Raw genomic sequence first — 114,657 nt, forward strand, 5'->3', positions numbered from 1 at the left:
TGTAAAGGAATGTTACCGATCATGCCCTTCTAAAAAGTGCCTCAAATCAGAAATCAAATAGTTTAAAGAAGAAAAATTGACAAATAATAGCTCTGTTTTTGAAAATTCCTAGATATCGTATTTATTGCAATATGAGTATAGTATTAGAATAGGCTGTGACATCTCAAGCTCTTCACAGACGTTTCAGCTGCTGCAGTTTGCGCAGTCAAAATAACAAAATGGTCTCTCTTTATAATGTCTTTACGTGCTGCTATCCTGACAAAGTGTTTCCGTACAGATGTGTGTACACTGCAGGGGGCCGTTACTGCAATGTGAAACCTCTTGCCACGCTCCTCTGAGGCCATCTATCACTCTTTAGATGATTGGCATGTCTGTCTGTAGGGTCTGGCATGTGGAGAAGCTCCCAGCTCGACATATGCAGGAGGACGTCAGAGGATGTAATCTCATACTCTGGTGTGTTTGTTCACCTACCAGCCTGAGGTTGCCCTGTTGTGTTATTTGATTCCATCTCGGATTGTGTCATGTCATCGATCGCCATACAGTACAGTGCCGACTTGAAGTTTAAGTACAGGCCAGATGTCAGATTTGACTTTTTTTTCAGTCTGGTGGGATTGCATTTGAAAGAGGAATGATAGCTGAATAAACAGCTTAGTTAAAAAGTCTATTACTCTTACCCACTACCACGGTTTTGTCACTAATCATGTCGCTTTGTCTAATTAACACAGTGGGTAGATAGATAGAAATTACAGTCAGACGTGGTGTAATGATCCCAGTAAATGAGTGGATAACTCAATTAAAGGCACTTAATTTTAACAGCTTTTTATTGTCTCATGCATACTTCTATTAATCACTTTACTATTTCTATTTAAATCACACTGCTAGGATTGAACTCTCACTCCAGTCTCAGCTCACTCTGCCTGCAGCGCCCTCTGCTGATTACCTTCCTCCACTGACTGTACTATGTCTCATGCTTGCACGAGCATGGGACACAAGCATGAGAAAGTACAAGCGTGCATCCATGCTTGTACTTTTAACACATTTACAGGTGTCTGGACCTCAAACTTTAAGTTCCTAAATACAGGATAACTCAAAACACAAAAGGTTCAGTTCCTCTTTGACACACATGATTCACCCCATCTCAGTTCCTCTTAGCTGTGTATTTTTTTTCACCCCAGGTCGATGAGATCTCCATCACTGTGCTCCTCTTCCTCTGCTTGTCGACTCCTCAGCCATTCCTCTCTCGCTTTCTTCACTTCCTGGCCGTAATAATCGTGAAGTTTGCTGAACTCCTCAAGTGGATCCAAACCCACCAAAGGCCATTCGCCATACGAAGGCGCCGGTCCATTAAGTGGTGTGACGATAGGGTTTCTCCTGGTCCACAGTTTAGGGGACTTTTTAGGTACCGCTCTAGTGGCTATTGAAGGTGCTTGTAGAACAGTGCTGGCACTGAAGCTTCTGCCCTCCCTGACCACTGCTGTTGGCCCCTGCGCAGGGAAGAGGAAGGTGCTCTTGGACTGTTTAAGGGCACTGACAGAGGAGGTGAGATGGGATTCACCAGAACTTTGTTGCTGTTTAGCCTCTGCAGATGGAAAACAGGAAATTTTAAAAAAACTCTTCACGGTAAACAATAAATATTATTTCTAAGACTGTCATATCCTGTTTTTGAACAAAGTTTTTAAAGCAGTAAAAGACAGAATGAACAAATACAGGCAATGTGATAATATTAAAAACCAAAAATGGCACAGATCAAGAATATTCTGTGCAAAAATAGCCTAAAAAAGACAAAAGTAATTAAAAGGAACAAAAGAAATCCATAAACTTCAGTTTACAGAATTAGGTATTAGGACCAGTAAACGGGAAAAGGCCACAGCACTCCTAACACACCTTCATACTGTCTCCCCAGGTCTCTCACCAGCAGGGAGAGGTAACAGTGACTGGCTGACAGCAAAGCTGTCACCCAGCTCTCCTGAGTCTGACCATCCACCGCTGCAAATCTGTAGGTTTTGAGACCGGGCCCTTCAAACACCAGGGAAAAGGCAAACAGTCCGTCGGACTCGGAGCGTCTTACTGCGCACCCCTCCAGCACGATGACACCCAGCAGGTGTCGGTCAGCTGGCCGCTCCTGGTAGAAAAGCAGGTTTGCTTTCAGGACGAACCACCGTCGCTGGTAGGTGCCATTCCGCTCTTTCTATGAGGACGCGTGCCAAAGTGAAGTGGGATTATTGCTTTTGCTGTCATTTGAAAAGATTCAGTAATTTCATATTGTCGGTTTTCCATGTTTTCCCTCACCTTTTTGTAGAGATATCCCTCTTTATCTACTGGAGAAGTGCATGACAGATAATGGGTCAAAATTTTCTCATGGAGCTTCATCCCAACACCTAAAGATGAGAGACTGCTTTTACATTTAGATGGAAAATAACGTAGTACATTTACTCCAGTATTGTACTTAAATATGTCCATTTTATCAATTTCCATTTTTCTAATTACTTGTTGTGTGTTTTACATTATTTACATTAAGTAAAAGTGTGCTCAGTCTGCAGTGGTGGAAAATAACTAAGTGCATCAGGTACCTTACTTAAGTACAACTTTGAGTTACTGCTGCTTTACCTGCTAGTTTTATACTTCTGCTTCACTACAGTTCAGAGGAAATATTGTTCTTGTTTTTTTTACTCCATTTAATCAATTTGCCAGGGTGGTAAGTTACATATGAACGTTGGAAACTAGTGTTGTTTTTTTTTTAAGTGTGTTTTTTCTTCTTTTCACGACCCCTCAGATTTATCTTATTACCCTTTAGAGGGGCGCGACCTGTAGGTTGGGAACCACTGGACCAAACTAGTACACAAAATAGTTGAAACCAGCTCCACCTCAATCAGTTACAACAGTAAAATGCTAGTAACAGAGTGATGAACTGGTATTAAAACTTTAATAATGTCACATATAATAATATTTCAGTCGTGGGGCTCATTTTACTCCTGAAAAAGTACTTTTGACACTGTAAGTACATTTAGCTGATAAGGATTTTCTTCAGTAGGATTTTGAATGCAGTACTTTTACGGGAACAGAGTATGTTTACAGTAATCTATCGGTGCTTTTACTTAAGTTAATGCACTGAGTACTTATTTTGCCACTGGGTACACTGGTAAAACGGCATGGGATTTAGACTACAACATTTTCCAAAAATGTTTTAATTAATAGGATATATCAGCAAAACACTGATTGAAACCATCAAACACCCTGATTTTAAATAGGAAAAACAATAAGTTTTCAATTATTAACTTTATCAAATTCAGTTCAGTAGATCTTTAATATCATTATTATTTAAAAAAGTAGGAAATTAGAGGACACTGATATTAATATTAACAAGATAGATAGATAGATAGAATCACAATGAAAAAAATACAAAACAAAGCCATAAACCGGAGAATTAAGACTGAATTAAAAACCAGGACCATACTGTAACTCCAAATATACTGAATGTATAGAACTATGTAATACCAATAAAAACAGTGACTCATACTTACCTCTGTTGTATGTTGGATCCCTCACAGGGTCACTTTACCCGTCCTCACAGCCTTTACATTATTTACAGATATTTTCTTCCGGTCCTCGTCGTTCCTAAATGTGGAGTCAATTGTTATCTCTCAGTCCGATACATCCAGACCCAGACAACGCTTGAATTTATAGTTTCGGGTTACTACCACTGGTTGTCCCTCGGGTACGAGAGGACGAGTGTTGAAATATAAATAACTCGACCCACTTCCTGGTAACAAAATCCTGACACATTATATTCTCTCTCGTCTACGCTCGAGTCTACCTTGAGCTGAAGGGTCATCCACAGCTGAAACAAGGCATCGAACCTAACCTGCCCGACACGAGCTGCTGCCTCAGCGTGAGATGCTAGATGTTGGAGAGGACCTGGAGGTCTGACGCGTGTGCCGTAGTTCCCCTCACTTCTGCATTTTGTGTTACTTGATGTCAGATGAGTTTTATTTTAATCTCTGATGACGAGTACAGCAAAGGTCCCCGGGTAGATGGTCGATTCTTCATGGAAATGTACAGTGCTTATTTTTAAACCGAGTGACTATTTGTTTATGACAGTATCTTTTTAAACAAGAAAAAAATGCTTTTATCAATAACAATTAAAACCAGATAGACATCTTGAAAATAACTTCTTAAAAATGTGCCTCTACATTTCTGAACGTGTGTCTATTCTTGGCAGCCAATTATCCTTTTTATCCTAATGGACCTCAAGGAATTCCCAATCTAAAAGAGTCCAAATGGTTAAGACTTACAAGGCCTTCTATACTGTGAGGCCCTTCCTATACAGCATGTCTCCACAGTCTGAATCAAGTGCCAAAATCAAACTTTAGTCAACTCATGGCCATAGTAAAAAACCTCAGTGCAAAAACTGAATGCCCAGTTGTAATTTATATATTCATGCGAGAGAAAGTTTGGAGTTCCTGCACACTCTCATTAAATTGATTAAAAAGAACATTTTTATACCATGCTGTATTCTACGCTTTATACTATAACCAGTCAAAAAGGGAGCCCCACCTGAGACTGAGAATTAAACACTATCGTTTGTATCATTTCATTTTCATTTTATTAAGTTTGATTTACATATTCGTGAAAAAAAAGCTATACAAAGCCACAACATTGCTTAAACCGTCACATTTACACAGGCCATCTGGGGTTTGAGTTTTGGTTTTAGTGTCAAAAAAGTCTAGTTGTATGTCACATTCAAGCAAAGGGAGTATTTTTTAAGATGAGATCATTCTTAGAACAAAAGAATTTTATATTGTTTTTTATTTTTTAATCATTTTAGTACTTTTGTTTACCATTTGAGAAAATTATCTAAAAAAATCATCTCATATCATATAGTTTCATTCAGAAATATCCAATGGTAGATAATCTAATGATGCAAACTTTTATGCTAATTTATAGACTATAAAGCTTCATCAAGCCCTTCTGTTCAAAGTTGTGTAGAAACCCCCCAAGAGGAGGCAGTTTAAAAGTACAAGTCCCATCACAGATGCTGTATGAACTGAGGAAGAGTCATTTCAGAAAATTATCACACACTGTAAGAAACATTACTCACTATATTTTAATCATGAAAACATTACACAGGACCATGGGATTTTTGGGATCAGAAAAAAGCAGTATGACATCCGGGGGGTTTTGTGTCCTACATATCATACAGAGAGGTTATACAGATGTTTTAGTATCTTAGACGAACAAAGACAGATTGGGTATTTCTAAATTAGGCTGCAATTAACTATTTCTTTCATTACTGATTAATCTTCTAAGTATTTTCCTGAATAATGAAATAATAATTTGGTTTATAAAATACCAGAGATTAAACAAAATAAATTCTAGAACCCAATGTGACATATGTAATTTTTTTTATTAACGGACATATTCAGTTTACTATCATATAAGACAAAGAATAGCAAGAAATCCTCACATTTTCGAAGTTGTTTCCTCTTTTCACACTTTTTTAGAATTGCGTTCTCTTGAACAATTGTTTTTAATTTTTTTCTCTGTGTTTAATGCATTTCCGATTTTGTTTTTCGATTAACTGTTGATGGATAAATTGACTAGAACATCGGTTACAGCATTTCAACACCAGGAGAAGCCTACATATAAAAGCCAATCTCCACTCCTCACCAGGTGGTGGCGGTAAAGCGCCATGTCATTGTTTTGCCAACTGTTATTGACAGTTGAAAACTAAAAGGGAGGAAGAAGAAGGCAAACACACGAAGAAGAAACGAAAACGAACGTCGCCAGAATATTTTCATCAGGTTTTTGCCACATTACACTTCTAAACATCAGTTTAATAATCTTGTTTGTATGTTTTTATACTCGTGGTGTGCAAAAAAGAAGCTTTATTACTTAAGTAAATGTTATCTCCCCTCTAGCCAGTTTTTTGACTGCCTCAATTTTTCTGCATGCGCTGTTGTTGGCTAACCTGTTCTGCGGTAACCGCTCGTGTTCACGACGTTACAGGAATCTACTCCGTTAAAGTTTTAGAAATAAAGCCACTCACCAATGAAGCAGCTCACGTTAAGTTTCGTTGGGGTGGAATAAAAGAGTCGCTGTGTTGCCTTTTGTAGCGCCATGTCGAAAAGGAAAGTGAGATTTGAGGACGGGGACGGGGAGCTTGACCTGGAAGACGACCTCCCAAACAAAAAGGTAACACTGACCCGTTCAGGTTATTGTCTAGTAAGGAGACGGTGCAGTGGTGTCGGAGTGGTGTAATTATGTTGTAATGACAAACCCATGAACTAATATACCGTAATATTTGCTGTTTAAATCTCCTCAAATATGAAGATTTGCTGTTTATGTCTTTGTCATATGTGATTGTAAACTGATTTTTTTTTGTGTGTGTTTTCGACTGTTTGTTGAATAGAACAAGCAATTTGAATACATCATCTTGGGCTTTGGGAAATTTGTGTTCGCCTTTCATTATTTTCTGACATTTTGTATATAAATCGATTAACCAATTAGTAGTGAAAATAATCAGATCAGTCAGATCAGTTGATAATGAAAGTAATTGCTAGTTGCAGCCCTACAGTATTATCACTGCCAACGTTTCTCTAATGCTTTCACATACTGCATTTTAATAGTAGTTGTTTCCAAAGATGGTGCATCCATAGTATTTACAAAGGGTAACAAGCTGTAGTGTATATACAGTAGTAGTATATAGTACTGTGTAGTGTACTGTCTGAAATGTAACTCACCAGCCAGCATCTGGTCAACCATTTGTCTTTTTCATATAGTTGATCTTTGCCTGGCAGCGCATAGTCTGATAGATCACAAATTTCAGTACAGCCAAAAAAAAAACAGCTACCAAAATTTGTGACCCTAACAAAAATCCTGTGGAGGCACTGTCATCAATAAGATATGTGATAAATTAAAACTTTTGCAGGGGTAAAATAGCAGAAATTTCTAATCAGGTCACAGAATTCACAGAGAGGAGAGAGACGAGAAAGCACAAAACTACAGGAGAGGGACGATTCCGAGTTAGTAACAAGCATTGATTGGATAGGAATGCATACAGATGGAGAGGGAGAGGAGGAGAGAGGAGCTCAGTGCATCATCTAGTCTAGGCCTATAGCAACATGACTAATGGATGGTTCATGGCAAGCCTGAGTCTAATTTTAAGCCTACTCTTAAATGAGGAGAGAGTGTCTGCCTGCCGGACCCAAACTGGAAGAAGGTTTCACAGTAGAGGATCCAGATAGCTGAAGGCTCTACCTCCCACTCTACTTTTGGAAACTCTAGGAACCATAAGTAAGCCTGCATTCTGGAAGCACAGTTCTCTTGTGCGGTAATAGGGTACTATGACCTCTTTAAGATATGATGGTGCCTGACCATTAAGGGCTTTGTAAATGAGGAACAGGATTTAAATTCTAATCTAGATTGTACAGGGAGCCAGTGCAGAGAAGCTAATATCTGAGAAATATGATCTCTCTTTCTCGTTCTTGTCAGTACACATGCAACAGCGTTCGGGATCAACTGGAGAGTCTTTAGAAACTTATTGGGGCAGCGTTATAATAAGGAATGCACCTGTCCCTTTACATTTTAACTTAATAGAGCAGAAGTACTCTTACCCTGTATCAGTTTAAATGTTAAGTAATGTTATATCTAATTTTTTTTCCCTTTCTTTTACTGTTGAACAAGAGTTGTGAGGTTGTCAGTGGACCAGGCTCCAGGTTCAAGGGTAAACATTCTCTTGATAGTGATGAAGAGGATGAAGGGGAAGACACAAACAGCAGCAAATATGATATTCTGGCCAACGATGACGTGGAAGGTATGTTATGTTGATTATGAACTGTAACTATGAAGTGATATATAGTTGATAAGTGGTCTTATTTACCTTTAAATTACCCATTTGTTGTTTGTTTGTTTTTTGTTTTTTTTGGGGCACCTATAATTTCAAGCACAGTACTTGAAAAGTGTAAATCTACTGTTTGTTCCCCACACTGATTTAAAATTTTTAAGGTTTAAGGAAACAAGCTTTTAATAAGTAGGGGCTAAATTCTTTGACACTGGAAAACCTTCTTTCATCACTGCTTCAAATAAGTGCCATGAGTCTAGCAAGGTAGTATTTGCCTAAACATGGAATGTCAGTAATTATTTCACCTAAGACCTTTGTTTTCAGGCCAAGAAGGAGCAACTATCGACTTTGATGAGGGAGTTTCTATTACACCTTTCAACCTGGAAGAGGAGATGCAGGAAGGACACTTCGACTCAGAGGGAAACTATTTCATCAAAAAGGAACAACAGATTAGAGACAACTGGCTTGACAACATTGACTGGGTAATGGGATTGTAGGTACTTTTGTTTAATGTTTGAAAACTTTTCATAGAATGTGCAATAACATGAGTTACTTCTCCCAGGTGAGAATAAAAGAACAACCTTTCAAACAAAAGAAGAAAGGTCTTGGAGCCAAACGAACACGCAGAGCTGGTGATGAGGATGAGGCTGAGGAAGAGAAACAGAGAGAAGAGCAGCAGGCAGACCGAGAAAAAGAAGAGGAAGAAGAGGAGGAGGAGAGGGAGCCTGCTGAGGACCCCCTGGCATCCTACACACAGCACCAGCTCACAGAAGCTGTGGTCGAACTGTTGCTACCTGGGGAGACAGTTGCCACAGCGCTCCGTCGGCTCGGAGGCCTTGGAGGACGGAAGAAGGGCAAGCTGAGAGAAGAGAATGAACCGACAGAGGAGACCAAAAGGGATACAGAAAAGCTTGATAGGCTCACAGCGCTAGCTGACAGACTGGTTGGATCTGGGATGTTTGAAATCTATCAGCAAACCTATGAAAAACTGGTGTATTTGATGAAGAGCATGAACAGCAAGAGACCAGCTGTGGGGCCGGAATCCACTGGTGGTGGTGGTGGTGATGATGAAGAAGATGAGCTTGACATGTTTGCAGATAAATTTGACGAGACGCATGGTCGAAGATCAAAGGAGGAAGAAAACAAAAGAGGTTACTTAGTGTTCATTGTGTATGATTGTCTTCGATATCATAGATAATCTAGTTTTGTTTAATCCAATTTTGTGTTTCCTCAGTGAGTGACGAAGTGCTGTGGGAGTACAAATGGGACACTAAGGATAATTCAGAAATCTATGGCCCCTTCACCAGTCAGCAGATGCAGGTATTCTCTTAGACCAATTTAAATAGTTGAGTTTGTAGGGAATACAAAGAAAAGGAAAAAAGTGGAGTATATGCCACAAGTCCTGAGCATAAAAAAACCCTTTAATATTGAAGATTTTTTGTTACACTACTATTATACATGTAGATGACACATTGGACCGGTGGACTTCACCAAGATACCCCTGATGGGTTGGAGATTTGTCTGGAAATGTATGGTTTTCTTATGAGATGATGGACTTTTGGGGACAAAGGAAAATGTGGCACTGAATTATGTAAAAAGAAAAACAGACATTAAGCATTGGAATCAGTTGTATGTCTTCATGATTGATTTTTGAGATGAATTTCTGGTTTCATAAGCAAATTATCAGAGCAAACCTGAATGTGATTTAAATTCTTAGAAAGCTTAATTATTTGATAGTTGTTTAAAGCTTTTATGTCTTTTACCATATCAGGCATATATGTATATTTTTAAGTATACTCAAGTACATGCAAAAACCTTATAACTTGTACTTATACTGACACATTGAATATCAAATTTATGTCGGCAGTTACATAAATTTTGTTTGTTTTTTCCTCCTACAAACTAATGTACCTTCAAACATATTAGTAAATCCAATTATGTTAGATTACTAGATTACTGGATGGCAGGCTGGTTCTACCTTTAACCTCAATCTGACCCAGGTGGGTTTTAATCTTCTTATTGTTTGTTTTCCAGGATTGGGTGGATGAAGGCTATTTCAGCAGTGGTGTTTACTGCAGGAGGGTGGACCAGGAAGGATCTCAGTTCTACAACTCCAAGAGACTAGATTTTGAGCTCTACACATGATTTACGTCCAGCATCAAACCACCACAACCATCATGATCACTGTCAGCATTCGTGTTTCAACCCTCAGTTTTTCTCCGGTCTTTTCATCCAGGGCTGTGGTGTCAAATCTATCATTTTAACAGGGGCTTTGTTTTCTGTAGATTGTTTTTAAATAAATAACTCATGTATGCGGTGTTGCTATCAGCCATTCTGTTTGTCTTTTTTTTTATGAGATTCATTTCAAGGCTCATTGATTTAATTGTAGTAATTCAGTGAAATTTGCACGACCATTCCACCAGTCAGTCACATTCACATTGATAGCTGATGGAATTATTGGAATTATCTTGTCTCTATAGAGTATTTCACACTCGGGCACTTACACTGGTAAAAGGAAAAGATACTAAGCCTGCCAATTCAGCCACCTTTTTTTTTTCATACCTCAATATAGAATGGCACTTTTGCCATATGTTTTCAGTAGAGTAGAATACCGAGTTGTTTAAGATCATGTTTTACTTCTCACATCTTTCAAGTATTCACACTTCGATGCCACTGGTAGTTATTATAACCACTTTGCATGTAGTCACCGATACATCAGTGTTACCTCCCAGGGCTTTTAGAATATATTATTTTGTTTTAAAATGTTGAGCCAATTCAAGTTTATATTCTTTAGAAGTAGATTATGCCAGAGATCAACTTTCATAATACAATGTGGTCATGTTTTTAATGGTCACAAGTGACAAGATGCTGAGTCTTCGAATTACAAGTAAGTAAGACTGTAAGTTATTTGATTAAAGGAAAATTAATTGGCAAGTATTTTGATGATCTATCATTTGAGTCATTTTTGAAGCAAAAATCCCAAATATTTAATTCGCTGCTTTATTTAGTGTTAGTAAATGGAATATTTGTTAATGATATTTGATGACATCACTTTATCCTTTGGGATTTTGTTATGTTTCATAGACCAAACAATCAATTGAGAAAAATCTATAATGAAAATAATCATTAATTGTAATGCTAAAAATTCACTTAAAAGTAGCAATTTAAAAAAAAATAAAATCAAATTATACTTTTTTATGTCAATGTAAAAGGTTTTTGTTTATATCAGAAGGACCGATAAATATTTTGTTTAAAAAACAAAATGTAACTAGTTGAAATACAACTGTGGTTTAATGTATAAATATGACAAATCGTTAAATTTTCACTGCTGAAAGCTTAATTGTGACTGAGGCACTCCTGTGATGAGATGGTCTTATTAATTTTTGACCATGGCCGGGTCAACAACCTAAGGTCTCCAGGGCAGCGATTTGTTGTTGGGACCCTACTGGCGCCCACTGTACATAGCACTTTCATTATTTCGTCAGTCAGCCAGTAACCAACCAGTACCCTAGAACATAAATTATTATTTTATTAAGGGATTGGTGGGTTGGCAGAAAATTAATTGGCGATAATTGATAAATCGCTTAAGTTGTTTTTTTTTAAGCAAAACATGCCAAAAATCCTCTGGTATTAGTTTCTTAAATGTAAATACTTGGGAGTTTCCCAGTTTTATGTATTATTAAACTCAACATTTTGGGGTCAACAAAACCAATTTGAATATGTTCAGTTGGATTTAAGGTAATAATGAGGAAATTTTTCCACTACTGTCTGATATTTTAAACCTCCGAACGATCAATTATTAACTACAATAATTGTCAGACCTATTGATAATGAAAATATTTGATGGTTGCAGCCTTACTATAACAATGGAATAATACAACCTTGCTGTAGGTTTTCTGTGTGTTAATTGTCAAAAAGCACAAATGAAAGCAATATGATAAAAACACAATTTCACAACAAACAATCAAAATGCAATAAGAAACTAAAAACCATGACGGTTTTAAAACTAGATTTTGACACAAAACCAGGCTACAAGATGGAGGATGGAGGACCCATCATAGTTGATATTGTACTTCAGTGGTGCATATTTCAAATAAAATTGTGTAGTGTAATTTTATAGACCTATATAACATGTAGTAAACCCGGATCTTATGGGGCCCCTGTGCAAGTTGCCAGGTTTGCCCGGTTGGTTATACAGCCATGAATTTCACTACTTCCATTTTTTTCCACTTGATAAAATTTAGCTCTTTTAACATACTGGGTCAGTCGAGGACATAAAGAAGGCTATAAATTTTAATGAGTCATTTGTCTTCGCGCTCCTATTGGCCGCCCTCCACCTACGATGTCTCGAATTATTCTCTAATTGGTCTTATTTTAACAGCCGGAAAGCGAACGTGTGCTGTGATTGGATGATCCGTCTGTCCGGTTGCTGGATTTGTAAAAACGGATACATCAGCGAGTCGCTGTAGGGCGCCGTCGGACATGCCTTGTTTACGGTGAGCTGGGAACAAAACCCCGCGGTTCAGCCTAACGTTTCAGGTAACTTTGTTTAGTGTGATTCAGCTATAATAACCGCATGCGACTAAACTACGAGCTGAGGATATGTTCAGTTACCCCTGAAAAAAAAAGCGCTTTAACGTTGGGAGATATGACAGCTCCCGGCTACGGCTACTACCCGGTGCAGAAACTGCATGTTATACATTGAATATCGGTGTTAGCCAAACCATGCAGTATTGACGACGTTACTATAAAGCTGTGCTAGCTAGATAAAATATACAGCTCCCGCTATTTTTATTATAGCCACTTTCCGGAATACATTAACGTTGCCTAATGTTAACCTACGTTTGCTCATTTATAAAAGTTTGAATATGAGACTGTGTATTCCAGCAAGTAGACCCCGCTCAGTTTGATCAAACCGCCACATCCATTTGATTGAAAACATTCACTGAATTGAATTCGTATTAAATTAGCTTTGACCCTGGATTTATTTGTCTTTATGATATAGCTATCTTTAACCGCTTAGTTAGCAAGGTTACTAGATTTAGCCAACTTTTTAATGTAGTGAACTAACGCTGATGTGCCAACGACAATGACTGGCAAAGACTGATTAAATTCAAAACACTAGTTTTACGATGTTGCCTCTAACCTGATTATTGTTGTGATATCGATTATACGGGGCGTATTTCAGTTTACATCACAGTTTCAATTTTAAGAGCTGTGATTAAAAACGTTTTCCGTGGCCCGTAATCCTGGCCAAACAAACTGAATTACTTCCGTTTCAAACTAAAAGAGAAAAATTATGCATTGGTTAAGAAAGCATAGTAAAATCGTTTTACAAGATACGACAACCTTTTATTAACTCTATGAAAGACATCCCTCTTCACCAGATAGACCCTGCATGCGTGTAAATATTATGTAAATCAAATACACCAAGAATGGTCCCATAAATGCCCCTTAACTGTTGTATTGTCCACTAAATGTTTATTTTAATCTTGCTTAGTATTGCCTGTCCCTTTTTTCCCCAATCTTTGTCACATAACATTGCATTACTCAGTAAACATCGAGTAGCCACAACATTTTACAGACAGACGTGTATGTCTGTTATTATTAACAGAAAGTTTATCAGCCACTATTTTGATAATCATTTGATCGGTGTCCAAGCAAATAGGCCAAAATTCCCTTATTCCAGTTCCTCAATTTAGAGGATTTTCTGCTGTTGTTTGTTTTATGTGATAGTAAACTGAATGTCTTTGACTTTTACAGTGTTGGTTGGACAAAAGACATTTGGAGATTTCCCCTTGGGGTTTAAAAAATTTTGATGGCCGTTTTTCACTATTTTCTGACATTTTACATAGCAACCGTTTTAATCGAGAAAATATTCAAGATTTAAAACAACAGTGAACATATTTATAAGGTGTAGCCCTAGATGTTTTACATATTCAATTTTGAAAAATTAAAAGCATTAAAAGAAATTCCTGATACTATTTTTCATTTCAGAATAAACCTCCGTCCAAGAGATTATTAAAGTAAGTGAAGCCTCACTTTTAAGACATATTTTGAAGTGCTTTCATACTGAAATGATATCCTGCATGTTTGTTTTCTTTTTCCGTATTTGTTATTTACAGAGAAGGCCAGACAAGGAAAAAGAGAGAGAGAGCAAGGGGATGTTGACTTATCCCTCTGACTCGCTCCCTCAGATAGTTTTTCCAATGGATGAAGATGCTATTTCCCCAAACCCTTTCTGTAGTGCACCTCCCCACAGTGAACCTCCACCACCTCTCCTCCCCCTTTCCTCCATCACTCCCAGGTATAGTTGTCCTGGCACTTTTTGGTTTCTTTTGCTGTTGGTGTATTTCCCCCTCCTTGCTTTTTGGCCCTTTTTAAAAAAAAAAAAAAAAAAAAAAAATGGACAGATTGGCTTAGAATTTGCAGACACTTGTGCGGAGTACACACTATCGAATTTTCCCAATATCGTATAACTTTCCACAATCAGTTTGGCCAATACACTACAGATATTGGGAAAATGTATTTCATAGCAATAGCTTTATTTGTCTCCTTTTCTCCTTTCAATTTTTCTAATATACTGCTAAGCATGGTGCAGATTTAGATGTCTGCAAAACGCTGTGCTCTACAACCTAGGCTGGTAAATTGCAAAAGACTAAATTTTTTCAGCATGCATTCGCTGCACCACAAGAAATGTAGAAAGCCTTTAACTTTTTTTTTTAACATGGTCAAACAGTAGGTTGATCTTTGAAAGATTGCATGTAGACAGTGCCACCTCAGCTGAAGAAAAGTTTTTGTAAATATTTACTGTGGCAGAATCTGCTTCTTTCAGTTGGCATAAAACTTTTGCAAGAAATGGACAGAAAGTTGGATAGTAATTATCAGCTCACAATTGGCTAGTAATGATCACATTTAAACAGATTGGGTTAGCACCATTTTTTTTCCTGATATATTGCCCCAGCATATGTCAGCCATAACTGCCTTTTTTTTTCACAAAAAAAACAAAAAAATGCCAGATATTTGCTAAATTCTTTCTAAAATCTATGAAACATTCACAGTTTTGCAAAAGATGGAATATCTGGGCACAGAAGGAGTGGTCGCATTCAAGGGATCCGAGCGCAAACGTCTAAAAAGCAGAGCAACACATACAGCGGAGCAACTCGGAAACCATCCAGACAGATTCCGTCCCCCACCAAGAGACGAGAGATTGGAAGCATGGTAAAAGTTTAACTTAAAAAATCTTATTTAGAATTTCTTTAGTGATGAATTGAGTCACTGCTCATACTGAACCCGTGCATCTCTCTGATTTATAGGTGCAAGTGTCACAGTCCAAGCTGTCGAGAGTTGAAAGCACACAAGTACATGAGAAACAAAACAAGGTCAGTTTTATCTTTCTTTGCTCTAGATGTTTTCTCCCTCGACCCTCTCTGTCTCTCTGTTGGCCTCTCAATCTCCTTCTTAAAGTCTGTCTGCATGCCCTTGATTGGGTGTTTTTGTTTTAATAAAGCTGTCAGTGTCTAATCTGTTTGTGCAGCAGTTCTGCTGTAGGCTGTGTAAGGCAACACTGGAGACCAGTACAGTGAACAGGGTGTGGGGGTTAATTGACTGATTTAATCCTCCTTCATGGTCTGCTGCATCTGACAAAGACAAGCAATCGAGTGTCTTAATGTGACCCACTAAGCCACAAAATGCATATATTACAGAATGCAGTGTATCTTCATTGTCTCCTCTTTCCTTGTTGGGTAAAATTGTAGAGGTGAACCTGTTCAAGTGTTTCTGAACCTACACTAAATAGTAATTAAAGTAAATTGGCTTTTATGAGTACCAACACATAAAAGCCAAATCCCTCATTCTTTGACCAAATTTTTGAGAGGGGGGGGTTTAATAGTCAAATTGGTGCAGTAAATTTCCATTTGAGCATTTGAGAGAATGCACATTCATATTAATCATGAATGTTCACTGTTTTTTTTGTTTGGTTTTTTTTCCATTTTTTTAAAAGACGTTTGGAGGTGAACAGATAATGCTTCTTCACAAACAACACCATTTTAGTGTGTTCTTGTTGGTTAAGATGGTTGGATCAGCAGCTCAGATGGTATCAATACCTTTACCAAACATTTCTTAATTTTCTTATAACAACTGTAAAATTTTTGTTTTTATTTTTTCAGGACGGATTTGATTTCAGTTTTGCAGCAGAGTGCCAAAATGAGTAAGTGTGTGACAGCTAATTTTTTTACAGCTTGTGTAGGCATGATAATCTGTTAGTTGATATGGAAGTGTTTTACTTTAAATTTATTTATGTGTAAAAAATGTTAGCACAGTCTTTTTTTTTTTTTTTCAAGTGTGAGCAAATTTTATTGTAATATTATATAAGGTCTAAAAATTTGTATTTTACAACTTTGTATTAACAGTGAATAAGAAAACTATTTAAGGTGCAGTCATGACTAATTTCACTTTTCCGTTTTTACTGTAGGAAAACGGACCAGAAAAGCCCGCAGAAGAAATCAAACATCTCTGCTGCAGAAAATGTAGTTGAGCAGGTGGCTGACAATACCGGACAGAATCTTGATGGTACTAAATCTGACATGGATTCATGTGGGGGCATGGCTTTTGGACACACTGTTGAAAATGCATCTGCTCCAAAGGGATGGGTGATCGGGCCATTGATTCAGTCATTCAAGTCGAAGATGGCCAGTTTCACAGAGATTGTCATGAGTCCTGTTAAACTCTTCAGAGCTAATAGTCCTCCATTGTCCATGGAACATTCAGACAAACTCACTGAATGTGAGCTACAGGCTGATGAAACATCTTATGTTGAGCCAAGCAATATGTTTCAGCCAGTGGGACAAAGTGAGAATCGGAATCAGGAGGCTGAAGCTAATCAGCAGTGGCGTAGTGATATAGAAATTGCACAAAAAGGGAAAACCGGTGCTCTTAAATATTCTAAAAAATTAGCGTTTGATGTGGATTTGTCAACCCACAGCTCTGAACAGGGTGATGAATGTGCAATAACTCGTGAGGAAAAAAACTCACCGGATTCTGTGCCTTTGCAAGACAGTCCCTTACCCTGCATTGTCTCCAAACAAGTTTCAGAATCTGTTGGGTCAGTGATTAGGTCCTCTATACTTTTAGAACCCTCCATCAATTTAAGTGCCTCACGTGAATCCAAGTTGAAGATATCCAGTGCAATGGAGGAACAAGACAAGCAGCCTGTCTGGCTGAAACCACTGCCTAGAAAACGTACGGGAAATAGATGTGAATCAAAGGAAGTTATTTCTAAGCCTCTAACATCTGAAGTCATAAAGGAGGAGTCTGACCTAGAGGTCAGTGAGCAGCTTTCTCAGAAGAACTCAGTCAAATCAAACAAAGCTAACTCAACTAATACTGACCAAACTCAGTCATTATCATCTTCAGTCTGTTACACTCAACTTGAAACAAACTGTCTTCAGCCTGATGATAATGATGATTATGATGTCAAGAAAATGGAAAGTTGCGGCTTGGTTAGACAAAGCCTCTGGAATAACGTAAATGATAGTGCTAATGGAAGGACACTAAAGCCCACTTTGGATGCTCAGCAGCTGGAAAATCACCTAAACCCTGATACTTCTTCAGCTGCAGGTCTCGGTAGATCAAAGAGGGGGCTGAAACTGTCCTGTCATTCCCAAGAACTGGTGAAGAGGAAAAAACTGACAGGAGATATATGTTCAGAGGATACAAAAAGCCAACATTTGTTAAACGTGGCTTCAGATCTTGGCTTATTGAGAGGACTGAGACCACCAAGAAAGGAAGGTGTGTCGACAAACACCATTGTAGACAGGGAAGAAAGACTGAAGCCTCTTAGAAAAAGACAGGCTGTTTCAACAAGAGCAAATACGAAAGGAAAAGGAGAACAGGAAATTCTTCCTACGATAAATGAAGCAGTGTTAAACACACAGACTGAAAGTTCACCTGATGCTATGTTGGTTTGCTCACTGGATAAAATCAGTGGTGTGTCAGAGAACAACCAAAAGGGCAGCTGCAGCAGCAAGACTAAGCCTAGTGGTTCATGTAAAAGACTTAAAACAAGAACAGGTCTTAGTAAACCAGATGTAAACATTGACAGTATGGATCTGGAAACCACCGTGGCAATCACTTCTACCAGACAAGCCCAGCAGGAGCCGTTATCAGAAATCCTTGTGCGTCCTGATAGAAAGCAGCTCCACAGCACAAGTAAGTGCAGGAATACAAACAAGAAACCACTAAAGCGAAAATTGCCAACCCAAGCGAGTTCAATGACAGACTCAGACAGCACTTTGGTTTCTTCCTCATCAGTACTTGTATTGGAGCCATTAGAACTCACACCCACAGATTTGAACACCTCTCCGCCTGTTCAAAGAGAGGAGAACTTGAAAACAGGACTGAACCAGCCGTCCAAAATATCCAAAAAGGGTTTAAGAGGTGCTGTTACATCTTCTCAGTCAGGTGGGACTCAAGAGACAAAGCAGTGTATCAGTAATCTTCATTTGATAACCAAAGAAAGCCAGTCTAAGGAAGGCAAAGGTAAAATCTCAACGGACCCTGTATATTTTGAAATGACACCTTTTGAAGGTAATCACCAGCCGGTTCTTTCACTCTCCCAATCTCATTTAGAGTGTTATGTGCAATTAAATAATGAAGTTAAGCAAGTCCTAGATGAGAAAGTAAAGAGTACTGTTCCTGTGGTGGTTGAGGTATTTCACACTGACACTGGAGCCAGTAATCACAGCAGCATCAGTGACTCTATGCTTAGGTCTAGTGCAAGAAGAGTTAACATTAAGCCAAGGAGAGCAGATAAACAAAGGAGAAGGTGCAGAGTTTTGCACAGTAGGTCACATAAAGGTGAAGAGATGACAAACTCGATCACTATGGAGGATGCAGATCTGGCTACAGTGGGTACTCGCTCATCAGAAAACGGCTTTTCAAGGCGCCTGTTACGCAGCTACTCGTGCCCAGAGATCCCCTCCCTCTGTCCCCATGACACACCCTGGACGACTTCTTTGCATTCACCACATCACAGCAGGACTCACACGTCACACCAGCACCAGTCTTCCCACACTCCCTTTGTCCCTAATGCGCACAAATCCCTCCGGCGGGCTCGTCGACACACAGTCTGCAGTGTGGAGGTGGAGAGGGAGATTGCTCCTCTGTGTCTTCGTAAGGAGGTGTACCCATCCAGAAGATCTGCCCCGTATGACAGCTTCACCCAACACCTGTCTCCTTGTCTCGCACTTTCTCCAAGCACTTCCCTTTCGACTCTGGCGTCCTGTTTCCTGTCAAGCCCCCTGGCTTTCCTTTCCAAGAAAGTTGACAGCAGAGGAGCTGCTGCCAGCCCGAGCACTTCCACTCATGTTTCCTCTCCCACCTCTTCCTCCTTTTTGACCTCCCCATCGAGCTCCTCCACATGGCACCTTCCAGGATTCCTCCAAAGAAGTGACTCTTCTCGTATTACCTCGGACACTAGTAGCAGGTAACGTGTTTTTTAATTTGTAGAGAAGATATTTCACGATGATGCCAATGATGCTCAAGCTTGTCATAGCTGTGCTCATATGAACTCTTGGTTTAATTACAGTGGGAATCCATTGGAGTGTGAGATTGAGAGAAGACAACAGAGTGAGGAGGAGGATGATGGTGAAGACACAAGCTCATCCAGTCAGGAGTATGAAGATGTTGGGTTGAGAGAGGAAAAGGCCCTGTCTGATTCTGAAATCAAGGTACACATTATTTCACATAAGTGTAATAACATCTTACACTAATGTTGTGCCAAACAGGCTGTGATTGTGTATCATCGTATAAAATTGTTGTATTAAACTGTTGTAATTACATCAAGAGATCATAATTATTTCTCAATAATATGTATTTATCACCTAAAACATCTATAGAACATCATAAAACATATAACACATTTTTTTCACTCTGTCACTAAGAAAGCAAACCAAAATGGATTTGTACTGATCCAGCTAACTGTCAATAAACTTTCACTTTTGCAGGTTTGGCCTCAGGAATTTTTGCTCTGACAGTAGTTCCTGATAATCATTAACCCACCTCTTAAAGAAACAAAAGTCTTGTATATAAATGTGCAGTTTGAAGACATGGCATTGGCATTAGTTTATGTTATGACATGTACATGTTAAACAAGTGATCTGGATTCACACTCAGTTACTGATTGTTTTTGTTGGAACTTTATGGTTATTTTGGAAACCAAACTTTAAAGTGCTGTTGAATTGTTCTACGTCAAACTGAGAGGTGTTTCTAACATTTTGTCAACCCCATTTGTATTAATGTTGGTAGATGAAATATTGGTGATTATGATGACATGAAAGGAATCAAGTCTTAGTAATATTTGAAGTACCACTGGATGTTTAACCTGAGGCCTGCGTCTAGAGTTGGGACGGTGTTTCATTAGGGATTGCCTCTTTTTTAAACACATTACATTATGTGGTTGATGAACAACAGTTACAAAGGCTTCTGCAGGGTGAAAATTCACAATCATTCTCTAATCATCTTTCAGCCTCTTTAAAAGCTGAGCTATTCCCAGATGGATGGATGTTTCTATCTCACATTTTTAATTTTTACACACACGCCTTTGCCCATTTTTCTATCAGTCACATTGTTAGAATAGCTCTCATACAGCATACTGTAGATATCCCGCCTGTTCCGTGATCAGTCTGTCAGCACTGGTATTTTTGTCTTGTTTTATTTCTTAATCCTTTCAAAATGGTTTTGGCTACTAATTTTCTTGTTCATCATCATAGGTGGTGCAAAAGCATGAGGAACGAGGGAAGGTGTCGTCTATCAGAATTCGGAAAACTTTACCCAAACCTCAGAACAACCTGACACCCATGGGCCTGCCAAAACCCATCAGGTATGTCTCCAAGAAAAATCTAATCTATCTCTAGATAAACTAAATCAGCCACAGTGCACTGACTGCACTCTAGCTTTATTAGCCTAGATGAATTATAGTCATTTATACTGAAACGATAACAACAGACTCAGAGCTGACCAGCGTGCACCTGCCCATATTCATATGATTTCCAAAAATGGAACTGTATCAACTGGTGATCCCAGCACAAGAACTATTCAGGAATATATACTCAAAGCCTCAAGTGTTAAACACGAAAGTCGATGACAAGTTAGCCTGGTGTTTTTAGATGATATGCCACGTGGTTGTTGGTCATTGCTATTTTAACAAAATGCAGAGACACAGATGACTTCTGCGACTTCCATAAAGTCACTTTTCTGTCGCATATTAGATTAACATATGAAAGTAGGACAAATTCTATCAATCTGACCTACCATTGAAAGTGAATTTATGTCACTGTCAATACATGTCTGTTGTCCTTTGAATACCGTCTGATCAATATTCAGGCTGATAACATCATTGCTCTTTTTCCGTTATGTTACACTACAGGCTGAAAAAGAAGGAGTTTAGTTTGGAAGAAATTTACACCAATAAGAATTTCAACAAGCCCCCTGAAAGGTAAGGTCGGCATTTGACAAATGCACAATTTAGATACATGATAATGGTTCATAAACACACACAAGGCGCACAGTATGTATTTTAAAAGGTCAAGTCATGAGTCTTAAATGAATATGCAGTCAGACAAGATGAATTACAATCTCATCACCTTCTCCCTTTAGACTTTGGAACAGTAAAACTAACTTTATGGCACTATGCTCTGATGGTCATAGCTGTGCTCATATCTTAGATAGGTGGAGCCATTTTGACTTAAACAATAATGAGTCAGACATCACTGAACTGACTCACTGAGAATATGTTACACATCTTTCAGCCGGTTGGAGACCATATTCGAGGTACCTCTGAATCGCCGGAATGGTTCTGAGTCCTGGTTTGGCCAGAGACGTGTCAAACGATATTTAGAGTTCCTGGAGGTCGGCGAGGCCAGAAAACCAAAGAAGCCGCTCGTTGGTGTTGGAAAGGCAGGTATCTCCTCTTCCAGGACCAGACGAGGGGGCTTCTCTAAAGACGAACCGTCCCTCAGCGTGCAGGATGTGGACTCGCTGCTTTGTGCCAAGCTAGATCAGTTGAATTTGTGGTTGATACATGATCAGAAAGACAGTTGACAGATCTCTCTTATATGGCAATAATTTAGCAGCCATTAAAAAAAATACTGCAACGCTGTTTATGACTATTTCTAATGTATTTTCAAGATGAAGATTCATATGCGAGTCTGAAAGCTCATTGGTTTTTTTTGTCAGGGCAAACAGTCTATAAATGTTGTGGTAACAAGTTATTACTGAAGTATTGCGTTTTCATTCTGTGGAATTTTTAGCCTGCATAAGTTTGTTACAGTAAGTTGCTTTATTATCATCACAGCACTCAAACCCCTGCCGTCCATTTTTCCTGTTGGCCACTTGCCATCAGCATAAGGTGAAACCGTCTTGAAAGAAAAGTTGACGTCTTTGATTTAACACCTGTACAGTGTCATAGCATATTTTCAGTTTGTTAAATCTCAAAACTTACCCACGGATCATTGCAAATCTGCACAACCTCCCTATAACGGTGAGTGATGGTGGCGTTTTGCTAATTACTGTTCCCTTTCAAAAATGATACTGCAGATTGCGTCTTATTTCTGTTGCGCTGTCTGTTTTGGAAGGAAGCAGTGTATTAAATAAGTAGTAGTGACATGCAGCATTATTGTAAGTTATTTATAAGGCAGCTATTTTTTATTAAATGCCGAATATAACTTTTAAACATGCCAGCAAGAGATTTGTTTTTGCTGCAACCAATTTCAAAGCCAAGTTTCTGTCCATGAAGTTAATGTACAGTCAAGTGTGTCTGCAAATAGCATGGACTGTGTAAACCATTTTATTCAGCTCAGGGCAGACCCTGTTCAAGTATCCAATTATTTCTGTTTTTTAATTTTATGGCAGAAGAGGTTTTTGTTTGTATAAAATATAACATGGAAACAATACAGCACTCCAGAGAGCTTTATTGTTCTCACAATCAATCAGATTCTACCGCTGGTTGTCTTTTTATTACCTGTGGTTCTCTGGATTGTTTTGTGGTGTCTACATTTGTATTACAAATGCAAATGTAACTTCTTGATAAACTGTCTATGTATGTATGTTTGATTGTTTGTTTTTTTCCAAAATGAGGTTGCCTTAAATGTAAGATTTTCTGTTTTAAATAGATGTTTTGTAGGCGTATTTGTATCGTCGCTTTTTTTCTATGAGGGCATGTCAAAATGGATCAAGCAACTCTGAGCACAAATGTTTTGTTGTTTTATTATAAAACTGTTTCTGTTATATGTTTGTATAAAAGTAAAACATATTGATACATTTGACATTAATAAAGCTAATATGGTAACAATGCAATAATACCAAGATAATGTTGGCACAACAAGAGCAGGATCTCATAATGTTCTGATGAAGCACTGCCATGCCATTTCATTTCCAGTACAGACCCAAGCCTTCACAAACAGGTTAATGTTACTACGTTTTAGATTCACAGATTGACTAATTTATTAACTTTTTTGTATCTGCAAGTATCTAAAATTAAATATGTTAAATTGTAATAGCATTTGAGGTGCCAAAATATTGAGCATTGGGTCATTACTGGGGGAGTGAATATTCTAATCTTTAATATATAATGTGTATGTATCATATAGTGTTATGTCTCACACTATAGGTAATGTTGGATTTTTCTATGGTCATTTAGAATTGGAATTGTCCATATGTTCATATATTGTTAAATAAATATTACAGCGTATAAGAAAACATGTAGAAGTTATAAGATTTGTAATACTATTTTCTAGAGTGGTTCCTTGTGTAAAAAAAAAAATATATATATAATATATATATATATATATATATATAATGAGAGGAAGTAGAAAAATGTAAACTGGGGCAGCAGCACAGGAAAGGCCAAAGCATTGACTCATGTAACTACCGGTTTCTTCATATCTTCATGGTTTTTAGTCATCGATAAGCAGCTTTTATGCTGTCCACTGTCTGTGGCCCATAAACAAACCAAATCAGAGGAGCCACTCCGTTAGTCATCTTCCGTAGAGGTTCATCAAAGTTGATCAGTCTTTCAGAGTGACAAGATACGAGATCAGTGCCAGTAGCACGGGGATTGAGGCTAGCACGGAAACCCATGTCACGATGGAGATGATGCTCAATTTTCTTGCTTGTCGTGAAAACGTTGCCGCTGTCGCTGGATCCCTTGTTTTCTCGGCCTGTTGAAGTAACGACAAGACAGTATGTTGAATTAAGGGTTAAACCAGAACAAGTAATACATGAATTCATAGTGAAACTTATACCAATGACAATAAGCAATAATGGAGTTTATCATTGAGTCTAGTTCTCTGATTTAAAGACCATCATTTTACCCATGTGTTTTGATGTCACTAGTTTTAGTTCTGCATTTTAAGTCCCAGAGGCCCAAATGCTGTATATGTAGAAAATAATAATAACTGGAGGATCAACAGTTTTCCTTTTAAGTATTCTTTCTATTCTTTCTATTCTTCTGATCCTATTACAAGCCAATATATAGAAAAATCTTGAAGTGATAACCTTTTCTCTGTCATACACTGGGCTTGCACATCTGATTTGGGTAAGAAAAATAGGAATGGCCATGAAATATTTCCTAATTTGGCATCGTAACATTGTTTTATATTATATATGTTATATGGAATAAACATATATTCCCTTTATGTATCAAAAACATCAAAGAGATGTACGTTGTATTATCCTACAGAGTGGCATTACTTCTATTTGGAGTCAGTTAGACTCTATTAGTGCTTTGGAAAAAGTGCTGTCAACACCACAGATACAAAACATGAAAATCTACTGTATTTAACCGGGTTTTACAGCTGGGGTCTCTGAGTCCCCAAACAGAAGTAATGTGTGATTTTCTGTAGCAACTTCTGTAACACGAAATCAGTTCAAAATAAGGTTTCTAAGCAATTCTCATAAAACAAAGAAAATTCATGGAAGTATCCAGGTGATAAAACAATTTTAAGTCTGTTTTAAGCTGTTGAAGAGAACAAACATTAACGAGGTTAAAGGCGTTACAGAGTTGTACCCATCAAAACCACCAAAGTGGTTTCTCAAAGTCCAGTAGACTTTTTCTAAATTAATGAAGATTGAACCCATTTACTCTGCTGACCTGATACTTACTGATAAAATCCCTAGATGTTTTATAGCAAATCAGCAGTGTCCCCAAATACTCAAATAGCAGTTCACTGTCGATGTGAGCTGCGTGAATCCCTTAAAGGAATAGTCTGTCCTGAACAATACTCACATGCCTGTGAGTACATCAGTAGAGGTTTTGCTAACTCTAATTGTTTCTTGTGTTCATATTGGTCACAAAGAGATGGGGGGAAAAAAAATCACACTCCTCGTTCTGTGTAAAAATACACACTAACCTCATACTAACTTGTGTGTGAAAATATGAGTTACAAGTTAATATGGGGCTTGACGAGTCTGAGAGAGACAGATCAAGTGAATGCCAAGTTCATCTTCCCAAGTTAGTGTCTTTTTGGTAAACGCTGTTAATTGAAGCACAAAGAGGGAATTTTGTACTTAAAGGACTGAAACTCTGGAAGATTCCCAATGGATTTGTCTCAACCCAGGATGCTGAAGCCTCAGTTTTGCACCAAACTGTGGAATTTGTCCTCCACCGCTTACACTGAAGCCGCTTTAGGAAAGTACCTCTTTGCAGCCAGCGCGAACAGGAAGAACGATTCACAGCAACTAATAACCCTATCAGTGTACATGCGGGCGTGTGAGTGTTGCATGAAGATAGATTGGAAAAAAACATCAGCCAACCCTTTAAACAGCAGAGAAGCGCTGCATCCAGATTTTGCCTGTCTCGTCCTGTGGTAATTTGTGATTAAACACCACAGACCAGCAGTCAGTGAAAATGAGCAGTGCTGTGTGCGGTTAACTGACGACCCAAACCCCTTCTCGCAAACGAGTTTGCGTTTTTCAAACTGTCCCTGTGCTGCAGTTTAGAGCTGGCGGCAGGAATTGGGAATGTGCAGCTTCGGGCTTTGACATTTTGACCTCACAAGTGAGAGAAAACCCTGGAGCAGAGAAGAAGAAGAGTCAGAGAATGAAATACCTTGACTGAATTTATCAGAGCTATGATTCCGATGCAGGAGATCCCACAGATGATGCTGCAGATGGCCAGTTTCCTGTGGTGCTTGTCGTCGCAGCAGGACGCCGCGCTGCTGATCAGCTGATTGCAAGCGTCACCTGACCCTAGCACGGTGTTCAGCGGGACCTCTTCATCCACTGTTATAGATGTCTGAGGTGAGTTAGACATGTCTGCAAAATGTAACAGTGTGTTGAAGAAAGGTCTAACTTTGTTCACACTCGATAGGTTTGTTTGGTTTGCAAGACAAGGGGACTTTCAAGGAACCGCTTTCAGCTGTTATCGAAGGACAAACCCTGCTTAGGGAAAGGTTTATTACAATTCAAATGAATTTAGTGTTCCAGCTCTTTACAGAATAGTGTTCAGACAGAATGGAAAAGATCATCTCAGAGTTGTTGTTGTTATTGTTGTCTCATTGACTCCATGGATTGCATTTGATCTGTTCTGTTTTATTTATGTTCCTGCTCACACACTGAAAATAACGACGTGATTACTGACATCACCTCTATTTGACGTCACAATGACAAGAGTCTCTCTCCACTAATAAACCTGGATGCTGCCGTATAAGACCAGTATACCTCTGCATGCAGTCTGCCAAAACACTGCTGTAAGCCCTATTTATGAATATATATATATATATAACTGTACATACAATAACAAAACTCCCACAGAGAGTTATGGGTTGGTCAAGCTGTATATATATTTAAAATGCCCTGGAGTAGGCAAGGATTTGACCACTTCTTAAACCTGGCCCACCTGTTTTATGGACTCATTATGATAGCACAGCAGGATCAGTTCAATGTAATTCAGTAGCTCAGGTGCCCACGTGTCCCAAAGGGAGTATTGGTGGTTTTTAAGGGTGCGAGAATGATATCCAGTCTTGTTCTTGTGAAAAAATGCTGCTGCTTTGCTTTATGCTGAAAACAGAAAGATGAAAAAATGTGTTCCCACATTGCCCTTATGACCCCTGTCTAGCTTTTAATTAATGGTTGATGAGATTTCACGAGGAGTTTCACCTGCTGCGACCTACAGCACCGGGCAAAGAAAAAAAAAAAAAAAGAAAAAATCCCAGTTTAAAGAATTTAAAAAAAAGTTTGACACGAGTCTAAACATGTCCTTCAAAATATTCAGAAAGTATGTATGTCATGGGACACAGTTCTACGCGTTCCCTGTTAACCATACAAAAATGCAAAAGCCTGAAAAACTTGTTGGATTATACTTTAAAAATGTCAAAACCTCCCGCTTGGCTGGAAGGTTTTGATGGAGAAATAAACAAAAAGAAGAAACAAAAACATGTAATTAATCTAATCTCTGATCTGATGAAACCACACCGGCATACTCTGCGGGTCTGTATCAGCAGCGAGTCGGACTGAGTCAACAGCAGCATGTTACACAGGCCAGTGTAACAGTTTTAGTCAGAAACTACAAGACTCTGGTTTGTGTCCACACATGTAGGAATGTGAATTACTGCATGACAGTTGATTGATTAAGAAAGTTTCTGTTCTGTACATATACAGAAGTGAAAACAAAACCTAAACCTGGTCCACAAAGACAAAGGGGAGTGTACGACTTCATTTAACAATGTAAATGTCAAATTGACCAGATGTTACAGTGTAAACACAATTAAACCTCAGTTAAGGGCTAAAGTTCTTAGTTGAAAGTACGAACCTGATCAAATCTGAAAGGCACTCTTTGGAATCCGCTCCTCAGTCTTAATATACTCCTTCAGTGAAACCAAGGACTCCTTAGTTTGTTCAGCGTGTTATTTCGACCGGTATTCAAGTCCCGATGAGATTGTAGGCAGATTTATCGTCTCCTTCTCTGCTTGACAGGATTCCAGTTTAGGGCGACGCCTGCCAGAAGAAGCTTTTTCCTTCAAATGGGAAAGTTTCAGTTCAGATTCCCAGGCGTGCTCATCCAAACACCTTTCCTCTCACCGTAGCAGGAGTCAACAGCTCCGAGGCAGACGTCTCCCTGTGAAACCTCCCGTGCTATATTAAGTTGTTGAATGACAGGACTGAGAGCCGAGTGTGAAACTTCCACGCCCATTTATTGTGCAGACTCCCACACATACATTTCTCAAACCCTTTGTTCACAGGGTTGTATTAGTTCTCGTAGTCTGTCACTAGTGTGCGCAGGGTTGACGAACTCTCCCCCTTAGTCACAGTGTAAAAAACTGTTCAGTGTAACAACCTTTCCCTCGTGTATATCCTGTACCTCATTCCACAGGAATTGAAAGGTGTGTCAGCACTTGTCTTGCCTTGGGGCAAAACAGCCGCAGCCTGTCAACCTCACTGTTTTCTGAATTCACCCTCGAGGAGTAAACAGATCCCAGTTCACTATCTATCTAAAAGAAACAACTCATGCATCTTATATCACTTTGAAACATAAACTTGTCTCTTGGATCAAGACGAGAGGGTCAAAAAAAAAAAGGCCTCTCCCTGTGTATAAGCGTTTCTAGTTTCCAGCCATCCCTTTGCTCCATTTCCCAGAGATAAGAAGTGCATTAGTCACTCCTCGGCTCGGTGATTGTTGAATAACTGACTGCATTTTCTCAGGGCTGACGTCACGCATTGTAAACTATACTACCTCATTGGAAGCTGGATCTTCCCTTGTGATGAAAGAGAGCATGGGAGGGATCTGCTGTGGATTTTCATCCAGTCATTGTTGGTCAACAGACCCGGTTTCTGTTTCATACACTGGTTATGATTCAAACTATCAGGTGCACTCCTCTCTGTTTTGAAAAAGTGAACCAGAGGGAATTGACACCCAAGGAACCAGAGAAAAGTTTTTTTAACTGCAGATACATGTGAAACACAGGGATTTGGTATCTTCCTCTTTTGTCATGATCCGTTTTGTTATCTCTAAATATAGTAACAGCAAACTGGTCCGGTCTTGCATCACTCAACTGCTGGGACGCTTTCAAAGTAATAAAAAGATGTTTTTCAAAACAAGACCATGGAGATTTCCCTTCAATGCAGTAGCCCAAACAAAACGACAAAAAAAAACAACCTACCAACCAAAACATACACATTTTTCGGCGTCTGACAAGATTATTTGCTAGACAACTTTACAACAGCAACTGATGACAGAAGAGAGTTCACTTTATTCAACCAGGGCATTTTGGTACACGATCTTTGTTAAGAGTCTGATCAAATTAAATGAAAGTGTTTCTCCGTCAAAACAGTCAAAAGCGCAGCGGAGACAACAAGACATTCAAGGGCTGCAGATGCTTTACTATGAAAAATGTGAACCTAAACTGGTCATTGCTTTTGCTCAGCTTGTGTAAAATAATGAAATGAGTGGTTAACCTTCTCAGGTTAACCACTCATTTCATTAGCCATTAGCCATTAGGCCCCACCACTGGATTCATCGCTGTAGACGCATGTTGTGTGGACAGGCGAGGTTCAACTCCGCAAGGGTACAGGCATATTTTAAACTGGAGCAAAGGTAGCAGAGAAGCTTTCCCTGCATATCACATCCCACTCTTTTGTCACATTCGGATTGGACAATAAAGCTTTAATTGTGTGTAATATAACAACTGCGTGATATGCAAAGGGTGCAGATGAGGTGCAGTAAGTTTACAATAAACAGTAATAAAAGAAAAATTTAAAAAAGTCTGCAGTCGGCGTGCAGTAGACCTGCTGGTGAAAGCTGTAAGAGCTGGTACACGGCCACAGTGTTAGTTGTGTGTAATGGTATTTATAGCGGCATGACTAAGGATGGCAATATCAGTCGGTGGGTTGGTTACTTTCATCCAGACTTAAATATCTCAAACGCTGCTGAATGGATTGTCATTAAATCTGACACATTTTTATGTACTTTTATTTGCGTGTCTTTTTATACAGACTTTTTCATATTGCCTTGTGTTTCTTTCACAACTGGTTTTAATGTTTTTTACGGCAGTTCGTATTGCTGCACCGATAAACTCGCCTTTCCTGATACACGCTCGCGGTCCCCTGAGGATGAACCCCGGTGACCTTGGTGATCCTCTCACTTCTCCTCTGGCGTCACCATGAATCCAAATGCCCGGACGACCTATCGACCTACCTTTATAAAGCCTTGAGGTCTCCCGCCCTCGCAGGCTTGACGTGAGGACGTTGACGGGACGTCACGGCGCGTACGACCGAGGTCCTCGACGCCTCAGCTCGAGCCCCCGAGTCCAGAGTGGTGGACGTTCGGCCTCAGCCTCGGGGAGCTTGGGTCCAGGCATCCACGGTGCCCAGAGTATGAGTTGTTACAACTTTTTGCGATCCCCTAAATTTCATATTGCGCCGCCATCGGCTCGACATTTCAATTCTTCGGACACTTTTGTTTATGACCACATAAATAGAAAATGAAGGAGATCCCCATCGGCCTCGGTTGTACATAATTAGCAATTGTTAGCACGCTAACAAACATGATACCTGCCTAGTTTATTTCTTTTTTTTTTTTAAACTTCTGTTTGAGTTTTTTTTTTAATCTTTGTGTTTTTATTTATTTAAATTTAATTTTACGTTTTCTGTTCTGTGACCCCATGTTTCTTCCTTTTATAGCGTTATCTTTATGGTCCATTTTATATTTTTATGCTTGTTATTTTTATATCTGTTTTTACTCGGCACCTGACTGGAGATACAACTGCAGTCTCGCCGTTAGAAACAATAATAAACCTGTGCTGAATCTTTGTAATATTCAAAAGTGGTTTGTAGTGGCGCTCTTTTTTTTTTTTTTTTTTACATTATAGGAAAATATCTCCCCGCCTCAAACTCTCGCTCCAACCAATGAGGAATCCCCAAACTGTGACGCGGAGATAAACACGGAAGCACCACAAAGAAAACACGACTCGTCGGCTGGGTGCCTCAAAACGTCTGTGCGGCCGAAATGAGCCTTGGTTAAGTAATATTCCAGTGGATTTCCACAAACCGCAGTGTCGTTCAGTTTGTTAGTTTGGCCACCACCCATCTAGCAGCCTAAATGGAGAACGATAGCGCTGTGGTTCTGGCCACAGAGAGATACGGCAGTGCAGGGTCCTGGAGGTATTTTGCAAAGGGTGAAGTGGTGGAGAGGAGGAGGGATTGCAGTGAAGGGGAATCAAGAGGAAACTCTGTTGTTGGAGTTTTTAAAGTATGGAGTTACTACGTTTTCCATGTAGCATCATTGGCTGTTCGTGCACTCTCATCAGCCTGACATTTTAACATTTAATTTCAGAGTGTGTTTCTGCCTCAAGGCTACCCAGAGAGCGTCAGCGACGACTACCTGCAGTACCAGTTTTGGGATACGGTGCAGGTAGAGTGGCGGAAAACCAAAGCCATGGAGATCATTGCCATCCCCATCAGACTGAAACTCGCCATTCACACGCTTCTCTCTCTCTCTCGCAGGCTTTCTGCAGCTCCCTGACAGGGACTCTGGCCACTCAGGCCTCTCTCAAAGGAGTCGGTGTTGGAAACCAAGAGGCGACAGTGGCTGCGGCCACAGTCACCTGGTTATTAAGAGGTGATCCTTTAAAAAAAAAAACACAATAAAATGACATTACTCAGTCAGTGCAACTTGTGAAATATTGTTTTCCCCCTGCAGATGGAACTGGCATGTTGGGAAGAATCCTCTTTGCCTGGCGGAAAGGGTTGGCTCACATTTGTGCCTTTTATTCAGTTCAATAAAACTTTAGGGAGCTTCTCATTTTTTTCTCTTTTATTCACGCTCCTATTTCACTCATGGAAATTCTTCCTTATGATCAATTTCTTTGTCTCTGCCACAGGAGTAAACTGGACTCCGAGGCCAAAAAATGGAGGTATGCACTATGTACAGGCACTACATTTTGAAGACTTGATGAGTCTAAACATTTAGTCCTTTTTTCAAAATGTCTTACCAGGCTTTTTGCCGATGTTCTCAACGACATCGCCATGTTCATGGAGATATTGGCTCCATACTTTCCTGCTTGCTTCACCTTGATTGCGTGTACTGCAGGGATATTCAAGGTAAGTGTAACTTTAAATAACTTAAGAAATACATAGTCAGTAAATATGTAAGTGAACCTTAGGTTTAGAGCTTTTTGTATGTGTATTTTAGTAGGTTAAAAATGACCCTCCATGCGCAACTCATGTCCTGTTTCCTTAAATCTGAATGGTCGGGAGTAACCATAATCAGAAAGCAGAAAAATTTTACTACTACTACTGTGTGTGTTTATTTTTCTGTCTTTTTTCTAATCAGTGTTTTTTGCTCATGAATAACTGGATAGTTTTACATGTTAAGTTCCCTAAAGAATTCCAATAAAACAGTCTGAGAAGGGAAAATCACTCTTCGGCTGAACAGGCCACCAGCCAGTGATGCAGTGATGCAGGCAACCTGCGACCTGTAGACATTGTAGTTTGCAAGACGAAAAGTTTGGAAACCACTGACCTGAACTTTGAGGCCTGATAAATGGACTTAATTAATTGGACATTTTGTATCACCTTCCTCAATTAATATTATCACTATTTTGAATCTGACACAAATCAGAGAATTGGGTGGCGATTCACAGGTGTGGAACCAGGCTACACATCCAGCTATGATATGAAATGGAGACGAGAAATCAGACTTTCTAAAGCATTTCTAAAGGTGGAATTAGACGATTATCAAAATTAAAATTGGCAAATTTTCTTTTGATTGAATAAACACTTCATCAATTTAGGATTAGGATTTAGGATTCCTGAACAATACAGTCAGCAGAATAAACACCGGCTGAACTTGGCACTGCTACGTGTGTTTGTCTTCTCCAGTCCATTGTTGGAGTGGCAGGCGGAGCGACCAGAGCTGCTCTGACTGTTCATCAGGCTCGCAGAGACAACATGGCGGACATCTCTGCCAAAGATGGCAGCCAGGTACTTTTTTGGATTTTTTTTCTTTTTTCTTTTTGGTAACCTTTGACTTTTGTCTGATTCTGTTTTTCATGCAGCAGTCCACAGTGAACAGTGATATCTTGTAAACAACATTCTGTACAGTTGTGGTACAGTTCAAAGACCCGTTCATGTTCATGTTCATTCTTCTCTGTTTATCATACCAGGAAAAAGTAGTAAAAGATAATATGATGGCAATTATGAGGGCAAATACCTTTTTATATATAGTATGGTGCTGTGTCATATTCCATTATACATAAAGAAGTACACTAGGCTTTTTTTCACAGCAGACATTTTGACATGTCATAGTAGAAAAAGCACAGACAGGTGTTATTAATAATATTGACGATGGCTCTGTTCTGTTTAAGTGTGACAGCGAGCCAGCACTCACAAAACCAGGACCCTGAAACCAAAGCATCCATTTAATTAATTTTCAGCTATGACATGTCTTAATGCTGTTAAAAAGGCCCGTGGTGACAGCTGTTTTAGAACTGCAGGTTTCTAAGTTTTAATTGATAATAACTCTTTAAAGAAATCCCCAAAGTCATCGAAACATGCCTTTTATTTTCCACAGGAGACTTTAGTGAATTTGGCTGGACTGCTGATCAGTTTGATACTCATTCCCCTCGTCACTAATAACCCAGTGTAAGTGGTGTTGTATCTGACATACTGTATATAAGTTATCAAAATAATCTTGCTCAGGGAGGCTGACTAAATCATGAACTGTCAACATTAACTGTCGAGACCTCACTCAGTATAGATTTATGTAACTCTGTGATTATCTACCATTCTGAAGGTGCAATACTAATACTGTATACTGTTGCACTTCAGCCTATAACAGCCTGTGTATGACATTTTTCACATTTCCCACAGAATCCACAGAATTTAATTCTGTGGATTCCGGTGGTCCATATACAGACGACCATTAACTTGAACTTGAAATCACAAAGAACTTACATTGTTTTATTATTTGAGGAGACTGTTGTGTCTTTAATGTCATGAAACTCCATTTTAATTCTCGCTGTCTCCCCTTCAGACTGACTCTCAGCCTCTTCTTCCTCTTCACTGTCCTCCACCTCTTTGCCAATTACAAGGCTGTGCGTTCGGTTGTCATGGAAACCTTCAATGAGGCACGGCTTTCAATTGTTTTGCAGCAATACCTGAAAGACAAACGGACCCTGAGTCCACTAGAGGCCAATCAGAGAGAGCCAGTTTTCTTGGGTAAAAGAAAAATCATAAATTTAATGAGTTTTCTTGGCTATTCCAGGTTTCCTAATGTAGTGGAATTGAGACACAGTTGTAATGTGATGATTCTGTGGACTGAAAATGAGGAAACCTTCTGTTTGTTTGTTTTTTTTGTCCAGAGTTTAAGAAAACCGTGCCAATCAAACTTGGAGTGAGGCTACAGGAAGTTGTGCAAAGGTAATTTAAACTACCATTTTTCCTTGTATGATGAAAAATTACACAAAATAAAAGTTGAATAGATGCATTTTTACATTTATTTTGTAGCCCAGAGGAATTTCAGTTGGCTTTGAAGGAAAACAACATGCCTTACCTCTTAGGTGTGAGAAACGGTATGTCAGCCTGAGAAGGCTTCTTTCTCCGCAGAATAACAGTTTGTTTAAGAGCCATATTAAATACGTTGAATGTTTTTGACTCAGCCGTTTTCCTCCCAGGGTGCATATGCGTTTGTTTGGGGCCAGAAGCATCAGTACATGATGAAATCAGAGCGATGTGCCAGGCTGTGTGGATCAGCAGCACGTTGAGCCCTCCAACTTCCACAGAGCCTCCTACTCAACAACAGCAAAGTGGGCCTTTACCTCCGTTCATTTACATTAATAGAGTTGCTTAACGCTTACACTCTTTTTAAATACTGCAAACTTGTATTCTTTTTTTTTTTCAAGGTAACTGGGAAATGGTGCATGAGAGCCACAAGCTGATGGACACAATTTTCAATCCATTTCTCAAAGGTGGGCCCACACAAAACGGTTTTAACCTATAGATAATCAGCCTTATCTTGTGTATTTTTTATCAATAGCATCATTGCTATTATAATTTCCAGGTGTGGAAGCTGCGGGATGGGACATAAAACGAACTCTGCTGGACTGGGATGAGTGGAGGGTCGAGTGGAAATCTAAAAGCAGCTGAGCTGTTTGGCATCTGCAGCTAATACTCATTGTTTATATCACATTGTTTAACATTTATTAAACAATGATATTTTTAAGAATCTCTTGTTTGTTTCATTCTTTGTTCAAATCTCAACAGGGACGATGCAAGTAGAGAAAAAAATATTTTTTACATGAATATTCTGATTTTGTTCTTGACAGCTAATTAAAAATACAAAACTGGAGAATCAGTGAGAAAATGTCATTATTTAAATTATTTCAATGACTTGTTTTTGCTGTTTACTGTGAAAAAAACAAAATAAAACAAATAAATGCGTGAGGACGGGGGCGGTATTGAACTTTCAAACCAATTAAAAAGCCACGAAGAAGAACCAAAAACGATATAAAGAAAAGGTTGCGTCAAGTTAGCAACATTCTGTAGGGTAATAGCGCAAAATCAGTAATTGGGTTTAGAGATTATAAACGATAATTTCTGTTGAATCTACTTTTAGGGTTTAATAATAAAATTAAAAAAATATGTCTATACTGCTGAATGCAATATAAGTATATAAGATTTCCACAGTCGTTAACGGAAACCTTTCACACATGTTTTGAGGCTATTATTTTGAAAATTCTAATCGGATGTATACATTGTATTATTGCTAACCTGACCGTACGTTCAAACAACTTAACAACAACATCAATTTGTTTGGTCGTAAATTGGCCAAAATTTTTTACAAAATGGGAAGGTATAAATGTGCCTACAACTGTGAAAGCACCAGCGATTCAGATGTGAAGTTTTTTAAGTAAGTACTCAATATGTTCTAATAACTTGTCACCCAAAACCAGGGAAGCTAGCTGGCTAGCAGATTTGTGAAGCAATTGTCAAGTTAGAAATAAGTATCAACATTATTTATTAGTATTTTTTCAGCTCGTCTCGGCGTTTTATGTAACAACCAATTTAAGAAGATACTGACAGACTTAAATAATTTATTTTCTCTGCATGTGCTGAGTTTACTTGTGTAGCCTGGGTGATGGAGGACAGACTGCAGGTAGCTGCTGGTACAATACTGTTGTTTTCATCAGACTTGGAGAAAGACTGCCAGGAAGGAAAAAAAACAAAACAGGAATGGTTCGATGGTCAGAATGATTGATCAGGGCAGTAAAAATATATAATACCCGCCCAGAGCAGAGAATAAATGTGTTTTGGCTGCCTGACATAAAGAAGATGAAATGGACTCAGATGCAAAGCATAACAAAGCACGTTCACTTTGCAAAATTGTTTTACAAGATGTTTTTTTGTTTTATTCCAGAGCGAGCAGCTCACTCAGATGATGGGGTAGTCCCGGTATACATAAGAGAATATCACACTGAAGTCCAAAAATCAATAATCTGGCAATTATCGCAGCCTTCTTTACTGGTAAACTGTGCTCTATGTACTGTTAAAATCAACTCTGCTATTTGTTTTACACCCAACACACCAGGCCACACTGTAGTGGGTGGTGTATATCAAATGTAAGATAACAACATTTTAGAAGTAGCCTTGAGTTATGATTTACCATGAAAGATTATTACTACTGAGAACAAATTGGCAACATTTTGTAATATCTAAATGGAGTTCAACATTGTATTTCCTCCACACATGAGGGAATGGCGCATATTAGGGTTAGGGCATGGGTTTGGTATTGTTTTAACAAGCTGTGTGTTACAACAGGTTTCCACTTTACAATCCCCGAAAACTCAAGAAATGGCTTGTCAACATGAAATGGAAGGACTGGACTCCATCCCGCTTCTCTGTGCTGTGCATCAATCATTTTGAGGAGCAATACATTGACAGAACAGGCAAATGTGTGAAACTCAGAGAAGATGCAGTTCCCACCAGATTTTCATCCCCTGATGACAAACAGAAAAGGAAGGTTTGTATTAAGTTACTCAGCGTCAGTTGACCATTTAAAAATACAAATCATCTGCTCCTTTGTGTTGGAAAGGTAATTTCAGAACAAGACTGCTCCCAGGTCAAATGTATTTGACAGTAGATTCCGAAGCTCTTTAATAGGCCAGTGGCTTCCTTAAAAATCCTCTTCATCTGTTTGTGATAATTCAATAAAATAAAGGTCTCATGCAAATATTTTCACTGTCTCCCTGATGTAGGCTTCCATTAAACCAAGAAATAAGAGATGCAAGGTGAGCGAAAACTACACTGACATTTAATTGATAAATTCTGTGATTCGGTAGTCATTTAATTCGTGGTTGTTTTCACAAGCATGTTGGTCCATTTTCCCTAAATTTGAAAAACATTGTTCTCTTAAATGGAGCTTACTTAAATTGGGTTTCAAAATCAATGTCAGCAACGCAAGGTTCTGTCTTTATTCAAGCTATTCTTCACTTCAGCACCATGGAGTCAGTATAACAGTTTATAAGCACAATTCATACAAGCTTCCTAACATTCAGTGTGCTGTTTCCTTCTGTTCTGGACTCAGCCACATGGTAAAGCCTCACAGATGAGTCCAGCTCAGTCTCCGACAGCCTCTCCCGCCACATCGAGGCGAAACTACCAGAACAGCCAGGCAGAAGAAGAGCCTGCAGGGTATGTAATTCTGAAACAGAGAAGCTTTGTACTGTCTTACCCCTCCACTGTTTTTTTTAATACTTGCTTACTCCACATAAGACAAAACAAAGTACAACAGATGGTTACTCAGTACACAAAGAACAACATCACATGTTTACATTTGGATAAAATCTCAGACCAGTAATAGACCATGAATTACAAGTTCCGCCTTCATGTCATCAATCATCACATCATGGATTTTTGTTGTCTCTGTTCAAATGAGCAAAAAGAAACATTCCGTGGTAACCTTGAAATGATTTAGTGGTTGTATATTTCTGATGCTGAGGCCGGTGAGACCCCGATGTTTGACCTGTATGATTATAAGAAATGATAATAAGATATCTGTAAAGTGTCCACTTCATGCTGAATATGTGGGAGTACGTGTGTTGCCAACTTCTGCGTTTGCGTTCAGGATTTTTGCAATACACGGAGATGTCATCATTTTGGTCATTCAGAGAAGTCAGCATCTACGTGTTTTTACTGATGACCCGTAATAAGCTTGTTGATTCCTCAGTAGAGAAGGACTCCAGCTGTCTCCTGCCGTACTTTGCCCGAGGCCTGCACTGTCTGGAGGCGCTTGGCCGTGACTCCTTTCTCAGAGATTTCCACGTGAACTCTGCTTCAGATATGCCGGATGCCTCTGTGGAAGTGCATGGCTTTATCTCATGCTGACCTCGGTTTTGACGCAGCTGATCCCATCTGAGGGCAAATGAGAGCCGAGAGTGAAAGTCTCCTGTAAAAGATAAAAAATGAAAGTGAAGGATGCCATAAAGTATTTTAAGTCAGTTAAGGCCAAGACAATATGTTATTTACAAGCTAAAAATTCAGTTCATAGGAGATTGCTGAGATTGTGGGAGCGTGACACTAATAGACTGTATAGTTGAGAAGTGGTGACTTCACTCTAACTCTGACAGAGCTGCAGTGATTTGTCAATTGAAAGACTATTTTAATAAACGATTAATAGTTGAAATCATTTTTTACACAGAAATGCCAAACATTTGATGGTTCCCGGTTGCTAAATATGAGAATCCTCTACTTTTCTTGGTTTCAAAACAAGTAAACTGGATATTTTTGGCTTTCAGACTATTGATGAGATGTGATGCCTTGTGCTCTAGAAAATTGTGATGTTTTATAGACCAAATGATTAATCGGTTAATCAAGAAAATCATGAACAGCTCAATCAGTAGTGAAAATCATTTTCCTGCAAATGCTCAAAAGCAAGGCTTGATTACCAACTGGGCAAAGCGAGCAATTGCCCCAGGGCCCCAGACCTCCAGCCCACAAATGTCCCGCATTCACTGTGTGTTAGTTGATGCAGTTTTAAGTTTTTTTTTGTTTGTTTTTTTTAAATCAGATTAATTAACATTTGAATTGTTTCCGCTTTAATATGTTGACCTTTTCTGTTTTCATGATCAGAGACAAAGACTCAAAAAAGTCTGACAAATGGAGGATTATAGTTGATGAAGGGCTGATGAAGATTGAGTCATTTCCGCACTTCTTCCATGGAGATTACTGCGTACCACAGGTTAGCGGCATGACTGTATATATTGCATCACATATCATACGTAGAGAATATTACATCAGTGTTAAAATAACACTGATCTCATTCATCTAAATGTGTATTTTTTCTAAATTATGGCAATCATGGTATGACTTTGGGCAAATCAAAGCACCTTTTGTTGTCAGATGTTTACATGTATTATTGCAGTTAATTATCAAATGCTGTAATATCGTATTCATATCAGCATTGTCCATTTGTCACCAACAGGATATTCAATGGGCTCCAGATGACAATTTCAGTGTAAGTAGTCGACGCGATTCTAAACGTTTAAATTACAACCTTTTAACTTTTATACTCTGACCTGTATATTGTGATGTATTTCAATCAAATGGTCTTCTGTAATTTTCACAGACAGAATGTAAAGATCCTGAAAACATGATAGAGGTAGGTCTATTGCCTATAGCTTACCTATATTAAATGCAAACACAAAAAACTTGGAATGTTGCCGGAAAAAATTGTATGGTGATATGATATAATGTTCTGATTGCAGGTGAAAGAGCCATGGCAGTGGCTTGGTCTGGATGTCAGAGGACCCCTGCCCCAAACATTGAATGGACACAAATACATTTTGACCGTGACAGATTACTACTCCAAGTGGGTGGAAGCTGTGCCGATGCAGTCGTGCCTACCTCCACACCTGGCAAAACACATCGTGGACATCATCGTCCACTTCGGATTCCCGCTCAGAATCCTCTCCAGACTGCCTCATGACATAGTCCACAAAGTGAGTGTATGACTGACTGAACCGCTCGTATTGTTACGGAGAACTTAGATTGTGCCTCACGTCAGCCAAAGTCTGTTGTTCAAGGTGACTGAACCCGAATTTAATCACTTTAGTACTGTATTGTCAATTCACAGTATTTTTGACCCTCACAAGACCAACTCTGCAGTCATACGATTGGCTCAAGTCGTCCGATGACATAAAGGCTCACAAGTTGTAAGCATGGGAATCTTTCCCATCTCTACCACCTACCACATATGATGTGAACACAGCATAAGACTCATGAGATTTGTTGTTGCTGAATGCGGACAAAATCCTTTTTCATTTTATCTTGGTTAAAATAAATATACAGATTTTACTCTCAGGTGTGACAGCAGACACCCTTTTGCTGAGAATATTGTCTGAAAACTCCAGGGATACTGTAGGTGTCAGCTTTTAGAAAGACCGAAGAAAGAAACCCTCTGAGAAAACCAGCAGAGTTACAGGAGAGGTGGTGAGACTTCAATGAAGTATTGTTATAATATTGTGTCCTCATCGGCCAGTGTCTCACATAGATGTGCTGTGTGAATGTATCTCCATGCTAGATCAACAGAGAACTAAAAGATCAGCTGAAGGTCACCATCGCTCTCGTCGTCTATCATCAGCAGACCGGCACTGCAGATTTGATCACACAGCAGCAGATTGACAGGTGTGTATTCACAGCACACAGCAAAACTGAGTACATCCCTCTGCAATATCAGTAAAATGTCAAATGATTTCAAGCTGCATACAACCTCAGTGCAACAAAAAGCGATTACACCTGCCAGTTGCAATTAAGACTAATTGCATGAGCAGGGCCATAAAATAACCTGTGAACACCAAAGCTTTCTCAGTCTTGCCCTGGGTTGTGTCTAATGCAACATGTCTCCACGTGGTAAGGAACTGCCTGAACAAGTAAGAAACCAGATTGTGAGGCTTCGTAAAGATGGCAGAAGGTACAAGAGCATCAGTAGGCTCCTGAACATAAGCCGAGGTCCACCAGTGGCCTGTCCTGAAAAAACGAGGCCCCGCACATTTCGCTCTTTACAAAACTTTGCATTGAAAAGCAGACGGATAAGGGCTTTTGGACTTGGTGGTTCAGTGACCGATCACACAGTGTGAAGGACATTACATGAAGTCAACCTCTACAGACGGCGTCTGAGCAGAAAACCACTGCTCACAAGATGCCACAAAACTGTGAGATGAAACTGCCAAAGAACATGAAAAGAGGCCTGATGAATGTTGGCAGCACATTATTTGGTCAGATTAAACCAAAATAAATGTATTTGGATCAGATGGAGTCCAGCATTTATGGTGTGGACCTGGCCTAGTTTTTAAAGAAGAAAGAAGTGAAAACTATGACCTGTATGTCTCCTGACTTGAACCCAGTAGAACACCACTGAAGCATTTTAAAGCGGAAGATGGAGCAACAAAACCCCTCCAACAAAGAGCAGCTGAAAAGAATCATCCGTGAAGAATGGAAGAACATCTCTCCACAGATTTGTGTTAGACTGGTATCATCCAGGCCCTGGACGATCGAATCTGTCGTCAATAATAAAGGCAGACATACAAAATATTACAAAAATGAAAGAATGGAATCTCACTAATGAAGGGTGTACTGACTTTTGTCATAGTCGGTTCTTAAATATGGACCTTTTCGTTATAGTTTAATTAGTCATAAAACATTTTTTTTTCAAATGAATTGGTGATACTGACCAGGAGTGTACTCAGTTTTGTTGTATACTTTATAGTGCTTCTTGAATGTCATGACAAGTTCAGTATTTATTGCTATTAACATTTTGCAGACTATTTTACTGTCTCATTAAACTGTAATAAAATGTGTGCTTTGGGATGATTGGCAATCTCTGTCCCACACCTGCAGTCTTGTTTGATCTGGTGTTTTTCAAATTGAGCCCTATGTGTCACATTAACAGGACTGTTACTGGAGACAAAATATAATTTGTAATCTCGATTTTTATGACCCAAAAAGTGTATTACTTTAGCTACAGCAGCCTGGAAATCGTATCATATAAAACTAATTTAGCAGGAAAAGACAGACTTGAGCTGTATCACAATTACAAATGTCAAAAACCCAGACAATATTTATTCTCGCATTACTAAATCAGTATTGCACTGATGCATCTCCCAGCTCCAAACTGACGAAATGTTGGTCTGTGAGCCACAGAAATATGAAAAATACAGTAAACCAAGAAACTGGCCCAGAGATGCAGGGTACATCATTGTTCTTCTGTGAAGTGTATTCTACTGGTTTTAAATTGCTACATGCTTTTAAGGAAAACTCCTGCAACCGGATGATCTCTCATCATGCCTTATGTGAATGCTGTAACTTTTTTGAATTGCTGCTTCCCAACAGGATGGTAAGTGATCTAATAGAAGAGCACGCAGCTGACTGGGATGTCTACCTGCCTGCCAAGGTCTTCAGTCTGTGTTTCAAAGAGCATTCAAAGACCAAGGAGAGGCCTTTTTCAGTGCTCTGCTGCAGAGGACTGGAGCCTGTCCAATCCCCTAGAGGACTGAATGTAAGTCTAGGTTTTGAATATTTTGAGTTTTGATGACACTTTGTCTCTATAGAAACTGTAAAATGACTCCAGTGTTCTCACCTCTCTGTTCCACAGTATGCTTATTCCAAGATCCGAGAGAGTGCTTTCGTGGTTAGATAGATGTTCCAGGTTTATTGGGTAAGTGAATATATTTCAAGGTTTTGTGTGCAAGTACATACCTTACTCTAATATAATAACTCTACATTTTTCTGTGGTCGTAGAATTTGTGGAATATCTTGGCATTTTTAGAGGTGTTTTCAGAAAAGAGAAAGTCAGTGAATTTGAGAACAATCTCAGAGAAGTTTGAGAATATCAGGAAATTTTACAAACCGGCCATGTCACAGTAATGTACAAGTTGTCTCACTCAGTATTATTATTTTGCAGTTCAATGAAAGTGGAAACCAAAGCGGGCTCGATTTTTATCAGCTAACAGGGAGGAAGAATATTTTCCGGCCGTGGAAGTCGAGGATTGTCGTGCAAAAATGCTTATTGTGCTTTACTTCATGGCCATAACATGGGAACATGGGAACCCTGGTAGTTTGATCAGGATGAGGACTTTGCTGACTGTACAGATATTGGAGATGAAACTGCAACATGTCTGTAGCACCTTCTACAGGACTTATTGAAATTCTCAGCCTATTAAGTCCAAAAAATGTTTTGGCTTTGACTTTTTTTTTTTTTTTTTGGTCCATCGACTCAGTAGAAGGTCATTTTCAGTTCAGTTTTGTATCATATTTTTGGATGTAAAATTGTATATCAGTTGTTGATATTGTTGTTGCTTTTGTCTATAAAATGTAAAACATGTCAATAAACTTGCTTTCGAAAGTCATGAAAATTGAGAGAAAAATATTCCTGTGTAATCAATGTGCATTCAACATGTTGAATGTGTTTTGTGTTTTGTCCGCAGCACATATTGTCAGCAACATGACTTGTTTTGAGTGCAAACTACTACAGTAATGTGGCATCTTTCCTCCAAAAGTGTCAGATGCACTCTTTAAATGGACGACTATAATAAATTCTAAACATAATGTCATTTTTTCCAACAATAATTATTTAAAATTGTGTGACTATAGTGTATGAATGTTTACCTTGTTCAGTTTCACATCTTTGTAGCCGCTGCTGAACAGCCAACCAAACCACAATATCGTAAGCGTCATGAGAGAAGGACAAAATGTGATCCCAGGCAACTTGTGACACCTCGCCTGATCTGTAGGTGTCTCTCAGCTGCTGCGGGTTCAGCTGTCCCACTCTCTGCCTGACAGCAGCTGACAGGCAGCGAGGAGGAAATGAAGTCCTCTCACACAAAAGACCCAGCTGGTGAAAAGACACACAACTGTTTGCTTCTCCAGGGAGGGGGGCCATGATGAGGTTTATAAAGATGAATCTCTCAGATGAACTGTGCTGCTGCTGAATCAAAATGGAGGCATGAAGCTCCATGAGAAACCTTAATAAATTGACAAATACATTCTTTGTTGAATTGTGCAGGTTATTTTGAATGTTGGAACAAGAACACATCATTGTAATTTGAGCAAGTTTAACTGGATGGACCTAACTAAAAATACAGAGGAAGATTTTTATACACATCTTTTTTATCTTTAAAACCATGCTTACTGAAATACTCTCATCTTTCTAACAGCCATCAGAACAGATCATCTAGATTAATAAGCCATGTCCCAAGAGTTTTTTTGCTAAAACTACATTTTCTTACAATAAAACATTGGAGCATCACATTCAGAGCTTCGTGAGGAATGTAATTGTTTTAAATAGTTCAAGTTGTATCTCTCAGGGCCGGTTTTCTTGTCTTATATGTCATCGTTGTAAATGTTCTTGTCTGACCCTTATTTCACGTTGCCATGTTGGCCAGGTCTCTCTTGCAAAAGAAATAATGTATCTCAAGACACTTTGTGTTTAAAGAAGGGTTGAATAGATAAATAAATATAAGTGTATATTGTGCTGTAAGTTATTATAGTGAGTAGTGAGTATCATAATTCAGAGGGTGTGCTTTCAACCACAGGCATTTTTTAAAAGTAGTTTTAGTTAAAAAAAAAAAAAAAGTACTGAAAACACATCAACGTTCTTGGTTTTTTTCTATAATTTTTCTCCATAGCAGAAAAAAATTCTCAATTTACAACATGGATTTAAAAAACAAACAAAGAAAAACCCCATCACAGTATGTTATTGACTACAGACAGTACCTTAACGTTACAGTTCCATTGAGTGGCTGAATGAAGCCCAGCACTGCCCCCTGATGGCTGATCGTGGAGCCGCAGCTGTCTCTGTCTGACGCCGCTGTGATCTCACTGCTGTCGCTGTGCAGTGGAGGCGTTTTTTTTTTTTTCTGTGTGCAGCCAACCGCAAGAAATGGTGAGTGAGGATAACAGATAACACCTCATAATTTAACGGTCTGTTGACTTGCCAAACCCTAATTTTTAGTAGTCATTTTATCCTTCTCTGGGCGTTGAAAGGTGCGCTGTCAATAGCTGAATAATGCTTGTCACAAAAAGTGACCATCCAAAAGCTGATGCCTTTGTTTAGCTAACCCTTGCTAACGTGGGTTAGCTTCACTTCGTTGATTAACGTCAACATACCAGCTCAGCTGGACATGGCATTACAGTGCTCGAGTCGATAGCAAGGTTAGCGGAGATGGGTCCAGATAAAAGGGCATTTTTTTTGGACAAGTGACAACCTCATCCAACAAACTTTGGTGTTTAACAAATGGCTGGCTAACCGTGAGGAAGCTAACTAGCTAAAGTTGTCATTAGCTGCTGTAGCTCGGCTAACGTTATCATCTGTGAAACAACTTGGGCTTCAAAGCTTGGGTAGTGTGAACAGTTAAAGTCAGCGATTTTTACGCTTAACTGGTGTTAAGTACTTGGTAGCTTGAGGGGCCCAGAGTTTCCATGTCCCACTCATTGAGGAAGATACTGTAGGTTACAGTTGGCTAACGGCTGTCTTTGGCTAATTGCCACAGCTAAGCTATCTCGCCATGACGCTAGCTACTAGCTGCTGCACCGTGGGTCTTTAAACGCCAAGGTGTCGAGATTGGTGTAACGTTAAGGAGGCACGCTGCGATGTTCATCAACCAACTCACTAAACTGCTGTCAGTGCCGGCTTCACTACTACCGCTGCCACACACCTTGTATAACCTGGCTAGTACAGGCAGTTCACGAACACACAGTTATCTACGATCTGATTTGCTTTAACTTTTGCCAGTAGTAGTTAGTAATTACATTTGAAACTTAACTGCATCGATAAATTGTCCTTGTACCGTAAGAGTTTGAGTTGACTGTAACATTAGTCATATTTTTGGTCCGCATTATCTTGAGATATTCCCACTGCACTCAACAAATTTATTAGGAATTTTGTGTTAGGGGGTTGATTGGGAATCCCCTTACGTTTGGCGACTCAGTGGTAATTGTACTGAGCCACTTATTTTGATCAAAACCCACACACAGTAAGTTACACACAGTAATTTGCACACTACCCTCATGCTTTTGCTTCAATTGATCAGTATTTACAAATGATAAACTTCTATCTGGTGATGGCAGAGGTTGTTGGTTTTTACCATAGAGATATTTTTCTTTACACTACATTGAGCTTTATTTATTAGAAGGGCATATGAATTTGAAATAGACAATGGGAGGTCATCCTAGCAGCAGCACATCTTGTTTGTTTTTCTAGCTTTGGAAGAATCTGTTTAAACTGCCCTGACATTAATGAGTTGTTTCAGGGTGAAATGTGCCTCCACAAGTTTACAGCATCATGTTAGACACAGTAGCATTTACAAGGTCAACATTGAAGTTTTTCTGATGTGAATATTCTTTGTTATAATCAGTGTCTCATTTCCACTCTTTCCTCTGTCACTTGATCTCACTTCAGGATGTGTTTCTAATGATTCGACGTCACAAGACGACCATCTTCACAGATGCCAAAGAGTCTACCACGGTCTATGAACTGAAGCGCATTGTGGAAGGCATTTTAAAGAGGCCGCCCGAAGATCAGAGGCTTTATAAGGTGCAATAAATTACCTGAAAACTCTTTCAGTGCGAAATTACCTCTGATTGCAGGGTTGTTTCAGCCAATAAATGATCTGCAAACACTGAAAGCAAAACACGATGCACATTATCAATTATTTATAAATTACCAAGACACTTTAAGAGACAAACTTTGATCAATCAGTCATATAAAACTGACCTTTAGTGACTTGTTCCTCAAAACTGCACTGTTCCATTGTGTGGTGTATGATTAGTGAAATTACCATTTACTGGACCATATATATATAGCAAACAGCTTCTTGGTTTGTTGTTGCTGTTGTTCACACCCAACTGTTGGCGTAACGTGCATATAAGTTTAGAACAATATTAGAATTCACATTATTGCTTAAAGTGCTGTGTGATTGATGAGAGTGTAGGGGCTCCTAAAATTAGCTATACAATTCAGAGCTGTAATGATTAGTTGATTGATTATTTAGTATTTAAGTTAATTGTGTCAGTTTTTTTTTTCAAGCTAAAATACCAAATATTCCCTGGTTTTGGCTTTTTAAATGTGAGAATTGTCTGCTTTTCTTTGTCTTATATGAGATTAAATTGAATATTTTTAGCTTTTGGAGTGTTGGTCAGACAAAACAAACTAATTAAAGATCTCTTTTATCATTTTATAACATTTTATAGACTAAGCAATAATACCATTTATGAATTAGTTATCTGTTTAATACCTCTGGTTGTATTAGACCTTTTGTGTGCAATTTTACAAATCAGTGAGCAGGACTATCGTATGGTAACATTGGATTTTGATATGATTTTTTTTCATTACTGTGATGCAGTATGTTGATTTGTAAGGTTCACTAGATTGATTACAAGACAAACACACATTCCTGGCTCATTATTTTATGCATAACAAGTTTCTCAACTGATTTTCCAGAAATTTTATAAATGATATAATATATATTTTGATGTTGCAATTTAAAATTACATATACTATAATTACATATACTGTGATGGAGGACTTCATCCATCACTGGCAGAGTGTTAAAAAGCTAAATGCGCCACTTTAACCGCTTTTCACCTGAATCCTTTAACAGTTACAGGCTTCTTTAGCTTAAAACTTAACTGACACTGAATACAATTTTAAACTTTCTGGCTTAGAGAAACACTTACACAGTAGTCTTCTAAGGAGATTGCATCATGTGTAATCGATGAATCCTCGCCCATTTCACCTTGCCCAAAAACTTACTGCATTGGTAACTTGGTGTGCACTGTGTACCATGAAACATAAAAATGTAGTGAATGAACAGCTGGCTCTACACTACTTTGTTCATTTTCTTCACCAGGATGACGTGCTGCTTAACGACGGTCAAACTCTTGGCAATTGTGGCTTCACAAATCAAACGGCCCGACCTCAGGCCCCAGCCACGGTGGGATTAGCTTTCCGTCTGGGTGGTAAGTAGTTCATTTGATCATGCCCTGCATTTCAGTTAGTGTTGTAGTCATCGCACCAGTCATTCACTTTTTATTTTATGCAACGGTTTGTTCCACACTCTAGGAGCTCTAATTTTCAGCTTTGATTTGATTTACTTTCTACCTCGTGTCTCTTCTCTCTCTCTTCACTGTTGTCACTTCCTCGCTCTGTCGTTCTCCCAGATGATTCATTTGAGCAGCTGAGGGTCGAGCCCTTCTCCACTCCCCCTGAGCTCCCTGACGTCATGAAGCCCCAGGACTCGGGCAGCACAGCCAACGAGCAGGCTGTACAGTGAGGGAGGGGGCGGCGAAAGGAGAGGGATGCACAGGGGGGTCTGAGGGAGGACGCACGGGGGGAGGGAGGGGCTGAATTTTGGGAAGTGATGCCTCAGCGGATGAGTTTTACCTTACCTACCTTCAGATGGGTATAAACAATTACAAACATGGATTCCCCTTGTTGTAAATGTGAGGGCGGGTGCTTCAAAGTGGTTCATTGTCCTGAAATCGGAGAAAGCATGCTAAATTGTTACTTTCACACAAGACCCTTCAGAGATACCTGACGGACTTGTCATGACACTGTCAGTCATCCATGGGATTGGTAAAGGCTGAACATAAAGAATTGTACCTCGTATTTAATGAAATCTAGTCTTTATTTGGGGTAAGGCTAATGCTGCCTTACTTTTGTTTTTTATTTTGCTGGCTTAAACGTGGGAGTTGGTAAGGTGTGACATTTTTAGGCTTTTATGTTTGTGTGTTTCCTTATTAAACTATTACTAGGATTTAACATGTTTTTGGTCTTTGGCCTGGATATGTGTTGCGACAATAGCTAGGAGTTTGTGAATTTATAAGTTACTATCTGTATTTCAAGAACTCTTGAACAGTACGAATCTGAAATAAAATTGATTCACTCGTTGGCAGAAGATCTGGCATTAAGGTGAAGATTTCTTGGTACTTTACCTATCAGTAGTTGTAGTTCTCAAACTGTAGCTGCTCACAGGAGTTACTGAGACTGAAAGCACTCAGTTGTGGGTATCTACAAAACATGTACTGCTGGCATGGGCCTGGTGTTGCAAATGAAATGAGCGACAGACATAGCAGTAAAAATAGTTAATATTAATTAATTTATATTACTAATAGAGGTGGGAACCAACCAACTTTCCTCTCCAATGTTTGATTGGAGCCTATAAAATCCTGGAGATGTTGGTGAGGACTTGTTGACTTTAATCATTGGGCCTAATTGTTTATAGTAAACATAAACAATCTTAAGTTAAACAGAAGGTTGTTGTATTATGAGTTATGGAACTGTGTCTGTGACCCTCGAATTATCACCAGAATCACTGCCCATTTAGTTTTAGTTCATGCTGCAACTTGTGTTGTGTTATACACCATTAATACCTTAATACACATTTTTTCTTAAAACTAAAGAAGTAATAGAAATGAACTCTTCTGCACAAAATGTCAAATTAAAGTGTATAAAAATGGGTCTTAAGATCTAGAAAGCTACAATTAAAAACAAAAGTCCTCCATTAGTTACCGCAGGAAAGGATATTCTGACTTGGGGGTGTTGAATGAAATAGCAAAACAAAAAGCATTTGCAAATTGAGGCTGTTAAACAGTGGGACATGATTAAAGTTGCACTTGTAACTGATTTAACATTAAAAACAACTGTTTTTCACCCTTTGAGCACTGTGGTGTTTTTTTTTATGATTGTGTGGTTAATGGTAAACATTGGTACAGTATTGTATCATTTTGTGTACACTGATTTATTTGAAATTATATTTTTTAAACCAGCAAATGTTAAATATTCTGTATATAGTGTCCTATAGTGCTGAATTAAATTTACAACAATATAAAATAAAAAGTAAATTTCGAAGGCTGAAACCAGATGTTTGGCATTTCTGCTTGGTAAATACCTAATTTTCTGTCGGTCAACTAATTCATTAATCAATGAAATGTTGCATTAAGTAAAAAATGGCTGCTCAACAATCTAAGTCAAATTATTGTTTGACAATACGAAACAGCGAAAGTTGACATGGGTTAAGTGCCCACGGTTCCTAAACGCATCACTCTCTGAACTTTCAGACGGCTCAAACACTTAAACGCAGCATGTACGAGCCAGTCGGCTAGCTTAACATTCTGCTAGCAACAACAGTCGTCCAAACATTCGTGTCTGCAGCGACAAACGACCCGCTTAACTGATGACTCCTGCCGTAACATAGAGTAAGAGGACCTGGGTTATCCTTCACCAGCACAAATGGACGTCGGTGAGTGCGTGTTGTCGGCGGGCAGAGCCGTGTTGGACATGGTGGAGCGAGAGTGGCAGCCCCTGTCTCCGGGCGAGCTGGAGCAGCGGCTGGACCAGGCGGTGGAAGAGATACTGGAGGCTGACCTCATAGCAGAACTCAAAGCTCAGCCTGCCCCGACTTTATACGTACAGTTGCTGCAGAGTCAACCTAATGCGGGGCCCCAGGTCTTGCACACGGCCGCGACGGCATGCAGTCCCCCGGAGGAAGAGACAGCAGAGCCCCGGGAGCGGCTGGATACTGTGGACAGTGCAGCAGTGAAGGTGACTTTAATCATCCTGTCCTCTCACATTTCTGAGACCCTTACAGTTTAAACCAAGTATAACAATCTGTCAAAGAGAGAAAGTCAGTTTTGAGCGCTTGTTCGCGATGAGCATTCAGTAAACACAGGGTTTCCTCAAATCTTATGCTTTTCTTAGCTACCGGTTGAGGAAGGATGTATGTGCCTCATTTAGACTAGTGACACTGGCTCTGCACTGGAAACAGCTGGAACTATTTCAAACTCAAGCCCACTGTTCACTTACCCTTTAACATGGAGCTTTTAACACCGAATATGACATTGAAATAGCATTTTTTAAAAACCATGTTATAATTTTAAATAAAATAATAAAGGCTGTAATTAGGGTTGCAACAAATAGTTATTTTCATTGTCGGTTGATCTGGTGATTATTTTTCTTTTCGATTATTTGATCAGTTGTTTTATCTGTTAAATATCAGGAAATTTCATATGCCGTGTTTTCTCCAACCAACAGTTCAAAGATATTTAGTTTACAATGATCTAAAACAGAGGAAAAACAACAAATCTTCACATTCAAGAGGCTGGAACCAGAGAGTTTTTAAGAACTTTAGCTTGAAATGTGACTCATTTGATTAACCCAGGTATCCAGAGAGTTGCTGGATAATTTTCTGTCGACCGACTAAATCAATTCTAAGTCAAATAGTAGTCCTGCCCCCGTGCTTGTGATGCACGGTGAATCATACATTCTAACTGATGTACCTGTTGGATCTGCTGACTGACTGCTTTTTGGCTACTGTAACATGATTCTCTTCATTTGTTTGTCCCATCAGTACATCACAGACCTGCTCCAGAGCTCCAAATCCCGGGCTCGAATGGCCGGACGGGCTCGCTTATCCCTGTCCCACACCATCCTGCTGTCCCTCACCCTGCTCTCTGAGCGCGTCAGCTACCGCTCTGTGTCCCGCCGCTTCCACCTGGAGAAAGGAAACATCCACAGGATCTTCTTTTCTTTCTGTGAGCGCGTCAACATGCTGGAGGAGAGGCAAATCAGATGGCCAGTCGGTGGGTTGGTTACAGCATGGTTGTGCAGCATTTGTTGGATAATCACGGCAATGTTGTCAATGATTTGAGTGCAACTACAGGGTTGAAAGTGTTAATGGTGGTATTTTCTCTCTATTCTTCAGGCGAACAGGCGGTAGAGGCCCTTTTCCCGCTCTCCAGGCCTGAGAATGGGCAGGAGGATGAGGAGCAAAGTGTTCCTCAGGTCCTGGGAGTGTTGGGGCACACCCAGATCCCTATCCGGCTGCCTCTGGGGAAACATGATGTGGAGAGCACAGTGCCTGAGGTGAAGAGGATGAAGAAGGAGGCTCATCCTGACTCCTGGTTAAACGTTGAGCTTTTATGCAACCGTGGAGGCAGGTTCCTCCACTGCAGAATCAGTAAGGGATCAGACTTGGACAGAGGCAGTGCTCTCAGAGACAAACTTAAAAGGCATCCTGAACTGATGCCTCCTGGCTCCTGCCTCGTAGCCAGAGCTGGCTACCCGCTCACTGCTCAGATTTTAACTCCCTACCCAAGTCATGGGCCAAGAGAGGAGCTCTTCAACAAGACGCTGGAGGAGCATTTTCACATCCTGGATCAGGCCGTTGCCAACCTGAGAGCCAGATTTCAAAGGCTCAGGTATCTGGATATTGGGAACTTTGACCGAGCCAGAGCTGTTGTGCTGACCACCTGCGTGTTGCACAATGTGTTTCTGGACATGGGACAAGTGGTTCAAGGAGAAGTCGAGAAAGAGGAAACCATAGCCGGAGAGGAAGGGGGGGAGGTGGATGACGAGGGTGTACGCAGACGTGATACCATCTCAGACTGGTTGTTTAAAAACTTTGAGTCTGGAAGCACATGATGTGATGGTGTCTGTTAGAGAACTTGTGTCCACGGTCCTGTAAGATAAAGTTTTATTTTAACAAATATCTCTCAACTGTCTGGGTCTCTCTGCATACACACACACACACACACACACACACACCCTCATCACTACTATCAGATAACAGGGATAAGTTTGCTTCTGATGAGTTTACATTGTGTGACCGGAAACAGTTTCTGCAGTAAATATGGGTAATTCAGAGTTATTGGTGTGGCTTATCATAATGGGGATGACAAATGATGACACTGGACGAAGACTTTACATTTTACACATAGAAAATAAAAAAATGTATCACATAAAATAGAATTTAGGACTGATAAAAGAATTAAATAACTTTTTTTTTTCTGACATGGACAAAGCTTTTATTCTGATATTAGACTTTAGATGGGGTTTCTTTCTTAATAGCTATTGTATTACTAGTGCCCCTCTTCATCAGAGTGGAAGTACATGCCACAGCCAGTAAAACCTGTGTCTGTTACAGCAGCATCCTGGTAGGGAACACAAATAATATTCGCTCAATGGCCTTGATTTATGACGAGTGAGATTCTTTCCGGGCTCTAAGAAACTGTGAAGGGGCCAAAACGAACTTGCAACAAGTAATATGTAAATGGAACTGGAAAAAAATTCACAAAGGTAGTGTTTATTGCAGGGTTGTTTAGTGGAACACATTACATTGTGAAGTTGTTCATACTGTCTGATAAACAAAGTGTATTTTATTAATACATTAACATTGTACCAGCATGCCTATGAATACAGTTATTGATACTTCATAACAATAATAATTATCAGTATAAACGTTTGTATTGTTTTAACTGAAATATATGAAGTTCAAATCTTCTGACCTCTCAATGATCGTGTTCGTATCACTGATCATTTCTGTTAGCTTGTTTCTGATTGTTTCAGTTTGTACACTTAAAAAAATATATTTTCTACTTGTGCATAGGTCACGAGAGTTTAATATCAACAACTGGTACAGTGATGGTAGGACGTCTGTATTAATCTAATTTGTGTGTGATATTTTAGTTTTTTTCACTCTCCAACCTCAACCGACTATAATTAATTATTCTATTTTGGTATAAAAATAAGGGCAGATTGCATCTATTGGGTCATCAGGAGCTTTGAGGAGGCATGTAATCTAATGCGGTATAAATAAGACCTGCCCAGGGCATGATATGTGAGTACATGTCTCATGTGTCTCCTTATCTGAACTGTTGTGTTTTCAGTTTATGCAGAAATGCGTTGTGTTCAGCTCTACAGAATTCAGACTGGCCAAACTATTCTATAAACTGTAGGAGTACAAATGTGCCAACATGACCAATCTAAAAACGTATCCTACAAAAATACTCAAAAAGTTCTCTCTGTGCAGTATTATAAAAGGTTTTGGTAGGAAGTTTAGATCCACTTCACATGTCTTCAGCTCTAATGTCCATCCTTTGACATCTCTGTGCTGTTCTTCTGAGCCAGGTTGGAGATGGCCTGGGCCAGGTTGTTGATGGCCTCTATCTTCCTCTCCTCCAGGGCTTTCTGCTGGGCCCACATGTTCATCTTCCTCTCCTGTAGCTCCATGTACAGCTGCAGGATGTCCTGTGGAGGCCGTGCAGGGCAGGGAGTAGCTGTTGCGGGAGGTGTGGGGAGGATAGGGGTAAACCTCTTGCTGGCTATGGCCTTGCCCACCTTCGTCCCACTGAGCTTGGCTCTGCGCTGGGCTTCGATCTCCTCCCTGCTCTTGCCCAGGACCTCGTGCATGGCCTTGAAGAACTCCCAGTGGACACTGGTTGCCCCCAGCCTCTTGGCCCGCTCTGCGTTCTTCCTGTACGTGGCCAGCATGTTTCTCCACTTGAGATCACACTCGTATGCCTTCACAATGACATCTGTGACGTCTGACTCCCTCAGTTTGGCATTCACCTTCTCTGCCACCATCTCCCAAAGTTTCTTTTTCTTGCAAACTGGCTGGTCAAAAGCCTGATCCATTTCCAGCCGGGTGTTGATAAGGTGCCATGTAGCCTGCAGTGTCCAAATAAATTCTAGGGAGGAAAACAAGGTGGATCATGTCATTGTTTGACCTTGCACTGAACATGTACTTTTTTTTTTTTTTAAAGTTTGATAATTTTATTTGACACAGTCTATATTATGGAAACACCTAATAGAAGCTACAGGTTACCAGATTGTTTCTAATTCTGATTCATGTAACTGACATCGCGTGAATAACGGTTTACGAGTATTATGAGTGCAATAGGCAGATACTGCCCACTCATCAGGCCCTCCTCGCATCATGCGATGACTGGATGAAACCTGTTTTAACTTCAAGCTGCCAGTACTAACCTGCTTTGGATTTATCGGCGTCCGCACTGGACACGACCGTTTCCTTCCCTTCCACTTCAGTACTCTGTATCACAATTGTTTCGATTACCTCCATGCTGTTAAACCACAACCATTACGGTTAAAGTTGTTTATTTATCTTTCGTGGAATTTAACAACCTCTCAGAGGCACCGATGCAAATACTCGCATCGAGTAAAACGATGACTATAACAACGTAAATTAGCAGCGTGGGAAGTGTAGTCCATTTTTGTTAATACAAATAGGCTTTTGATTATTCGGGTCTACAAACTAAACTACAATCCCTAAACGCTGCGTGCTACTTCACGCAAGACACCAATTTTCACTGTCACTGGGAATGTAGTTTTTAAGAGAGGAAATGCACTACGAGAGCAGTCGGCGAAGCGAATTTTGAACTACAAGTCCCATCATATATCTAACTGACCCACCTCTTCACTCCCTGCTCCCTCCCTCGACCGCCCCTGTTTCGTTGTTTGGCTAAAGATGGCGTTAGCGGCTAACACAGGCGATTGCATTTTGTTTCACAAAAATTATTCGGCCAGTGGTAACAAAACATTGATCAAATAGAGCTTAAATTCGTCATTTAATGTGCAACAATATGTTATATTGAGAAAATACACGTCCATTATGTAGAATAGCGCTTGCTCGGCCTTTTCACGATGTAGGCCTGTTTTATAGGGAGTGAACCGAAGCTGTTGGAACTCCATCTCCCGACAGCGACTGCGGCGTCAGGTGGTACAACTTTACTTTTTCATGCTGGTATCTGTAGTTTTCTGACCACACCAGAATGTGATTTTTGCTGAAACTTTGAAAAAATACGAATGAACCCAGTGAGAGCATATTAACACCAGCTGAGTAATTAGCTAAAAATTTTAAAGTGAAAGGACATGTTTAATTTTTCAGCATTTCACTGGAAGCGCCCAGTGATGCTCCAAAGTGTGTATAGTATCTGTCCAAACTGAGAGGAGGAAAATTAAGATAAGTGAACCCGTTGCCTGACATTCAGAGAGACCATGGCTGCAACACCTGTGCAAGGTGACTGGAAGCAATCTCGAGCAACCTCCAAAGAAGGGCACACATCATCACCAGAGTCTTCTTTGACCTGGTGCTTGGCTCACCTGTCCAAACCCGGATCAGGGGCTGAACATCACGGGCATGGCAAGGCGGACACGGGCGGTGGCAGAGAAATGGACAAGAGGTCCAGAGTCTCTCAGTGGCGAGCCCTGGTTGCTATCCGCACGCAGCACATCAAGGGAGACAAGGCTGGCATTGCCAGATTCAGAACTCAGGGTGGTCTCCGGCCCCTGCTGAACCTGATTAAACACCCAGAGTGCTCCAGGAAAACACTGGACCTGGCTCTGAGCATCCTGGCCAACTGCTGCACTGAGCTGGAGACACGTATAGAGGTGAAATCAAAGAAATACGAAGGCATTGAAAGCTGATTTGATTAAATCAGTAATTAAAACTCCTCACATTTTAAATGTTTTCCACTTTAGGTTCGTAAGCTTGATGGAATAAATATTGTAGGTAAGTGATGTAGCTTCTTATGAAGAATTTATTCTGTCTGTGATTTGCTGTCATATTTATAAGATATTAAAACCTTGGTATTTTTCTGAAATTTAAAGAAATACCCCTCATGGCATCTAATCTTAAACATTTCTTGACTGTCTCAGTGGGGATCCTGAAGAGAAATGTGGCGCTGGAGACCGTCCAGAACCGAGCGGCCCGTGCTTTGGGAAACTTGGCCATGGATCCAGAGAGCTCTGCACTCATCCACTCTGCTGGTAAGTCTGAAATGTCAATGCGTCTCATTGCATCTTTTTAAGTCTACAGTTCAGCATTTAAAATAAGATACAGCCTGTATGCTGCTTCAGCGATACTTATATTTTTGCAGTAGCTGCAGAATAGTAGTCGTTATTAAACTGATCAGATGTTGGCTTGGAAGAATAATCATGTACGTACTAATGGACAGGTCTGATATTATTTGTGGTATGATATATACACTTATACACTCAAAGAGAACATTTGCCGAAGGACATATTCAAATTTTTAGATTTACAAAACAACTACAAATAACAAATTACAAATATTGTATATATGGGTTAGCAATAGTCACATTAGCAGCATGAACAGATCACACTGTGTTACCAATTATTTTTTCAATTGGTTAATAACTCATGGTAATAAGATGTTCACAATCTCAGTCACGCATTGTATATTTTGGCATTCTGCTTTCTTAGGCAGGTGTGATACTGCAGTGCTAACTCACCTGGGTCTATATATGTTACTATCAATATACAGTGTACTAATATCAGTTTCTGTCTACTTTGGATTTTGGTCTTGAATTATAGTAAACTGAACATGTTTGGGTTTTGGGCCAGTGGCTGACAAGACCGGACGTTTGACGACGTGCCCAACATCGTTTCCCAGAGCCACTGACCAGTCACTGTCAGTGGATAGAAGTAGCATACATGTACAGAAACGTGTCAATACGTCCAAATGTGCCGTTATTTCTCTTCATAGATTTAAATCCAGGGGTCACATGTGCCTAAATTAGAAATGTCTATTCAAATGACCAAATTCATATTTTTTCTTATTTGTCCTCATATTACAATCCATTCTCTCTTTTTTTCATACAGGTGGTGTTCCCCTTCTCCTTCTCTGTGTGTCTCTTTCCTCTGCCCCGTCCTCCCCCACTGCTGCTCCACCCAAAGAGCCCTGTCCTAAACTGGAGTGCGCTCAGTCGGCTGCTCGGGCCCTCCTCTACCTCTCGGACACTCCCTCTAACCGCCTGTCATTGCTCACCCAAGGGACCTTATCTGCCCTCGCTCCTCTCATTGCTCCAGAATATCCCCAGGGGCTGAGGCGGGCGGCACTTAGGACCCTCCACGAGCTGACCCGGGGCTGTGGTTTCGAATGTGCCAGGGAGGTCTCCCGCTCTGGGGTCCTCGCTCAACTCGGTGTCATGGCGTCAGGGGAGGCTGGTAAACCTTTTGAGGAGCTAGCACTGAAAACTCTTGCCAACATGTGCTCCCAAGGCTGCCTGCGCCCTCTGGTCGGGTCACTGGGGGTCATTCAGAAGTTCACAGAGGAAGTCAAAAGGGACCTGCTGAAGTCCGGAGTCTTCCTCAAGGCACTGTGCTTGTGCTGCAAGGAGGCGGTCAACCGGGCCAAGGTGAAGGAGAGTGGTGGATTAGAGGTGCTAACTGGCTTTTTGTCTGCTCATCAGAGTCATCCACTTTCCCGGCTAGCCATTCTGGCCTGTGTAGACTTTGTTTTTGATGAATCTGCCATGGAGCTGTTGCAAGAGTTAGGGCTGGTCCCTCTGCTTGTAGCACGACTAGTCGAGCTCACCAGAGGAGAGGAACAATCTGCTGAGAAGATGGATGTGAGCATCGCATCGAACATGTCTCCCACTGAGCTCCTGCCCTCGTCATGTTTTGATTCTTTTGACTTTCCCCCTCCTGAGGGCTACAAGAAGGAAGAAGCTGGTAGGGAGCAAGGGCTATGTTCATCAAGCTTTCAAAGTCTCAGGTATGGAAAATCAAATGCACAGCTTTTTAAATCTATTTTTCCTGTGAATCGTTTTATGTTTCACTATTATTATTATTATGTTCTAATATGCTGTATTGTTTCTCTCTCTCTTTCTCATCAGGTCCTGGTTGGTGTCTGAAGGACTGATCTCTTCTGAGGGTGACCTGCTGGATTCCTCTGGTGTTGACGCGGAATGGGGGAGTCTTCAGATCCTACCGTCTTCATCCCCTCAAACGTCATCCCCAAACCCTGATTCTAAGTCTCCTAAAAACTCTTCTTTGTCCTCCACTACTCCCTCTTCTGCTTCTAAAAAAGCAGCTCAGCTTTCCCCTGTGTCCTCTTCAGCCCAGTCCCACCTATCATCCCCGTGGAAAGTCACTGATCAGCCTCCCTCTAGTCCTCAGGCCTCTAGTGCACTCACACCCCAAAATCAGCCCAGTTCCTCCGCTGTCTCCTCTCACGCTAAAGCAGCCCAAACACCCGTGTCTCCCTCAAAGTTCTCATCCCCTCACAGAAGGAGGCAGCGGGCTCATTCAGCAGCCTCTTTGACTAAGGTCACTCTTGACAACCCTCCCTCTGTGCCCCGGCCGATGACTTACCACCACCCTTACCACCCGGAACCCTGGACGCCCGAGTCGCCCATCCTGCTGCTGCTGTCGCGCTTCTCCCATGCCACGGACCCAAGCGCTGCTCTGGTCAGCTCCGGCGTCATGTCCGGCTTGTTGTATTACCTCACCCAGCACCAGGATCCCAGCAGCAGGTGCTTCCGCATGCTTTGCCGACTGAGCTGCAACCCGAACTGTTTGCAGGCGCTGGTCCGAACGGGCTCAGTGGCACTGATTCGCCACCATCTCTGCCAGAGAGAGGGAGGGTTTGAGGGAGAGGAGAGGCAGACGGACCGAGTGAAGGCCAAAGTTAAACAGCTTGGTGAGATGAATATCTTTACAAGGGTTGCATGTTGATGTGCAACACTTTGTTTTAGAGTAAGTTTAGAACAGCTAAGAGACATTGTTTGGCCTATATAACTGTCAAAGTAAAGTAACTAAGTAACTAAGTAACTCACATTTTTTGAATCTCGTGTTATGATTATTGTTACAACTCACAATATATTACTGGTAAAATCATTAAGTTGAATATTCTGACTAGGGATGCACCCGTCAAAGTTTTTCTGTAAACGATTATGATTGTGATTGTGTACCGATGCACTGCTAGTGCTCTCTTTTCCTCAAATTTAAAATCTGTATACGTTACTGAGTTGAGCTCATTTTTATCATTTTTATGTCAGGCAACATGAGGATAGGTCTGGCACTAAAAACTGAGTCGGTGACCTGCTGTGACTGATTGAATGTAGCCAATAGTTGAATCACTGAATTTATAATGATGTTGGTCGGTCACATCTGGCCGACACTCGATACTCTTAATAAGGTCAGTATCAGGGCTGATACCAAGCCAGAGTATCAGACTTGGTGCATCCCTTCTTCTGACAAGAATAATGTTCAGCAACTGGCGTTTATGGAGTTAAACCTTAAATCTGGACATTTTCATTTCATACGTGAGCAGTTTATAACTGTATGTCGACTGTCTGCTTAGGTGTTGCACTTCTCCATAATCTCCGTGTCCAGTGTGAGTCTGGATTTGGCTCTGGGGTTCTTGCACATGTGATGCTGTCGGGCTCTGAGTCAGACAAGATGAACTGTGCGCTGTCTCTGCCATTAATCAGCAGGTGAGTATTATATATAGATGAATATGAACTTAGTGATCATGATATTTTGAAAACTGAAATACTTAATATTTTGGAATTCCTTTTTTTTTGTCTTCACATTTGCCAACGTTAAAAATGTTGTTCTATGAGAAATCAGATATTCTATTAAAATCAATTTCACATCCAGATAAAATCTTCTTTTACAATCTTCAGTGAATGTTTTTGTATTTATTTACGCCATTACAGAAGTCTCAGATTTACTTTGATGGAACTTGCAAACAGTTCATCCAGAAAAATAACAGAAAGTTGTCGTATTTGAACTTTACAAACCCTCTGTTTCTTCAACAGCAACAAGTCCCTGTTGAAGAAACTTCTTCTGGACAGCGGTGGGCTACTCTTGGCTCTGCAGCCACTTGGTTGTGATGATGATGTGGATGAAGACAACCCTGCTGAATCTGGAAGGTTGCTTTCTGACTTGTTCAGTTCTCCTTATTCAGGCTTCACCTCTCAGGACCACTCACTGTACTTTTCTCTCCTGATTGGATGCCTGTCTACCCTGACAGGTAGCACTAAAGCTGAGTTTGACAAAAAACATAGAAATCCAGTTGTAACACAGTCAGTCAGTAAAATTGGCAGAGTTTCACCCCCTCCCTCAAAAAAGCCTCGGCTAGCTGACGTATGTCCCTATGGTCTCTCGAGCTTTGACCTCCTCTTGCTGCTGGACGACGGCAGTCAGGTCCCAGCCAACAGGGAGGCTGTGGCTGGGGTGGAGGGGGCAGACGGGGTCGGCTCTGAATACTTCAGGGCTCTGTTGAGAGGCGGGTTTGGAGAAGCTCAGGGTAATGCAGAAGAAGCCATCCACATCAAAGATGTTAGCACAGGCATGTTATTACCGGTGCTGCATTACCTGCATGGATGTCGCCTCACCGAGGACACAGAAACAACAAGGGAAAGGGATGAACGAGAGAGGGGAGGACAGTGTCAGATTCTGGACTCATTCGTCCTTGAAGGACTGAGTATCTGCCTCAAGGAGACAGAGGAGCACTCAACAGACGACTTGGCTTTCCAGAAAACACCTTTAGGTGAGATAATGATTGGAGCGTGCCGATTTTTGGTGACCGGGCTGCAGAGAGAGTTGGAGGGTCTCTGTGTGTCTCTTCTTCTTTCCTACTCCACCAAGCTTGCTAGTAGAGTTGCGTCACCTCCAACAGAGGACAACGCCGAAAAGGCTGCATCTAAAATGGACCAAGAATGTCTCGAGTCTGCCGAGGAGAACCTGGCTAATCGGACATCTGAGCTAGAGCTGACTGGTTTCGAGATGCAAACAGAAAATTTACCAGGACAGACGAAGAAACCGAACAGTTCTCTAAAGCAAACAAACAGCAAGAAAATCTCTTTTGCTGGAGCAGTTCAAAAGGTCAACAGAGGACTCGACACAACTTTGGCGCAGAAGACAATTAAAAGTGTCAAATCAAGCTCTGCGTCAGTTGCTGACAAATCACTCGATCCAGAAGAGTTGATGTTAAGACCAAAGTACCCTATTAAAGGTTCAGCACAGCTTCTGAAATCAGCGGCTCAGGATTCCTTCTCTTCCTCAGAAGCTGGTTCAGGAGTTGGGGCTCTGGCTGGTCTCCTCCCACAGGTATACTGGTTTTCCCAGCACTACAGCTACCCGGTACTGGGTCGGGCCTGCCTGTCTCTGCTGCTGGGCTGTCAGGACTTTCCTCGGCCCTTCTTGTCCTCCTCCCTTGCTGGGGATTGCCTTCGCAGACTAGCCAGAGAGGCTGACTGTGCAGAGACTCTGAAACGGGATCTACTAAGTCTGGCCTCACTAGCTCTGAGTTGAGCAAGGAGGGGAGTTCTGAGTGGAGTGATTGGTGGCGTGAATTCAGTGGGCACAGATTAAGCGAGAGTTGACTAGGCGTCTTGATATAAGCTTCTAGAAAAGTTGATAGTACAAGTGCAGGTTATAATCACAGCACGATTATCTGAAAAACATGCTGTATCGATTCCTTCAGCACTAGTAGAACTGAATGTTCATTTATTTTCATAATTTGGAAGCATACATTTCTATTCAGTTTTAATGTAAATCGATATAAACTGTAGCCCGTCCCAGCATGACATAATTTTGTTATAGTTTACTGTTGTTGGATTAACTTCTAACACCATTTGTATTGTGATTTTTTTTTTTTTTTTTTTTAAATTATAAATTTTTTTTTATTTTGGGAAAAAGTCTAAGCAAATGATTGCAATGCATTTCGTTAATGTCATTTAGCTGGAAGTACTGGAATTATCAGGGTTGGGCAAGGAGCCAGTTGTTTATTTTGTACATAGAGATAATATGGAATAGCAGATATACAGTGTATAGGTTTCACCTGCCCCATATAAATATATGCCACTGAATATATTGTTGGAGCATCACTTTGCTTTCAGTTTTCTAATGTTGGAGTGTGGGTGTGTAGAATGTAAGCAATCTGACCGCGTGCGTGGCTTTAGCGACTGGGTCATACTATTTCACATACACAACAAAGAGGGAAAGAGCTGTCGGTTGGATTGCCTCAAACATTTGGTGGCCATTCAGTCTCCAGAGGATGAATTGTGATGACTTTGGTGAACACTTTCCACTAACTGCCACCTTCAAGTCAAACTTTTCCATTTGTCCAACACTTGGTACGCTAATGCTACTAAATTTAGAGGTTCGGGCTTTTCTTATTGTCGGCCAATTGCATGAAAGACCAAAACCAATAAAGTGGTAGTCCGTCTTTCAGTACTGTGCGACCTCCCTATTTTGTGTGTGGCTCTCAGCCCCAAGCCTATTAATTCCTATTGAAGAAATAGATATTTAAAAATGGGTCATCATGTCGCCAAGTTCAGTCGTGCGGCTCTTGGATGTGATTTTGAGTGATGAGTTTTTGGACAAAGATGGAGCTCTGTGGCACAGAGGAATTTGCTATATCAGAATCACAGTACTTGCTATTAGGACTATTTCATTCTTGGTTTTGGTCTTTTCCTAGGATTTGTTGGCAATGAGAAAAATATAGAATATTACCAGCATTAAGCTTTAAAGCCGTTATATGCAGCTTGTGAACATTTTTGACTTTGCCAACCCCTAGTGGCAGTTTCAAATAAGACACCATGAGAGACAGCAGTGTATTCTGCTGTAACTCTCGAAATAGTTGAACATGGTCTAGATAATAAGATGTAAAACCCCTCTTGTCTCAAAAACACATTCCGATATAAGGCCTGAGTGTTGATTAATCTGAGCAGTACTCTGAAGTAAAAAAAATGAAAAGGGACTCGTTATAACACGGCACAAAGTGGTTTTATTACTGTCTGCGTGCACCACTGGATGGCGGAACTGCTTGGCCCCTCGGTCTGTACAATTAAGCCAAGTGCACTGCGGACTGGAGTTTTTTTCTAGCAAGCAGTAGGACACAGCTGAGGAATGGGACTGATCCTCTCAGTGATCGATGCTCTCGTAGCCGTCAGGCAGGGGATTGGTGTGAGGGTTGTGGAACAGAGTGTGGTTTCCATCGCCCCAGGGAAATTTCTGGCAGGAGACATGTCAACGTGTTAGCGCGGGCAAAACAAGTGGGAAAAGTATTTGTATACACCCCAGAATGTTTCCTTATTTTTGGATGCCAAAAATGTAAGAATATAGAGGTGCGGGTGAGTTGAGACTCACCTTGGTGCGGATACGCAGGTGAGGGTATGGCACAAATTCTGGCTGTTCATGCGGATGTGCCTTCCCCTTCAGGTAAGCGTTGAGCCAGCAGAGACCAACGCCAGGTAAGGCCAACACGAAGGACAGTATCTTCCAGGTCTTTGCTGTGGAAAACACAACCAGTGAAAGTACATGGCTGAGGCACAGAGTAGAGCCCGGCAATATCTATTGGAACGATGCAAAAATAAATTACAGTGGCTGTGTCGCTATAGAGCCCATATAGTAATAAAACACACTTCCTTATTATTTGCCAAACAGCATGAATGTGCAGGCCGGCTGCCAGCTCTGCAGAATTTTCAGGTAATAGAAAGGCTAAAGCTAGAGTATGCACGACTCAGGGGTGGCGTTGCATGAAGATTCTCGGAATCTGGAGGCTTTGATGCATTTTGGTTGTGTTTGGTCGAGAGGGTCAGTGAAGACACACTGACCTTTTCCCTCATGGCTCGAATGTGACGCAGCTGCCAACACTCGACGACCAGCCAAGGCAACTGGAGACAGAGACATCTGCCGAGGACAAAAGGGAGGAAAGACACTTTTTTTTTTAAATAAACATTTGCACTCTGAGGAATAGATACAGTTGTAAACGTCACAGCTAAAGACACATACTAACGTGTTCAAAGTGATAAGATAGTGAGAATAAAAAGTATAATGACTCAAGTTCATGCTTATGTATTTTCATGTAAAGGGGGCCTTCATAAGATTTGTACTAACAACAGATCAATGCTAAAACAATAAAATGTGAACTGAAGAGAACTACAATGCACTAATTCCACTATATCTGTGTCCAGGGTCGAGGCCCACTAGTGCTGCTGCATATGAAGAGTGCTGATAACGCTCCTCTAGCTAAAATAGAAGAAAGTCAGGTAAAAACTTACTTTCCGTAAGGCAGGCAATACTCAGTATGCTTTATTATCCTCTTATTTTTCTGCCAAATCGTCCTTTCGCTTGTTTGTCCTTCCGTCTGTCCTGAGCTGAACTCAGTGTGTCATACTCCTCCCCATTTCAATCTGTCCCTGCGCCAAGAAACATAGTTTATATTTGGGCAAGTGCAAAGGCGGGCTGATGTGTAACGAAGGGGGGGGGGGTGCTGGTGAGGACATTGAGCCTGCATTACAAAGACTAAAGAAACGAGACAGGGCTGATTAAGCCTCATTAATGGCTCACGTTAATGCAGAGGGCCTTTCAGCTTTTTGCTGTAATCCGTGTGTTAGCTGTCATTTTTGGTGGAGCAGCGGCGAAAGACAGTCAGTCCTCACCGTCGTTCACTGAAAGCACCTGTAGCTCCGTTGTGGGTCACAGATACTAACTAATATCAGCCTCATCTTAGACTTCAGCCGCACAACAATCAACCTCCGAGTTTTCCCTAAAGCCGATTTTCTGGAATACCCCTGTTCGGATACACGTCCATTGAATAAACTCTGAGTTGATTTGGGTTCTGTCCAGTAACAAACAAGAAGGCCCATCCGTGTAAGGCAACTCCTGTGGGATTGAGATCTTGATAAACCTATTATAATCAATTATAAATATACGATTAGTTGTACTACAGGCCTCTAGGCTTTCTTAAGGCTTCGGCTGTCATATTTAACAGCGTATGACAGTTTTTGGTATCAACCTACCAACTTACCTTGTTAAAAGGTAGAAAACTTTGATATTTTGATGCAGTATGTTTTTTCGAATCGGGAAAGTTTCTTATGACAAAATAAGTTGGTTTGTCATAGAAGAACAGAATGTGTTATTGTAACGTAATAACATTTATTATTACAATGAGAAAAATCATCTGAAACTTGACAGATCTTTTCTTTCAATTTGGCAGCATTACACTTCAGTTCTCCATCCACAATAATTATTAAATGCATCTGTATTTTACGCAGATGTAGATGTGAATAAACAACACAAATTACAACAAAATATGTATATATGTATATTTTGTTATGTATGTATGTATGTGTATACACATACATACATAACAAAATGCAGCAGCTCAAGAAATGTGGGCTTTCAGTAAGCAATTCAGAAGGAAAAGGAAAAGCTTGCAAGCTTGTGCATAAGATATGAGTCATATTAAGTCATATTAAGCAAGGTAAGTTTGACAGAAGTCTGATATTGATTGATGAACAGCAGCTAACTCCGGAGATTACAGTCTTTTATTAAATTGCATTCAGTTTCGTCTGTCTAGCTCTTGCCTGAGTGTCACTTGATGACAAGATTTGTTTGGTAATCGGAACCCAGAATTATGACCTTTCACGATCGGGAAATTTCTGTGAAAAAATAACTTAAAAATAATAACAACTCAAAATAGTTATATATATATTTACTGTTAAAACAAAGAAACAAGTCATTTTATTTTAAGATGTGCTATCCATCACATGGGGCAGTGTTGCTGCACGTGAACTCTCTTTAAACGCTCCTTTAAGACGCCTGTCCTGGGGGGAATTAGATTATACAGGCTCGCTTCTGCTGTGGGGTTCCTGCCCCTTGAGAGGTAATGAGTTTGGACTGCTGAAGTGACCCTGTTTAACCTTTAGAATTAAGTTGTGTCATATATCTTGGTTTTGGTCAATTTACCTATAGAGCCTGGATGCTGAGGACAAGAGGCAACGTCCTGAGTGTTCCGCGATTTTCACCCCATTAGTGAAGCCTTTGTTGTCTCTGTCTGGGCAGATTCGGGCTGCAGTGCAAACAGCAGCCGGAGCCAGCGGTGATGTCAGCCAGTCAAGCAGGCAGCCAGTCTGAACGTCTAGCACTGCTGTTATTGTGGGCAGATGTGAAAGGCCATCTCCGTTTGAGGGCTGCTGGCAGATGGATATGCGGAGGTACAATATGCATGCGCTGCAGGTGTGCTGCTGGAGCGGCTGAGGCCCAAACCTCAGGCCCTCCAACCATTTCGGGAGATTTTCACATATGCAACAATGACTGTTGGTGCTGTGTGTATGCATTGCGATATTTTGACTAGAATATAATTAATCTGGTAATTTCTTTATACTTGATACTATAATCAGCCTACTAATTATATAAAACATTTTTGGCAAATTGGGTGCACTAGTAGGATGTTAGCTGTCGGGGAACAGACCAAGATGTATAACAGATATTGTCTCCTTATAATTGTGTCTACAAGTAGAATTTAAAATGATGAGGTATAGTTTTCCTTCGTTTCTCGTAAAGTCCGGCTCTCCCGTGTCCACAGCTTCCTCCTGAGCCGAGCGTCTCTCCAGTATTGCACACAGCAGCTCTTTTGTTTCCAGGATGATGGGCAGCCACATGCAGGATGAACTGATTCAACAGGTTTTCCACCTGAACCTGACGGGGAGCAGCGCTTCCATCAGTGGGAGCGGAGTTCACAAACACACACACACACACACACACACACACACACACACACACACACACACGGCAGCTGGAAGAAACCCTGTAGACTCAACACAGCAAAGTGCACAGGACAGACACACGGACTGATGTGTTAATAAATAGGTGGGTAATCATAAAGTAAATACACATTTGTATTTTTCAATAGTATTATCCTTTTTCTGAATCTGTCTTCTTGTGATCAGTTTGACAGCACTTATACATATTTTAAGTTTACGGGAATAAGGGATTTAAATCATCCTTAAATGTAGGAAAACTGTGCAACTTTTGCAAATAAAAAGATGTGTAAACTGAAATTAGGTGATTTTACCCTCCACAGCATCCCTTAACACCCACACATCCCTGTCTGTATATGCTTGATGCCAAGAGAAACACAACTGTGGATTGTGTGCAGTGCAGTATGCGTGTGTGATGTTGAACAGGGGCGAAAGCAGCCGGTGCCAGCTGTAACAGTCTGTCCCGTCTTTTCCCTTGTAAAACTGCGTGGCTCTCGCTTTTCTGGGCACCTGCCATATTCCTGCGTTCACTTCAGAGGAGCTCACATCTAAGCGCTGTATTGAATTTACACTGTTTTTGGACAGGGATGTCATGGCAACCACTCTTCTGGTGCTAATGATGCAGAGGCTTTCAGGAGGATACAGTTAGTTTTTTGAAAATCCAAAACTGGACCTAAAACATGGTTTCAAGTCACTAGAATTGTAACTTTTTGTATTTGTATTTGTTCGCAAGTTCTGAAAATGAAAACTGGAAGGGTTAAGTTGAATTAACTTGAAATTAATAAAACTATATCCTATATAAATGTACATGAAGTTACTGAGAACAGATTTGTTGATTCCGCTAAATTCCTGCATGATGTTTTACAGTGTGTGGCTGGCGTAACAAAGCTCCAAATCAACAATCATGAAACAGCTGCAATAAAAGAGCACTTACAGATAATACTTCAGCGAGGGCATTTGGAAGTAGATAAAGATGTCTGTCAATATTTGTTTAGTCACAGATTTCACAGTTGTAAAAATGTCATGGAAACGGCCATGGATCTTTGCCGGTCACGAAGGAAGAAGCAGAGTTTTCAGCCTGGACAGCAAACTGTAAAACAGATGGAAAGGTCGCAACGCTTTCATATTACGTCTTTTTAGGATGATTAATTTACCCTGCAGCCGGGGAGGAAATGTAAAGCCACAGCAGATTTAAAGAGCAGCCTTCACGGAAACTGCACATTTCCACTGCGAAATATGTTTTGAATATCGTAAAAACGAATGTCAGAAAGCCAGATACAGATTATAAATCAGTCTTAACACAAATATGTAGTCACTGTATTTTGCCTTTGTGGAGCAGAGTCGTGGTTTCTACTAGCAACACAATGTTCAACTGACAGCAGCTGCTGGTGACAGATTAGATCTGCTGGCATACTCCAGCCTCCATGATATGAGAGTCATGCTTTCCTCCCAGGCTCATGCACTTGTTTTATTTTTACCAAAACTTATTTTAACGACAACTGCCGTCAGCATCTAACATCGGTGCCTGATGCAGTGTAACAGAACAACCAAGTCCAATACAAGCTGATTTGTAGAGGATAAGAATGTGGCGGTGTAAAGGCCTGAGTGAGAATGGGAGCCTGGCTGTATCCAGACACTTGAACAAACTGCTCAAGTGTCTCCATCAATATTATCCCAGTTGGACTGAGACAACAGGGTGATGTGATGGCCATTATTACTCTACAGTGGAAACTTCCATACACCGTGCATCACATCACATCCGGTCCTGTGCATACAGAGGGTGGTCTATTATCTGCAGCGCGGATGCTGACGAGCAGGCTTTATGGGACTTGTTCAAGGTATTTTCAGTTCAACGTGCAAAAAATGGAAATGCACGGTACCGCTGCCTGCTTCCTGGTGGCTGAGCGTTAGTAAGTGGAGGCCAATTTAAAGCCGCTACCCAGCAGCCTGTCTTTACACTGGTCGGTTTGCCCATTCTTTTTGAACCAGTGACGACCGGCCTGAGAGCAAGGTGATCTGACAACATCAGCTCAGCGTCCTAGTGTTTCAGTAAACTGGGATATAGTGTAATCATTTCTCTGCTAGCCAGCATCAAAGGATAAGGTTGAGGTTATTTATTCTGTAGTTTCTTAAATTCTGTGAACAAGGCTTCTGTGTAGCTACAGCCAGATATAACTTATCATGCCATTTTCTTTTCACAAGTTTCTGTTAATGATTATTATTTAATAAAAAAAAAAAACACCAGCTTTATCCTTAAATAGGCCTAAGTGTTGCATCTGTGCCCGACCTCCGGGGAAAGATGCTGTATATCACTGAAATGAACCCTGACAGGCCATTTTTTCACACCTCACATTTGGAGTAATGTCAGCTCGGTGGACCATCTCACTTCATAATAGACTCCCTGACTGAGTAAATTTGGTATCCGTAATATATTTAAAACCCAACTGTACTGTTTTGGCTGGGAGGTTGATTTATTGTAAGCAGACTTCAGGCCTCGCCACTCACTGGCTAAACCTGCTCAACCAGACGCAGGTTCGGCTGAAACACCTGCATGAAGATCTGTTCCAGCACCATCGCTCTGTAGGTCTTTGTGTCCCCCCCCCCCCATTTGGATACGCTACATGGACCTGAACACTAACGTTAGTCCCCTGGAGGTGGCCCACAGTGTCTTACAAGTTGGACGGAGAAGAGCATAAAACCTCCAATAAACACTGCTGCTCCAGTCCCCAGGCTGAGAAAAAAAAAAAGAAAAATTAGCAGAAAATCCAAGATTAAAGGCTAAAGAGGGTGAAAATGATCATTTTAGCAGCACAAAGGCGTTGATTGTACCAGGCTGAACCTGTTGGGGATTCGGTTGAGGTGCACAGGTTATGCACTTTTCCATCCTCCTGAAGAAACCTACCTGATACAGACTGTAGGAGCCATTTTCAGGTCTATGTACTGTCTGTAGTTGTATTTACACCCCCGACACCCGAGTGAGCATCTCTATTTTGAGGTCATTCGTAAATGAAATTAAGGAAGTTAAGGTAATCAGATTCAGGCGTTGCTCCTATACTAGGGACTGTGCTCCTGTAGCGCAGTGCCCCAGTCTGTGTTTATGCTCCTATTTTTTGGTTTCATACTTTCTGTGGAAACATTTTTGGTTTATTTTAAGTGAAAATGGAACAACGGAGCATACTGCAGCCAATACGGGTGAGCTGTGTTGGGCTGTATATAAAATCGGTGTGGGCATTTTATCGTGAGGCCGGATGATAACTAATCCTTCCGAGGAGCTGAACGTATTTGAAGGTCAGGACAGTTACAATATTAAATGGTAAAGCTGCCATTGTGGCAAAAAAAAACGAACACGAACCGGCCTGTTGTAAAGGTCAAGCTCAGCACAGTCTCCTCACTCACAGACATTTTTTTCTCTTCCATCCTAAAGCCCTCATGAGAACAGCACACGTGTACACACGGGGTGTAATTTATATGTATATATAGGGGCACACCGTGTTTCTAACATGATATACCGCAGTAAGACTGCCATCCAGATGTGTCTCCACAGACACTGCTCTCCCTGTTCTCATACTGCGCTCTGAGTAAATGAGCCCTGACTGTCCGCACCACCTCTGTCTTACCTCTGACAACCATCGGCTCTTCTTCTCAAAGTTTTGACATCTCGTCTTGAAACATTGACACTTTCCCTATGGATCTGTTTCTTTTATTTTTCATTTTATGAGGGACCCGTGAAACATGCAGACAGATAAATGTTTAGAGGTGAATGGTGGGTGAAGGAGCCGCGAGTCAGACGTGGGTTATGTTATTGTCTTATGCTCAGTACCACCAGGGAAGACGATGCGGTGGTCTGCACGTGTGACTTCGGTTTAGCTCAGGTGGCGTAAAAAAAGCTGGCTTCTTTGAAAGAATAACCATCGTATGCGGTTCTCCAGTCAGATGTTTGCATTGAGTGCTTCCTTGCCCGAGGTTAAGACATAAACTTAAACGTTACATTAAGAAATGGCTGTTAAACAACGGACCTCCCACACTATACTATATGCGGATATGCAGTCTCAGCAGACTGTAGTTACACACTATGTTGCCCTAAAGAGCCCGGTGGCAGCTGACACCTTGTTTTAAGTGAGATTACAATGCTCTTCTCTACAAAATGATGGAAACTCCTTGAAATGTTTCAAGTTTTAATTGAGGTGGCAGCCTTGTGGGCTATTTCTACGGCAGTACAGATTGTGTGTGTGTGTTTTTCCACATTAAACATTTACTGTTACCTATTCTTCTTTAAACTGTACAGAACCTGGCTCAAAAATGATGTAATATTTTACTCTGTAATTTCCAGACTGCTTTTTCACCAGGATATTTACACTATTAACACAGTTTCCGTTTGCTTGCACTCATTCTTTTTCCCTTCTTGTTTTGAGGAGGTGCAATGGTTACTCTTTTAACAAAAACTGGCAAAAATAGGTTTGTTGTCAAACAGGTATTGACGCAGGTGAGTTTGTTTGAGTTCAATCCATCTGTCAAAACCTCAAAACAAATCCAAATACCATTTTTCTGTCTGCGTGTTCATTTTGCAGTTTATTATTGGGCAGGTGCTGTATTTGCATTACGAGCATGTCTGTGAGTCTTTTCAGTGATAATTTATGTCTGAGTGTGTGCGTTTGTTTTTTTTTTTTATGAGAGAGAGTTTATGTACAGGAGGTCATCTTTCTTTATAGAGAACTGCTGTTTCCGGATGCTGACAAGTGTATAATTGTGTTTTCTGTGTGTGCAGATCTTCTACTGAGGTGCTGTGGAAAGCATCGTAATATGGGGCACCAGCAGCTGGTCTGGGAACTGCTCCGCTGGACCATAGGGGCCCCACAGATAGCGGTGTGCCATTGGAAGGACGCTCCCCGCTGTTCAGGACCTTTACGCCAGGAGGCTGCGGAACAAGATCAAGTGGGATTGTGAGGCATCCTCAACACCCCACCAACAAACTACTAGCTTCTGCACCGTAGCCACAGGCCCGGCACAGAGAGAGAGAAAGAAAGAGCTTCTTTCCTCAGGCCACCAGGGTGGTGAGCTCTGTCCACGGACCCGCGTAGAGCCTCAGAATAAACGTTCATGAACGTAAATGTCCAGTCATGAATCCCTGACTCCTTGTCTGTGTTCCTGTTAGCAGAGCAGCAAGGGGCAGAAAAGTCAGACAGACACATCGGGTGTTTGCTCTGAGGCGCTGTCTTCACTGAGAAGAATTTCCTCTCTGGCTCAAATTCTACTTTGAACCTGGTTGCTTTGTTGTTTTTTTCCTCCCTCCCTACACTTGTTACTACGACGGAAAAGCATCTGATCTATACCCAGTAAAAAACAGTCATGGAATGAGTGTGATAAAATATAAGACACGTTTCTGACTTATCCTTTCAGAAAAATGTGTAGGATACTACGATAAACCATTAGCGGAAATGAAGTTAGGCTCTTACATTTCTCATATTTTCTGAGTGCTACATGCCAAGCACAGAGTTGGTTAGGAGAGGATGTGGAAATGGGCCAGAATGGGCCTATAGTTTTGCCCAATCAGACCAATGTGTTGTTAGAGGGCAGGACTGGTCAGTGGGAGTGTATCAGAGAGAAAACCATATAAAAGACATCGGGGGCTTCTGTGCTTTAAATACCCATCCTTCTGTTTGTCCATCAGTCCATCGGTTGGTCTCTCCGCTCTCTGTGCTGCTCAGTTTGTACCCGGTCTCCTGCATCATGCTGGTTCGAGCTCTCCTGCAGACGTCGCTGGTTCTCTGGTTGGCTCAGCAAACTCTGCAAGGCGGTAAGAAAACCATGGGGTTACATACGTATAGACAGAACACCGGTTGTATACTAAAGCAAATCACAGTTTTATGAACTCTTCTCTTCAGAGAAAAAGAGATTGTAGATTTTCAATACCTAATCTTTAACATATTTGATCGTTTTTCATTTTGTTTTCGACACTATGTCAAAATACCAGTTTAGGTTTTACGGTGCCGTTGTTTGAAAAACATCAGATTAATGCCTCTATTGGAATCTAACACACAAATAAGTACAAGTGTCACGTATAATTGCCTAAGAATCATCGGGTTTATGTGATTTGATTGATGGAATTTTCACAGGCATAATTTACCCTTGTGTAAGGAAATTAAATTTAGCTATGTGATTAAAAATATAAACATAAACCGTCGGTTAAAAAGACAACATCGCTACAAAAATGGAATAATTGTTGAAATAAACAAAGCAACTTTGACATTATCACGAAAAAAAGGAAGTGCAGGGTAATGCTGCGCAAATCTATATAAAAGTAAATGTCAAGTAATGGCTGTAGTACAAAAAGTCGTTGGTCACATCTAATAGAAGTATGAATTCTTAGTTTCAAAGCGCTGATGGATCTGCGTCTTCAGTGACTCACTCCCACATACTTGTTAAATATCATGTCCGTGAGATTTAGGGAGAGAATAGTACTGGACTGTGTGGGTTGCGGGCGCCAACATCAGAGAACCCGCCAAGTCACTGCGGTTGAAATCGTCGAATTTCTTTGGATCAAAAGATAAGTCGAAGCGGTGGCGGAGGCGGGCAAAATCTGACGACCGGTCGTGAGAAGAACCAACAGGCTCCACGCAGTCGCTGTTTCCATCAATGGATTTCTGTCTCTCCATCCGCCTGTTGCCCAGTTGGGTTGCAGCAGTCATGAAACGCTCCAGCGGTCATTCATGTGGTCATCCATCAAAGGCCCTACCTCACTGTGGATAGCGAGGAGGTAATGGTAACGGCCCGAAAGGGGAGTTCACCACAGGACTGCTCACTCTTGTCAGCTGCAACACCTCGTCTGACATCCAAGGACATGTCAGTGATCTTGAACACCGAAACAGAGAGCGCAAGTCTTTGTTATACTCTACACAAAATATGTTGTTATGCTTCAAATCAAATGTCAGTTCTCACTTAAGATGGACAAATAGCTCCTGGATGACACATACACATTTTCTTGCTTAATATGACTCCAGACGGCAGCAAAATCTATAGTTTTTGAAGGCAGGAAAAAATCCCCACGACAATAAAAGACCAATTCACACCAGTAATTTCCCATTTTTTTCCCCCTCGAGAGATTCAGTTTTGTGCACGTTGCTCGTTCACATTGTATCTTACAGTAAATGTGCATCATCCATGCTTCTTTATGTGCAATATTTTCATCATTTCCAAACAGTGGATGAAGAGTTTGCATATAATTGTATTATACTGTACAGTATTGTCTGTAGTTTTTTTATGTCTTCATGTACTTTCTCTCAAATTGAACTCTCTAATTTTCAACTGTAAAACCTTTAAGAGCTGTTTTTTTACATAATGTCGGTTACTAATTTTTGGCCATGTTGATGAATTGAAAGAACAAATTGCCTCCAACTTTAATGGTACAATGTTACTGTGTTTTCAATTTTGTCAGGGGTTAAACCTCAGCCTGTGTCCTGGGGGAGAGTGATGCCAGCCAGAGGTATGTCGCATCGTTTGTAAAGGTTTTTCGACGTTTTAAAGCATGCATTTGGGTTTTAAGTCCCTCGAAACCTGAAGAAAACTTGAGTTTTTTTCCCCTCCGTGACCATGCAATTCATTACTTTTGCTGCTAACTCACTGAAGTCAAAGGTCTGTGTTGGATTAGCTTGGAACGTTACAAAATATTATTTAATTGCATGTCAGCTGTATTTATCTAGTTTACAGCCACAGACCTCAGGCTTCATGAAATCAGTAACTTCTCTAAACTCGAGTAAGAGAACAAGCATTTTCCTTAGATGAGAAATGTGCTCGTGTGTGTGTCCTCTTTGTGATTTGTTTTTTTTCGTCAGGTGTTGGCGTCGGAGTAAAACCTGGAGGTCAGTGGTTTTCGTAGCATGCATTAAAACTCAACGCTAATCGAATGATTAAAGTTCACACAGGTGTCATTAGAAGATAATGCCACAAAGCAATGGAAATTATTACCTTTTTGGACCGATTTTTAGGTTTGTGGATGCATGTGAAATCTACAGCATGTGTACTGTGGAGCTCCAAAGTGTTCAATATTAAATAAGTAAATGAATAAATAAATAAATATTGGTGGAATAAATAATCACATGAATAAATTGTGGAAAATGTATGAATAAAACTATAGTTTGTGAAAAAATTATTAAACTTCAACTCATTATTGTAAAATATTATTTCAGACATCTTATTTTCATAATATAAGGCTTCATTTTATTTCATAATAGACATTTTTATTTCAAAATACCGCTTTTAAAGCCTTTTTTTCATAATTGCATTTTTCCAATAATACTTGTATTTCATGCCACTTTTTATTTCATAATGTCACTTTTCATAATGACATATAATTATGAAATAAAACCTGACATGAAATGATTTAACGGGAAAATGCCATAATTACAGAAAAACAGACTTGAAAAAAATGCATTTTGAAATAAAAGATCTATGATGAAATAAAAAATAACAACATGAAAACGAATAATGAAAGAAAATGTCATAATAATGAGTTGAGTTTGAATTATTTCTCAGTTACCTCACAAATTATTGGTTCATTTATATATTCTACTCACTGTATGAATATGATAATTGACCATTTCGTAAATGTTTTAGATTTATTAAATACTGAAAAATTTGGGGTTCCATAGTGCACAGTGTTCTTCATCACATTAAGATGTACTTTAGGTAACATACAGCCCAAATGATCCCAGAGGTTTTTAGTATTTAACGTTCCAGACATTAAAACCTGCTTAAGTACGTCCTGAGTGTTCGAATGAAAAGTTTGTGATCGCTTTTGGATTGACATATAACTGACGCATAAATCCGGATGCGCATTGTTAGTATTAAGAATCTAAGGGGATACATATTTTTTTCCTTGAACGTTTGTTTTTCTACTTTTTCTCCCAGGCGCCCTTGCAGCACTGGGGGGCCAGTATGGCAGCAAAGCAATGAAGACTGGGGGTATGTTCAACTTTCCTCTTAACTTTCTGCACACTGCGGTTTACTTCAGATAAATGATGTTTGTATTTTCCCTTTTTTTCAACCCTTAGTTGGACATTATCCCGGGGCTCATCTTGGAGTTGGTAAGTTGTCTGGCATCAGTTGACCTGTATGACTAACAGCGCTCAGAGGCAGAGCAGAAATACAAACATAGGAAGTAGCCAAAAAAAGTTTTACAGCGCACTAGTTTTCCAACTGGCAAATATGGACTTTTAATCAAAATACAGATACGAAATATGGAGGACGTTTTTTTCAGTAATGACCATGATATAATTTATCTTCAAAGAGGAAAGTGATTTTTTTCTGACTTCCTCCTTTGAGTCGTATTGCAAAGCGAAAAAACCTCTGTGTTGGGGCTCTTCCATCCAGTCCCGCAGCATTAGAATCAACGTGTCTAAGTTCTGGATGGTGAAACTTGTTGGCAGATGCTGCTGTTCGACGACAACGTGTCACTCTTCTTATTTTCACAGGGGGTTACAGATCTCTTGGATTAGGAGGTAGAGCAGGCCTGAAGCACGGTGGATATGGAAACCACCAGGGAGCCAATGGTACATCAGTATAACCACTTGTAAAACCTTCACAGCCTACTTTGGTTTTTATTATATTCCTTTGACTTCTGTTGTGGATGACCGATACGCTCCATGCGGTTCATGATACATCTTTCTTGTGGCTGCAGGTGCCAGCCTGGGCACAGGAATGCCACTGGGGACTGGACTTACAAATGGCCAGGGACTGGGCATGGGCCAGGGAGGGAAACGTGGTAAGACCAACATATAGAGGAGGATGTCATCTACCAGTTGATATTTTACATAGGTACTGATAACACGCTTAACACGCTTCCCTGGCTTGCCTGCAGGTAAATGCCTGGCTTGTCGCTATTTAAAAAAAACTGGCGCCTGTCATGATCGTAGTCACATCAAGTGCCCTGAAAACCCATTATCTTCCTCATTTCCTTACTATAAGCAACAAGATCCTACATGGACACACTCGAACGCACTATTTGCCAAAGAAACAACATTAAAAAAAAAAAAAAAAAGTAACTTGAGAGATGTCTGCATTTTTGTTTTTGTCTGTGCTTTTCGCACCGGGCTGACATGTGGCACGGCTCAGTTTGATAAAAGGTGACTCATTTCCATGCATGAGTCAGAGTTTAGCAACATCTGAATCAAAAGCTGATGGCAGATTGGTCATGGTTTTCTGTTGCAACAGTCGGTCAAATTTGATCAAACCACAGCCGTGCAATCCTGAATCTGCATATTAGCAGCTTAGACTAGAGTTTTGAGTGTTAAACTCTTGATAATTAAAAACTAGGGCCCCCAAACTTCAACTTTGTTTGTTTAGTGTGTTTGAGAGATACTAAAGTTTTTAAGACAAGTTTTCAAGGGCTTCAAAAAACCTGGTCTGCACTGTCACAGATTTGAGGATGTTTTTATTCACGTTCACACCTAGAAGCAGAAATCTTGGCAGTCTATGCTGGGTGCAAATCTTTAGCAGAAAACTGTCAAGGCGGAAATGAAATCAGATTTATGAAAGGTGCTGAGCTGCAACTTGCGTCACTAATTCTGTTTCTTCAGCAAGAGGCAAGGATTTACTGTGTTTTTTTTTAAAAATTATATCACACAAAAGCGCTTAATTGTCAAAAAGTAAAGTTCCCTGCAGTCGTGTTGCTATCTGGATAATCTGAGTAGGCAAGGAGGAAGAGAAATCTTTCATAAGCAGTTGAGTGTCAAATGTAGAAATCTTTGTAAATAGAAATGAACTCTGTGTTTTTCTGACTTTCCAGCTTATGGTGCTGGCGTTGGCACTCATCCAGGTAAGTAACAGTACAGTTTGTTCAGTGGTTTCCTCTGTCAGGCCTCTGCTTGTTTGCTTGATAAATCTCAGCTGAGTGGCACTTCGTCATTGGCTGTGAAGATGATAAAAAGGGCAGGTTGCATCTCCCCAAATAGATTATGTTTCCTTGTAAGACAGAGAAAAACCCCGGGCCGCTAGCGATGTAATCAGAGCACTTGATTTAAAAGGTTCGCTCCACGTCCACTGAACCTAGGCTCTTTGTTTTTCTTGCCAGGATATGGGGCTGTAGCCGGAAACGGCTATCCTGGACCCCGACCAGGTAAGTGAGGGATCTCATTCCACTGCCTTCATCCGTTCAGTTCAGATGCGTGTGCTGGCGCGTATTCTCTTAGGTCCCGTCACTCACATAAGCTCACACTTATGCTGTCAGTCACGGATAAACATGAGGTTTATCAGGCTGCACTAAAGAGACTGTCATAGTCAGATTGTTTATTATCACATTCTAAGGTGGTCGGGGTAGTCTTGCTAAACCATGTCCAGGATCTTTCTTTAATATAACCACTTGGCCCGTTCCACTGAACTGAAGGCCTATCATTTTATCACCGTTACAGAGATGCCATAGTGTCGGCCTGAGTCTCTGTCAGTTAGCAATGCTGAGTGAAATCAATGACGGTCCCCTTATCTGCTGTCATTAGGAATTGGACTTGGGTATCCCACTGGACAGAGGGCTAAGGAACAAAAACCTGGTAAAACCTTCACCGCAGCCGCCTGCGGCGTTTGTGTGTGTTAGTCCGTGTCTGTCTCTGTCCTGTGTGTATTTGTCTGTAACCTCCGTGAAACTGAAGAGTCTCGTGCTGATGTTTGACCGTGTGTGTCCCTGAGTGTTTCATACTGTATGTGTTTTGCATGTTGCATGAGTCCTGCAGCTCTCGTTGTCACGGGTCTGTGAGTTTATCGGTGTTGATGAGAGTCGATGTGTGTGGACCACTTAGGGCTGTGGAGTGCTGAGGTGATACAAGCTAAAAACACACTAACAACTTGATGACAGTAAGATTAAGATGCTTTGATAATGATGAAACCTGTATTTTGCTTCATTAAGCTCTTAATCAATGTTTGCAGAATCTTACCTAGAATTCTCCACATTTATTTGATTAATTTGGGCACAAAAACAAATTATTCAAATAATCACACACCTCATTTGTTTGTTTTTTTCGTTATGTTTTTCTGTTTTGTTTTTTTTTTTTTTGGGGGGGTCAGGTTACTGTGAGCCATGAAGTTTTTGGAATCTATTGCCTCGTTCTGGTCACAGCTCAGGTTCTGGCTCACGGTACCTGGTTATAGTACGCATGCAAATGTTCAAGAGCTGAGTAAAACTGTGCCGTGTAAGTGGAATTATTTCAGTCTATCGTCAGTCTATTTGCTCTGCACTGCAGGTTTCTGCAGGTTTCATACCCCATCAGTGTTTTACTGAGCTTTATCTTTGTTACACACTGGTGCTGTCTGAGTCGGGCGGCGTCTTCGTCCTTCTCTGTAACACTGGTGTCTGTTATGGCGTTTAAACAATTTGGGATGGCAACGTTTTGTTGTCACGTCGCTTTTTATGTGTTGGCGCAATTGCGCTGATGCAATGAGTACTCTCATGTGTTTCCTTCCAAAGTGTAGCCTCAGTTGTGTGTTGTCTTCTTGTTGTCTCAGCTCCGCACTATGGTGACGATTCTGTCCTTTTTATACTCAGCTAATTTCAGGCCATAATGGATTTTGCCTTGTCTCCATTTGGTCTTGAATTATCTCCACTTGAGTACTGATTACTCTGCGGATGATGTCTTATATTGCATTGAATGCTGTGATACACACATCATTAACTTCAAAGTAGTCTTTGAATAGAAATACAGGACAGTACTTTTGCCACTGGCCGCTACAGTGTGCTGTTGGCGCTCAAAGAAACACTGTTGTCTCTGAGCCACGAAGAAGTCATGAATGCATGGTATTTCTCTGCCAGGTGTGTCTGCAGCAGATTTGGGTGGACCTGAGCTGGCCAGTCTGGGCCAAGCTGTTCAAGATCTGAAGAGAGAAAAGAGCGGAGCAATTTCTCCCTTTTATGGAAAAAGAGACAGAACTCTTGGACCTGAAATGCCAGTTGGAAGAGGCAGTGTTCTTGGTCCTGCTTCACCTGAATTACAGGCAGGAGGAGAGGTCAAAAGCCTTGATAAACAGGGTAAAAATCTTGGCCTGGCTGTTTCACGAGCACAAGGAGGAGAAAGTTATGAGCCCATGGTCTTGAAAAGAAAGAGCACCACAAGCCATGGAGCCACACTGGCAGCTGGAGGAGTAAGACAGCAGCTGCCTCTTAAAGAAGACAACACCAGAAGCCCGAGCTCTGCTTCCTCGCAGTCACAGAGTGCCAGAGACCATGATTCATCCGTTCAACAAAATCAGGGAGCCCAAAACTGTGGATCCGCTAGGTTATTGGAAACCAATCACGGTGAGCTTGCACAGAGGACTCAGAGTTTAGTGCCTCAGCCTCACCTTGGTGAAGACAGCAAACACCTCGGACCCGCAACTCCACGAGCACAAGAACAGAAAACCCATCCGCTGCCTCTTTCACAGTCTCAAGATGTCAGACGCAATATATTCTCGCTTCCAAACGGTCAGGGAACCGGAAACTATTTATCTGCTGAAGCGGACAGGCAGCGTATTAAAGACCTTGGGCTTGTGACTAAAGGCACAAATGGGCTTAGAAGCCGTGGGACTTTTGCTCTAGAAAACCGTGGTCATGGTTCTCTAAATCTTCAGGTACAAGAAAGGGGGAGCTATGGACCGGTAATCCCACGAGCAAGTTCAACCAAAAGTTTAGGCATCGCCTCAGTGGAGGGGCAGGGAGCTAAAGGCTTTACTGCTGATGGTCAGGAAGCGAAGCACCTTTATCATACTGAACATGATGCCAAAGAGCCAAAAGCTCTCAGTGCCCCAAGGCAGACTGGGAGGAATAACCAGGGAACACGTAAGAGCAAAGCTTTGTCACTTTTTTCACAATCTCAGTTTCCTCTTTATTTCACATTTGTCTTTTTTCCTTTTTCTCATGATCTATTCTTGAAGTCTATATTATATTTGTCTCCCTATTGCCCCTTTCTATCAGTTATCCACTCGGGTAACTGCAGATCATTTTATTTGCCTATAAAAGTGATTTTTTCTCCTTTAGATTTATTTGGTAACGTTATCTTCTTCAGGTGCCTGTCGCCTTTGCCAAGTAGTGTCCAGTTTTTATTATTTTATCAGACGGTATTTTTCATCTTGCTGTGTATTGGTGCCTCGAGGTCTCTTCGCGTGTCTCTTTGTGTTCAGTTGGTGCTGCTGTCGTGCTTTAGGTCTTGGTTAGAATTCCAACACAAACGCCTAGAGTATAACGCCTGGAGCTACAGTGTATGGATTATCTTTGTTCGCATTTTGCAGAGTTTTTTAAGCTGCGATCAGTGACACATAACATGCGCGGTAACTTTGTCTGAGCCAGGCCATAATCATCTCTGTGGTCCTCGGGATATGGTAGTGGAGCTGGAGGTGACGACAGTGGTGAGAACAGAAGGGGTAAACGGGTGCTTGCCCTACATAAAATGACCTCCACGTCATGTGCCAGCGGCTGGAGTGACCGGTAGTACTAGAAATCGTTAAACCGTTGCCTGGATGTGTATTGCTTAGCATGCTGAATGGCTTCCTTGTGTGATATCACATTTGCATGGATGGGGGATCATAGCAATCATCAAGCATTGATCATTGAGAGGTTTAAGCTTCTGACAGATCCTTAACGGGAGCTTAATGAGAGCAGTTTTCTGGCGGCCTGGCCAAGATCCAGGTGATATAACTCTGAATGGAGAGGGAATCAGTGGTAAACTGTCACCTGCGTGTCCCTGCGTGTCTGTACTGGTGTGTATGTAACACTGTTTGCCATATCGTCGGAAATCATACAGATTACCAAAAACCTGACATCACAGGATTGAGCCTGATGTTTTACGGCCTGGACACGATGCGTTAAGAGTGTAAATCGTATCTGTGAGCACACAAAAACTCCTGGGAATCCACTCTGAGTCTCGGGATTGATCCAGAAAACAGACTAGTGCTGTGCTGGCTGATCTTTTTCTTATAATAAAGTCTTCGGGAGACGGTCCTGAATTTTCCAAACCTCACGCGTACAAAAAAACACAATGACGGCCTTATTTTCTAAAATACCATTACCGTTGAATTATCTAGTAATATTGAATCTCTGTGGAAGTGTCACAGTAAGAGACCAACTGAAAGTTAAACACAGAACTGCATGCAGCTCTTGGTCTCTTTCATCTAATTGTTTTTGTTTTTCTGGTGCGGTCATAGATGATATAGTTGATATAGTCTCACTGCTCTCAATGCATTTTCTCTTTCAGTTGTAAAATCTGAATGAGTGCGACTTCTGATTATACTAAATCGACTGCTGGACGACTTTAGTTGTTTCTGTGATCTCTGTTTGTCTATTGAACTAAGTAGTGATACTTTAATATCTGCAGTGCAACGATTAAATGTTTTTTAATCTCAGCTTGAGATCCTGTCTGATTCAACATCTTATTCATAACACAGATCCGTGTGTGTGTGTGTGTGTGTGTGTGTGTGTGTGTATGTATGTGTGGTATCCAGTCATAAAAGGTGCACTTTTAGGAGAGCGTTCTGTCATTACAGAGGTTGGATTCTCCTTTAGGAGCTCAAAGTCTCATAGCCAAAACCAATGGCACATTTCTATTGCCATTTGGTGCTTTTGTCTATGGAGGATTTTGTAGCATTCACTGATACCTTAAACTGTGCATTATGTGGCCTGTGATCGCTTAGGATTGATTCAGCTGACGATCCCTTAATCACTGATCTAGTTGTAAAGGGGAATCTTGACCTCTTCCAGTCTGTGTTGGTTAATCTTCTTACATTTACATTGCATTTATTTTATAATGGTAGGTGCACATCAAACAAACTGCCATCTGTGTGCCTATAGGTACAATTAGTTGGGCTTTTCTTGGGTGTAATAAGAATTTTGCGTTTCTAAGAAGTGGTCCAGATACTGAAGCACTCGATCTGCTGGTAAAACCTAGCATATCTAACAATATCTCTGCGTCCCATTGCGTGTCTGTCTGGTTTACCTATGATTCGTGGAGTGTGTTTCAGGTTGTCACCTTCTCTTATTTCGAAGGTCCGACATCTGGTGTTTTTAGGATTCGGTCCAGGAAAGGTCACTGCCCAGCGGAGAGGCTGCTAAAAACCATTGACACCCGAGAGAGATTTTAAAGTTTATAGCGAGTCATTGGGTTTGTCTCTTTTGGATCTGAATAGACTTTCAACCAAAAGCCACCATGTGTAATCAGTATTGGGTGTTTCTCCATAAATGTTGGCACTAGTGTTTTTTATAAAAAACATTGGATATCATGTCCGTCTGGGCCACACTAAATTGCAGGTGACTTTGCTGAGCTTGTGCTGACCTTCTCCACAGGTTATAATGGTGGAGCAGGGAACTATCTGGGAGCAAGCCTGGGCCCTGGGGGCTATGGAGCAGGTAATGTTGCGCACTGACACCAGACACGAGAAAAATTAACGGTCCTTTTTAGCAGATGGAGATGTTCATGTATATTTACACTACCTGTGGTAAGATTTCCCATGCACTGTCCACAGCTTTGGGACACGGAGCATACCCAGCCGGTGCAGCTGGCAAACTTGGAGGTAGGACGTACATTTTCCTTCTTTATTATTTTCTTTGTTGTGTTCGAGGGATTTCTGTGCTCATTTTTCCTTCTGCACCGTGTCCTAACTCTGTACTCTCTGTAAAATAAATCTTAGCTAATGCTGCACTCGGACAGGGTGGGTACCCTCAAAGTGTCGCAGGGAAGTCAAATGGTGAGGCTGAGGATAATTCTTTCATCTGTCTGGACTTGCATCCTTTCTTTCTTCAGCCTATTGTCCTTCAGTATTTGCTACAACTCTTGATTCTTAAATCAGTAGTTCCTAATTTTGAGAAATATGCTTATTTTCTCTCTTGCTGAGAGTTAGATGAGCAGGTCAGTACCACCTTTGGTGGACAGAGCTAGGCTACCCGTTTCCCCTGTTACCAGTCTTTGTGCTAAGCTAAGCTAAATGGCCGCTGGTTGCAGCTTTATATACTGCACAGACTACGTTGTAGACATGACAGTAGCATTGATCTCCTTATCTAACTCTTGGCATGAAAGCGAACAAGTTTATATCCCATAGTGCCAAACTATTCATTTAAGGGCCTCCTCTTCACCTTAATTTAAAGGTCACACAAGAGGCTGTTTCAGTATTTTCCTTCCTGGCGAATAATTTACAGTGAAAAGCAGAAGAAACCAACAACAAAGAAATACTCACAAACCATTTCATTCTTCTCCTAACAATTTCCCGTGAATCTCTCTTTCTCCTTTTTTGCATGGAAGTCAGTTTTTTGTCGTCATGTCATGTTTTATATTTTAACATCTTTTGTTAAACAATTGAAAAGCAGTGACAGACTGTTTGTCCCATACACTATGCTTCGAATGTGTGTTATCACAGGCTATGGTGAGGGAGCAACAGGATACCTGGGTGCTGCAGCAGGCAATGGCTACGGTAAGTGGCCACGCATGCGTGCATGCACTGAGAAATTCAAATCCTACCAGTCAAACTGTGCACTGTGCAAGTCACAGAAGGCAACAAAGAGAAATCCAAGAACCAAAACTTTAGCCTTGAAATGTGAGTTGTCAGCCTAGAGTGACCGAGGATCATTCTTAATTCTCTTTGGTGTCAGAGTGAATCTGCATCAAAGCCGTCACCGAAAGGAGTGATGCTATTCAGTTAAGACAAGCTGAATCTTTGTGTTTAGTGGCTTTCTTTGTTCTGTAAGTGGAGATGCTGTTGCAAAAGCTTTGTCTACAGGTATTGGGCATGCGTGCATAAGACTCTCTTAAACATTTCCACTCTTTTTGGCACTGGGCGTTGTCAGAAATGTCAAATACAGCGATGAATTGAAAACATTAGCTTAGAAATATCGTTTATAAATGTAAATGTCATTTTAACATACAACACCTCCTCCCAACAGGTTACGGGAATGGTTACAGCGATGGTTACGGAGCAGGTGAGTGCTGTGTTTATAAAAAAAACAAAAAAACGTGGAGCAACGGGGGAACTCAAACTTAAAGGGTCAATGGCACACAGATATAATTACAATGCTAATTAGCACTATGTTTCAGGGCTTGGTTACCCTGCAGACTTAACTGATGGTGCTCGGAACAAAGCAGGGAGGAACGAAGGTAACAGTTTTGAGGTGTTGTAACCAGCTGAGACCCATAACGGGTGATGGCATTAACCCGTAGACGCTTAACCTGCTACAGCTGAAAAAATAAGAGGCCATGAGGGGAAAAAACACCTCTGATGAACATGTCCAGTGTGGTCTTTTGTCCACTGGATGTAGCTATTGTCTCTTATTTATAAAAGCTGACCACTTTAATCTGGAGGTTTCTGACTTCCTGCTGCTGTAGATGCTTTTCACACAGTTTCTCACAGGTTTCCTGTGAATCACTTGAATGAAGCAACAGTCTGTGACCTGCAGTGGCTACACTTTATTTTTTCAGGCGTCAATCCAGGAGGATACGCTGGACAGGTCCAGGGGGCATATGGTAAGAGATTTAACGACTGAGCAGCATCAGAGATAACACTGTATGTTCCCCTGGCCACCATACACTGTGAGAAATAAACCAACACATGAAATACTACAAAGCAAGAACAATTGTGTTCTTCCCAGCTGCAGGATCTCTAATGGTTTAAGTGTGTTTATGGTAACTTATGAGTTGATTGGAAATATGCTGGTTTTTCAATAATCAGAAAACAACTGCGGCATAAAACCTGCAGCTAAAAATCAAAATTACCCTCATCTGTCCCCAGTATTACATGCAAATCTGTTACTTTTTGAGAATTTGTTGTATCAAACCAACAGACAAGCTGGCGGGAAAATAACCTTATAACAAGGGCTCTATATGAATATAAGTTCCATGATGTGGAAAGCCTGTCACTGAAGCCCCTCCTGTCTTCTTTCAGGAGCACCACTTGGTGCAGAGCTGGAATCAAATGGTGGCAAATATGGTGAGCAGTGCTGACGTGTCCTCATCCCTCTTTCACACCGTTAGTCAGGCGTCTGTTGAAGTGGCTTTTCCATGCATGAGTCAGACTTGAACTGGTAGATAGCACAGAGCTGGTTGATACACAAGTGCGGATCAAAGGGTGAAAGGAGAGAAGATGCATGAGTCAGTCTGACCGTCTGTTTTTTTGTTTTGTTTTTTCTTCCCCTAGGAGGAGGAGCTGCTCAGGTTCCCTATGGTAATGCTCCAGTGATTCCTAGCGGCCCTGAAGGTAGGAGCTGCATGTGTTTGCAACAGCCTTTATCTCTGTAAAATAGAGTATATTTATATTACACCTCATACTAAGTTATATCAAACCCACGTGCATAAAAAGAAGATCTGTCATGGCCATTGAAAATGCTACTTTCTGATTGGCTGGCAGGTGTCCAAACATAGTTTGGGTCAACAATCTGACCGCTGTTCTACATCAGCGTTTTACACGAGTTAATCTTAAAGGAATAAATTGACATGTTTGGAAATAGGCTCATTGGCTTTCTCGCCGAGAGTTGGATGAAAAGATCGGTATCGCAGACATATCTCTACAGTTAAATAGTAGCAGTACATAATACCCCGTAAAATGGGCAGTTTCCATATTTTGCACTCCGGTTTTTGTATGGATTAAACTGACAGGATACAACATGTGACATGGAGCTTTAAAGGAGCTGATAGGTGGACTATGTTACCTTTGCCTGGGGCGGCTAGCTTTTTCCCCCCTGTTTCCAGTCTTTTTGCTAAGCTAAGCTAACCCATCGCTGGCTCCAGCTACGTAATTACCGCGCCGATGTGAGAGTGGTATCGACTCCCTGCCAGAAAGAGAACAAGCATATTTCCTAAAATGAAAGGAAATTGAACTGTTTCTTTAAGGTAACCTTTGCAACAGTACCTCTTACACAGGTTAAGTTACTAGCTCGCTCTCAGTGGTGAAATAAATCTAACTATGAGTTAAACTGAACTAAAAAAAAAGATGATTTAAACACAATGTCTGTTCTTGCCTGTGGTAAGAAGCATTAGTGTAAGCACGGTAATGCACCCAAAGGTGTCCCAATACATGAAGATAAAGGACTCCCCTTTTTCGCCTCCTCTTCATTTGTTATTTTCATATATCGGGGCCCTTTGGCGTGAATCGTTTACATCAGATTTGATCGGTGAAATTAAGTCAAGTCTGTTTATTAGTATAGTCAGTCACATTTTTCAAGGGCCTCAAAATGCTGTACGATACAGCTACTACGATAAAATCGGCACGTCCAGCCTTAGGCCCTCAGTGGTTTAAAGCAGCAAACCCCCACAACAAGTTACAAAAATTCAGAATGTTCTTGTTTTGTTATATCACACTCACTCATCCTGTTAGTTTACCACAGCATCGCAGCTGCCAGAGCAGTTTAATACCCATGCTTATGCAGATTTGACTTATTTCCTTAGGTGAGGGGGGCTACCCGTACTCCGCTCAACAGCTCAGCCTCAATGCCGAAGGTGCCAAAAGTGCCAACAAATATGGTGAGAAAGAGTGACTGTGTGAGCTGTAAAGTCCTAGAAACTACGTGACACTAAAAGGACTGCAAAGTGTTGTGTGGTTTTCATTTGTCCCACTGACGCCGAAGCCCGCAGTAAAACAGACAATAGTGAAAACAGATAGCAACACTAAAAGGCCTAGAATGAGTTAAGAACACAAACAAGAAGGGAAGGAGTCACTTAGTACAGATTACAATAGTAATGAGTATAGTAATGAATTCAGGAAGGAGATGTCAGATTTCCCATGAACGCGGATGCTTCCTTTACAACCTCTGTCTGTAGATTTAGTCTAGACATCTAGTGGTCTGAGATAAGGCTGTGATGTGTTTGTTCGTGGTTAAGTGTGTTTTATCTATGCAGTATTTCAATCTGTTATGACTCTTCATTGTTACCCCTGCTGAAGTCCAAATGTCTAACTGTTTTGTGCTGTTTAAGGAGCTGGTGCAGGATATGGACCTCAGCAAACAGGTGGATTTCCACTCACGCACGCCCACACACACACACACACACACACACACACACACACACACACACACACACACACACACACACACACACACACACACTCATCCTTTCACACAATGTACAAGAACCCTACTGTGTCTTTTTGGTTACACCAGTACATAAGGTTTTTCCCTGAGCACGACAGTAATAAGTTTTCTTAGTATCCTTGTGTCTTGCAAAATGATTTTAATTTGGAGATTTTGATTTTTAAGGATCCCCTTTAGCTGTGCACGTGTCTCCAGCTACTCCCAAAGTCCAAAAGAAAACCAACCATAACATAAATATATTTTGTGTGTTTGTCTTCTGTCCTGGTCTTAACAGTGTCAAATTTTTTGCATGTGTTTGATAAGGCTATGGCGCACAGATGGGAGCGACTCAAGATGCCTTGGGTAAGCACGAAAGTCGCAGACTTTCTCGTTCGTGATCAACTTCCACTCAATTTGCGGTTCCTATAGAGACCATACATAACTTAGTGACAACACATAGTCACTGCAGATTTCGCTGTGCTAAAGCACAAGCAAAGGTATTTTTGGAAAGTGAACTTTCTAGTCACAATTGCTCTATTTACACGCTTTGAACATGTACTTTTACTTAAACTGCTTGCACATGAACATTACAGCTGCATGCATTATAGATTATTTTCCACTCAAGGGTGCGGAGCCTGCATAGCGAGTTGGCTGAGACCTCTAATAAAAGTCAGAACCCTTCTTTGCAAGGTTTATCAAGCTGTCACACCTCTCTTTCTTACTGCTCCAGTTTCCTTCTGGGCACAGTTATAATATAGATTTGGGTTGATCCTTTCACAGGAGAGCAGGCTGGCAAATATGGTGGAGTGAACGGTGCCCTTGGAAATGGATACAAAGGTGAGATTGAAGGAAGGTTTACAGCTGGTGCATGAAAGTCCCTGTTAAAACATCACACTACCATTAAAAGATTCCGCCAAATGGCTAAAGCAGGTTCTTCTTTATTCTTTTGAGCAACTCCTACTTTACACATTTGTAATTTCTTATCAAAAAGAACCTATCACGTTTAAAGAAAAGTAGATTGGACTTAAAACTAAGTGATTTGTTAAGGCCTTTTTTTGTAGTGTAGCGTCTTGGTTTCACAGCTACTGCACAAATTTTGTTACGGTTTTGTGTTTGCCATGACCAGTCTCATGCTGACGCTGTGTCTTTGTGTTCCTCCCCTCTGCCCTCTTTGTCTCTCCTCTTTAACCAGGCTAATTCAAATGACCTGAACCTCTTCAAGTGGATCATTTCCATAATATGTTCATTGTAATGTGTTTGAAAGTTTTTTGTGCGTTTCGCTCCATTTTGTCCTGTTGTGTTGTCTGTTTGGTCTTTTGTTTTATTTTTCTTAACCCTCATTGTCTTTCTCTGTAAGTGGACATTTGTTACCCATGTCCTACTCTCGTCTCGTTGGTCCAAAACCTGTCAATGCTAAAAAATCAGTGGTGAACATAAGCAGATGATGAGTGCAAGAAAATTGTGTCTGTGTTTTAAAATTAATGTTAAAATGAATATTTTACTGTTTTAACCCAATAAATTATATGTCAAGTGATGCTGATTTGAAGCTTTTGACTCAAAACAGTTTTCATAATGTTTACCTGAACGCTTTGTTCTCTTTAATAGCATCAGTGAAGCCTCATCCGTACACAGGAAGTTTTACCACTTCCTTTTTCATGTTGGGCAATGCTAACATAGACAGACGGAACACCGACACTCAATTCAAAAACGAAAAGTAATAAGATGAAACATCAAATACTACAAACAGTTCAGATATTATGCTTTTATTGTGGATAAATAAATGTGAAAAATACACAAAATGATGACGTGATTAAATGCATAAAACACACTAACACATGTTATAAACGATTGTGCTACAAATGCACATTACATAAAACCTTCAAACATGTTCTTTTTTGAATCTAGAGATACAGCCGTGTGTAAAAACTAAGGCATAAATATGTTTATAAGTAAAAGCTGTATTCATCAAACTCACATTTCAACAACTGCAAGAACTCTTAGATGATCTACTGCACATGCTTTGCTCTCCTGTGAAAGGCCAGGCCAGTGCCTGTGCCAAAATGCGCACTACATGATACAAATAGGCAGATACAGTATATAAAAACAACTAAAGTGTCTTGTCCCGTCACTGCTTTTATTGATATTTGTTATTTTACACATTTATAACAGTAAATTTCTTTTGGTCTTGCCGATTTCTGAGAGCCTACATTAACAATACTCTTCTGTCAAACACAAATCAGACGGGAAACAGATACTGTAAAGTGCAACTGTATATCAAAGACGTGAATGTAAATTAAACTAAAAAAAAAAATTGAACACACCAAATTTTTGGAACATTGACCATAATAGAGTTGCAGCCACTTTGTCAACACATAAGAATTCTTCCCTAACTCAGGTGCTTCTCAGTATTAGTTATGGATAAAGTATTTTGCTCGAATTATTGTCATCAATACACCTAATTAAAAGACTCACGTTACTATCCAGGACTCACTACAGCCAAACATGGGTGTTATATCCCTTTAAACTTTTGACTCTCTGCAGTAAGACTCTGGTTTCCCTGTGAACTCGATTCGTCCACAAACACACCCATCTCTAACAGGATGGCCTTTGGAACAGGGTGGGCATGACGGGACACATACAGCCTCTTCAGACTCTGACTCATAGGTGAAGGTTTATACTCCGTGCATGAATTTCCGCTCAGACTCGGAGCACATTTCACCTCCCATTTGTAGTACAGCCGGCCATGCTGCAGACCACAGAGATCCTCCTTGACTCCAGCAAACAGAACTTGCTCACATTGCCCCAACAGGTCGTCATCCCAGCTGTTGTCCTCATCCCACACCTCCAATCTCAATTTAGCTCCTGCGGACAAATCCTGAGAGCCCAGGTCGACGACCATTGCCCAGTGTGGGTTGTTGTTGTTGTAAATGACAGGAGACCGCTGGACCATCTGCCCGTTGAAGGACACCTTCACGTAACCATCTGTCGATGTGGTCTGGTCACCCCAAAGACCGGAGGCCCGTTGTACGGTAATGATGACCCGTGCCATGCCCTTACGGGTCGGGCAGCAATCTTGGTTTACAGCAGGGTCATTGTGGCATTGGCAGACGCAGGGATCCCTCGAGTCGCTCTTGATGCCGGCCTGACAGCGATCAGTGCAGTTCCTCCACAGGCCTTTCTCCAGGATGTAATGGCTAATGGCTGAGCGCAGGTTCTTCCGGACAGGTGTGTTTATAGGCAGTAACTCATGAAGCGCATCCAGGGAATATGAGACTATGTCTGGATGCTGTGGGAGTGTGTTTAGCCATTCCTTGTAGGCCGATGGATCTTTGTCAGCGGAGAAGAGAAGGTCTGGCTCTGTGGTATGGCCCCCCTTTATTTCTGTGAACCTGCAGAGGAAAGAGTTGTATCAACAGTTGAGCCAATTTGGCTTTTCGGGTGCTGAAAATAATCATTTAGAGGTGCAGATGAATAGAAAACAACTGACTAAACGTACGAGAAAATGTTTTGTACCTGTCATTGAAGAGGCTGGAGAAAGATGTCTTACTTTCCATCTTGCTAGTGTCCTGCTTGCAGTGTTTCGATTCAATTTTTACCGTAGCTTTGACGCTTGCGGACGCCTCAGCTTCCAGGCACATCTGCACCTCCTCTGCGCTGAGGCCCTGCAGGCTGGCCTGGCAATTCCTGATGCTGGTCACAGATTGAACACTTCCTCCCAATTTCACCTGGAATTATATGATGAATGTGTTACTATGTATAATTTTGACCGTTGTGTTGTTTTTTTTTGATAAATTGCTTTCTGTTTTGATTCACCTTTGTGATGTAATGGGTGCCGAAGGTGTCGATCAGTTTGTAAAATCTTTGCTTGTATTCAGGGCTGTAGGTTTTGGGGAGCTGTTGTACCGCTTTATTAAACTCTTTATGCAGTTTGGGAGTGATGGACACGCGATAGCTGTTTCCGGTTAGAAACCAGACAAGAGGGAAAGACAGACCAGTATGAGATAAGTGTACAACAGTATTGCATTTATTTTCACAACTAGGGGTGTGTGTGTAGAAAAGTTTCATCTCACTCCTCGTCTTCTTACCTGTAGTACTCACAGAACATGCTTTGGCTGGTGAAGCTGAACTTGTCATTCTTTGTTTTTTCCATGGAATAAGCAGCCAGTTTAGAATTGGTACCAGCCAGCATCGCTGAGCCGCTTTTTTTACCCACATCAATGTCTAGATTGACCTTCCAGTTGTTTTCAACAGAAGAGCTGCTGGAACTGACCAGAGACTCACTGGATCGGTGGAGTTTACTGGCCACTTTCAGGCTGCAGGACTGTTTTGGCCTCCAATCCACCACCGACAAGGGCAGCTTTTGCCTCTTGTTCTCCATATAGGGGTTGATACACAGGATGCATGTTTTGTCCTTACGTTTCCACCGATTCATGTCGAGCACAAAGGCCCCCTTACGTACCATTTTGATGATGTCGAAGCCTTCCCCGGCCAAATCGGTACCTGGAGCAAATTCTGCCTCTTTGCACTGTTTGGGTGTCCCTTCTATGCAGGATTGACGCGTGCGCTGAGGGAGGGAGAGCACGAGGCCGGCACAGATGCAAATATTCAACAGAAACATGCTGTTAAGTTGGGTGATGAAAGCAAACTGATGGTTTATCCTGAAAGAAAAAATAAATTTTTGTTGAACAAACCTGAGCAAGTGAAGCAGTTCATTACTACACCACTACAATTTGCTCCCTGGATGTACAATAATTCTGTCACTCCTTTTTAAGGAAACGTGCAGTGATACACAATCTTAAAATTGACATTTTTGTCCCAAGTCTCGCTAAAACCTGTCTCTTCATATTACACAGTGGTGTCTCAAGACTCTGGAGATCATGTTATTTTGTCATGTTTATGTGTACCATTCTGTGCTCTTGGGCCATCTCAGTCAGATATTTCATTGTCAAGTACGGGACGGCAAAAAAACTTTCTCCACATAAATGAGAATAAGACAGACCTCAATATTTCCAGCCCCTCAGTCTCCATCAGCGGTTTAATAAGTCTGGGTGTGACTTTTGAATCTACCATAATATTTGACAAAATCTGTCATTTGTAGTAGCTTTTTTTTAATTAGGTCTATAGCGGGAATAAAGCATTATCTTTCTTTGAGGGATCAGGAGACGGTTTTACATGCTTTTAAATGAGTCAGTCATCTTTGTCCTGCCTGCGGTTTGTCCAAAATCTCATCATTGGTACCAAGAAGAGAAACCGATGAAATATACATTGAAAATCATATTAAGTTTGTTCAACTGCTGCCTCAAAAATGTGAGTTAACTGAACTTGAGTTAAATAGTTCATTCAGTTTTGTTTTTTGAGTTTTGAATATGTAAAACTAACTGAGTTAAGTGAACTAAACAAGTAGAATACACTCAAGATATTAAGTTGATCAGACTGTTTAGTCACACGGACAGTCATTCCTGACGGATTTGCTTTCCTTTAACATTTAGTCAGTTATAGAGTCAGTTCTTCGTTTGACTTGAAGAATCTAAAGCTTCAACCGTTGGAGCCATTTTCTGTACAAAGACAACATGTGACGCTGCCGGCATTAACTTTGTTATATTCGAAGGGCACCGGGATAGGGACTGAATTCAATACTACCCCTCATTGCGGTTAGCACTGTGGAACTGATTTTAAGATTCTTTTATTTGCTATTACAATACTGCATGCCCCGTGCCATCTTAAACCCTCTGAAATGTTCTCATCAATAATTACTCCTGTCCATTCCACGTTCTCAGTCATAGTCCGAAGATGGTCAGAAATTTTCCATTGCTATGCCAACCCCCCGTTTCAGTCCTTTCTGCTAGGTCTTGCCCTTTTTAAAATCCTGTCTTAAGACAAATTTTTTAACAAAAGCATTCAAGTCTACACAACGCTACACAATTGCTTTGGTGACATTTGTTGTTTTTAAATATGCTCTGTAAATAAATGGCCTTGACTTACTGCATAATAACTCATTGAATGTTTAAAACTACTGCTTTCACAAATATGACAGGACAAAACTTAGCTGTAGAATTATTCAATTATACAGCAAAAAAAAAATGTTTATAATTTATGCTTAATAACTTAACATTATATCAAAAAACCCAAAGAAAGACTGAATGAAAAGTGAAAGAATATTTTAATATAAGCACAGACTCACCTTCGTCTTGCCTGTTAATGCTGCATTTGTGAAACTGACTGTAAGCATGAATTTCAGTGCTTCGTCTTTAAAAGTTTCTAACAAAGCAGGAAAGGAGGTAATTCGGGGGGTGACCGTGGTCTTTAAGAGAACAGAGGAAAAACATTGTGGTTCGAAAGTACCACCGAAGCAGAGCAGAGCTAGTACTGAGGGGGAGGAGCTGGTGGTCTGCAGACAAACTCAAACTGATAGTGAAAACATAAAAATAAAGCTGGCTTTCAGTCAATAACGAGCCAGAGACCACAAACCTGTCATTTCTCTGAAGTAGTGATGGGCTGTGGCCATATAGAGCAGGAACTGGACACTGTCACGCTAACGATCAATTTTTTTAAGCATATCACAAGCTCAAAGCAACTTAATAAATTTATATCATCAATATATGAAAAGGTGCGATACATTTTAGGTGAGCCCTGTGAGAGAACTGCATGCCAAATGGGGGCAGTGCAGCAACAAACACTGAAATATGTATATCGGAGTATTTTAACTTGTAAAAAATCTTTTATTTTTGAATACTGAACAGAAGTAAATCTAAGATGCAGAAATTCATACAGAAGAAACCATTAAAATTACAAACAAGGTACCAAGGTAAGATTCACACATTAAAAAAACAGCACTAAGGAGATATATAAAGACTCGGTGCAAGTCGGAGAGGAACTAAGTTAAAGCACAACGTGAATGGACTCTGTGATCTAAATATATTGCCTTATTATTTTATTCTTTGCCTCTCTCTCCCTTCTCTCTTTCAAACATGATAGCAAAAATCCACAAGGCAATAATGTGATTAAAATGCAGAAAACGTACTAGTACATATTATAAATGCCTGTATGTAAACGATAAAATGGAAAAACAAGGCATAGATTTAAAAAAAGCCTGTAAAAATAATTCAAAAAATAAGGTTATAAGTAAAAGATGCATTGAATCAAACTTACATTTCAACAACTGCAAGAACTTTTAGATGATCAGCTGCATATTCTTTGATGTCCTGTGGAGGACCAGGCCAGTGCAGTATAATGAGGACTATATGATACATATATGGAGACACGTTTATAAAAATAATGAAACTATCTTTTCTATCTGGCCTGTACTAGCAACACACTTCTATCAAACACAGCTCTGATTTGACTTTCAATTGATGACGTAGATTAAACCAAAAGAAAAACTGAACACACAAGATATAGGGGATATTTTTCCTGATGCTGACTTGCAACCATTTTGTCAAGACTTTTTGAGTTCTTTTCTAACTGATGTATTTCTCATGTTTTGTTGTCAGCAGAGATCTAATGCAAGATAAAACTTATGGATAATGTCTTTTACTTATATGAACCTCATCCATACAATAAAACAATGCTGCTAATGCCTTGAATGCAAGCCTCGGTAAAACCAAACATGGGTGTTATATCCCTTTAAACTTTTGACTCTCTGCAGTAAGACTCTGGTTTCCCTGTGAACTCGATTCGTCCACAAACACACCCATCTCTAACAGGATGGCCTTTGGAACAGGGTGGGCATGACGGGACACATACAGCCTCTTCAGACTCTGACTCATAGGTGAAGGTTTATACTCCGTGCATGAATTTCCGCTCAGACTCGGAGCACATTTCACCTCCCATTTGTAGTACAGCCGGCCATGCTGCAGACCACAGAGATCCTCCTTGACTCCAGCAGACAGAACTTGCTCACATTGCCCCAACAGGTCGTCATCCCAGCTGTTGTCCTCATCCCACACCTCCAATCTCAATTTAGCTCCTGCGGACAAATCCTGAGAGCCCAGGTCGACGACCATTGCCCAGTGTGGGTTGTTGTTGTTGTAAATGACAGGAGACCGCTGGACCATCTGCCCGTTGAAGGACACCTTCACGTAACCATCTGTCGCTGTGATGGAGTCACCCCAAAGACCGGAGGCTCGTTGTACGGTAATGATGACCCGTGCCATGCCCTTACGGGTCGGGCAGCAATCTTGGTTTACAGCAGGGTCATTGTGGCATTGGCAGACGCAGGGATCCCTCGAGTCGCTCTTGATGCCGGCCTGACAGCGATCAGTGCAGTTCCTCCACAGGCCTTTCTCCAGGATGTAATGGCTAATGGCTGAGCGCAGGTTCTTCCGGACAGGTGTGTTTATAGGCAGTAACTCATGAAGCGCGTCCAGGGAATATGAGACTATGTCTGGATGCTGTGGGAGTGTGTTTAGCCATTCCTTGTAGGCCGATGGATCTTTGTCAGCGGAGAAGAGAAGGTCTGGCTCTGTGGTATGGCCCCCCTTTATTTCTGTGAACCTGCAGAGGAAAGAGTTGTTTCAACAATTGAGCCATTTTGGCTTTTCGGGTGCTGAAAATAATCATTTAGAGGTGCAGATGAATAGAAAACAACTGACTAAACGTACGAGAAAATGTTTTGTACCTGTCATTGAAGAGGCTGGAGAAAGATGTCTTACTTTCCATCTTGCTAGTGTCCTGCTTGCAGTGTTTCGATTCAATTTTTACCGTAGCTTTGACGCTTGCGGACGCCTCAGCTTCCAGGCACATCTGCACCTCCTCTGCGCTGAGGCCCTGCAGGCTGGCCTGGCAATTCCTGATGCTGGTCACAGATTGAACACTTCCTCCCAATTTCACCTGGAATTATATGATGAATGTGTTACTATGTATAAATTTGACCATTGTGTTGTTTTTTTTTGATAAATTGCTTTCTGTTTTGATTCACCTTTGTGATGTAATGGGTGCCGAAGGTGTCGATCAGTTTGTAAAATCTTTGCTTGTATTCAGGGCTGTAGGTTTTGGGGAGCTGTTGTACCGCTTTGTTAAACTCTTTGTGCAGTTTGGGAGTGATGGACACGCGATAGCTGTTTCCGGTTAGAAACCAGACAAGAGGGAAAGACGGACCAGTATGAGATAAGTGTACAACAGTATTGCATTTATTTTCACAACTAGGGGTGTGTGTGTAGAAAAGTTTCATCTCACTCCTCGTCTTCTTACCTGTAGTACTCACAGAACATGCTTTGGCTGGTGAAGCTGAACTTGTCATTCTTTGTTTTTTCCATGGAATAAGCAGCCAGTTTAGAATTGGTACCAGCCAGCATCGCTGAGCCGCTTTTTTTACCCACATCAATGTCTAGATTGACCTTCCAGTTGTTTTCAACAGAAGAGCTGCTGGAACTGACCAGAGACTCACTGGATCGGTGGAGTTTACTGGCCACTTTCAGGCTGCAGGACTGTTTTGGCCTCCAATCCACCACCGACAAGGGCAGCTTTTGCCTCTTGTTCTCCATATAGGGGTTGATACACAGGATGCATGTTTTGTCCTTACGTTTCCACCGATTCATGTCGAGCACAAAGGCCCCCGTACGTACCATTTTGATGATGTCGAAGCCTTCCCCGGCCAAATTGGTACCTGGAGCAAATTCTGCCTCTTTGCACTGTTTGGGTGTCCCTTCTATGCAGGATTGACGCGTGCGCTGAGGGAGGGAGAGCACGAGGCCGGCACAGATGCAAATATTCAACAGAAACATGCTGTTAAGTTGGGTGATGAAAGCAAACTGATGGTTTATCCTGAAAGAAAAAAAAAATTTTAGTTGAACAAACCTGAGCAAGTGAAGCAGTTCATTACTACACCACTTCAAGTTTGCATGTTGGACAGGTCTAAGCTACTGTAGATTTTCACCCTGAGACAAAAATGAACATCTTCTAAAAGATGCTTAATAACTTAAATCATTTAAGATTAACACCATATTCAGTTACTTCACTGTAATCTCTTTCAAAGTCTTCCAACTGCCTTTATTACTGCATACCCACTTGGTTTTAAAGGGAATTTCAGATAGGTCCAGATATTTTAGCCATCATTAACTGCTCACTTAACAAAATTTTCTCCTCCAATTTTAAACATGCCAGTGTTTACCACTAATCAAAGGAGCGCTCTCTGGATCCCTCTGTTTTAGATAATTTAGACCCATCTCTAAACTGACATTTTTATCCAAGATTATATAGAAATTGTCTCCACAAAATTGAGTTCTTTGATGAATGACAATCACAAAAGAAAGGCTTGCTTCCGATGGAGATTTGAACTCTGTTCTAATTCTTCGGCCTCAGTTCAGCCTTTGACATAGTGGACCACAATTTCTTAATCCGCCGCCCGAAAAACTATTTCAGCATCCGTGATGTGGATCTGGATTGGTTTATCTCTTATCTGCCCAAAAGGTCCTTCTCTGGTATAGGACATGCCCCCTCCTCTTGCGCTTCTCTCTTTTGTGGGGTATCCCAGAGGACTGTCCTGGATCCCCTTTTATTCACTATCTACATGCTACCACTGAGGCAAATCATACATAGACTTAATATCAACTGTCATTTATATGCAGATGATATTCAACTTTACATTCTAATAAAGTCTTGTACCACCAATTTGTCCTGTATGTATCTTGCCTCCCTGAAATTAAGAACTGGATGTCCAAAGATTTCAGACAGAGGCAAGAGATCATTATAATTACCCCTTCTTTGCACATCACCAGCATTATTCAAAGTCTCTTGTCTAGTCTGGGTACCTTATTTAATAATGTAAAAAAATAAAAAATAAACCCATAATCTATGCGTAATTTTTGACTCCAAACTGCTCAGGTGACTAAAGCGGTGAACCAAGGTTTTTTAATCCTTTCATTTGCAGATCTAGAGAATGTAAGGCATGGTTTTGTCTCCTACAGTCCTGACTATTGCAATGCACTTTATTCTGATCTCAGCAGGTGAAATAATAAAAAATATTATTTATATAAAACATTGCTGCCAGACTTTTCATAGAAGCTCCCTCAACACAAAGCCACTGGATGCCTGTGGATGTTAGGACATTTTTAAGGATTTTACTTCTCCTGTTTAAGGCTTTGGGTGGTTAAGGGTTCTGCTTAGCGCCTTTGATTGCCCTAGTAGTGGTTGCAAAATCTCTATTACTGTCTGAGGCCGTCAGCTGGAATTCAATATCCTTTCAAATCTCTTATTAAAACTCACCTTAATCTTATGGCTTTTCTTTATTAATAGAACTTGTTGTAATTATTTTGATTATTTTATCTTTTATCTTTCACATTTTGGATTTTGTTTACATTTTTATTCTTTGTTTTACTGTAAAGCACTTCGTCACTATGTTTTCAAAGGTGCTATATGAAAAATTAAAAATAAATAAATTAAAATAATAGTAGTAATAATAATGATAATTATTGTAAGTAATTACATATCCAGTAGCCCACACCAAGTTGTGTATTTTCGAATAAAGTTCAAGGTTATTTCAAAAATGACCAAATCTGCAAAGACTCACCTCTATCTTTCATGTTCATGCTGCATGCATGAATCCGAGACTGAGCATCAATATCAGTCTTTTGTGGTTATAAAAAGACTGAAGTAGGGCTGGATGTGATCAGAGGGTGGGGAGACAGTAGCGGGGAGATTGGTGTGGGTGGGGGTGATTTGACATGAAGAGTAAACCTGTGAACTCTCTTCAGTGATGGTGGACTATGGGTAAAGGTGAGAAGACGAAACTCCACTGATAATTTTAGATCAGTTAAAGACTATCAAAAACTGTTGCACTTTTTGGAGTTGTATATGATGCACTGAGAAGAAATCTTATTAAGCCACTTTGAGAAAATCTTGGTGTTTCAGCAGCAATTACTGACTCATAATATAATATAATATAATATAATATAATATAATATAATATAATATAATATAATATAATATTGCAGTTTATTAGATGGTGTTGATGATGTGAAGAGGATGAAGGAGACTCCGCTGACACCGTCTTGATTGCATATAAAGGTTTTTTACAAAGAGGGACAGCGTCAAGTCAAGCATCTGCAGATCGGCTCGCAAGAGGGTGTGAAGCCAATGAACCACTCTGAAAATCAGCCTTGACCACCGGCTCTTAAATAAGGCAGTTGTTTTCCTAAAAGCTGTCACTAACATATGGTTTCAGTCACAAAGCATTAACTTCCTTTCCCAACTGTGAGGCACCCTCTGAGGACCTTTGACCCAGGGCCTCTATGTTAACACATACACCTCAATAAAATATAATATAATATAATATAATATAATATAATATAATATAATATAATATAATATAATATAATATAATATAATATAAGAACAAAATACAGCCATGTCTGATGATCTTAACATGTACAAATATTATTTTATTATGTTATATTTTAAACAAATATTCATCTAAAATTGAGAAATGAACATATTTGAAATGAAGTTTTGTCTTCTCACCTACCAGTTTCTTGACAAGTTAAGAAACGGCTAAAATTACAGATAAAGCAACAAGAAAACAATCACTGTGAAAAATGATAGATGCATCAATTCTTACATTAAAAACACCTTTTTATCAGCACAAAAAAGATGTCTAAAGTAGTAATGCAGTCAGGAGAGGAACAACTTATAAAATATACGAAACATGTATAATATGATGGTAATATAAACGAAAATAGTTGTGTCCTTCTCTTCTCTCCTCCACTTTCTGTAAATCTTAGTCACAAGTGATGTGGCTTGCCCAGGACAAAGGTGGGTCTTGTTTGTCAGAGTTCCACAGAGGTGCAGTTGTAGGCGGCCACATGTTACTGGGTCCAAGCAGCAGAGAGGGGGTGAGGGGTGGAGGTGGTGCGACTCACCCAGATCCTCCACAGTCCTCTCCCGTCAGGGGATTACGGCACGTCACTGGCTGCCTTCACGTGCTCCTGGGAAACGTCAGGCTCCGAGTGCGTCTGTCACGCTCGTACCCCGATAACAGCCAAATTGATTTGTGTTGTTCAAATTCAAGCGAGACTCAAATTGCCGTGTGTCCGGAGAGGGACACATTTGTAGACCTGCAGCTTTTAGTGGGCAGTCTGGTTTTATCGCGTAATAATTGGCTGTCGCCGCAAGGTCTTCCGATCTGCTCGGGACGTTTTACTAGTCCCTCACATGTGTGTCACAGTATATGAATAATAATCGTTGATCAACATGGATGCTCCGTATAAATACAGTAGCAGAAGGACTTCTGCTCATGACATGTGACTAAAAGTTACTGGTTTCGAAGAGGTCGCGCACCTGATCTTCTCATAATTAAAACATGGTCCTCCCAGAATTTCAATGGATATTCCACAATTATAAAATAATAATAATAATAATAAATAAATAGCATTTTAGTTTATTAGAATAGTTTTCAGAAAAATCTAAATATAGGCCTTTGGAAACATTCTTGAGGGGCTGACCTCATTTTTTTTTTAAAAAATCTATAATTATAATATTAATACAGTAGGAAAAAGAAACAACATTTTTATCTGTAGTAATTTACGAATAAAAATCCTGTTTTTTGTGTGTTTTTTTTTTAGTGAGGTCAGGTCATAACTACAATATTTCTGGCTGTATAGAAGGCGGCTATGGCTGCTAAGTGCAGCCGAGCAGCATCAAACTACACTCAGTCAACCAGAATAAGACCAGAAGTGAAACGAGTGCACCTGCAAAATAAAATGCACTGTTTAAATCAAAGTATTTTTTAATGTGTTTTGAAAGACCAGGCTTGTTTACCAGCCTGGCAAAGTGAGCTGAAAAAGGTTTCAGGTTTCCTGCATGTCTGTTGGTTTGAGTAACTTGGTCAACTGAAAAACTGTTAGGGATTATACCCCAAGAAGTAAGGAATGTCTCGCACTTCAGTGACTTTTGTGGACCTTGGCCTTGTGGACTTGTAGAGGGTCCCTTCATTTGTGATTTTCGTTCATATTGTTCACACATGGTGCACATTCCTAGATAAAGTTGTGTTTAATCAAGTTATCACAACGAAAAGCTGTGGCTCTGCAGTATTATTCCAGCATGGCGGCACTGGTCGACGCAGGGCAGGAGGTGGGGAACGGAGGGGGCCAGCTGTGGCCAAAAGACACAACTCGCCTGGGGGCTGCCCGAAAGGTGTCATCGCCTTGTGCATTTATGTTGACCGGGTTTAGCCAAACTCGACTGATCAATGAGCATGCAAGGGGTTTCTGAGGAAATTGAAATCAACATAATTCACTGCAGTGTGTTTTCAGCGTCCGTGCTTTAACTAGGATGTGGAAAAACCTTTCACAGCAATAACTGGATAAAACAAAACAAAGCGGAGAATAGGTCGCTTCATATTGTCATTTAAGTTCCCCTTAACTGCCGAACAAGAGGGCGAACTTCAGCGTCGTGCATTTTTAAGAGATGCAGGTTTTTATTTTGATGACAAGGGCCGGAAGTGCCGCCGTCGTTATTCCATCTACCTTGACCGTTGTGTGGAGGCGATGCAGGGGACTTGAGGCCGCCGGGAAGGACTCCGCATTTCAAGGAATACAGCCAGCCAGAAATAATGCTAGAACGTAACTGGATAAAATAGATGTTGGAGAAGATGAATATAACCTTCACGGACCGGCCCGTTTGTGCTTGGAGTATGCCGGCTCAAAATAGCGGCTCCCTCATCCCCAGTCACTGGACTTCGGTAGCCGACTTCCCTTCTTGCTAGTCCGCAGTCCTTCCCAAAATCTCCGCTCCAGAATCACGGATCTCATCTGCGTGTGTGTGTTTTATTTTATTTTATTTTTTTTCTGCATAGCATTACGAAAGCTAGCGAGCATCACGCCGAACTGACCCGAGCATACGGTACCCGTCTGCTTTCACCAGAGTAACGGTATGACCTGCTAGTCCTCTACTGCAAATCTGACCGCTAGTATCAAGCTAGCATCATCTGGAGTTGGATGGACCTGCGGCTCGCACAGCATCCCTGCCCGGGGCGCGTTCAAGCCCGCGCTGCTGCAGCGGAATGCTAACTAACGGGGAAGGGGCTTTAACATGACGAGGAACATTTTGTCTCTCAACCGCTCCAGGCGTTTAGGTGCTACACGAACATTTTTCACATATCCAAAGTAATGACCGTCCCAAGGTTGCACCATGTACGTGGCTGGCCGTGTCTGTCTCCAGCCCCGCGGATGACACGCACACAGGTACCGGCAGTTCAGGGCAAACAGCGGCGGCGCGGACACACCGTCGCCGGGTAGCGCTTAGAGAGTTCGTGGAAGCTTGCTAGCGCCAAGCTAGGCGGCTAACAGCACAATAGAAAAAAACAAATACCAACGCCAATGGTATCCCATAAGGTTTTAGTTGCAATAATCTTACTAAACGTGTACATAGGTGTACAGTCCATTTTTTACTTATTCGGCGGGGTCCTATTAACGGTGTTGTTTGCTATGGCATTTTTAAATGGACCCAGGTTGCTGGACTGGGCGAGTTCACCTCCACATCTTCAATTTAACAAATACGTCCTGACGGGATACCGGCCAATCTCCTCTGTGCAGGACTGCATCAGAAGCCTGTTTTACCTGCACAATGAACTTGGAAACATATACACTCACGGTGAGTAAAAAAAATAAATAAAATAAAATCAGCCTAGTCAGCAGGTGAGATTTCTGTAGCCACACATGACTTTAACCATTAATATTTTACCAGCTGTATCTGAGCTAATTTCACATACACGTTTGAAGAATTTCTCCCAATGATGAAAACAATTAATTTTGTGCGTGTGTCAGCTGAGAATAATTACAAATATGGGGCTGTTTTTTGGGGTTATAAAACAAGTCAAACTCATCAGAAAACACAAACAACCTTCATATATCCCGGCATTAAAATACCTGCCATAAATTTGAGAGTGATAACAAGTTCCAAAATGTGTGCTTTGAATTTTTAGGTGGAAAGGTGTGTACCCCTAGTACATCAGTCATCAGTGGCGGAAAGTAACCAAGTACTGTCCTCAGGTAGAGCTGCAAAAATTAGTTGGTTAATCAGTTAGTCGGTTGACAGAAAAATTAATTTGAAACTATTTTTAATATTTGAATAATAGTTTAAGTCATTTTTCAAGCAAAATTGCAAAACATTTGCTGGTTTAATTTCTCAAAAAAGTGAGATTTTTTTTTGTTGTTGTTTTTGCTTTTTTGGTCGTACATTACTGTAAATTTGGTATTTTGGGAATTTGGACTGTTGGTTGGGCAAAATAAGTAATCACATATATAAATAACAACAATATATAACAATCAAAGATGTGACATTGGCCATTTTTTCTTGTGAAAATATTTGTTAGTTGCAGTACTATATGTAATTATTACTTTCACCTTTAATTTTAATGCTACTTTGCACTTCTGCACCTCAACTCTAAGGGACATTGCACCTTTTACTGCACTACATTTATTTGACAGCTGAGATCTATACTATCAGACCTTGTTGATTATGATTTTACATATGAAATATATGTTTAACTTATAAAATGTGACACACTGTTCAGATTAAACTACCCAACAGTATGTAACGTAATAAGGCTGCAACTAATGATTATATTAACGATCCTTTCACGATCTGCAGATTATTTGTCCATTAATCAATATAATTTATTTTATGAAATATTTTAAAAATACTGAAAAAATTTCAATCACAACTTCCCAGAGCCCAAGGTGATATCTTCAAATATCTCATTTTGTCTGACCAAAAGTCTAAAATCCAACGGTGTTAAGTTTTGACAAAGAAAAGCAGCAAATCATCTCCTGTGAGAAGCTGTAACCAGTGAATATTTGACATTTTTTCACCGTGCTTGGTCGAAAAATAGCTAAGAAAAAATACTGTTATCATTAGCAAATCGATCAGCTTAATTGATTAATTGAATAATTGTTTCAGCTCATGAATGTAGTTTAATTGCTTCAGCTTGACCAGTGACAGTAAAAGTATATAATTAAAATGCTATCTTATGATTTTATGATATAAAATGATCACAGAGGCTGTTTGTTTTCATAACAAGTACTTCAACTCTTTACTTCTGTACTTTCACTAAAATAATAGTTTCAAAGCAGGATGTCAACTTGTACTGGATAATTTTTACACTGTTGTATTGCTGTTTTTATTTAAGTAAAAGATCTAATTGTTACATCAGGTCACTTTGAAAGTTGCCACACTTTTCCACCAAAAGCTAAGCTGATAATTGTGAACATAGAGAACCAATTTGAAAGGTGGCTTTTTCTTTTAATTAAATTCTCCATATTTTCTATATAGTACGTGTGCGAAAAGGTGAATTTTGATTATTAATTCAATCAATTATTTAAGAAAAAGACCAAGGCCATATTTTACTATCTCTGTAACTCCACTAACAACTGACTGATTTTTTTTTAAAAAGAAGTTTGATATAAAGATTTGTTCAGCTGAACTGCACATAACGGAAACTGCTAGGAGTGGCTTTTTCATCTGGTCCAAAATGCCATGGTTACAAAATATGCCATTCTTTTAATAGGTTGGAGCAAGCCAAAATTAATTGCAGTAATGTGTTAATCTGTGCAGCCAGAAGGTGAGACTGATGTGTCATCTTGTTAGCAGTCTGCATGGGGTTGTTCTGTCTTCAGACTGAGATGATTAGACTGCCAATAGCGTGGCACACAGTAAAAAGGCTGGTTTCTTTTGCCCTCCCTTACCTCCCTCCAAATACAGCCTATAGTGGTAAAGGGTGCAGTACATCATCTGTGTTACTGACTTGAGACTTTTGACCACTTGCTCGGTCTGAAGGTCAACATTTCATGGCTCTCCAACTGCCAGCAGTCACAGAATAAACTGCAGCGGCGATCGTCGGGGAAGTGGCCCAGGCAGCCTTCATTACACTCTGCTGACGTCAGCTGGGCATGTGACCTCAAATAAACCATTAACATCATTGCCTATATGAGGCAGGGATGTTTAATCCACTGAGCTTTTGTCTAATTTGCTGAAATTGAGAAGAAAAGATGCAGAGGTCTTTTTAACTGAGGTGTAACTTACTGTTTATTGTGTAGCAACATTTCGGCTACGTCTCATAAGCTGGTTTGTTTTACATATAAACTCCAAACATCCTGCCTGCGGCTCATCTCTCAGGCACTTCACCGTCTTCATTCTGTTGGCCTTCAGAGGAGGTCCTCTCCAGCCGGCCAGATAAGGACGAGTGGGGGGAGGAGCACAGATAACACACTTAAAATAGATGTGTTACAGAAGATGGCATTGCCTCTAACACCTGGCTGAGACAAACGCCTTGACATTGAGAAAGGCAGACTGAGCAAAAATAAGAGGAAGGGAGTGGGATATGTGTGTCGTAGAGTGATAAATGATCCTAACAACTGTATGTGGATCAGATTTCAAGGTCTGAATTTCGCTCATGTAGCAGTGAGTGCCTCCCTCCTTGCCAAAAAGAGAAACTTAACTTGGAGCTATGTAGCCATTAGCGGTATGGGCCCTTTGCCGCATCAAAATAAGAGCTTAGTGTGAGCCTTGTCTTTCTGTCTCAAAGGGTTGCACTGATAAGTTTGTGCCAATCGAGTAGGTTTCCCCTCTGCTGCACTTCATTCTTGCCGGTGTCTGCACACACTCAGCAGAGTTGGAAGCCCTTCACAGCTATTTGTTCTTGTAGATTTCGAAAAACAGTATCCAGCGGCTCGGAAAGTCCTGAGCTAGATAATCCATCAGAATAAACATGACACCTTAATTTGGTTTCGTCAAAGTTCCCGTGTTATTTTATCGCGCTTGAGCTGATGATTTTAGTACCAGCATGCACGTTACCTTAGGCTGTTGTTTCTTGAAAGTCACAGGATGCCCACAAGAAGAAACTTCCATCGGAAATAATCCTTTAAAATATGCTGATTTATAGATTTAATTGTCAAAAATATGTAAGTACACACAGAATACATTGCAAAAAGTAAAGCAGACTTGTTAAGTACATGCCACTGTGTATGACAAAGGTATTCTCCTTTTAATCGCTTGTGTTTCAGGTTTGTTTATTTGTTGGGTCTTGACAGGAGCAAAACCTGAGCTTCATCTTTAATTACAGCAGAGGTAAAGCCTATTCTTTCTCTGTATCTTCACCCTTCTGCTCTCCAGGCATTCCTTTGGTTTGCTTCCTGGTGCTGTTGCCTCTAAACATCCCCTGGTCTCAGATCAGCGTCACATGGTTGGGCGTGGTGCACTTTCTGGCTTGCCTGTCGCCCCAGCTGGGCTCTGTGCTCTACCACCTCTTCATGAACCACGAAGGAGGGGAGCCCGTCTACCACACCCTCCTCAAACTCGACGTGTGTGGAATCTGTATGATCAACACACTGGGTAAGTGTTGTTCTTGGAAGCTCAGCAGATTTTTTTCGCCCTTTATCAGTTTGGATTCATTGTCAGCTGTCCCTCTGTTGTGGGCGGCCTGTTTACTTTATGGGTGGGATTTTTCTCTATTGATTATCAATGATTTACCATGGACGTATTTGACTTGGAGGTGCACCGGTATTGATTTGTCAGAATAAATTTGACTGTTGAGTATTTCTGCTAAGTCAATTGGCAAATGCAAGCAGTTCTGGGATGATTATTGATCTGTCCATGCTGCCAGTATTACACTAATACAAGACAAAATGACATGCGCATTGTTTTGCATTTATTTATATACTCATGTACTTTGAACAAACTTTATAGATTGGCCTACTATACATATTATGCTGATAATGATACAGTATTAATTAATACTGTGACATTAGATTAGATATCTGGTATTTCAGTTATGACAATACCACTATACAACTTAAATGCTGTCCTCTCCTTCAAGGCAGTATTAAATGTAAAGCAGCTGTACCTGGTAAGTCAAATGAACAATGAATGGCTGTACCTGATTGGCCACATTAATCATACTTGTTCTGTAATATCATGTCATTATTTCTCAATTACTTGATTAGTCACTTAGTCTATAAAATGTCAGAAAATAGTAAAAAAAAAGGGGCAGTCGCTATGACGGCATCTTTAAATTATTTGACTTGTAAAAAAATATATTTAGTTTACAATGTCGTAATCAATCAGCAAACTATTACATTTGGAAAGCTGGAATGAAAGAATTCTTGGCATATTTGCTCAAAAAAATTACTTTGATTATCAAAGTAGTTACCAGTTAAAGACTATTAATCGACTAATGGATGAATCAGCTTTAGCTCTAGTAAAACAGAACTATTTTCAGCCTACAAAGTTTTCATTGCTACACTTAAAGTGCTCTGCCTATGGGCTTAATGAATTTCAGCAGGCTGTTACTGAGCACCCACTCGGGCAGTGACTACACATCAGAAGATCTGAATGCTGCGGTGAAAAAGCAGTGTTGGACAAGGTTCACACAGTCTGCTCGCTGAGTATTGTGGTGTGTGTCAAGTGGTTCATTGCTGCTGAGTCGCGTCCTCTGTCTCCGCGCTGACTTTCATGTGTGTTTGTGTGTTTTCTTGTGTCAGGAGCTCTGCCCATTGTCTACAGTACGCTGCTGTGCTACCCGTTCATCCGCACTGTTGCCCTGTTAGTCTACATCCTGCTGTCCAGCCACGCCATCTACTGCGCCGTGACGGCTCGGAGCAGCGTTCGCCGACTGCGCTCCTTCGCCTGGCAGGCGCTTTTCCGCTTCTCCTTCTTCCTGCTCCGCTGGGTGGGCGTGGGCGGCGGCAGCCCCACCTCGCTACGTCACTTCCTCATGATGGACGCACTGGCCGTGCTGGGCGGGGTCATCAACATCACACGCATCCCGGAGCGCTTCCGCCCAGGCCTCTTTGACTACTGGTGCAACAGCCACCAGATCATGCATGTTCTGGTGGTGGGCTCCATCCTTTACCTGCACTGGGGCGTGCTGGACGACCTGCTGTGGATCAACAGCTACAACTGTCCCTCAGACTGACCCCGCCAGCAGCCCCCGCCCCCTCACGGGGAACACTGGGATGTAAGATTAAAGGACCTCTGGGGGGAGGGGGTTGTCTGGAGAGGGAAGGGGAAGCGGGAGAAATCAGGGGGAACTGATGCTGTGAAGTGAGACGGTATGTCGGCAGTGCATGTGTTCACCTCATGCGCTCAAACTCAGAATGTTCATATCTTCGTCCATCTCAGTACTGTGTGCGAATGCAGGCAAAAGTATGTCAAGTAACACGCACAAGCATTTTGACTCCCTCACTTGCCACAAACATGGACGCACAGGTTTATACGGGGACACAGACACACACAAACACACACAGTAAAATGAGATTATTTTAAACAGTTAATTTATTAACCAAGTATTGAACACTACGAAGTCTTAGGTAAAGGCGCAAGTGAAAGGTTACTGCTGAGTTTGAAGCCTTTACTTAATAATAGAAGTTTTACTTGAGCATTAGTTGACGTGGTTGATTATGACAGTCTGTGGCTAAATGATATCACCTGCTCAAGTCCTCTCAGATGTCACTGTTGCTACCTATGCAGCACATCCATGTTTCAACTCATGCACATCACATACACAACACAGACTCAGACTCCCTCACACCTATATTTTTATACTACATGTACATACTGTAAGTGCTCCGCAGAGCACTCATAGAGTTTCCACTTTGTCCATCTGACTGAATTTTACCGGACTGGTTGTTCTTTTTGTGTTTCCTTGTTCTCACTGCCTCTTTCTTTATGTCTGTGTCGGTCTGATTTGTCCTCACTGTCACATGATGCCGAGGAAACCAAGGTGGGTGAGGTGGTTCATTCCTGAGTGTGTTAGCGTGTTGGCAATGAGTTTAATTGCTCTGGGTGGCTCGGACCACACATTAGAATCAGTCGAGCAGTGTTATCGGCTTTGTTTGCACCTGAACTCAGTGCCAATGAAATTCAGGCATTTATAATCTGAAAAGAAATTGCACACGTTTACAAACTGGGTTGTTCAGTGGCATTACTGTTTGCCAGACGTCTGCTTATGGAACTCCATGTCCTGTTTGTTTATCGTTGTATATTTATACCAACCTCACATTATAAGGAAGATTTTCCTTTTATGTAGGATGAGGTTTTAGAACTTTTCTGCTCATTTGTTTTGTAGAAAACCCCTCTGATGTACATTTTTAAAATTAGGTTAGAAGATAACAGTATCCAAAGATGACATTGTTAAGTCTAACACTGAATTGCCACTGTATGTGCATTAAATCTTGATGTACATGTGGCAGCGGGATGCACTGAAATTAAAGGGGTTGCCACTTTAAAAGTTGCCAACGTTTACAGCAACTTAAATGTAATTGTAAGTTCTTGAAAATTTTAAATGTTTTTACACTGTAACTCTATTCAGACAAAAAACCAACCTACCTATTGGTACAGTATTCACAAAATACTGTAATTAAGCATTATATTCTATTTATTATGCTTTTTATTTATTCCTAATTATTTGCTGATAATATTATGTGTCTGTCAGCTGCTTAAACAGTTTACATTGCTGCTGTGCAGGATCACTGGCTGACAGATCAAGTCAGAGGTCAGAGAATATCTTTTGTGCAAATCCGGAGGTTTAGCCTCTCATTTTCTCCCCACACACTTTTTTTTTTCCAGCGATTTTTGACTCCTCAGTCACACAGTAATATTGTAGAAAAAGACCTGTCTCCATGCATATGCCATGCACAATCAGCAAGGAAAAACATATAATGTGACTTTTAAAACTTGCGCAGCCTTCTTCAGAAGATGTTACCTATGTAAATTTTGCATTCTAATATGTTTGGATGTTTACTTTTACACTGACCCTAGAGAATGACAGTTTATAGGGGTCAGTTATTATTGCCACTTTATACTTTCTTGTTTGAATGCACTGCTTTTGCTCTGCAGCTGCATTTGTGTTCTGTGACAGAGCACGGCCTGACTTGCACGTTTCTTTTAACCCGAATAGAGGTCAGACGCTCGTGTGTCTTTTTGAAGTGGTGGAGTCAGCTGACCTGACCGAGCAGGAATGAACCCCTACACCCTCTTGTCATGTATAGGTTACAGCACTTCTGTGTGAATGTTCGTGATTGTTTTGGCTCCATTTTCCACTGTAGAATTTCAGTTACTTCCCTTGAGTAAAAGTAACTGTCGCTGTGTTCCTTCATGCTCAAGACTAGTGGTTGAAGCCTGATTTCTTTTCTACAGGCAGAGTTTCTTAATGACGTTGCATTTGCATTTGTTTTCCATGCCAACAGCCACAGCCGCACACTGACTAGTTGCCAATCCCGTCACCCCCACTTGATCTTGCCACATCAGCTTTGTCTGAGGTGTAGCACATCCTTTGCTTCTTGTGCTAACACTGACTCATAGGGGAAGAAAGATTTCCCACAGTCTTGATTACGTACATTAGCCTCAGACTGCGCCCCCCCTCCCCCCCCCGCCTGCCCGCCACCACCCCACCCCTTGCCTTGCTAAAGATTCAGAAAATGTGCATCACCTAGTCTCAGTCGGACACGCTGAGTATTACGTACTATGGTCGTGGTACAATGTAAAAGCTGAAGTTAATGTATTTTTGGCCACTGAATGAAACTAACAAAAATGCATGAAAGTAGCTGTGAAACGGAAACTGATGTCTAATAGTGCTAGCTAATCGTTTGTTCAATGTAGCCGTCCACAGGCTGTTCACTCGCTCCTGGAAATGACTGTGTGGGTAGTGGGGGACTTTGAGGGTTTGGGGAGGGGGGGTCGGGGGGAAGAGGATTGGACAGATCAGATCAGAGGCAATACATCATTATCAAATAAACTGCACTGTTCATTGTTCTCAAAAGGGCTTTGACTCAAAGTAAACTACAATTCTGAATCATATTTAAAATCCATATAAATAATGTAAATACATGTATGTAGATTATATATACATACAGTGCAGAAAATATACTCTTATTAATTTTTGATGCATACACAATATGTTAAGGAAAGAAAAAACAAGGACATGGGATTAATGGTTGCCATATATAAGCTGCCGCTCTCTTTCACAGCCAAAGAGACACATGAGAGAGGGAAGCAGACGCGGCTCGGTGCGGTGCTTCAGACTAATATCAGACATGTGTTTGCTTAGCTATGTCCATATGTATGTGAACAACACAGAAAAAAAAACTGAAATTGGTTTCAGTGCTAATGTAGAGTTGTTTGACCTTTTGTGATCCTAACTAAGAATGCTTTTGATCATTTAAATATAGCCACTTTTTTAGACACGTGGGTAAGACATTTGTGACCAACGCGGGGAATCTTGGCGGGCATGTGAATACCTCGTGACTACCACTGGTCTATCTATGCATTATCAGCCGAAGGATACGTGAACAGTGAAGTCGATTTGTGTTTGTTAAAAAACAGCTCTCTGATCCGCTGCAACGGAGGGCTTCACTCCAACATCCTGGGTCTCCCACTTCTCAGGGTGCCATAACAGTAGCTGTAACATCCGAGGCCCGAACTCTGCTGTCTGAAACGTGGCTGCAACACTTCAGTCTACCTCCACCTGCCCTCTTTGTCCAGTCTGTTCACACTGTGAAGCTGGTGTCAGATTGGACAGAAGGGAAAGAGAAGGTGGAAAGGGAGAATTCCCTGAAAACCATGTTACAGTAGTGGAACCGGGCCAGAAAAATTGGTCTTTGTCCTTTTGTCTGTATGTTAAATGAAAAACAATGAAAACATCACTAACAAAACAAAATTCTGTTTTTTTTATTAATACACAGGTGCCGGATAGCCTGTTAATGACCTGTTTATAATGGATTACCTGTATTGTTATATACTGATTATTATGATTACTGTTATTCTGTGGATCCTAACAATGACACTGGTCTAGATGTACAGATAATGAGACAAGCCCTTTCCTTTAGGATGAAGGGAGCTTTATGGAGTCTGTCTGTTATCGTTTCTTCATATCTGCAATGTCATGGCATTTTTTTAAAAACGACAAAGGAGTGAGTGTGGCTCCATCTAGCGGAAGTTCGTATGCACTGATGCAGGCATTACTGTAGCCATACTGCAGCCAAATGAACCTAATTGACAGGTATTAATACTGTCAGTGCTGGCTTGCGGTGATTCTCCAGGGTTGTTAATTTATATTTCCAGATCGTGTATGTACACATGTGCGTATGAGCTCACCTGCAGAACCCATACAAGCATGAAATCTGTATGTTGTCCAGTTTACTTTCTCCTTTTGCACTGACGGGGCGCTGATTGCATCCCCAGAGTGCCTCATTATCCAGTCTGTGTGCTTGCAAATTAACGTGCACGAACACAGACACACAGTTTGCTCCTGTGCTGTAGTTCACACGTCTGTCCAACATTAGCGTCCAGTGTAACAGACAGGCTCTCACACTCCTCAGTCTCCAGCAACGATTGTGCAATAAACTGAAGTCTATATTTTTAAAAACTGCCTATAGGACATCTTTTTCATCCATTTTTATTTTATTGAGATGTGTGTGTGTGTGTGTGTGTTCTTTTCTTCTTCTTTGTTTGTGAGGAACAGATTGAGTTTTAGAGCTGGAAAGCGAGGACATTTTGGCCGGTCCTCACACCTTCAAAGGCTGTTTGAATGTGTAGACTTGGTTTCAGGGTTAGTTAGAGTTAGTGTAAAGGTTGGGCCTGTAGCTGTCAGGACTAGGGGCTACGGCAGCGGCGCCAGATTGGGCGGTTTACCACCAAGTTGGGCTACTTTTTGTCTGATTGTACGGGCAAAAGTCGCTTTGGCAGCTTGTGATAATTTGGGCCACTTATTGTACCATTTTTACCAAAAGTTAGGTTAAATTCCGATGAATCGGGCCTTCTTCTTTTCTAATTAGTAAAGAGCTGACGTTGAGATTGACTCTGCCAAATGACGTTACAACAAGGCTAATTTCTTTTTTCCTTTTAAAATGATTCTTTACTCAGCTCTGTCATAAAAGCCTTGTAAAAGCTTACATCTGTTTACATAAAATGAAATACTTTTTACGTTAAATGCAACATTACTAAAGAGACTTGGTCAAGATAATTTTTCATTAATGTAACTATGGATTAGGGGGCTACTTTTGTGACGATTGGGCAGGTTGGAGGCTCTTTCTGGGCCACTTGGAGTCAGTCAAATCTGGCAACACCAGGTTAGGGAATGCATTATGTGCGTGAGGGTACTCACAAGTATAGATATAGTTATGCATGCATAATTAGGACTGAATGTCCCCACAATGACAGAGGGGAAATCCTACAAAGTGGGGACACTACTTGACCTCAGCTCCTCAAGTAGTAATCCAGGCTAGGGAATGCTTTATGTCAAATGAGGGTCCTCACAAGTATAGAAGTATGTGTGCATGTGTAATAAGGATCGCATGTCCTCACAATGATAGAAAGAAAAGAAAGCAACAGCTTTGCTTGACCTCAGCTCTTGTGTTATTGTAATAGCACAGGTTAGTTAAGGGTGCTCAGGTGTGGGAGTTTAAATGGGCTCTCCAGCGATTCAGTAATGCGCTTGCATAAAGTTGGGGGACTTGCAAGGCAGAGATCAGAGGTGGAACAGTCAAAAATTGATGCAGAAGAGGCCCAGATTTCCTGTCCCCGGCGTGGGCCAAACTCCAGGCACGCTACTTTTCTCATAATGCAAGTCAGTTGCACATTAATACTCACATCCCTCAGATTTGTCGTCCCCCACTTTGCAGAGCAGGGTTCCTGCTAAAAAATGTAGAAGGTTTGCGTTCGGTTTAGTTCGGGAATATGTCAGTCAGTCTCAGTT

The 114,657-nt window shown here is 40.8% G+C and overlaps 14 protein-coding genes and 3 long non-coding RNA genes across 33 annotated transcripts; 10 read left to right on the plus strand and 7 right to left on the minus strand.

Moving 5' to 3' along the window:
• Positions 1 to 229: 229 nt before the first annotated feature.
• On the minus strand, positions 230 to 6,307 carry pheta2 (PH domain containing endocytic trafficking adaptor 2). Of its 3 annotated transcripts, none has more exons than XM_040123852.1 (5): positions 6,047 to 6,307; positions 3,522 to 3,615; positions 2,290 to 2,378; positions 1,885 to 2,188; positions 230 to 1,579 (listed from the first exon to the last, which is right to left on the minus strand). In XM_040123852.1, the coding sequence occupies exons 3-5, from the start codon at positions 2,368 to 2,370 to the stop codon at positions 1,167 to 1,169; spliced, it is 798 nt and encodes a 265-aa protein (XP_039979786.1). In that variant the 5' UTR covers positions 2,371 to 2,378; positions 3,522 to 3,615; positions 6,047 to 6,307; the 3' UTR covers positions 230 to 1,166. The 3 variants fall into 3 exon arrangements, with proteins under 3 accessions (XP_039979786.1, XP_039979788.1, XP_039979785.1); XM_040123854.1 differs by lacking the exon at positions 6,047 to 6,307 and adding an exon at positions 3,815 to 3,965; XM_040123851.1 differs by lacking the exons at positions 3,522 to 3,615; positions 6,047 to 6,307 and having other exon boundaries at positions 2,290 to 3,505.
• Positions 5,683 to 10,172, plus strand: cd2bp2 (CD2 (cytoplasmic tail) binding protein 2). The gene is made up of 7 exons (XM_040123850.1): positions 5,683 to 5,801; positions 6,114 to 6,192; positions 7,684 to 7,813; positions 8,165 to 8,322; positions 8,403 to 8,991; positions 9,075 to 9,160; positions 9,875 to 10,172. The coding sequence occupies exons 2-7, from the start codon at positions 6,118 to 6,120 to the stop codon at positions 9,983 to 9,985; spliced, it is 1,149 nt and encodes a 382-aa protein (XP_039979784.1). The 5' UTR covers positions 5,683 to 5,801; positions 6,114 to 6,117; the 3' UTR covers positions 9,986 to 10,172.
• A 2,085-nt stretch (positions 10,173 to 12,257) lies between these two features.
• On the plus strand, positions 12,258 to 23,601 carry prr14 (proline rich 14). Of its 3 annotated transcripts, none has more exons than XM_040121001.1 (11): positions 12,258 to 12,379; positions 13,838 to 13,866; positions 13,966 to 14,147; positions 14,902 to 15,061; positions 15,157 to 15,222; positions 16,009 to 16,049; positions 16,314 to 19,325; positions 19,428 to 19,569; positions 20,611 to 20,720; positions 21,267 to 21,335; positions 21,649 to 23,601. In XM_040121001.1, the coding sequence occupies exons 3-11, from the start codon at positions 14,005 to 14,007 to the stop codon at positions 21,938 to 21,940; spliced, it is 4,035 nt and encodes a 1,344-aa protein (XP_039976935.1). In that variant the 5' UTR covers positions 12,258 to 12,379; positions 13,838 to 13,866; positions 13,966 to 14,004; the 3' UTR covers positions 21,941 to 23,601. The 3 variants fall into 3 exon arrangements, with proteins under 3 accessions (XP_039976935.1, XP_039976942.1, XP_039976952.1); XM_040121008.1 differs by having other exon boundaries at positions 14,038 to 14,147; XM_040121018.1 differs by lacking the exon at positions 13,838 to 13,866 and having other exon boundaries at positions 12,266 to 12,379; positions 14,038 to 14,147.
• A 108-nt stretch (positions 23,602 to 23,709) lies between these two features.
• On the minus strand, positions 23,710 to 28,092 carry LOC120788111. Its single transcript, XR_005707190.1, has 3 exons — positions 27,648 to 28,092; positions 25,947 to 26,152; positions 23,710 to 24,057 (listed from the first exon to the last, which is right to left on the minus strand). It is a non-coding gene; the product is annotated as an uncharacterized LOC120788111 (long non-coding RNA).
• Positions 28,093 to 30,743: 2,651 nt separating this feature from the next.
• Positions 30,744 to 35,054, plus strand: rusf1 (RUS family member 1). Its single transcript, XM_040156062.1, has 14 exons — positions 30,744 to 31,082; positions 31,167 to 31,244; positions 31,337 to 31,451; positions 31,533 to 31,578; positions 31,714 to 31,746; positions 31,828 to 31,933; positions 32,714 to 32,815; positions 33,405 to 33,475; positions 33,867 to 34,051; positions 34,195 to 34,252; positions 34,340 to 34,404; positions 34,507 to 34,638; positions 34,735 to 34,800; positions 34,893 to 35,054. The coding sequence occupies exons 1-14, from the start codon at positions 30,933 to 30,935 to the stop codon at positions 34,976 to 34,978; spliced, it is 1,293 nt and encodes a 430-aa protein (XP_040011996.1). The 5' UTR covers positions 30,744 to 30,932; the 3' UTR covers positions 34,979 to 35,054.
• A 300-nt stretch (positions 35,055 to 35,354) lies between these two features.
• On the plus strand, positions 35,355 to 43,606 carry zgc:153292 (uncharacterized protein LOC100003014 homolog). 3 transcript variants are annotated; one of them, XM_040122838.1, is made up of 12 exons: positions 35,355 to 35,741; positions 36,650 to 36,851; positions 37,087 to 37,119; positions 37,416 to 37,522; positions 38,960 to 39,068; positions 39,312 to 39,344; positions 39,456 to 39,488; positions 39,595 to 39,828; positions 40,410 to 40,513; positions 42,218 to 42,383; positions 42,480 to 42,542; positions 43,502 to 43,606. In XM_040122838.1, exons 1-11 carry the CDS (start codon positions 35,677 to 35,679, stop codon positions 42,522 to 42,524), a joined length of 1,131 nt encoding a protein of 376 aa, XP_039978772.1. In that variant the 5' UTR covers positions 35,355 to 35,676; the 3' UTR covers positions 42,525 to 42,542; positions 43,502 to 43,606. The 3 variants fall into 3 exon arrangements, with proteins under 3 accessions (XP_039978772.1, XP_039978773.1, XP_039978771.1); XM_040122839.1 differs by having other exon boundaries at positions 43,518 to 43,596; XM_040122837.1 differs by lacking the exon at positions 43,502 to 43,606 and adding an exon at positions 42,789 to 43,083 and having other exon boundaries at positions 35,356 to 35,741.
• On the minus strand, positions 37,459 to 44,686 carry LOC120787184. Its single transcript, XR_005706876.1, has 3 exons — positions 44,600 to 44,686; positions 43,493 to 43,811; positions 37,459 to 38,276 (listed from the first exon to the last, which is right to left on the minus strand). It is a non-coding gene; the product is annotated as an uncharacterized LOC120787184 (long non-coding RNA).
• On the plus strand, positions 44,636 to 48,641 carry elob (elongin B). 5 transcript variants are annotated; one of them, XM_040122846.1, is made up of 4 exons: positions 44,636 to 44,768; positions 46,284 to 46,418; positions 47,734 to 47,842; positions 48,044 to 48,641. In XM_040122846.1, the coding sequence occupies exons 1-4, from the start codon at positions 44,766 to 44,768 to the stop codon at positions 48,154 to 48,156; spliced, it is 360 nt and encodes a 119-aa protein (XP_039978780.1). In that variant the 5' UTR covers positions 44,636 to 44,765; the 3' UTR covers positions 48,157 to 48,641. The 5 variants fall into 5 exon arrangements, with proteins under 5 accessions (XP_039978780.1, XP_039978796.1, XP_039978789.1 ...); XM_040122862.1 differs by having other exon boundaries at positions 44,756 to 44,806; XM_040122855.1 differs by lacking the exon at positions 44,636 to 44,768 and adding an exon at positions 44,777 to 44,869.
• Positions 48,642 to 49,911: 1,270 nt separating this feature from the next.
• LOC120788434 lies at positions 49,912 to 52,367 on the plus strand. Its single transcript, XM_040124270.1, has 3 exons — positions 49,912 to 50,426; positions 51,232 to 51,463; positions 51,586 to 52,367. The coding sequence occupies exons 1-3, from the start codon at positions 50,115 to 50,117 to the stop codon at positions 52,302 to 52,304; spliced, it is 1,263 nt and encodes a 420-aa protein (XP_039980204.1). The 5' UTR covers positions 49,912 to 50,114; the 3' UTR covers positions 52,305 to 52,367.
• A 572-nt stretch (positions 52,368 to 52,939) lies between these two features.
• Positions 52,940 to 54,918, minus strand: si:dkey-66i24.7. The gene is made up of 2 exons (XM_040124271.1): positions 54,648 to 54,918; positions 52,940 to 54,349 (listed from the first exon to the last, which is right to left on the minus strand). Exons 1-2 carry the CDS (start codon positions 54,739 to 54,741, stop codon positions 53,745 to 53,747), a joined length of 699 nt encoding a protein of 232 aa, XP_039980205.1. The 5' UTR covers positions 54,742 to 54,918; the 3' UTR covers positions 52,940 to 53,744.
• Positions 54,919 to 55,140: 222 nt separating this feature from the next.
• armc5 (armadillo repeat containing 5) lies at positions 55,141 to 62,017 on the plus strand. 2 transcript variants are annotated; one of them, XM_040155461.1, is made up of 8 exons: positions 55,141 to 55,395; positions 55,567 to 56,069; positions 56,160 to 56,190; positions 56,337 to 56,447; positions 57,303 to 58,197; positions 58,319 to 59,124; positions 59,788 to 59,920; positions 60,248 to 62,017. In XM_040155461.1, the coding sequence occupies exons 2-8, from the start codon at positions 55,677 to 55,679 to the stop codon at positions 61,743 to 61,745; spliced, it is 3,867 nt and encodes a 1,288-aa protein (XP_040011395.1). In that variant the 5' UTR covers positions 55,141 to 55,395; positions 55,567 to 55,676; the 3' UTR covers positions 61,746 to 62,017. The 2 variants fall into 2 exon arrangements, with proteins under 2 accessions (XP_040011395.1, XP_040011386.1); XM_040155452.1 differs by having other exon boundaries at positions 55,141 to 56,069.
• Positions 62,018 to 63,202: 1,185 nt separating this feature from the next.
• Positions 63,203 to 64,636, minus strand: LOC120805354 (cytochrome c oxidase subunit 6A, mitochondrial). The gene is made up of 4 exons (XM_040155536.1): positions 64,499 to 64,636; positions 64,052 to 64,127; positions 63,585 to 63,727; positions 63,203 to 63,449 (listed from the first exon to the last, which is right to left on the minus strand). Exons 2-4 carry the CDS (start codon positions 64,125 to 64,127, stop codon positions 63,360 to 63,362), a joined length of 309 nt encoding a protein of 102 aa, XP_040011470.1. The 5' UTR covers positions 64,499 to 64,636; the 3' UTR covers positions 63,203 to 63,359.
• LOC120805360 lies at positions 63,725 to 67,729 on the plus strand. Its single transcript, XR_005709545.1, has 3 exons — positions 63,725 to 64,486; positions 66,285 to 66,436; positions 66,866 to 67,729. It is a non-coding gene; the product is annotated as an uncharacterized LOC120805360 (long non-coding RNA).
• A 4,032-nt stretch (positions 67,730 to 71,761) lies between these two features.
• LOC120806136 (glycine-rich cell wall structural protein 1) lies at positions 71,762 to 89,493 on the plus strand. 6 transcript variants are annotated; one of them, XM_040156967.1, is made up of 25 exons: positions 71,762 to 71,922; positions 72,651 to 72,776; positions 74,415 to 74,462; positions 74,812 to 74,838; positions 75,887 to 75,940; positions 76,030 to 76,062; positions 76,450 to 76,527; positions 76,656 to 76,739; positions 77,763 to 77,792; positions 78,048 to 78,092; positions 78,469 to 78,519; positions 83,271 to 83,333; positions 83,450 to 83,497; positions 83,615 to 83,671; positions 84,338 to 84,391; positions 84,861 to 84,896; positions 85,012 to 85,071; positions 85,393 to 85,437; positions 85,856 to 85,900; positions 86,108 to 86,167; positions 87,355 to 87,429; positions 87,880 to 87,912; positions 88,299 to 88,337; positions 88,755 to 88,811; positions 89,167 to 89,493. In XM_040156967.1, exons 2-25 carry the CDS (start codon positions 72,710 to 72,712, stop codon positions 89,169 to 89,171), a joined length of 1,194 nt encoding a protein of 397 aa, XP_040012901.1. In that variant the 5' UTR covers positions 71,762 to 71,922; positions 72,651 to 72,709; the 3' UTR covers positions 89,172 to 89,493. The 6 variants fall into 6 exon arrangements, with proteins under 6 accessions (XP_040012901.1, XP_040012856.1, XP_040012865.1 ...); XM_040156922.1 differs by lacking the exon at positions 71,762 to 71,922 and having other exon boundaries at positions 72,084 to 72,776; XM_040156931.1 differs by lacking the exon at positions 71,762 to 71,922 and having other exon boundaries at positions 72,084 to 72,776; positions 87,883 to 87,912.
• Positions 89,494 to 89,750: 257 nt separating this feature from the next.
• On the minus strand, positions 89,751 to 94,265 carry LOC120805143 (perforin-1-like). Its single transcript, XM_040155063.1, has 5 exons — positions 94,156 to 94,265; positions 92,060 to 92,632; positions 91,788 to 91,926; positions 91,488 to 91,699; positions 89,751 to 91,363 (listed from the first exon to the last, which is right to left on the minus strand). Exons 2-5 carry the CDS (start codon positions 92,590 to 92,592, stop codon positions 90,484 to 90,486), a joined length of 1,764 nt encoding a protein of 587 aa, XP_040010997.1. The 5' UTR covers positions 92,593 to 92,632; positions 94,156 to 94,265; the 3' UTR covers positions 89,751 to 90,483.
• Positions 94,266 to 94,726: 461 nt separating this feature from the next.
• On the minus strand, positions 94,727 to 97,820 carry LOC120804971 (perforin-1-like). Its single transcript, XM_040154732.1, has 4 exons — positions 97,164 to 97,820; positions 96,892 to 97,030; positions 96,592 to 96,803; positions 94,727 to 96,467 (listed from the first exon to the last, which is right to left on the minus strand). The coding sequence occupies exons 1-4, from the start codon at positions 97,694 to 97,696 to the stop codon at positions 95,588 to 95,590; spliced, it is 1,764 nt and encodes a 587-aa protein (XP_040010666.1). The 5' UTR covers positions 97,697 to 97,820; the 3' UTR covers positions 94,727 to 95,587.
• A 4,691-nt stretch (positions 97,821 to 102,511) lies between these two features.
• Positions 102,512 to 111,266, plus strand: paqr4a (progestin and adipoQ receptor family member IVa). The gene is made up of 3 exons (XM_040156550.1): positions 102,512 to 103,559; positions 107,079 to 107,297; positions 108,446 to 111,266. The coding sequence occupies exons 1-3, from the start codon at positions 103,286 to 103,288 to the stop codon at positions 108,877 to 108,879; spliced, it is 927 nt and encodes a 308-aa protein (XP_040012484.1). The 5' UTR covers positions 102,512 to 103,285; the 3' UTR covers positions 108,880 to 111,266.
• The last annotated feature ends 3,391 nt before the right edge of the window (positions 111,267 to 114,657 follow it).

Source organism: Xiphias gladius, chromosome 3 (genome assembly GCF_016859285.1).
Source record: "Xiphias gladius isolate SHS-SW01 ecotype Sanya breed wild chromosome 3, ASM1685928v1, whole genome shotgun sequence".
In the NCBI taxonomy this organism is placed as follows: domain Eukaryota; kingdom Metazoa; phylum Chordata; class Actinopteri; order Istiophoriformes; family Xiphiidae; genus Xiphias; species Xiphias gladius.

Excerpts from the sequence above, each read along its gene's own strand:
- armc5 (XM_040155452.1), top strand. The coding sequence starts at position 55,677 with ATGGCTGCAACACCTGTGCAAGGTGACTGGAAGCAATCTCGAGCAACC. Across the intron at positions 56,191-56,336 it reads TGATGGAATAAATATTGTAG|TGGGGATCCTGAAGAGAAAT; the intron begins GTAAGTGATGTA and ends TGACTGTCTCAG. Across the intron at positions 59,125-59,787 it reads GGCCAAAGTTAAACAGCTTG|GTGTTGCACTTCTCCATAAT; the intron begins GTGAGATGAATA and ends CTGTCTGCTTAG.
- LOC120788434 (XM_040124270.1), top strand. The coding sequence starts at position 50,115 with ATGGACGTCGGTGAGTGCGTGTTGTCGGCGGGCAGAGCCGTGTTGGAC. Across the intron at positions 50,427-51,231 it reads TGGACAGTGCAGCAGTGAAG|TACATCACAGACCTGCTCCA; the intron begins GTGACTTTAATC and ends TTGTCCCATCAG. Across the intron at positions 51,464-51,585 it reads GCAAATCAGATGGCCAGTCG|GCGAACAGGCGGTAGAGGCC; the intron begins GTGGGTTGGTTA and ends TCTATTCTTCAG.
- pheta2 (XM_040123851.1), bottom strand. The coding sequence starts at position 2,475 with ATGGAAATTGATAAAATGGACATATTTAAGTACAATACTGGAGTAAAT. Across the intron at positions 2,189-2,289 it reads AGGGATATCTCTACAAAAAG|AAAGAGCGGAATGGCACCTA; the intron begins GTGAGGGAAAAC and ends GCGTCCTCATAG. Across the intron at positions 1,580-1,884 it reads CCTGGGGAGACAGTATGAAG|AGGCTAAACAGCAACAAAGT; the intron begins GTGTGTTAGGAG and ends TTCCATCTGCAG.
- LOC120805354 (XM_040155536.1), bottom strand. The coding sequence starts at position 64,127 with ATGTCTCTGTCTCCAGTTGCCTTGGCTGGTCGTCGAGTGTTGGCAGCT. Across the intron at positions 63,728-64,051 it reads TTCGAGCCATGAGGGAAAAG|CAAAGACCTGGAAGATACTG; the intron begins GTCAGTGTGTCT and ends TGTTTTCCACAG. Across the intron at positions 63,450-63,584 it reads ACCTGCGTATCCGCACCAAG|AAATTTCCCTGGGGCGATGG; the intron begins GTGAGTCTCAAC and ends GTCTCCTGCCAG.
- paqr4a (XM_040156550.1), top strand. The coding sequence starts at position 103,286 with ATGGTATCCCATAAGGTTTTAGTTGCAATAATCTTACTAAACGTGTAC. Across the intron at positions 103,560-107,078 it reads TGGAAACATATACACTCACG|GCATTCCTTTGGTTTGCTTC; the intron begins GTGAGTAAAAAA and ends TCTGCTCTCCAG. Across the intron at positions 107,298-108,445 it reads CTGTATGATCAACACACTGG|GAGCTCTGCCCATTGTCTAC; the intron begins GTAAGTGTTGTT and ends TTCTTGTGTCAG.
- cd2bp2 (XM_040123850.1), top strand. The coding sequence starts at position 6,118 with ATGTCGAAAAGGAAAGTGAGATTTGAGGACGGGGACGGGGAGCTTGAC. Across the intron at positions 8,323-8,402 it reads GGCTTGACAACATTGACTGG|GTGAGAATAAAAGAACAACC; the intron begins GTAATGGGATTG and ends TACTTCTCCCAG. Across the intron at positions 8,992-9,074 it reads GGAGGAAGAAAACAAAAGAG|TGAGTGACGAAGTGCTGTGG; the intron begins GTTACTTAGTGT and ends GTGTTTCCTCAG.
- zgc:153292 (XM_040122838.1), top strand. The coding sequence starts at position 35,677 with ATGGGAAGGTATAAATGTGCCTACAACTGTGAAAGCACCAGCGATTCA. Across the intron at positions 37,120-37,415 it reads CAAGAAATAAGAGATGCAAG|CCACATGGTAAAGCCTCACA; the intron begins GTGAGCGAAAAC and ends TTCTGGACTCAG. Across the intron at positions 42,384-42,479 it reads AATCCCCTAGAGGACTGAAT|TATGCTTATTCCAAGATCCG; the intron begins GTAAGTCTAGGT and ends TCTGTTCCACAG.
- LOC120806136 (XM_040156922.1), top strand. The coding sequence starts at position 72,461 with ATGCCAAGCACAGAGTTGGTTAGGAGAGGATGTGGAAATGGGCCAGAA. Across the intron at positions 75,941-76,029 it reads CAAAGCAATGAAGACTGGGG|TTGGACATTATCCCGGGGCT; the intron begins GTATGTTCAACT and ends TTCAACCCTTAG. Across the intron at positions 76,528-76,655 it reads AAACCACCAGGGAGCCAATG|GTGCCAGCCTGGGCACAGGA; the intron begins GTACATCAGTAT and ends TTGTGGCTGCAG.
- elob (XM_040122846.1), top strand. Across the intron at positions 46,419-47,733 it reads AAGATCAGAGGCTTTATAAG|GATGACGTGCTGCTTAACGA; the intron begins GTGCAATAAATT and ends TTTCTTCACCAG. Across the intron at positions 47,843-48,043 it reads ATTAGCTTTCCGTCTGGGTG|ATGATTCATTTGAGCAGCTG; the intron begins GTAAGTAGTTCA and ends TCGTTCTCCCAG.
- si:dkey-66i24.7 (XM_040124271.1), bottom strand. The coding sequence starts at position 54,741 with ATGGAGGTAATCGAAACAATTGTGATACAGAGTACTGAAGTGGAAGGG. Across the intron at positions 54,350-54,647 it reads CGCCGATAAATCCAAAGCAG|AATTTATTTGGACACTGCAG; the intron begins GTTAGTACTGGC and ends TTTCCTCCCTAG.
- rusf1 (XM_040156062.1), top strand. The coding sequence starts at position 30,933 with ATGGAGAACGATAGCGCTGTGGTTCTGGCCACAGAGAGATACGGCAGT. Across the intron at positions 31,452-31,532 it reads AGTCACCTGGTTATTAAGAG|ATGGAACTGGCATGTTGGGA; the intron begins GTGATCCTTTAA and ends TTCCCCCTGCAG. Across the intron at positions 31,934-32,713 it reads GTACTGCAGGGATATTCAAG|TCCATTGTTGGAGTGGCAGG; the intron begins GTAAGTGTAACT and ends TGTCTTCTCCAG.
- prr14 (XM_040121001.1), top strand. The coding sequence starts at position 14,005 with ATGTTGACTTATCCCTCTGACTCGCTCCCTCAGATAGTTTTTCCAATG. Across the intron at positions 14,148-14,901 it reads CTTTCCTCCATCACTCCCAG|TTTTGCAAAAGATGGAATAT; the intron begins GTATAGTTGTCC and ends AAACATTCACAG. Across the intron at positions 16,050-16,313 it reads GCAGCAGAGTGCCAAAATGA|GAAAACGGACCAGAAAAGCC; the intron begins GTAAGTGTGTGA and ends TTTTTACTGTAG.
- LOC120804971 (XM_040154732.1), bottom strand. The coding sequence starts at position 97,696 with ATGTTTCTGTTGAATATTTGCATCTGTGCCGGCCTCGTGCTCTCCCTC. Across the intron at positions 97,031-97,163 it reads ATGTTCTGTGAGTACTACAG|CTATCGCGTGTCCATCACTC; the intron begins GTAAGAAGACGA and ends AACCGGAAACAG. Across the intron at positions 96,804-96,891 it reads GCACCCATTACATCACAAAG|GTGAAATTGGGAGGAAGTGT; the intron begins GTGAATCAAAAC and ends ATATAATTCCAG.
- LOC120805143 (XM_040155063.1), bottom strand. The coding sequence starts at position 92,592 with ATGTTTCTGTTGAATATTTGCATCTGTGCCGGCCTCGTGCTCTCCCTC. Across the intron at positions 91,927-92,059 it reads ATGTTCTGTGAGTACTACAG|CTATCGCGTGTCCATCACTC; the intron begins GTAAGAAGACGA and ends AACCGGAAACAG. Across the intron at positions 91,700-91,787 it reads GCACCCATTACATCACAAAG|GTGAAATTGGGAGGAAGTGT; the intron begins GTGAATCAAAAC and ends ATATAATTCCAG.